The sequence below is a fragment of the Hydra vulgaris genome, chromosome 13 (genome assembly GCF_038396675.1).
Source record: "Hydra vulgaris chromosome 13, alternate assembly HydraT2T_AEP".
NCBI classification, from domain to species: domain Eukaryota; kingdom Metazoa; phylum Cnidaria; class Hydrozoa; order Anthoathecata; family Hydridae; genus Hydra; species Hydra vulgaris.
The window spans coordinates 57,539,259-57,683,437 of NC_088932.1; the positions used below are offsets into that span (position 1 = coordinate 57,539,259).

The following is a 144,179-nucleotide window of genomic DNA, read 5'->3' on the forward strand; positions in this document are numbered from 1 at the left end:
AAAAAAATATGTAAAATAGAAAAAAAAAATTTTGTTATAAGAAAAAATAATTCAAAAAAAAAATATATATATACTATTTTTATGTTATTATTTCCTTATTAATGAAAAGAATAAATTATTAAAAAAATTACAAAATAATACAACAAATTTAATTTGATTTTTTCAGCGCCTTTTTAAAAATGCGTTATTTTTAATATATGCTAAAAAAGCGTGGCCGAGTTATCCAAAAAAAAAAAAATATCCGTGTTCACTCAAGGCGTGCGACCGCACGCCTCTCCTGGGAAGGCAGGATTTTCGTTTACGATGCTGCTCTTTGGCTTAACTATAGTGTAAATCTATAATCTTGTTACAAGAAATGTGCTAAAATATTTTTTGGCTATGACGAGTACTCAAGTGCTAAAAATATGTTTATGGAGCTAGGCCTGCCTACTCTCGATACTTTACTGCTTAACTGCAGACATAGTTTTAAAAATCAGCTTGTCACCTGCGCCAGTAATAAGTTAACTGCGTATGAATTACGTATGAATATGAACTGCGTATGAATTGTTAATTGATTTTTTTTGTTTTGTTTTACTAGTGACCTTGTATTGTACTTGTTGTATGAAATAAATGAAGTATTATTATTATTATTAAACAAAAAACAATTTTAAAATCATATATTTTTTTAATTTTATACCACAAAAAAAAAAAAAAAATTGTTGCCATGACAAACACATTTATGAACAATATCATTACAAGCCATGAAAAGCCATGACAAAAACAGTTACACAAAAATAAAGTTAAACAAAAACTAACATATTGATAATCACAAAAAAACGTTTAGTGGTATTACCAGAGAACAAAGTTATTCTTACCTTATATTAAATAGAATTTTACAACCTAAACTGTTGGCAAATGATCAATAAAGTAAATTTTAAATCATGAAAATTTACTAAATTTAAACCATATTTCAACAGTAGAGCAATTAATTTAAAATAATGAAGAAGGGCAGAACCTCAAGTACGAACTAAAAAAAAAAAGGGAAAAAAGAATATAATACGAAGACATTTTTAAATTCGAATAAAATATAATCCTTTTAATAAAAATATAAAATATATAATACCAGTTTATAAAATAAAACAATAGAAATAGCAAAAATAAAAAAGTTGAAGTTTAAACTTGACAAAATATATAAATTAACATTACTATATCCTTAAATTAAAATTACTATATTTTGGACAATAAATATACTAATTAAAGTAAGATTGACAGTAACCTTTTTCCAATGTTCCTAAATTAAAGAAATAATCCTACAGCTTATATATCAAAAGCTCTAGAAATTTCAATTGCAGTACAAAAGATATATAGCTACATAATAATAACAGTTATATCAATTCTATCATTGCCATTCAACACCATTAACATACATCTCATATTGAATGATTTACAAGGGGCAGAGTATAATTCATAAGCAACTTTAATGGTTTACTAGGGGGGATGTGATAATTCAGACCCAAGTCTAGTGATTTAATAAATAAAATTAAACAAAACTTATTTTTAATATTTTCTCCACCAGTGCATGTCCGAACCAAAGTTTCAAACTAAGGATAGAAAACAAACAAACTAGACTTTTAAATAATGGACAAAGATGAAAGAGTGATAGACATGGAAATAGGACCACCACTAAGATTAATCAATAAGGCACACAATGTCATTCAATAGAGTGTCATCATAAACAGCATCATTATAAGCAAATTTTTAGTCACATCATATCTTTTTTTATTTTTTTCTAATCATATTTTTTTGAAACATTTCTGTCAAACCCATGGTGACAATCTAAAACTTCATTAGAAACAACAATATAAGGCATTCCTGAATAAGGAATTTTCCCAAATTACACTATTATTCGCTGTAATTGTATCTACAAGGGTGGCCATATAAAAATTTTATAAGAAAAAGAAGATATTAGAGGATTTTAGTGGGAGGTTTTGCATTTAATAGAGAGAATTTTTTTTGCAAAACTACAAAATTTTGAATAGAAATAGAGAATTTTAGAGGATTTTATTTATAGGTTTAACGTCCATGTTTCCACATAACTGGACGTTAAACCTATAAAAAAAATCCTCACAAAATGTCCAAACCCTGACAGGGGTCGACAACGTCATTTTTTATGTTAGATGACATTGATTTGCTAAAAGTTTTTAAAGATTTTTTACAGCCCAATCCTCATTTCAGACATTAACCAGTTTTGCAGACCATGAATTTTGAATATTATGCAACCATCAAGCAATGAAAAAACAAAAAAAAAAGGGTTAAAGAGGAGATTTTATCACGTTTTTAACTTTTTAGAGGATAATAAAGGATTTTATATGATTTTGAAAAAAAAGGACTTTAGAGGATTTTAGAAGAGCAGTAGCCACCCTGATTTAAGAAATATTGGGTTAGCAACATAATGCAAAAAATTTATTAGAAAATCCTGCAAAAATTCAAAAAGTAAGAATACTTGGCAATCAGCTAACCTGTGTTACCAAAATTTTTATTTGAATAATTCACTACAAATTGTCTCCCATCCTCTTCAACAATTTCTAAAGTAAAAATTTAATTTTAATCTAGAGTTGTTGTCAAATTTTTCTTTTCAAACTTCAATATTTTTATTTTAGTTAATTATGATTGAATAAATTTGCTGCAATGTATTATAATCGTTGAATTGAGGTATTTGAATTCCTCACAAATTATTGTATTGTGACGCACTTAAATCACAAATTACAAATATTGACGCAACTTTTAACAAATCAATCCATACGGAATAAATAACCTCGTAGAATTCCACTTTCCTCAGAGCTTTCTTCAGAAGTGTTCAGGCTTAAATTGTCGTCATAAAGAACTGAATATAGATCCATACCAATATTTACTTTAACAACGTGTCAATTTTTGTTTACTTTAATGTATAAACTCAACGGTTTCCGAAAAAGCCTACCTACTTTTGAGCAATGGGAAAAACTCTTCGGCAAACGAAATTATTCACCTCCTTTTGAGCCATGGGATCGTCTGATAACCTGATGCTACATTCTATTGTTAAAAATAATTAATTGGTAGTTTAATTTATTGAACTAACTGCTCTTAAAATTTGCTATAAGCCAAGACAATATATATAGCTATCTAAATGCAATTTATTTATATCTCAATTTGATATTTTATCTTTAATGTTTATAGTTTGGCTCCTTGAGCATTTGTTATTTTGCTTTTTAATTAAAATATTTTAAATCTATTGTGGTGTTTTTTAAATTAAACTAAAGTTTACTAATAGCCAACATGAAATAACGTCATTAAACAAAACCAACAAGCTACATCATGACAGCAACTGAAGTATGACAACAGGTTACCGAAAAGCAAGCAAATTTTTGAAAGAAAAATAAGTCAAAGGGATACCAAAAAATTAGTAACTCATTAATATACAAAACATAAAATACTTTAAACATAATATAATATATAACATTATATAAGTTAACTTTATATTAATCTTAATAATTAATTAAATTTCATGTTATAAAAAATATAACAAGAATTTAGTTTTAGTTTTTCGTCAATTTAAATCATGATGAAGTGTTATTAATATTTGTCAGTAAATATATATAACGTCTGTTCACAAAAAATCCGGAATGAAAAATTGTTCTTAATTGAATACAAAATTAATCGATTTTTGACAAAAATTTTAACTAAAATGAGTGACTGGACATTGTTAACTATTTTATAACCGAAAGTGGTCCTAAATCAGCGGCTTTTCGAACTTTAGTTTTGACTGAATCCATTAGGTTGAAAAAGTAGTCTGGATCAAACTCTTTCAACTTTAATCGAATTCTATTCTTAAGGTGGTCAAGATTTTTCGCAGTAAATCTATTTCCATAAACTTTTGCTTTTAAATGTGCCCAAAAATTTTCAATTGGCCTTAACTGCGGTACATTTGGGGGGTTATCTTTAGCGTCGACAAAGTTAATACCTAAAGTGTTGTAAGTTTCTAATGTGTGTTTTGCATAATGACATCTCGCTCCATCAGGCCAAAATAAAATTTTCATGTTTTGATGCTTGGAATTTATAAATGGAAGAAGTCTTTTTGTAATACATTCTTTAGAATAAGTTTTTGCATCCAGTGCACAGTTTTTTACAGCAAAATAAGGCGATGAATGACCAAAACGACTGATTGCAATCCAAACGAGAACTTTCTCGTCAAACTTTTTTTTGAAGTTGAATTTAATGTTAGGATCAGTTTGAGAACTATCCTTTGTATAGTAGCCAGAGTTTTGTGAACAATTTGCACCATTTACACAGAAATAAGATTCATCGTCCATGATGATTTCAAACTCATTTGATGGCAAAAAAGTTTTTGAAAGTTTTAATAAGTTTTTCTTTTGTTTAATTTCTTGCTTTTCTGTTGTTTTTGGTGCATTTTTTCTTTTGGTATACTTTAGTCCATGCGTACTTAATAATCTATTTACGTATGAAACGCTTATCTTATATTTTAGTGCCAATTTTCTTTGCGAAATCCCGATTCTCTCTTCTGCTCTTGCAATCATGGACTCTCTCTTTTCTGGTGTAATTTTAAAAGGTTTTCTGCCGCAACGGATTTTTCTATTCATTGTAAAATTATTTTCAGACCTTTTAATTATGTCATAAATTGTAGATTTAGCGATTCCCATTTTCTTAAAATGATCCACTGTAAATTTCTTTCCACTGTTTATGTATTGTTTATAAAAATTTCCAATCACATTTCTAACATCGTTCTCTTTTAGATGCTCCATGTTTATTTGAATTAATTATTTAAACTCAATTTTGCCACAAAATGAAACTGTTGTTGTTGACCGATTAAATTTAAAAATTTCGAATCGAAAATTCGAAATTTAGAACAATTTGTGTACATTTGAAATCAGTCCGGATTTTTTGTGAACAGACGTTATATATATATATATATATATATATATATATATATATATATATATATATATATATATATATATATATATATATATATATATATATATATATATATATATATATATATATATATATATATATATATATATATATATATATATATATATATATATATATATATATATATATATATATATATATATATATATATATATATATATATATATATATATATATATATATATATATAATGGAAAAAGGTATGCCAAGCAAAAAAAAAACAATAATTGAATTTTTGAAATTTGAAAAAAGATTTATTTCTTTTAAATAAATATATAAATGATAAAAAAACACTAGAGGCCTTTCACTATTTTCATCAGTAGTGCTATGTAAACATATGTTTATTATCAATTTTGTAGTTTTTTAGTATATATATAATCACACGCCGTCACAAGTCTACACCTTAATGTACATTTTTGAGAGACCAATAATGTGTTATTTCAATTTGAGGCAGTAATGATAATCTTGAAATTAATAAAACTGATTTAAAGAAACTTTCCATCTTATTTTTCTATCAGCAACATCGCAACCACATTAACAATATAAAAAGCAGACTTTTGGCCTAGATTAGATTTTGTTGCTATAGGCACCCCACTAGCTCCTGTTCTTGTATTTAATCTATGGATCATTTTGAAGAGAAATATATTTTACAAACTATTTGTTGATGACATTTTTTCCGCATTTTCGTCAGAAAATGGTGCATGCTAGTTTCTTTACAATATCAATAAAAGACATAATTCAATTTTTTTAGCATGAAAAGGGAAAAGAAATCTAAAACCTCTTTCATGGACATTAATATTCACAAAGTAAATAGTTCCTCATGTACTTCCATTTTTTATAAGGAAACGTATTTAAGCCTTCATACCTTCTTTTGTAGTTTTGTCTCTTTTTCACCCAATGTAAATTTAATTAAATACTTAATTGATAAAACCTTTAAAATTAATAATGCTACTTTTTTTACTATGACATTGATAATCTTTTTAACATTCTTAAATGTAACATATATCCAACTTGGCTGATGAATAAAATTTATAATTCTTATTAAAACAAAAAAACTTTTTTTGTTCAGATAGGAAAATGTCAGCCGAGAACCAAGAGGCCTCATTTTGTATTTTTTCTGTTTATTATCAATAAATATTCAACAATCAATGGAGTATGTGTCTAATTAATCTAGTCTCAAGAATGATACAACTTTTAAAAATATTAAAAAAATTAGTCGGACATTCTCGCAGAAAGCCTTTACAAATTAAATTTTAAAACTTAATTTCCTCGCAAACATAAAAAATGGGCATACGCCCTCTCGGGGCATATGTTGGCCCTCGGCTAACGAAATGTCTCAATATGTTTATCTTATACATAGTAAGACATCAATAAATGTTTTAAAATAATTTATTGTCATCTTTAGTTGGGTTTAAAAAAACTAATTTAATTGTATATACAAATGTTTTACTCTAATTAAATACAAATTACTTACGTCATAATAATATAACATTAATTATAATAAATAACAATTAATTATACAAAAGGTACTAGTTAATAATAGTTATCAAAACAATTATTTTAGAGAAGCTGGTTATATATATTGTTAGCATGTTTGTATATATGTGAGTTTTTGTCTCTTCTGTAATATTTAATCATTTGTGTTTTAAGGCGGCAAAAATTTTGGCCTATATAGCAGCAATTACATCCTGCGCGTACATATTTATAAACAACGAATGATTTAAACTCTACAGGAAGAGAATCCTTTGGCGAAAACGTAATAGAATTTTGAAAGTGGTAAAAATCAAATAAAAGGGCATAAGTTTGCAATGTTTTTAAATGATAGAGTCAAAACTCTTTCTAGTTTAAACATATATATTACCAACATATATCTGTTTAAACTAAAAATTTTAAAGGAGTTTTTCATGACTTCTTGGTTTTTGGATTCAGATTGATTAGTACAAAAAGTTTCAGATAAATAATTTTAATATATGAGTGTATTACTTAAAATTAGCCATCAAAAATTACCATTTTTAAAAATAAAAGCTCAAAATTATACAAAAATAATCTTGCATAACAAAAAATTAAATCAGATTTTAGGTTAAAATTTTGAAGAAATGCAAAATGGTTTTCTTAACTAAAATATCTGATTAAAAACATTATATGGAGTGCCAAGAGACACTTGGATAAAATAGTTACTTTAGTAAAGGTGGGGAAAACTTGGCAAAAAAAAATTTACCCTATTTATTGTCTAAATTTATTTTTGCTTTGTTTCCACGAAAAAAAAATTTTAAGATTTATTAATTACTCAACCAATATTTATCAAAATAAAACTGATAGATGTTTGCTGAATTAATAATAATTTACTTTTGAGTCAATGTTTAAACTTGAAAGAAATCATATCTGTTTTGACTTAAGCCAAATGTATCTTTAGATCTTCCACGCATATTGCATGGTTAAAACATTATTTTGAAACGTATATTGCATGGTTTAAACATTATGTTGAAACGCATATTAAATTGGTTGAAAGAGTAGCAGGAAAAACAATTAACATGTATGCAATTCTGCAAACTTTTTGGTCTAAAAGTTATCAGCGTATGTCCGGTTATTTTTTATTTAAAGTTAGAGGAGGTTTTCATAGGTTTCATAGGTTTCAGAGGATGGTCTTTTCATGCTTTATTAAGTGTTATTAAAGTTTGCGAACTTTGATAATACTTAATGCGAAAAAGAACTGTTAGTATTGGATCATCAATTAAAGTAACAATAATGAGTTTCAATAATAAGTTAAATAGTTGGTAGTATTTTTATTACAGCTGTGGAAGAAATCAACTTACCGTGGATGATTTAAAACTTAGAAACCCTGCAAACATGCTATAAAGGGATTTTCAGTGGGCCTATATAGGCATTTTGAGCGGTCAACTGTTGTTTTGCACATCTGTTACTTAGTTATTGGTATTAGTGGCAGACGCCAAAAGTGGCAAGCTAATCACTTGCCACTTAAAACATGTCGAAAAGTTTTTGTCAGATTAATTATAGAGGCTGACACTAATGGTCCACTAAGTAACTCAAATAAACCGCTTAAAAATACCTGCATACATATAGGTCTATGGTAAATCCACTAAAACAATGTTTGTTGGGAAACCACTAAAAAATATTTGATAAAATAATTTATGAAAGTCATGTTTTATACTTGAAAAGATACTTTCTGACTTTTTTTGATTTAAAAATAAATATTCCAAAATAACCGGAGTAAATAAAAGATAAATAAGAAACTGAAACAATATGGCAAACCTTTAAGAATCAATAAAAGTTTTCTTCATAATTAAGACTTTTTAGCATAATTTATTTAAACCATGAAGGTTTTTTGTTTTTTTTCTTAATTTTACAGTGACAAAATATTTTAAATATAATTATAGCATTGAAATAAGTCACTTGGTTAAATAGGTATAAAGGAACTAAAAAGCACAAAATAAACAAATCTTTAGGCGCAGTTTCATTATTTTTGTGTTCTGGAGCTTTCCGACATGGCGAACATGGCTTTATTTGGAATATTGTTAGAGACGCAAAATCCATTAATGAGATTAGTGTTTGATAACTGCACAATCATCATTTAACGCAATGCGTGATTGTTTAGTGTGTTGTCAGCATGAATAGCATACCTTGCATTTTCAGGTAATTATCTATAATAGTTATAAGTGGTCGTATTGACTTAGCAATAACTGCATCATTACTACGATTATATTGCCTTTTTACGTTAAAAATAGTACTATACACGTAAATGAACTTAAAATTCGCATAACTATTGTACAAATCTATGTTTAGTAAAAATCACTAAAAAATCTTCTCGTTTTGTTGCACGTATTTGTTGAACTTTTTATGTGTTATAAATAATACTTAAAATGAAATTTTATTTTGAGTTTGCGAAATTCTTAACTAGTTAAAAATCTGCAGAATGTAAGTTCTCCAGAAAAAATTTAAGGTTTGAAAATTAATCAACCAGCTGGTTAGAGAGATTTAGTTAATTTTTAGATTTCATTTGGATCTATCAGAGTGTGCCATTCTGAATGAGGTTGATGGGGAGAATCCTGCACAAGTTGCCAATGAGTTACAGCAGATTTTTGTGGAGAAAGCAAACTGAATATCACGTGACCAATAACACAGCTTTTACCCAGAAAACTTGAATCATTAACTGAAACAACCAGAATAAAAACTGAAAGTGGATTTGAAATATCTGTAATGATATCAAATTCGAATTGGACGAATTGTATTTTTTAGAGGTATTTTTCATATCAATTGTTTCTTCTCGAAATAATGAAACGGTGACATGAGGATCTAAAATTCAATATTTCAAATAAGTATATTGTATTTTGAAAAAAAAGTAATAATTTTTTTTTTTTTTAATATTATATTTATAATCTTTTAAAATCATATTCTTGTTATACGATATTTTCATATTTGTTGCATTTAATTAATACGGCAGCATATAAACTTTTTGTTTTGAACATATTTTAATATAATAATAACATCGAAATATATTTAAAGCAAAAAGTTTATTCGCTGCCGTATTAATTAAATGCAACAAATATATATATATATATATATATATATATATATATATATATATATATATATATATATATATATATATATATATATATACAATTTCTATGTTTTAATTTAGTTGAAAACTTTGGCAAACTTTTTGCTTGAACTATAATCACATCGAGCTTGGATACTGTTGCTTGGTGATATAAAGAGATGTTTATAGATCCCAAAGATGCTTAGAAACCAGATAAACAATCATATAAAAATAATTATAAAAACAATAATTATAAATAATGTTTTAATAATTTTTTATTATATTATGAAAAAATAAAACAATAGAAAAAATAATCAAACAGTTTAATAAAAATTTAATGAGTTGAATTAGGTTAAGCAAAAAAGAAAAAGAAAAAAATTAGTAGAAAAATAAAAATTACTAAAAAAATAAAATTAACAAAAAAAACAAAAGATATAAAATCAAAAAACAATGGACGTCTTACCTTGGTCGTCAAATGCCAAAAAGGATCACAACTGATATTAGATTCTTCACCTGCATAGCTAAGATCAGTAATGGGTATTTGTGCTTCTCCAATAACTTATTTATGAAATTTCTTCATCTTGTTATGTTTTATCAATTTTATTTGTAAATTACATCTACTTAGTTTTGTTATATCGTGGAAACAAAATTGTTCGTTAAAGTTGAACTCATTGCTACCTTTTATGCACTTTGAAGTTTGTACTTGCATTTTTTCTGGCATTATACTCAGAAGAACAAAAAGATTTAGACAAATGTTTGGCTTTTTATTATTAAAATAAACAACTCTAGAAATCCATACTTCTAAAGTGTTACTACGACTCAAAAATTTTGTTTTTATTGTTATAGTTCCAATTTTTTTCTTTTTTAACAAATGAATTTGGTTGTTCTTGCGATTGGAAGCAATTTTTCTCTTAATAACATGAAGATGTTTTTTGTTACACCCAATTACGCCAGTGCTAGAATAGCTAGAACATGATTGGTCACTATCGCTAAGTAAACTATCTGCTGAATTGTATTCATTATTCAGTGAATCAATTTCCCATGACGAACTATCATCTTCACTAAAAAGTTTTAAACGTAAACTTTTTAGATTGAAAAGGATCTCACTTCTGCTTCAGCATGGGGCTCTCAGTGGCTGGTGAACTTTAACTCAAAGAAAACTTTATTTTTTCAGGTAATCGTTATCGTTATAATCTAGATCTTCCTATATTTATGAACAGTAATTTACTGCATGACTTATCTAGCCTTTAACTTCTAGCATTAACTCTTACTTCCAATCTTTCTTGGAAATCATATATTGAATCGACTGCAAAATGAGCATCTTCTAAGTTGCATCTCTTATCGTGCTTGCCACTTTCTTACACTGGATTTTATTCTTTATCTTAATAAATCTCAAATCCTTCCTAATATGGAATACTGTTGCCCTATCTGGGGGCGGATCTTCCAATAATGCCCTTTCTCTTTAAGACAAGGTTCAAAAACGCATTGTAAACATAGTTGGACCTGCTGCTGCAGCCAACCTCCAACCATTATCATATCGTTGTAATGCTGCTTCTCTTTCTCTTTTCTATAAATATTAAAATGGACACTGCTCTGAAGAGCTAGCGCCTCTTGTACCATATACTAAAATTTATTGTTGTGTTACTCGTCATTCTATTAATTCTCATCCTTTTAATGTGACTGAAACTATAATAAAGTTGCAAAGACAAATAAATTTTGGAACAAAAAAAAAAAATAAAAAATAAAAGAGAAATATTGTTAACAAAACCAGAAAAACAATGGATAGCAAGAAAAAAATGTATGCCTGTTTCTCGTTTGTGTATGCTGTAAAAAAGTTTCTTAGAGAAAAAAGAATGTAAAAACTTTGCAGATTTAATTAATAGGATGTTAAAAGCCTTTAGTAATCATTAATGCAAAATTAAAAACTTAATTGTATAAATAGTCATCTTGACCAGTTTTCTGAAAATCTTGGAGATGTGAGTGAAGATCAAGGAAAGGAATTCTATCAAGATCTTAAAGCAATAGAAGATCGTTACCAAGAACCTTGGGAAAAATACATTATGACAGACTACTGTAGGAGTATTAATCAAGGTGATTCAGGAAAAGTATATAAAAAAAAAAGAAGCAAAGAAAAGTTTTTTTCCTGAATACTCTTTATTAAACAATGTTGTAAATTATTATATTTTAATAAACAATATTCTTTATTAAACAATATATTAATAAACAATTCTGCAATCATATTCTAAACTAAAATTTACATTATTTCTTTATAAATCAGCAAATCATGGCATTATTTCAAAAAGTAAAGAAAATATTATTATGTTTATTTTTTACATTAAATTAATGCAAATAATATTGGATATTTCTCAATACTAATAAAATAAAACCTCATTTTTCCATAAAACATAAAAGTTTCATAAAACATAAAAATATTCAGCGTTTACAATTTTTATTTTAAATTTTCAAAAATTTAAATTGTTTAAACTATACCACAGCATTTAGAAATGAATTCAAATCTGCTTATGAGAAATACGTTGAAAATTTAGTCAATTACCTAAACTTTGTTATTGCAAAAAACCTGGAGCTTGCCATAAAAATCTGATGTCAGATTTCTATTCAGCATATCAAGATAAAGTAAAATTTGAGGTCATTTTTAATGCAATAAATTTTTTGTTGACCTGTGTAATTGCACATAAAACAAATACACATGTAGGAAAAGGAGATGACATATAGTTCGGAAATATGTAGTTTTTAAGTATTTTACAGTTTAATGCTACATCATAACACTCTAAATTACAAATAAATATAAAAATACAAACTTAAATAACAATCCTACAAGTACGAAGAGCTACTGTATTTATAGTATTTAGCTTAATTAAAGAGCAATAATTCTTTCGTTTTGTTAAAATAAATCTAATCTGAAGAAAATAAATCTTATCTGAAGGTTCTTTTCCTTTTTACAGATGTCAGAAAGATCTTAGAGACACTTGATTGCTCGTTCTGCACACTAATTTGTTCTAGGAATTTTTAGTCTCGAGAATTTCCTGATTCCATAACTTTTTTCACCGAGTTTAACGCTTTTTCGTGGCTGCGCAAGCTGCTACTTAGCTTCCAATAAATATCTGCATTTTACATTTGGTCAGTAAAGCAATGGTCCGTCCTCGGTAAAAGATGGATTTACAAATGTCTAGTAGTCTAAATGCCAAAAATGCTAGTACTACTTTGGAACTTCATCTTGCATTATTTAACTTGAGTATTTTTTGAAACTTTTTTTTTTTTTTTTTTTGGAATTAATTTAGGTGCTCCCAGAAGTCCTTACGGTCTTATCACAAAGCACCACGGGAGAGCATTTAACAAGAAGTTCACGCCTCCGTCCGGACCAATGTTGCTTGTTGGGCTGGAGCTGGCGTCGAACCTCGGAACTCTTGGTTCTAAGCCAGAACTCTAACCACTGCGCAACGGCTGCTCATCTTTACTTTAGGAAATACTCAAAGTTCTTCAAAAAAATGGAAAACCCGAGTCAAATAAAATCAAAAATTTAAATCATCACTCCATCATGCTGTTTCAGTTTCTCACTTCTTTACGATTCTTGAAATTCTTCTTGAGCTGTTTGTAGTTTTTCACTAGTTCCGAGATAAAAGGATATTTGATATTGGGCGACATGTTGTTTCCTCCAAGTTCTTTATCCACTACGCAAAGTACTTGGTCAAAAACATAATTTTAACAACCAATGAACTGTGATTCTTCCAGTTTCTTTTCAGTATAACGTTATTGTAACTGATTAGCAGTCTCATTTCTTCTTCTAGTGTTTACATTCGTAATGTAAGCTACAATCGCCTTTATATTCTTCCATAAATTGTATTCATCTAGAATACTATTATACCTATAACAACAGTACCTGCTTTTCCGTCCGGTATATCGAGTGCTTGTAACCTAACTTCTCTTTTTTTATTCTTCAACACTAACACTTGATATTCTTAATTATTCTATATTAATCTATAATTACTTATTCGTTTATCATTAAAGTGAAGTGACCAGCTTTCTAAATGTAGTGCTTTCTTTATTTACTCTTTAGGTTTAACAGCTTCTTTAATAGTTGATCTTAATAATACCAGACTATGAATGGTTGATGCTTTGCTGGTTGACATCGCTCATAATGTTACCAATTTGGCTGCAGTTTTGGTTTTACTGTAGTTCTTGTTGGTACTTGTGGACTGTTTGTCTGAATCTTCAGAATGTTGATACTCTGCCTCAAACTCGGAACGAAAGTTGACATTGTTGCTGTTACTGTTACTGTTGTTGAAGTAGACTTTAAGTACATTTTTCTTATACCCAACCTGGTCCATTGCTTTTAATCTGAAGAATGACATTTCTTGTCAAAAGCCTAACTTAATGAATTGCATTTTTATTGTTTTACACAGTTATCGTGCGTATTCAGCTCTGGATCCAATTTTGCATGTTCAACTTGAATTGAAAAATCTGAAAAATTTAATTTCTTTTGTTATAAACTTGCTACTTCTTTATAAATTTGCATTATGTATTCTCGTTAATGTTTAATGTATTCTCCTGAACAGATAGCGCACACTCATTTTTTATATAAATTAAGAATTGTTTATTCAATTAAGATACATATATATATATATATATATATATATATATATATATATATATATATATATATATATATATATATATATATATATATATATATATACAGTATTGGACAAAACATTTGCAACCAACATCGAACAATGCTAAAAAGTGTTCCTAATTTTACATGTCTTAAAAACGAAACGAACTATACTACCACAGCAAACAGTTCAGGAGTCTGGAGGCATAGCATGGCATGACATGAGCAATCAGCTGACAGGTGACAGCACACACGCAGAGTTTCGTTGACAAATGCCATTTTGAAGCGGACAAAACAAGTGCAACTTTTTTGGTTTGTTTCATTTTCTTAAGTCTGGTCCGTATCAACGTCACGGAAGTTTTTTATTAATTAAAGGAAGTATCCAAAAGTTTCCAGAAGTTTCCACAAGCATGCAGAAGCTTCCAAAAGTTTCCAGAAAAAGCATCTGGAAGCATCCAGTAGCATCCAGAAATATCCAGAAACATTCAGAAGCATCCAGAAGCTTCCAGAAGCATCAAAAAAAAGCATCTAAAATCTTCCAGAACAGGTTCACACAGGTTCATTTTACTATATAAGAGACATGTAAATCGACATGTAATTCAGTCAGTATATGAAAGTCAATCAGTCAGTATTATCAAGACAGTTTATCGAAGTGAGTTTTATCAAAGCGTTTTATCGAAGAACACCAATACAAGAAGTGAAATACAACAAGTGTTTCATTACATCAATACAGTCCACATACAACCAAGACGTTGTGTTCCACAGAGCATTATTGTATCATCACAAGGTAAATGTAACACGGTAAGCCTTAAGAAGCGTTATTATTTTTATGACTTCAAGTGCAAAAATGGCTCCCGACATTCTTGGATTGAAACTAAGAAAGAAAATTATTGGCGATTACATAAGTGAAATGTCACAAAAAAGTATTTTTGATAAATATCGCGTGAAAAAATGGATCCTATCAAGACTATGTTCCAAATATCGTTCTTCGGGGAATTTGGCAGCAGATAACAAAAGTGGAAGACCGCGTTCCACCACTTCTAGAGAGGATTCTATGATCGTCAGATCCGTCAAGAAGGATCCCTGGATATCATCAGTCGAGATACAAAAGCAATTAGAGCTGCCTGTATCGGACCGAACAATCAGACGACGTGCTGTTGAAGCCGAATTATTTTCTCGACGCCCTGCAAAGAAACCGCTGGTTTTACTAAAAAACCAGAAGAAAAGACTTCTGTTTGCTACATCTCATATTGACTGGAACGTGCAGAAATGGCGAATTGTCCTGTTCAGTGATGAATCGAAGTTCAACATCATTGGAAGAAATGGCATTTGCCGTGTACGTCGACCAGCCGGAAAACGCCTCGATTTACGTTACTGTCATAAGACCGTGAAGCATGGTGGAGACAATGTAGTAGTCTGCGGGTGTTTTTCTGCTAATGGCCTAGGTCCAATACATCGAAACGATGGAATAATGGACCGTTTCTTGTATAAAAATATCCTGAAAGATGTTATGTTACCTCATGCTGAATGTAATATGCCAATAAAATGGGTTTTTCAGCAAGACAACGATCCGAAACACACTGCAAAAGTAGTCAAGCAGCGGTTTCAAGACAACCACCTATCGGTGATGGAGATTGTCAACCGCAGAATTAATCGTGAAGGTGTTCGTAATAAGGATCAACAGTTTGCACAAATCCAAAAGGCCTGGGCAGCGATTCCACAAAGTTTCATTGATCACTTATTAAATCTATGCCTCGAAGATGCAAGGCTGCGATCGACAACAAAGGATTCGCCACGAAATATTGATAGCGTAATACAGCTTGGTCAACATTTTGTCGAGTTGCACTTGTTTTGTCCAGAAGGAAATCAACTTTTTTTAATACTTTTGATTAATTTATTAATTTTCGTGTACAAATAATGAACTTTGTGATGAATAAAGCTTGAAAAACTTTGTCTCTAAACAGTTACATAGTTATTTCTCTAAATTGAAAAAATGTAGCACTTTTATATAAAGAAACTAAACTAGCATTATTTGGTTGCTCTCATTTTTTCCGATACTGTATATATATATATATATATATATATATATATATATATATATATATATATATATATATATATATATATATATATTAAGATAAACTTTTATTATATATACAAGAGATGTAAAAAAATATATTCAAAATATATTGTAATCTCGTTTAAAAAAATTTATTTAATACTTTAATTCATTGGTTTTAAAAGTTTTTGTGAATGAGGAATGATCGGGTAGTACCGAAAACATGTTTGGAGGGTGGTTACGGACAACTTAATCCGTTCACATATCGTAAATGAGCAACTTTTATTATATCAATATTAATAAATTTAACATAATAGACAAACCTATCAGAGTAATTTATTTATTTCCGATAAATGACCTTAGATTTGGAAAAAGTGTTTTTAAAAGTTTTTTATTAGTAAAAAGCTAATTTATATTTTCAAATAATTTCATTTATATCAGAGACACTTTTGAAAGGCGATTTTTTTTTTAAATGTATTGAAAACAATCCAATGCTAAATAAAAATATATTACATTTTCGACACACTAATAAGAAAGAGATAAAATCATGGTTAAGCTATGTGTTTCTGGGCTACCCTTCAATTTTGAAACAACTCCTTTTATGTTTTTTATATTATTAAGGTAATTAATAATTACTGTTTTGCTTCTAATTCAATAGATAAATCTTTACAATTTAAAAACTTATTTTGACACTTTGTTTTCTGTTTGTTGTGTACAATCTGTTCTTTCCTTAAGTGTCCAAAGCTACTCGACTTCCCTATTGTATATTCTTATGGGATAATTAGGGTTAATGAGTACATTTCGTCATTTCAGGTGTAAACTAAACTTTCTGGAGTCTGCAAGCATAATTTTTGAAAAAAATAACACTTGTGGCGGATTTAAGAAATGTGTTTCCAATTGGTATATAACAAAATAAATGAATTACATTTTATTAATTTTTACTTTCATCTGAATCTATTATGTAAATTTGAGAAGTAAAATAATGACAAATTATAATAAACGTAAAAACAAAACAAATCAACAACTTAATATGCTGAATAAACTGTAAACTTAAATCGTTTAAAAAGATTAAATCAAAAACTTCTTGATAAAAACATGGATAAAAAATAAAAATAAAAAACTTTTTTATTTTAGACAGTTTAAACATAGAACCACTCTGTAAAACCTTTAAAAACTTTTTTTTGTCAATGTTTGTAGACGCTGTGATCAAATTAAATTGGATTTGAATTAAATTATCTACAAACTGATCAAACGAGGCTATTTCCTGGCAAAACAATCAATCACTTCATTGACATCAATTCTAATACCCTGATGAATGTGCTTTAGAGCAAGACCATTTAATCTATTCTGTGACATTGTGTTACGCAGGTAAGTTTTCAAACGACGAATAACCAAGATTGACCTTTCGTAAGTGCATGAAAGGTAAGTTTATGAAAGGTAAGTTTATCAATCAGAGGAAAGAGTTTCGATAGAGTCTTTGGAAGAGAATCTTTAAAATTACGCCAGTAGTCTTCCCACATATTTAATTCCACCATGATATAACGTGGTTCAGGAAGATCATCCTTGTAGTCTTTTTAAAAAAAATTTTTTTTTTAATTGAGAAACATTTAAAATGTTAATCGGCATTGCAAAGAAACCATTATATGCAGCAATATTTCTATTAGAGAAACGTAACCAAATCTGAAATGACAAATGGCGAAGGAAAGAAATCGTAATAACTTTCAAAGTACAATTTAAAAGCACGTACTTATAAATTGAATACTTCCCCACCCCACCTCATACCCCCATACGCTTTTGTACGCTTTTTGAAGACCTTCCCCTCCCCACTATCAGCGTACGCAATTTATGGACGAACTCTTACGCAATCAAAAAAATGAAAGTTATTCAATTAGTTGAATGGCAGATTATATTAAAACTGCCAATGAGTTACAGCTAATTTTGTGGAGAAAACTAAATATTACATAACCAATAACAAAATTTTCACTCACCACAGTTAAATTATCAACTGTAATAAGCATTGTAAAAACCAAGAGTGGATTTAAAATGTCTTTATTGAACTTTATTGATTAATCAAATATAGGATCGCGTAAATTGTACTTTATAGAGGTATTTTTCATTTCAATTGTGCTTCTCGAAATAATGAAACGGTGAAATAAAAATTTAAAATTCTATATTTTACATAAGTCAGAGTCGTAGGGAGGAGAAGGAGTACAGGGGAGCACGTGCTTCCCTGTGCTTCCGTGTGCACGTGCTCCCCGCCTCGTCCTATTTGCGCCTTTCAAATGTTGCAATAAAATATTTACTTGAATAATAAAAATCAGACTCGGTTAAAAAAAATTAAAAAATTGGAATATTCATTTAGTTTGATAGTTATTTTACTAAATATTTAGTAAATACAACACGGGCAGGACAAATGGGTCACCGCTTTCTTAAAAAATAAGTTTATTTAGTGGTCCATTTATAAAAACATTTAGCGTGGGTGCTATTGGTTGTTTTTTCCTGCGCTACAGCACTTGGTAAATAAACAGTCACACCAAAGTAAATAAACGTGATGTGATTTAGTTTCCTAATTTATCTGTTGTTTCATTTAAAATTATATTTTTTTTATTTGAAAAACAGTTTTTTGGGTTGACTTATTAAGTTGTTTATTGATTAACTAATAGGTGAATTGATTTCTTGTTTATTTTTGTGTGTTGGTTTTAAAAAGTTATAATAAACTTTTTATATTAATTTTAAATACAATTAATTATAATTTTTTGTAAAATAAAAAATATTTCATTAATTGTATTATTGTTAGTGGAGCGCGGGGCTAGCAACACTGCAGTTTAAAGGATTATTTATTTCTTCATCAAATATTTTAAAATTATATAACTATAATGATAACACGCTTTTAATTGTAAAAAACGGGTAGTGATTTAAAAAAATTGCATGAGTGTTTTTCCGATGTAAAAGTTTTTTTGTATGCAATTGTAAACTCACCAAAAGATCACCAAACAAAAGGCCAATTTAAACAAAATATTTTAAAAAACATTATTTAATACAATACAAAAATGGTAATTATATTATTTTGTGTGTTAATTATTAAAAAGTTAAATTTTTAGCAATGTCACAATCAATTAAAAGTAAAAAATCAGGTAGAAAAATCAAGCATGCCAAAGAGCGAAAGGTTATGAACGAAGCAGCCAAACCACTGACAAAAATTACAAATTTCTTTGGAATACTTAGATCTACTCCAAAACTTTTGACATAACACAACCAGCTGAAAGCGATGATAATGTAGCACAAAAATCTGGCATTGATGATGATACAGCTCAACAATCTGACATTAATGATGATACAGCTCAACAATCTGACATTGATGGTGATACAGCTCAACAATCTGACATTGATGGTGATACAGCTCATCAATCTGACATTGGTATTAATGTAGCTGAATAATCTAGCAATGATTATTATGCAGCACAACAAGGTGATACTTGTGCTCATCATTATTATGATATTGGAATGTTAGACCTTGAAACACTGCCATTGTTACCCAATGCTGAAAAACTCAATTTGTACGAAAAATATCACCGACCTGTGTCAACTCCACTTTCGTTATAAGGTGATGGAAAAAAGCAACGTTTCCTCTGTAAACTACTTGATAAATATCTATGCTTGACGTACAGTTAGAAACAAAATGTTTTATACTGTGGTGCTTGTATTTTTTTTTTGCCAGCTTGAAGTAAGGAAGGTAAAGGGTAATTGGTTTTGACTCCAGCGGACGGCTGGAGAAATTTAGCAAAACATCTTGCCAAACATATTTTAAACAAATACCATTTGTATGTGTTGGAGTATAAATGATGCAAAGATCATGAGCAATAATCCTAACACACAAATACACATAAAGCTTGATACAACATTGGAAGAAAGAATTTGCCTTAACAAACACATCCTTGAAGTTTGTATTAACAAAGCAGTTCTTTTTTTGGGGAAAGAAGATCCGGTATTCCGTGGATCTAACGAAAAGATATCTAGTACTAATACAAGTGTCAATCAAGGAAACTTTATTGTATTGCTTCAGTTTCTTGCAAAACATAATTCAGAATTACTACAGCATCTCAAATCACCAAGACTAAAGAATGCTTCATATCGTTCTGAAACAGTCCAAAATAAATTTAATTTTTTTTTTTTTTTTTTTTTTTTTAGGCGCCCCAAGAAGTCCTAACGGTCTTGTCACAGAGCACCGCGGAAGTGCATTTAACTAGGAAGTTCACGCCTCCTTCCTAACCGTGACGCGAAAATATTATTGACATTGCTGGTTCATATGGTTCATATGGTCATCGTATGATTCAAGCTGACCTTCTCTTAGAAATAAAAAAGTCTGAATTTTATACTCTTCTGATAGATAAAGAATTATATCTGAGGGCGACAGCTATTTCTTTACAAGACCAAACACAAGATGTGCTTAGTGCATACAAATGAGTATAGGAAGTTGTATTAGAATTAAAACACAGACGTGATGCTAAGCTTAAACATCTAATTACATCTTCACACATGCTGTAAGAACAGCACATCATTTGGGCGTTGATGTCGTAACATCTTGGACAGTTCAACGACAAACTTATCGTGAGAACACTCCATCTGATACTCCAAATGAGGTTTGCAAGCGTAAAATTCTGATTCTTTATTTGGATTACATTACATCGGACCTCCAATTAATGTTTAGTGAACAATCTCGTCAAGCTATAAAACTATTGTTGTGTTTGAAAATGTATCTCAAGCCTCACTCTGTGACATAATCGAAAGTCTTAAAGATGCTATCAAAATCAATAGTAAAAAATTTTCAAGCTTTATTGTTGAAATACAATAAGCAAGCTCTTCCAAATGTACATACGCTCTTATGCATTGGCTGTACGCTACCAAGAACGTCTCGTAAATGCGAAAGATGTGCATCTGCGCTTCGCAGATTGTCAAATTATATCAGAGCATCCATGAAAGACGAGCGTTTAGGAGCACTTACAGTAATGCATGTGCATCGTGATAAAGTCGAAGCATTAGACAAAACAGAAAATGCAAAGTTATTTATTAAACTACATTCAAGAAGAATGGAGCTTTCATCTTTAATTATATAAGACCAATTTTTAATGCAATATTTTATTTTATTTTACTTAATTTGGTTTTCTAATTATTATTCTTTCGCATTTTAAAATTATATCATTCTCTCCATTTTGAGTTATTGTATGCAATTTGTATGCTCATTTGGCGTCTTTAAAAAAAGTGCTTGTTCCTTCAAGATTCTGGCAACAGGTCTGTTAAGTGTATGTTGTCATTTAAAAAACAATGATTTTTTTAATAGTATTTATATAATTTATAATGTTTTAATTTACTTGGGCAAGCCTTTTGCTTAAATTATAATCACATTTAACTTGGATACTGTTGCTTGATGACATAAAGAAATGTTTATAGATCCCAAAAATGCCTCGAATTAGATCAATTGAAAATAGTAAACATTATTAATATCGGCTAAAAGTCAATGATTTGAATTAGTTAAAAAAACAAAAATCTAAATATCAGAAAAAAACTGAAAATTTAACAATTTAAAAAATAAAGAACTTCTTACCTTGGACATATAATGCAAAAAGAGATCAAAATATATATTATGTTCTTGACTAACTAAGATCAATAGGTATTTGAGCTTTTCCAATAACTTTGTTTTGAAATTTCTTTGTCTTGTCATATTTTATTAACTTTGTTTGTAGAGTATATGTATTTAATTGTGTTACTTTGTTTGTAGAGTATATGTATTTAACAGTGTTTATAGAAAACATTTTTTTTAAGTTGAACTTGTACCTGCTGTACTTGCGTTTGTTCTGACATTAAAATTAGAAGAACAAAAATTTGCTTTTCCTTATTCAAAATACAATATTTTGTTTTTATTGTTATTATTTTAGTTTTTTTTTTCTTTTGAACAAATGTGTTTGGTTGTTCTTGCGATTGAAAGTAATTCAATTTTTAAATCATGAAGATGCATGCAGTAACATTCTTTAGCACCCGAGTTGAAAATGCTCGACCCTGATTGATCACTATCGCTCCGTAATCTATATGTCGAAATTTATTCATTATCATTGTTGCGTGAATTATTTTTACATAGAGAATTATAATAATTACTAGAAACTTTTAAATGTGAACGGAGATCTAAGTTGCGTACTAAAATAACCATGAATTAAAAAATCTATATTTTTTTAAAGAAAGCCAACAGAAAAATTTGTAAAAAGGCTTTTATTCAAGGGAGTTACCCAAAAAAATTTTTCTTTTCATAATTTTGATATTTAGGTGTTCCAAGAAGGCCTAACGGTCTTGTCACAAAGCAACACTACAGAGGTTATTTACATAACTTTGATATAGGAGAGGGCCGAGGATCGAATCCTGTGGAACTCCGAACAAAATTTTTAATGTATCAGAATCCGGATTGACTACATACTGTTTTTGGTCAGTAAGATACCTTCTAATCCAACAAAATGTTTTGTTTTTTACACCATATTATGTTATTTTTTGTAAAAGTATAGAGTGACCTATTTTTGACAGATCTTTAAACATTTCTAGTGTAAATAAATATTTTTCAAATACGATGGTTCTTAATTCAATAATTGCTTGCTCTTTTAAGGTTTTCTTATAAAAATCAAGTTGTTTTTCAGAATACACATAACTTTTATTATACATAAAGCGTTTAAATCTTTTTAAGAAAACGGATAATATGGGTATAGGTCTATACCCAGGAAAAAAAGTTTTATAGAATTTCTATAAACTTTTGGAACATATGGTCTATAGAAATTTTATAGAATTTCTATAGAACCTCTCTTATTTTTTATAGAAATTCCAATAGAACTTTTTTTCTACTTTTTATTTTATAGAAAAAAAAGTTTTATAGCAATTTCTATAGAAATTAATAGACATTCTATAGAAATGTCTATTAATTTCTATAGAAATTGCTATAAAACTGGCATAAATAGCATTTCTATATAATTTATAAAGGCCATATATTCCAAAAATTTATAGAAATCCTATAGAACTTTTTTACCTGGGTAAGTAGAGATATTGGAACTAACATTGCCTTTATAGCTACTTTAAATGTATTAAACTATATGCTTTCATTTATTGAAATTTTTAAAATATTTAGAATATAAAGCGAAGATGATGTTTTTTTTATATTTGAAACTACTTTGATATTTGTTATTCTAGATATTTATATATATATAAATATTTGTTTGATTTTTCTTTATAAAAATACGAAAGTATTCTCAGTTTCTTTTACCATGAAATCACTGGTACATAATTTATTATTAGAAGAATTTATATAGGCTCTAAATGGATTAATTCAAGGTACGATTTTGGTAGAAAAATTTAGAGCAACCTTAGGTAAGGTAATTTCTCTTTTTAGATTTTCGTTCTTCTCAATGTTACTATCAATAATAGTATTATTGAAACAAAGTAACTAACTAGTTTTATTTGAACCTTTTACGTTATTATTTCATTCCATATTTTTTTAAATTAATTTAATACTACTAGTCTTTTTACAATAGAACTTTTTTTTTTTCATTTTTGAGTAAGCATTAATAAAAGTATTTATAGTTTTAATATTTGTTTTTAAAACTCCTATTTTTAGAAATGAAGTTTTTATTTCCTTATTTAACATTTTAGAAGAGTTTTGTTCATTTATTTATATTTATTATATTTATTTAAGTGTTTTCATGTTTGTTTTTATTATTTCTAATAGAAACTTTTCACAATAAATATTTAAAAATTTATTTTAGAGCATTACATTCTTCATTATTATCATGGAATTTCTAATTTTCTTCCAATTTTTTTTTTATAGTTTATGCGAAAAGATATTGGCGTTTAATGTTAATGTTTTTTTAATTGACTTTGGATGAGTAGTCAAATTTATTTCAAAGTTATTAATTTGAATGTAGATAGAAAAGTAGCTTCTTATGTCTGTTTTAATTATTCCTGTTCCAAATAGCGTTTCTGAAATATTAAAAAAATTTTACGTATTAAATAATTTTTGAAACAATTTTATTTTAATGTCATTTTTTGTTTTTAAATTTGTTATTTTTTTTAAACAAAAATTTACACAATCAAATGAATAACAATTAGTCAATCAGTTAAATGGATAAATAAGGTTATATTTAGATTTCATTTGGATCTAATAGAGTGTGCCATTCTGGATGAGATTGATGGGGAGAATCCTGCACGAGTTGCCAATGTGTTACAGCTGATTTTTGTGGAGAAAGCAAACTAAATATCACATGACCAATTACACGGTCTTTACCCAACACAATTGAATTATTAACTGTAACAACCAATGTATAAACCGAAAGTGGATTTGAAATGTCTGTACTGATATCGAATTCTAATGATTCATTAAATATAGGATCGCGAAAATTGTACTTTATAGAGGTACTTTTCATTTCAATTCTTTCTTCTCGAAATAACGAAACAGTGACATAAAAATCTAAAAATTAATATTTCACATAAGTATTTAACCTTTTAAAGAAAAAATGTTTTTTGTTTTTTTTAATATTTATATTATTCATAATGTTTTAATTTACTTGAAAACTTTGGCAAACTTTTTGCTTGATTGATAATCACATTGAGCTTGGATGTTGCTGCTTGGTGACATAAAGTTATGTTTATAGATCCCAATGATGCCTAGAATCAGATCAATTAAAATAAATAAATATTATTAACATCGTGTAAAAGTCAATGAATTGAATTAGTTAAAAAAACAAAAAAATTAAATATTAGACAAAGCTAAAAATATAACAGTTAAAAAAAAAATTAAGAACCGGCTTACCTTGGACTTAAAATGCCAAAATAGATCAAAATATATGTTGGATTCTTCACTCGAACAACTAAGATCAGTAATGGGTATTTGTGCTTCTCCAATAACTTTGTTTTTAAATTTCTTTATCTTGTTAAGTTTTATTAATTTTATTTGTAAAGTATATCTATTTAATTGTGTTACATCTATATCGTGAAAACGAAATTGTTCGTTAAAGTTGAACTCACAGCTATCTTCTACGCACTTTGAAGTTTGATTATGCATTTTTTCTGGCATTATATTCAGAAGAAGAAAAGCATTAAGACAACAGTTCTGCTTTTTATTAAAATACACAACTCGGGAAATCCATACCTCTAAAGTATTACTACTGATTGCCTCTAAAGTATTACTACTGCTTAGAAATTTAGTTATCATAGCTATTGTTCCAATTTTTTTTCTTTTCAACAAATGAATTTGGTTGTACTGGCGATTGGAACCAATTCTTCTTTTATTACCATGAAGATATATACTGTTAATTTCAAATACACTCGTGTCAGAAACGCTTGATGCTGATAGATCGCTATCGCTCAGTAAACTATCGGTCGAAATAGATGCCCCATCATTGTCGTATGAATCATTTTCGAACTGCGAATTATTATCTTCACTAGAAACTTCTGAATGTGGACGAAGATCGGATTTGCGTACTAAAATAACAATAAATTTAAAAACAAGTTCTTAAAGAATGTAAATAGAACAGTGAAAAACTGGCAAAAAGTTTTTTAACTTTTTTTCTGAAAAGACAAAAAAAAAAAAGAAAAAATTTTTTTTTACTAGTTTTTTATTTTTTTACTTTCTTTAATCTTTAAATCTTTAATCTTTAAATCTTTAATTCTTTATTCTTTAATTCTTTAATCTTTAATCTTTAATCTTTAACTTTTTTTTACTAGTTTCACTAAAGTCGTTAGTAAGTTTTCTTGTTTCTAACAGATGGAGCAAGCAGTACAAGAAAAAAAGTTAGTGTTTCTCAAAGAAAACGGTACATTTTTAACTTTTATGAGAAGTCTAACCTTAAATAATAGTTTTTTATTTTTAGTTTTGGATAAAGAAATTTTAAAAACTTAGTTACCAAACAAAAAACTAAAATGTTTTTAGGAAATGATTTAGAGTCTCAACATATTAATCAAAACTATTTATCTAAAACAATTTTTTTTATGATCAAAATAAAGTTGTGGGATAAGGTTTGTATAAAAGCAGTTTAATAGAAAATCTGTTTGAAAAAAAATCTGTAATGTAGATCTATTTTTGTTAAAATCATTATACATTGCGACAAATTCAGATTTAATTTTTTAAGTGTTTAATTTTTTAATAAGATTTTACCTCGTTTTCCTTGATTTTTTAAATGCTCGATAGCCCCAAGACTTATCTTGCGCTGTTTGTTTTTTATTTGAGACGAAGACCTGTCTCTGCCGTGAAAATCCATTCTTAAGTCTCCAAGACTAAATTTTCGCGGTTTTTTTTCACGTCTTCTTGACTTTTCAAAATTTATTGGATGGTTTCCATCTGAGACTGCAATTGTTTGAGACCTTACACGCTTATTCAAACAGGTTTTGTTTCGGTCAATTGAATTATTTATTTCTCGTTCCATTGGATGAGCATATTCTTTCTCAACAATGCGTTGCTAACAAAATTAAAATATTTTTAGTAAAACTAACTTTATTAAAATCTTCATGGTTTATAATAACAATGTTAACAAAAAAAAAATCATAACAAAGATTAACAAACTGATTGGTATTTTGTCATTATACGATTCACAACATCATTATCCACTGGTGTTTGACCATTTACTGTTTGAATCGAAAATGGTTTATTATTAGTAATCGAATCACTAATTAAAATTATTTCTTCATATTTCTTTCTATTCTCCGATTCAATTTTTTTGAAGCGTAAATATTTGCAAATCGTCAGCACAGCAAAAATCAATGTTACACATAAAAGCGTTCCAGCCAGTATCAAAGTAACTACGAAAAAAAAAAGAAATCATAATCTTAAATGTTGTTTAGGTTAATTAAAAAGGTTGATATGTTTTAGCTAAATATCCAAATAATTTTAAAATAAATGATTGTTTATTGGTTGCTAGGAGATAAATAAAAACAAAAAAATGTACTTGAAGTGTAAATGCATAGTAAAAATTACTTCCTTAGAAAAGAGGAATAATAGTTTGCTTTGTATTATCTCCTATCTCAAGTATTATCTCCCATCTATGTATTATCTTCCATCTAAAGATTATTTAAGTAATGATCCTGCTGCATAAAACTGCATAATGCTGCATAAAGTAAAGAAACCGTTACTAATTGCTCACAAATAGTTACTTCGCAGTTGTTTTTAGTTAGTAGTAGCAATTTTTACTATTAGTTTTTGAATATATTATTAACGTAAAAATGAAACGTAATGAAAAAATAAGTTTCGAGCGAAAAGACCTAGAAATGTCTTTTCGCCTAGCAAAGCGTATTTAAAGTGTAATTATTACATCATAAAATATAATAGTTTTCAACAATAATTAACAAAACGTAACAAAAATTTGCAATGATTAAAAAAATGATGAAATTTATAAATATTTAATGTCAAAAGTTTACAAAAATATTTATAAAAATTCTTTTTATCAGTTTTTACTGTTAAAAAAAATTGAAATATGAAAATATCAAAAATGGCTACTACTAAAAAAAAAAAAAAATTTTGAAAATTTAAATTTGAAACCTTTTAACTGCATTTTACGTAACAGCTTTTGATTTCGTCGTTGTTATACTGTATTTCGTATTTTTGTAAACTTTCCTGTATACTTTTTTTTATTATTGCGGGGTACTCTGATAGAGTCCAATGTATTTTTTTGACCTCGTATTCTATAAAACTTGTTTTCATGTTCTAATAAACTTAAATCAATCAATCAAAGATGGATTGATTTATGAAGCCTGCAGAAAAAAATACTCGGCCATCTTTTTTAGCTATTGAAAAAGATTTAACGAGTTTTAATGACTTAGCCTTAATATAATAATGCATATGAACTAAAAAATCTATTCAATAAGTTTTATGAAGCATTTTCAACTGATATATGTAGAATATTTTCAACAAATGTTTCTTTTCAATCTTTTGATAACTCCCTAAATATTGAAAGTAAACTTTGAAATTCAAAATTATTTTTCTGCTTAACTGTTTGTTGTCGAAAAGTAATCGAAATACAAATTATTTTAATCATAAAATATATTATTTTGATTAATTAATAAGTCAAATTTCGTCTTTGTGTATTTCATATACGTAGAAAATGATAGTGATATTTGTTTTTCGTAAAAGTATTCAGAAAATATATAACTTTATCATTAGAAATAGGTGGTAAAAAAATATTGTGAATTTGAACAATTATTATAAGAATATTTTAATTGGAACTTTTAAGAAAAATTAAATCTGACTTCATTTTTTTTAATCACTGGTGTACTTTAAAACTCATAAACAAAATTATTTTGTGTCCTCAATGTCAATCAAGTGGTATTAAACTTTCTACAGATATGTCAAGAAAGAAAAGACTCTGTTTTATTGGAGTATTACATGTATAGCCTCCATCTGCTCATGAAATAAAAAATTTTACTCCAGCAAAGAAATCAATGATGAATCTGGTGGACAATATCAATTGGATGTTAATATGAGATCATTAATTGCCACGAGAGAAATAGGAAAGAGTCATGATGCTATAACAACCTTTTTTGAATTTATGAATTTACCCCACCAATGCACAAAAAAATATTTCATGATATTTAAAGAAATATATTATTTGTTTACAAGCAAGTTCCTCTAAACTTTGTGAATAAAACAGCTACTGAAATTAAACAATATCTTGATAACAAGACAGATATTACAGTTTCATGTGATGGTACCTGGTGAAAATGAGGATTTTCTTCTTTGAATAACCTCGTAACTATAATTTCGAGTGATACTGGAAAATATATTGATTACCGCATCAAATCTAAAGATGCCACCAATGTGATCAAATGGAAACACAAAAAAAGACACTGATGAATACAATGAGTTTCTTAGTATGCACTAGTGTAGCATTAACCATAATGGCTTAGCAGCTGCAATGGATGCAGTTAGAGTTATTGAATATTTTATATCATCAGAGTCAGACAGAAACTTACGTTATGCTTATTATATAAATGACGGCGAGTCAAAATCTTATCTAGAAGTTGTTAAAATTTGTTCCATTCAAATCTTGTAGTTCAAAAGTAGGAATGTGTTGGACACATACAAAAAAGTGTTGGTAACAGACTTTAAAGCCGCCTACTAACTAAAATTGTCTGATGGAAGACCATTTGGGGAAAAAAATCGTCCTAACGAAAAAGAAATTATCAAACTTCAAAACTATTTAAGAATTGCATTACATCAATGTAATGGTGGAACAGTTTACCAGTTAAAAAAGCGACTGTTGCGGTACTCTATTACTGCTCAGATGCACTTACATTAGATAATAGGCACCAAGTGTGTCCAAGAACCCCAGACAGTTGGTGTAAATACCAATCTGATAAAATAGATGGTACAGCCATGTATAAAGAAAATCAAAGACTACCTATTTCTGTAAGAAATATATTAGGCAATAATGAATTATTATATGAAACTACTTAGAAAATATGTCCAAAGGATATTTTTGTTGGTAGAGAGACTTTAGAAATCGGTGTCTCATCTACAATCATAAATTTTAGTAAGGGATTAAATGGAGTGTATAATGTATTTGACATACTAAATATGTATAATGGAAAATTTACACAAGAGTTTTGCTCAAATAAAGATTGTGCATAAGTTGCTTATATGAATCACAAGTCTACTTGAAAAGCCAAACTTAAACGAAAAAAAAAGAGTCCAGCGTAAAGGTTTTGCATATTTTTTAAAGCGGATTTTATTCTTTTATGACATAAAAAAAACAAGCCAATGTAGATTTAAAACAATCTGTTTTTCAAAAATAAGACTTTGTTGATGCAATTTTTGAATAATTTGTTTAAGTTAGACTAAAACAAATAATTTTCCTTTTTTCTTTTCTATTTATCTCAAATATGGCTATTAGAAACGGTGCAGTCAATAACTTTTTTCAAATAAATGCTATGGATATGAAACTTGGTACACTGACTTTATTATGCTACTCTCTCACCACTGCGGCCGTGGTGCAGTGGTTGGAGCGCTTGCTTTGGAAGCAGGAGATTCAGTTTCGAAACGAACTCTGGACATTTATTCGCGTCACGGTAAGGAAGGAGGCGTGAACTTCCTATTCAAATGCACTTCCGCGGTGCTCTGTGACAAAACCGTTAGGTCTTCTTGGGGCACCTAAATAACGAAATAAATAAATATATATATATATATATATATATATATATATATATATATATATATATATATATATATATATATATATATATATATTTATATATATATATAATCTATTCACTTAATTAACATATTTATTTTCACTTTTTCGGTTCTTTAATAAACTAGGCTCAAAATCTGTATTTGGGTCAAATTTTTGCTGCCATTTTGAATTATCTTTAAAATAAAAACTTTTCAAAAATTTTTTTTCTTTGAATTCAGCCAGTTCAACCTTCTTATAAATTATTTTCTCGAATCACGAAACATAGCAGCGCCGTTTAAAAGAAAAAAAACGGAAATTGTGCTCGTAATGCACTTCAAAGTTTTAGTTTTAGCTATAAGACAGGCTTTTCAAAGCGTATTAGTTTACGATTAGCTTTTAAATTGACCTTTCAATAGAAAATGTGACACTGCAATGTCTTATTTTCACGTGTTATATGTTTTACGTTAGTAGTCAAGTGAAACACGAAAAACAACCATGTAATAATGTATAGTCTAAAATGTATATAAAGTAAATATTGAAAATATAAAATGTATATAATATATGTTTTTTAAAGTACAAGAATTGTATAAAGTCTATATTTTTATACTATAAAAAACATATATTAGATACATTTGATATACTTAATATTACATTATAATATATAGATATATATTTCATATTTTTACTATATAACTTACTAAATGCAAACTTCATAAATAATAACTATTTTAAATATGAATAAATATTAAACATTTTTTTTAAATTTTTCAGCATATTGTCTTTTAAAAAGGGAACAAGGAGCCACATTTAGAGTTGGAAGTTACTGGAAGAGAAGAGATGAAATTTATAAAGCAAGATAACGTTTAACAAACAACTTAAAAAATTGCAACTATATATTACCCAGGAAAACAAGAAAAAGGTGGTAAATTCAAAGAACTGATGTTCGAGGAAAAAACTAGACGATTAAGAATTTTTAAAGCCATTGGAAAATTAGCATCTGCTAAGGTTATATCTCTTTATTGTGCTCACCACTTTCTTACTTCAGATTTATTTCCTTATCTATATAAATCTCAACCCCGGCCTTGTAAAGAATTCTGTTGCCATATTTGGAGCAGATCGTTAAATGATTTCCTTTTTCTTTAAGTTAAATTACAATAACGCATTGAAAGCATAATTCGATCCGCAATTGCAGCTTACCTTTAACCATTATCACATTGTCCTAATGTTTCTTCTGTTTATATTTTCTATAAGTATTATAATGAGCGCTTCTCTAGAGAGCTAGCATCACTTGTGACATCGACTAAAATTACATCTTGTCAATCAAGAAAGGAATAAATGGAAGTATTATTAATAAACAATACCACCTTAGATGTGAGACTTTCTAGGAGGTTGTTAGTTTAAATTAAAAAATGTATATGGCCATGGATAGAATCTTGAGAAACCCCTTAAGTTACAAAAAACAATAAAGAACACTGTCCATCGAGGACAACTTTAATACTACGATTGGAAAAGAAATATTCAATATTCTTAAAGATATTATTTAATAAATTGTAGGTAGAAAGCTTATGAAGAATAAAAGCACGCCAACCTTTATCAAAGGCTTTATAAACATTGAGAGCGAGATCCTTTACCTCTTCATATCTATCTAATATACGATAAAACTTACCAGTTATAACCGTTAACAAATTAGCAGTAGAACGAGAAGAGCGAAACCCATATTGACTATCAGAAAGAATGTTACTAAATTCAAGATGATAGATTAAGTATTTATTAATCAAAGACTAAAAAATTTTGCTTATGATAGGAAGAAGACTAATAGGAGGGTAGTTAGACAAGTCAGATCGGTATCCGGAGTTTTTAAAAATATCGATAACAGATGCCATAGTCTAGCATGCTGAAGAACAAGACTCTAATAAAACCATTATACAAGTTCAAAGGATCTTGTTGAATGGTTTTGAAAGTTTAGGCGACAATTCCGGAGAACATTTCTGCAAGCCTATATCAGGTATGGTGTCAGGACCACAAGATGTAGAAAATCTAAGCAGGAAATTGCTTTAGAAACAGAGACTGAGGTAATACAAATGTACAACAATGGATCAACCTGTTTGTTGGCTATATCAAGTAGAATGTGATTAGTGGAATCAAAAAATAAGGTTGATAAAAAGCTCTTAGCAAAAAAGTCAGCTTTGTCATCAGGTGAGGTAACAAGATTTGAACCATGCCAGAGAGGATGAATAACAGATTTGCTCTTATTGTTGACACTGTTAAAGATTCTCCCGAATTCTCTGGAACCTAACTTTTGAGATGAAATGCGAGATTTTATGACCAGAGATTAGCGGGCTTTGGCATAAGACAAAAAGTTATTTTCAATGGTTTCTTGCGATTGTAAATAGAAGTCTGTTTTCTCAAGAACTGTTTTGATAATAAATATGGAAGCAATGTTTACGATTGGATATCGCAGCAGCACAATGAGATAAAAAACATGGAGAAAAGTGAAGCTTGACTTAGAATAGTCGAGTAGGGATAAATGACTTCATGCCAGCCCTCATCCAAGAAGTTACATAAGAAGCACATTTGTCAGCAGGAAAACCAAAGATTTTTACCCAAGGGCCATCACAAGAAAAGTCATAGAAAGAGTCGGAGTTAGCATTAAGGTTGTTCAAAGAGGTGCAATGATGGGGAGATTCTGGTGATAAAAAAGAATGAAATAATTATTTTAGAGAAATCAAGCCGTGATCAAAGACACCCTAGGGTGAATGAGAAGAAACGAAGCACTAACTAGTATTAGAAAAAACACATTAGTTGATCAGAGAAGTTAATTCATTCAGGTTTTCTGGAATACGAGTTCGAACGTTGAATATTTTTTTTAGAGATTGAGAAAGCAAAAGCTTGTGGGCTATAACACTTGCATAGTCACTGTCTCAAGAACCAAGCTATTTAGTGCGATGAGCATTAAAGTTACCAAAAACAACAACATTGCTGAAGGATAAAGAGAAAAAGCTTGGATTTGAAGGAGACAGATACAAAACAATTTGAAAAGTAGTAGTTGAAGTGGTGCTAAATAAAAGCACATAAAAAAAGTCTGTGGAAAAAAATGAAAAATGGATGGCTATCTTCCTTTATATCGTTAAAAATTCCAAGTCTTTGCGAAACAAAGGAAGTTAGCCTTAAACAATAAGATCACAAGATGAAATAGCCAAAGTCCAATTAATTTCTATTGACATTTCTATCAGCATTTGTAAATCGACGTCATTTCAATGTTAATTTATTGACGTTGAATCAAATTTGATATTTCAACAGTGATTTTTTGTTTCCAAATCAACGTTTATATCAACGTTCTTAAATCAGAGCGTTTTTAACGTTGAATCAACGTTGAAATGATTTCTGTGAAAACAAAACGGGTAGCTGCTAGCAGCAATAACGTCTATGTTATGGTAAACAAATCCAAGCAAGCTTATAACGTTATTTTAACTTTGCGAGTTGGATGATATGGGGTTGAAAAATAACGATCTAAATTTCAACGTTATTTCAACGCAAGTTCAACGTTAAAAGCAAAAACGTTGAAAATTTCAACGTTAATTTAACGTTTTATTTTTAACTCCTATCTTTTTAATTAAAAATGGAATTGAAAAAATAACAATATTTTTTAAGTAAAAAAATGACCCTGCGTAGTTGTTTAATCGAGTCTCGCTTTCTCCTTCATCTTGGAGCCTTGCATTAATTTTATCAGTAGCATCAGCCCTTTTAAGATTTAAATCAGTTGTTGCTTTATGAAATTTTTTAACAGCCTCATCATGTCTATTGGCTTCTTCAACCATTTTTACAATTTTATTTCCTCCTAGAGACTGGGCTACTAGCCCAGACCCTGTGAATACCACTGTGTTAGCAACAGCTCCAAAGATAACCATTTCTATACCAGCCATTTTGAATATAACTATAAAAGCATTGTTTGATTTATTGTTTCATCATAATTAGAGATATCCATTCATAGTGTAATATTTTTGTCTAACAACTTCTTCGAAAATGAGAAAGACATAAAATTTTCCACTCTCAAGCATTTGATATTGATCAGTAGCAATACCACAAGCGTTTAAAAAAGTCAACGCTTTTGAGCCACTTTTCTGTTACAGTAAAGTTAATACAGAACTGTCGGACAAATTTAAAAGTGTTTCTTTTTACATTTTTAGCAAACTCCATTGCTTAATAAATGTTTGGTATTGAAGGAGGTAGAGGGATTGAGTGTTGCATTTTGAGAATTGTCGCACTTATATATATAAAAAATATTTATCTTTAATAGATGGAAAATCATATTGAAGGGCTTCTTAGTATTGTGGGGGCAACAATCTCAGGAAAAAAAAATGTTGTGCTCCACCTACTTGATTGGCGACCAGACGCTTTGATATTTTTTTTATATGCCAAAGTAACGGATACAACGAGACATACAAAAATAATCAAAAAATTGTTCACAATCAAAGGTTTTACTTTGTACCATTTTGTTTTAGAGCTTATTAGCTAAGTTATAGAAGAAAACGAATGCATTTTTATTGTTGACTATTGTATTTGTGAAAATGACAGGGATTCGCGAAGATCTCACCATATCAGGCCGCCATATACAGCATTCAATGTGACTTTTGGCTCAAATGTATACAGAGATACCTCGAGTTGTCCAAGACCAGCTCAACTGTATTGGTATATTACAGCTAAAAGATCGGTCAAGCTTTAGAATGATTATAGAAGAAAATGGTCAATTATAAGTGATACCCAAGTAGAACGATATAAAAAACATTTTTATTCTAAACCAGAGCTAAATAATAAAACTGCTGATGAAGTTTCTTTATATAGCAAATAAACAATGCGAATGGGAAAAAGTGTGGGTACAGGAGTTTCAAAAATGGCAACAATAAGTCATACAAAGCTTGTAAAAAGATTTTGCCATATTGAGAATCATAAAGGTTTAAGAGCTGATCTTGATAAGAATTCAGTGGTTTAACAAGCATTATGTATTTTGGCTAGTGAGTTTACTAGAGATTTGGTAGGGGTCTTGCACCTCTTGCTGTTATGTCATCAACCGCCACTCATGTTGACGTTGCCTGTCCATATTGGACCATTAAACAACAAACTCAAGAATTATATAACAATCCTGAGCCTTCCGAATAAATTATAAAAGAAATTTTAAAAATTAGTAACAATCAATAATAAAATGCCTAGAAGAAGACACTTTGTTTACCTGTCCGATAAAGGACAGTCAAGCGTAAAATATACTTTAAAAGAAACTCTTGTACTTCTTATAGTTCAATGATTGAGGTGCATAAAGTTATATGGAAAGCTGCTCTACGAACACTTCTAAAAGTTATGTTTTATATAGAGAGTATAAATGTTAATACGTTTTGTTTTACACATAAAGGAGAACGGAGTCAAATAATACATGCAGGTCCTCTTGATTATGATGGAACAAAGTCATATATTACTTGGGAAGCAAATGAAATTTGTTACTATGCTTTTAAACATGGGTTTACTTTAATTGAGTTAAACTTTAGTTTTCTTACAACAGATTTACAGCGTTTAATTATTGGTGAATGCATACTCATTATTGAAACACAAACTTATTAATTGTAAGCAATTCTAAACAAACAATAAGCATTCCTCATTAATTGTTAGAAATTCTGAGCAAGTAGTTAACAACAATTCTAAATTAGAAACGAATCAAGAACTTATAAATAATAATGGAAGAAACACCTAAGACTAAAATGAAATCTGAAAAAAGAATACTATAAGGACAAGTCACCGCTGCTAAATGTAAGAAAAACAGCAGGCTTTGCTCTCTGAACTAAGTAAGCAGAAAGAAAAAATCTTAAAAATGGAAGAACAAGAATCAAAGACGAAAGTAAAATTAATAAAAAAGAAAGGAAAAGTATAAACTCTTCTATCTTCAATTTTGAAAATATTAATCTTATTTATGCTGCTAATGAAGTAGGAGCTATTGTTGTAGTATATATTTTTACGTAAAAAAAAGAAGAGTTGCCTCCTCTAAAAATAATAAAAACAGCGCCTGGGCTTATTTTTAAGCCGGCGTCTATGTCTAGCGCCTACGCCGGCGTCAATGCCAGCGCCTTCTGAGCCAGTAAAAAAACAAGTAAAAGATTGCCAGAGTGTTTGTTAAGCTTGCCTCAGAGTTAGATATCTCAGGATATATTCAAGTGTTTCAGGACGGCTGTCAATTTCATCAACTTCCGTTTTTAGGATCTCCTGATCAAATAACCTTAGAAATGTTAAAAATTTTTCTTCGAGCGTGGTAAACTCTTCAACTGAAAGCTCACTATCACTTGAAGCCCTAGAAATTAATTCTTGGAGAGATGATTCAATGTCAGCGGCTGAAGTAAATAACATGGGGTATAGTTTCCTGCTAAGGTTATTCTTTTTTTTGGAATCAAACTGAGTAAAGCTGAAAAAAACCCCACATACTGTGCCGGCTTTAGCAAGCTCTATGCCTACAGGAGTTCCAACGTCTGTCCGTGCAAGACTACCACCACTAACTTCTATTAATAAGCAGATTTTATCACCATTAGCTACAGCAATAGACACTTTTTTTACTTAGCGACGAACAACTTTTTTCGGAAATGGTCACAGAGTTTATTAGCCCTGTGAACATACAACAAAGCTGTTTGAAATTGCAAAGTTGAAGATGTGTTTAGTATAGGCTGAGGTAAAACTTATTCTAATAAAGGAGCCAAAGCTAAAAATTCTCTGTTAAATTAAGCAAAAAAGGTAATGCAAAAACATAATATTCTTCTAACAGTATAATAGATGTGAAATATATAAAGAGCTATCATAAAGCTGTCAGTGGAATAAAGTATGCTTACCCCACATCCAGCAGATCCTAGATCTAAAACTAAGTGTGTTAATGTATGTGTTTGGTTCATCTTCATCAATCCAATTATCGGGTTCTAAATACAACCTCTAAGAACAGGCTCTGCAGTTCGAACCCAATAATATGTTTGAAATACATTTGTATAACTTGGTTCAAAGGGAAAGGTTTTTTTTATAAAAACTATAGGGTTTTCTAAATTAGAAATTGATACAGGACATGCTGAAAATTTCGTTTATCAGTTTCGAGTCTGGTGATCTTGAAAGCTATACATCGTAAATACTTAAAAATATGCTGAGTAGTAGTATTTCTGGCTTATAAATAAAATTAGAATCATAAAAGTTTAAAGGTTACAAATGAGTTTCCTCATTCCAAGGTAAGCCCTATCGCTGCCCGAACGAGGCAGCGATAGGGCTTATTATTTAACCCTAGATACTCGTAATGAATTTGAAAAGCAGCTTTTATACCTAATTTTTTGAATTAAAAAAAACCGAATTTCCTGTATTTTTATTGCTTTATTTTTTATTTTTTTTTGCTCTTACATATTTTCAAGTAAAAATAAAAAATAATCGTAATACATAGATCAAGTAAAAGAACACGGATATTCGTAGAAGGCCAAGTGGTCCTGTCGTCAAGAACCGTTTACAGTATTTAAAAATTGTTTACAAAATACATTATCTAACAAAAAACACACACAAAAAAAAAAACAGAAAACAAACAACAACAACAACAAAAAAAATACAACCGAGCTTAAAAATATACAAGTATGTTATCTAGTGAGTATATAATTTTTTTTAGTTTACTTTTAAAAGTTGCGTAACTCAAACCCTGAGAAAAATCAAAATTTTTCGAAACTATTTTGTTCCACACAAAAGCGCTACGATATGAATAAAGGATCTTCCAAAATTTGTATGTGAATAAGGTTGGTAAATCAAATTATCATTTCTTAAGTTATATATAGTTTTCTTTTTGATCAAATATAAATAATGGAATGATATCGGAGTCATACTTGCTTTACATTTAAACCTCAAACAAAGAACATTAAATACATTTTGTTGGTATAAATTAAGAACATTCATTTCAGTTAAGAGAGAATTTGCTTGAGTATAATGATCTTTAAAATTAATTACACGTGCAAGATGCTTCTGTTGCCGATAGAGGAGTTTTAACTTTTTTTAGCACTCCCCCTAGCAATATTTGCATAGTTAGTATAGCAATGGATAAATGAGTAATAAAGTTGAATTAAATTATGTTTTTTAACAAAGTTTCTTGCTTTGTATATTATTCCAATATTTTTGAGATTTTGTTACATAGAGTTTTAATGTGATTTCCCCATGTAAGGTTTTCGTCAATTAGAATTCCTAGGAAAGGAATAACACTTGCTCTCTCCATCTGTATTTTATCAATGAATATTGAAGCCAAATCCCTTGGTAGCAGAATCTTTTTTGATTTTGGATAAAAGAGAGTCCATTTTGTTTTTTTAATGTTAATTGAAAGTTTATTAGATTTAAACCAGTTCGAGATTTTTACTAATTCAGTGTTCATATCTTGAAAAAGAGCACTGATGCTGTTATTCGACAAAAAAAGATTAGTGTCATCAGCATACATTACTGTCATTAGTTTAGTGGCTTTAAAGAATTCGTTAATATAAATAAGATAAAGAAGAGGTCCCAGTACAGATCCTTGTGGAACTCCACAGGTTATATTCAAAAAATTTGTAGACAAGGAACCATTGATTTGGATAAACTGCTTACAATTATTTAAGTAACTCTTAAGTAAATTTAAAAAATTTCCTGTGATTCCATAATGCTCTAGTCTTTTATTAAGAATTAAATGATCTACGGTATTAAAGGCTTTGGACAAGTCTATAAAAATTCCAAGAATGAATTGAGATTTTTCAAAAGAATCCGCGATATTTCGTGTTAGATGAAGTATGGCGTGTTTTGTGGATTTATTTTTTTAAATCCGTATTGACTATTGTGTAAAATTTTATTAATAGAAAGATGTTCGTATAATATATTGTAAAGGATTCTTTCTAAAATCTTTGAATAGACAGATAGAACAGATATTGGACGATAACTTGTTATGTTAGAATTTTTTACTCCTTTAAATATAGGTGCTACTTTAGCTATTTAAAGTTGATCAGGAAAAATTACTTGCTTTTTGCGCACCGAAAAATCTGAAAGAGTATAGTTTTTATTATCTTATATAAATCGATTATTTAAACTTACTTTAAACGATTCAATATCTTTTGAAATATCTCCTGCGTTTGCAATTCCTGGATAAGCCAATATAACATTAATTTATTTTCTTTTATATCTAGTACTACGTTTCCGACTTACATTTGGATGACTTAACGCCAAACCAGCATATACAACGAATATTTTGAAATGGGATAATTTGACGCAAAGTTTAAAAGTCTTGAATAAACTGAAAAAATTAAAAATTGCAGTTCAGTACACTTAAAAATTTTAATTATAATATTTTTGTGTTTGCGAAGAAATACTACATAAATCATTTTTTAATGTAAACTATTTTTTTTCAACTTTGTTGTATAGGCTGGTTTGGCGCTTAACCATCCAATTATTGATATTAGTACAGCAGCAGCAAAAACTATGCTTCATACTTTATCAGCTAACCACAGTATATTGAGCTCCCTTGTCACATATTCACCATATGATGCTTCTAATAAATGGAAGTGTTTTCTATGCTTTTTTACCAATTCACCGTAGTGCGCTTGCAAGATGATCGAGCTTTTTTTTTTTTCTTTCCCTTTTTATCATTTACACCGCTGTCTCTATTATCACTACCATCTCCACCTATGCCAGGCTTTCCTTTTTCTGGGTCAGGTTTGTCGTCACCCTTATCAAGCTTGACTTTGTCACCACCCTTGTTAGGCTTGTCTTTTTCAGGTGGGTTGTATCCTACTAATTTTTAAATAGCTGCTTGTAAACTCCATACAACAGGCGCTAATGTAAGTGTACTAGTGTAAGGAGTCCATCCATGTGCGTTAATTATGTTCATAATTTTGTCAGCCAATGTTTCTTTTACTCTATTAAAAATATTTAAAATATTACTTAACTTACTCTACCACTTTACTCCGCCGTTTTTTTCTTCTTCTAAAAATTTTGTAAGAGCTTTATATTTCCTTGCCATTCTACTTTAGCTGAAGTGTATCTTTTATATAATGATTTAAGCTCAGTTAGCCTATTAGAACTTTGATCTTCAAGTTTTTTTAAATCACTTTCATGACACTTACCTTGGTCTGAATATATATTATTTTTTGCTTCAAAATTTGCTAATTTATTTTTAAGATCTGATATTGTCTTTTTTTGTTTTCCAACCGTAATACCCATCTCTTTGCTAATAATTTTATGTTAAAAATAAATATTACGAGCTCTTCTACCTTTTTTTTCTATACAAAAAGTTGTATCATAATCATGATGACTAAAGTCTGTTCTAAATTTAGTTTTGTCTAACTTTAAATTGAAAGTCCATGCTACATACCATTGTCTAACTGTATTATTAACTTGAACAGTAACTCCTTCTTTAACTATTATAGGTATACTTTCCATCAATGGAATAACATTTTTTATAGCGTCTATTGATGTTTACTGAAAATTCTTTAAAGATTTTTCAATTTAGTCGTTATCTTTCAATTTTTTCTTTATTTTTTCAAAGATATTTATGTACCTATCAAGGTCAATAGGTAGCATATCCTAAACACCCCATTCAACCCAATCAACGTTGCCTTTTTCACCACAAATTACATTAACACTATCAACTAATGAAATATTTTTAGCCATCTTTCAAAAACTATATATTAGATAACTCCTCCTCTAAATACTTAATAAAATGGCTTAAGTTTAAATAGTAGCTATGGAACTTTATTAAATCCTAATCGAGATTTAATAACCAGACATGGTCCAAGAGGAGGTAATTTATAACTAATAACCTTAACCTATCAACTACTGCAACTCCTTCAGGTACCACATTGCTTGTCCGTTTTCCTACTTTATCACCCAACATGGTTGTTGTTCCTGGGTCTCTCCGATTGCTGTGCAACGTTATTTTAACCCAACGTACTAAATTAACTCCAAGACTTGTTGCAAATTTATGGCGTGCCAATCAATTTTGTAAGGCAGTCTGAAAAGTCAAACGCTGTAATTAATATCGCTAATGTGTATATTCTAATAAATGGTCAATCTAACCGCCTCTATTCAAATCGGACGTAACCATTTCTCTTCTTCGAAGTAATGTACCGCTGCCTTGATGGTTCTTCCCGTAACTCAAGCAATGAAACAAGTATGTTAAATACTGGAGATGGTTTTTAAGTTGCATGACCAAACGGAATTTATACAGAAACCCAACTATATTTGGCACTAGATTTCAGGCCTGCATGCGATTAGCATTTATCAGGAAGCGGCCAAAACTCGACCAAAACCCAGGTGATGCTATCCAAAATAATATTTCCCGAACATCTGGTACTAGATCAGTAGATGTTGTCAGATTCCTTGTCATAGATGCTGTTGCTCAGTTCGAGCAAAGACGCTTCCGTAATGTTGCTTATTAAAAATTGACAAATACAATTAATAAAAGGTTTTGCAGCTGGATAAAGGTAGAGACCATCCGTAAACTCAAGTTAGAAAAAACGAAAAAATAAAGAAAATTCTCCACCTACCAAGTCAAAACTAAATGCAGAAAAACTAAATGTAAAATTTTTTTTGACAACATAAGTGAGAGTACCATAAAAAATTTTAAAAAAGGGCATAAAAAATCTCTCTGAGAGATAGTGATAACCGTGAGTGTAAAAAGATTTCCAATGTAAATAAAATTTCTCTACCAAATGTAAAAATTTTTTAGAAGACCAAAGAAAGAGTATCAGAAAAACCTCTCTGAAGGTGTCTTAGAGTGACGTCAAAGTATGTTCTCTGAGGGTGGTTTAGAGGTGTTGTCCAACCCCAAGTTTATATCTACTACTTTTACCACTGATGTTTTTTTTACTTTTGTAATCATTTCTGAAATGTTTTTTTATAGTTTTTTTTTTCACTTAGCGTTCTCTTCGTTACTTTAGTACGATGCACTTGTTTTTTTTGAAACTTCTAATGTTTTCAAAATTTATCTCAATGATAAAATATTTATTACTCTCAAAATCAGATTCTTTTTTTCTCAGTGCTTTTACCTAAAAAAATTGTCAAACCCTTCTCATTGTTTGTAAAAAATTTTTGCTAAAAATTTATTTAGAATGCAATTAAGCTGCGTAAATTTATGTTATTTCTAAAAATAAATAAACTACAGTCGTTTAAAAAAGTAAAGTAAAAAACCATCCTACATAACTGACTTACTATGTCTTTTGATAATCTGGTGTGACGGTGGCTTTTTGGCACGTACTTAGATGGTAAAGCAAGAGCACAATTATCTTTATTCAAACATTAATTATTTAATTGAGAAAGACTTAATAATTGTTAATAAAAATTAATAATGGCTATTTTGAAGGTTCTTTTTTAATAAAAAATTTAATAAAACTTTTTTTAATGAAAATGAAGTAAACCTATAAAAGTTGTATAATCAGGAAAACTACTTAGCAAGAAGAGAAAAAATTGGGCGCTTTCAATTTAGATTGTTTCGGTATAATCAAAAGCAAAATAAAACAAAGTTTTATGATCATTTATTCGAAACTAGAACAATACCCATTATTGAAAAACCTACTAAAATTACAAAGCGTTTGTCCTCTTTAAATGACTTTTTAATTTAACGCTTAAAAAAGCCATTGTAAAAACTGATGTTTCTAGTCATTTTTCTTTTCTTTTCTTTTTTTTAAGTATGGACGGAAAGATAACAATTAAAAAAATGTTTCATAACTACACTAGCCTAAATTTATTTAAAGAGCAATTATTAAATCAAAGAATTAAAATATAAATTTGAATGACGATGAAAAATTCATCTTTAAGTCTTTTTTTAAAACCTTTTAAAGCATCTATTATTCAAGTATTCAAGTATTATTCAAATAGTTTAAAAGTAGCAAAAGTCCCATTTTTAAAACTGGTGACTATACAAACTTTATTGTCCTATCCTGTTCAACAAGTCTTTTGAAAGTTATCAGAAAAAATTTTTTCTAACAAATTGTACAGTTTTTGAAAATAAACTCAGAAATCAGTTCCACTTAGCACGCTATACCAAAAAGTAACGCGCCATAATACCGAGTCCTTTAAGAATTCTCAATTTACACTGGACATATTTATAGTTTTGTCAAAAGCTTTGGATACAGTTAATGACCATATTTTATAAAAAAAACTGTAAAGCTATAGTATGAGAGATAAAACCCTAAATTGGTTGAAAAATTATTTTAATAACCGTAAACAATTTGTTAATAAGAAGGAATCTTCGTCTCAATTTTTAACTAATATAACTTGTGGAAGCGCTCACAAAACCAAATTTACGTTTCTCAATCAATATGAGAAACACGCAGCTCGAACAATTAATTTTACAAATCGTTTTTCAAGTTCAACACAACTTCTTAAAAAATAGAAAGGTTTGAAAGTTTATGAACTAAATGTTTCGAATATTTTATGTTTTATGTTTAAATGTTAAGAAAATATACCACCTAATGTATTTATAAATCTTTATAATTTGAAACCTATAAATAAATATGATCTTCATGTTAGTAAAAATATCCAAGAGACATTTTTCCTAAATAAAAATGTTTCGTGCTTCTTGTCGTGGTACTTTTTTATGGAATAAAATTTTTACGTAAATTTGGTTTTAGTTGTAAATTTTAATTTATAACAAAAATAAATATATCTATTTTAAGTATTTAGCTGTTTTGATTTATACTTAATTTTGTTTATTAAATAGATTGTGAAAAATATTATAGAGTTGTAATTTCTTGTATTGGCTTTATGATAAGATCCCTTCTACAAGTCCTGCCTGTAATATATTTACTGTAAATTTACCATGTACATATTCTTGTAAAAAAAAACAAAAGTAAAAGAAAATAAAAAAGTTTTTTACATAAAACATGTTAGAATTATAAAATTTTTTGTTTTACACAAATTTATGTCCAAAATAGATTTTTTTTTATTTTCTTTCTTTTCAATATATTTTTAACTAAATATTTTTCACTGTGGATGACTATTGGTTGTTGGAACATGTCACGAAAATATTAAAATTATTTTATAAAAAATTTAAAAAGTTGATTTATTTAAAAAAGACACACACACTTATACATACAAACACACGTATATTCACATATGTTTTACTTAAACAAACCTAATTACGCTGGTTGATCTTTGTGGAAATTTGCGGAAAATAGTTATTTAATGAGTTATTTAATTAGTTGTTTAGTTTTAATAAATTATTTAGTTATTTAGTCCAACTTAGTTAACTTAGCTTCAGCCGGTTGAATAAAAATTCAGTCAAGTTATATATATATATATATATATATATATATATATATATATATATATATATATATATATATATATATATATATATATATATATTAGGGTGAATCAAATTTTTGCAAGAAGAATTTGATTTGATTTTGAATCAAGAGGGTCCGTAAAAGTTCAAAATGAAATGCGTTACTCCTCTGAGAGGTTCAGATGCCACCTCTCTAGACATGTAGAGACGCAAAATCATGTTGGCTTTTGTTAACCACCGAGCATGACTTTTATTTCTAGGTAAACTCTTCTCGAGGAAATCCACGTCCACGCTGTACTGCTAGACATGCTTTCAAAAAGTACAGTTGGTCTGTGCTAAGATCCTTCTTGACAGCTTCATCACAATCAGTCACCTTACCAGTTATTGGCAAATAATTAACGACAGGCAATTCATTCGGATCATATTCTAGAGCTGAGCTAAGTGTACCTGTCGATATGGAAGGTCCTGTAGTTCGAGCAAAATCCACGCCTGTCAAAAACCTTCTAAATGGCAGCTCGTTACAGTGTAGAAGGCATACCAACCACTGTAATGGTCTACCTAAGTTCTCCACCAATTTTCTTATATTTCTGTTGCTTTTACCTGTATTATTATTTGTGCCATCACACACAACACCTTGAATGCTTTCTACGGAGTTTGGCTCTGTAATAACTGACATTAACTCCTTTGTTATATCAGCAGCTTTACTACTTTCAGTAACTACATGATCAATGTATATGTTTCCTGGATACGAGACAATACTATAGTGTTCTTCTTTTTTACTTCTTCTACAACCAAAACTCTCAACTAATTTAACGTCTTTTTTTCCATCAAAGCTTATACAGCACAATTCCTTATTGCTCTGCATATGTTCTTCAACAAGAGTATCTCTCCAGAAATTCCTTTGTCGACGTAGCTTTGAAGGATCAAGAATTGTTGCTGAAGACAACATACTGAGGTCTTTTAAAACAGCATTAACAATAAGACATGTATTTTTGTTGCTAATTTTGCATCGATCAACTGCTTTACATAATTCGTTGTACTTGTTTATGTTCTGCATTGATACTGTCTCTTCCTCTGATGTATAATTACTTTCAGACGTGTTACGCTCATCCGCATCAATATCTTCCTCAGTTTCATATTCAACCTCTTTTGACTGTGCTTTATCACACACTGATTTCATAAATTTGCGTTTTTTTCTCTTTTCCAGTGTTGCTGTCGTTTCTTTGTCTACTCCACCAATTATCATATTCAAAAAGTTTTTCTGGTCAACCCAGAAATCCCACTTTATCAATAGAATTTTATTTGGCAGCAATTTTATTAAGGCACGTGCATAAGTTCCTATCTCTAATGCCCGAAGCATTTGCAGGTAAAAATGTCAAATAACTGCTTAAAAGAATTCAACTTCTCAGTGATGAGAACGTGTCTGATGTTCTTTTTGCATCTGAATATTTTTCAAGTATATGTACTTTATCCATAAGTCTTCTAACCCTAATGATTGTGCTATTCACTTCTATTGTGGTAATACTTGCTTTTGAATAAACACATTTCACTCTGTCTGCTAAAATTGAATATTTTACTTGCAAGCTAATTTCTAATACTATTTTCTGATTATAATAGAACGCCTTAATAACGTCTTCATATGATGGGATTTGATTTTCAGGAAGATCAACTAACTGTCCAAACAATGGATGTTTAGTTGCACTTCGTGTACACATACTATCCATATTTAATATAACTTGTCTAAAATAATAAAAAAAACTACAAAACAAGTTATGTTTACAATAAATAAAAGCTGTTAAAACAGTTTTTCATAAGAATTTAATAAATCATAATAAAGAAGTCAATAAATATTCCAATATTTATACAGACTATAATATGTTTAGCCCTCTCGTAAATAGGCCTACATGTTAAATGAAGTGATCTTTCTACAGTCTAAACTATAGCCTACTGTAGTATACAACTATATTAGCCTACTTGAATTTTACTATAGATCTATTATTGCAAAGCAAAAAAAAAATACAAAATAATATATTAGATATTTTGCTTGTTTTTAAAAAATTCAGCACATGGTTTGTTGCTAATGTTGGTGACGTCACATGTAAATAACGTTATAAAAATTATTCCATTTCTTTTTTAGCACTTGTAGTTAGGTGCTAAACCATTTGCCAATGCATTTTAGTCAATGATTTATAGTTGGTACGTATTTAGATTGTACCAAGGAAATGGTTAAAATACATCAAATAAGGTAAGAATTTAATCAAAAGTTGGGACCCCTAAACGTTTCATAAAAAATCTTTAAATATTATTTTCATACTGTACTGATGCCAAGACAAATTTTTGTTCATGTACAGGAAAGATAAAAAAATTTGACCCACCCTAATATATATATATATATATATATATATATATATATATATATATATATATATATATATATATATATATATTAGGGATATGACTTTTTAATTTTTTTTCAAATAAAATGTTTCCTGTATCATAAATCGATGAACTTTTACCTAAAATCATGAAAAAAGGCCCAAATAGCTTTCTGCAACAAAAAAAGGTCACCCCCAAAATAAAAATTTGATTTACCATTTTTATACATTCATTTTTGACCGATGTTTTAATCTTAAGCCTAATTCTCAGCTTAATTCTATTTATTTCATTATTTTGTTATGAATTTATAAATATAACGCCACACGTTACCATGGCAACGAAACGGCCGTGTGCCGGCAAATACTTGGAATTGTTATGTGATGACGTCATTGTGTTACCACGGTGATATAGACGACTGTAACAGACTGTAGAAGATTATAGAACTTAGTAGAACATTCTGGAAGCTTTAAATAATTATATAAGCGAGCTGCTGTCAGAGCTCAGTGTTGATAATGTGAATAGTTCTATGAAGTACTCTGCGTGTAACTGAGCTAATAAGGAACTACTGTAGCGAACTAAAGACGCTGTAAGTGTACGAAGTATAAGTAGTTGTAGCATTATCGTTAGGATACGGACTGGATTATCGAACTGTTATCAACATTGACTGGATTATCGAACTATAATTGGATTACTATACAGTTAAAGTATTTTATTAATTAAACGACTTTATTAAACGGATATTTACGCTCAGCTATCCGTAAAGTCGTAACAATATTATATGATGTCTCACAAGAAAAGTCATACCACAGTAACAAAGAACAAGAAGACTTGGACTAAAAATTTGGTGAGATTTCAAGAGTCACACAGAAGAAGAGGAAGCGTGGCTGTAGAAGAACATTCACTCGATGAAAAATCCAGAATACCACTTCAATTGCAGATCGTAGGAAGATACCAGTTTCTCGGAGCATATGTTAAAGGAAGAAAAGAACGAATAGACCAAATTTCTAAGGAAATTACAAAATTGTGGGACAATAAACTGAATTTTCCACGTGTGTCTGATCAAGTGATAAGAGCAAAGCTTATGAAGGTGCTGAAGGTCTATGATGAATGTGTCAAGCGTGGAAAATATGATGTTCTCAATGCATTATTTGACATCACGAAAGTGAATGGCCAGTGGTTATCCTCGGAAGATAAACGTCTATACCACCTACAAAAAGAAAGTAAAGGACAGGTGGGGTACTCAACAGGACAAGTGGCAAGTAAAGAAACCATTCACCCTTCCAAGAGAAGGAAAGTCCAGTCTGGAACAGCAATACCTTCCACATCACAAGTCCTGTCTACCACAGACAGTGGTACTGAATCTGAAAACTGCAAAAGTAAGAGTGAAGATGATGAAGACGACGACGGTGATAAAGACGATGATGAGGACACTCAGAAAAAAACTAGAAAGCACTACAAAAGTAAATTTGCTGTAAGTATGGTTACATCAAGTGGAGTTTCCACAAAGAAAGCTGCTAAAATATGCAATGTATTATCACAACAAGGTATTGATATTCCAACTCCAAGTCAATCAGCAATTTACAAGTCCATATTCAAAGAGGCAGGTAAATTAAAAAAAGAAATGATACAACAACTTAAAATGGAACAGTGGTCCTTACACTTTGACGGCAAACGAATAGATGATAAGGAATATCAGGTAGTTGTACTTCAGAATGAAAGAACTGACGTGAAACTTGATGCACTGCGTTTAAAAGATGGCAAAGCTGAAACTGTTGCTGAAAAAATTGCCAAACTTATTGATGAATACAATTTGTGGAATTCAATTAAGATGATCATTACTGATACAACAAACGTCAATACTGGGAAGAGAAATGGAGTTGTTGTGAAGTTGCAACGTATGTTTAAATTAAAGGGTGTCACAATACCACAATTTATCGGTTGTCAGCATCACGTACTAGACAGGATTCTCCGTCTGGTGATGGACGAAGAACTTGGGGGTGATACCAAATCTCCAAACATTGAATACCCATTTGTGTCTGAACTGTTGAATAAGTATGATGAACTGAAGGATAAGTTTGTGAATGGAACTGTAGAAATTCTTGATAAATCAGGGTGGAGAGACGATATGAAGTTTTTGTACCATTTAACAAGAGTGTTTAGGTTCTATGAAGAACAAAGAAACTTCTCTCTGATTCACTTTCAGAACATTCCTAATATGAGCAATGCCAGATGGAACTCAAGAGCCATTCTCGCCATTCTGGCGTTCATTCTTATGCCTGAAGCGAGAAAGAATTTGGAGAAGGTTTGCAGGTTCATTTCATATGAGTGGGCAGAACATTGGTTTAGTAGTCAAAAGTACAATGACAATGACTTCAAGAATTTATCTGATGTATTACAAAATGACTGCAATGCCTTACAAAAAGGCATTGCAGTCATTCAAAAATCACTGGAAGAAAGAGCCATCCGTCATCGACATACCACGAAGTAATCAGATAGCTGAACGTGCAATCAAGGTGATGCAAGACCTGTATGCTTCCTGCAGAAAGAAAGACAAACTGCAACTTCGATTCATTCTAAGTAATAAGCGCTAGACTCTTTATGAGACGTGAGCATCATGTGACCCATGTACTAAACACAGTAGGCCTATAGACACAGACAGTTATGTATATTGTTGTACTAGACGCTTTGATACTGTTAATTTTGTAATACTTGTATAATTATATATCACATAATGTTTTTTGTTATATCACAGTACATGTTGCATAAATAAATAAAATAACAACAGGAGTATGACTCTTACAACATCTTCAGCCTTTAATATTCATTAACTGTACAAAAGTGTACCTATTGAAAATTCGATTTTTTGGTTTTGGGGTGACCTTTTTTCAAAATATGTCAAAATGAAACATCTATTCGTTCTTTTTACATAAAAGTTCATTGAATTACGATACAGGCCTAGTAGGTTGCAAAAAAGTCATATCCCTAATATATATATATATATATATATATATATATATATATATATATATATATATATATATATATATATATATATATATATATATATATATAGTCATATCCCTAATATATATATATATATATATATATATATATATATATATATATATATATATATATATATATATATATATATATATATATATATATATATATATATATATATATATATATATTAGGGTGGGTCAAATTTTTTTATCTTTCCTGTACATGAACAAAAATTTGTCTTGGCATCAGTACAGTATGAAAATAATATTTAAAGATTTTTTATGAAACGTTTAGGGGTCCCAACTTTTGATTAAATTCTTACCTTATTTGATGTATTTTAACCATTTCCTTGGTACAATCTAAATACGTACCAACTATAAATCATTGACTAAAATGCATTGGCAAATGGTTTAGCACCTAACTACAAGTGCTAAAAAAGAAATGGAATAATTTTTATAACGTTATTTACATGTGACGTCACCAACATTAGCAACAAACCATGTGCTGAATTTTTTAAAAACAAGCAAAATATCTAATATATTATTTTGTATTTTTTTTTTGCTTTGCAATAATAGATCTATAGTAAAATTCAAGTAGGCTAATATAGTTGTATACTACAGTAGGCTATAGTTTAGACTGTAGAAAGATCACTTCATTTAACATGTAGGCCTATTTACGAGAGGGCTAAACATATTATAGTCTGTATAAATATTGGAATATTTATTGACTTCTTTATTATGATTTATTAAATTCTTATGAAAAACTGTTTTAACAGCTTTTATTTATTGTAAACATAACTTGTTTTGTAGTTTTTTTTATTATTTTAGACAAGTTATATTAAATATGGATAGTATGTGTACACGAAGTGCAACTAAACATCCATTGTTTGGACAGTTAGTTGATCTTCCTGAAAATCAAATCCCATCATATGAAGACGTTATTAAGGCGTTCTATTATAATCAGAAAATAGTATTAGAAATTAGCTTGCAAGTAAAATATTCAATTTTAGCAGACATAGTGAAATGTGTTTATTCAAAAGCAAGTATTACCACAATAGAAGTGAATAGCACAATCATTAGGGTTAGAAGACTTATGGATAAAGTACATATACTTGAAAAATATTCAGATGCAAAAAGAACATCAGACACGTTCTCATCACTGAGAAGTTGAATTCTTTTAAGCAGTTATTTGACATTTTTACCTGCAAATGCATCGGGCATTAGAGATAGGAACTTATGCACGTGCCTTAATAAAAATTGCTGCCAAATAAAATTCTATTGATAAAGTGGGATTTCTGGGTTGACCAGAAAAACTTTTTGAATATGATAATTGGTGGAGTAGACAAAGAAACGACAGCAACACTGGAAAAGAGAAAAAAACGCAAATTTATGAAATCAGTGTGTGATAAAGCACAGTCAAAAGAGGTTGAATATGAAACTGAGGAAGATATTGATGCGGATGAGCGTAACACGTCTGAAAGTAATTATACATCAGAGGAAGAGACAGTATCAATGCAGAACATAAACAAGTACAACGAATTATGTAAAGCAGTTGATCGATGCAAAATTAGCAACAAAAATACATGTCTTATTGTTAATGCTGTTTTAAAAGACCTCAGTATGTTGTCTTCAGCAACAATTCTTGATCCTTCAAAGCTACGTCGACAAAGGAATTTCTGGAGAGATACTCTTGTTGAAGAACATATGCAGAGCAATAAGGAATTGTGCTGTATAAGCTTTGATGGAAAAAAAGACGTTAAATTAGTTGAGAGTTTTGGTTGTAGAAGAAGTAAAAAAGAAGAACACTATAGTATTGTCTCGTATCCAGGAAACATATACATTGATCATGTAGTTACTGAAAGTAGTAAAGCTGCTGATATAACAAAGGAGTTAATGTCAGTTATTACAGAGCCAAACTCCGTAGAAAGCATTCAAGGTGTTGTGTGTGATGGCACAAATAATAATACAGGTAAAAGCAACAGAAATATAAGAAAATTGGTGGAGAACTTAGGTAGACCATTACAGTGGTTGGTATGCCTTCTACACTGTAACGAGCTGCCATTTAGAAGGTTTTTGACAGGCGTGGATTTTGCTCGAACTACAGGACCTTCCATATCGACAGGTACACTTAGCTCAGCTCTAGAATATGATCCGAATGAATTGCCTGTCGTTAATTATTTGCCAATAACTGGTAAGGTGACTGATTGTGATGAAGCTGTCAAGAAGGATCTTAGCACAGACCAACTGTACTTTTTGAAAGCATGTCTAGCAGTACAGCGTGGACGTGGATTTCCTCGAGAAGAGTTTACCTAGAAATAAAAGTCATGCTCGGTGGTTGACAAAAGCCAACATGATTTTGCGTCTCTACATGTCTAGAGAGGTGGCATCTGAACCTCTCAGAAGAGTAACGCATTTCATTTTGAACTTTTACGGACCCTCTTGATTCAAAATCAAATTAAACTCTTCTTGCCAAAATGGTGCTAACAACTTCTTTTACTTAGTTCAGTTGTTTCAGGAACTTGATGCATTAGATCAGGGTGTGGTTCGTCCTGTTCTCGAAAATAACTGCTACTTTGCGCATGCTGAAAACATTCTGTTAGCTGCAGTTAGTGATGGTGATATGGAAATTCGTCGTTTTACAGTAGAACAAATAAAAGAGCAAGAGAGAAGCAGACTAATAGTAACATGCCGGTTCGCGTCTTTGATAAGAAGGATATAACATTAAATCTGGCTGCGATATCGTTCATTAACATGATTGACTGGGACCAGAGTAATGTTACAACTCTTCCGATGCTATCACACCTTTCAAATGATCAACTTACTTACAAACATATATGGATTCAACTGAAGTAAATGGAAACATTTGTCAAATCTTGTAAACAAACAAAAATGAAATTCTAATAAATTTTATTGTCTCAAAATGTTTTATTTTAAATATGAATTTAAAATACACTAATACAAAAATTTAAATTTTAAATCTATTACTATCTAAACACTAGATCATATACATATATATATATATGTGTATGTATATATATATATATATATATATATATATATATATATATATATATATATATATATATATATATCTATATATATATATATATATATATATATATATATATATATATATATATATATATATATATATATATATATATATCTATATATATATATATATATATATATATATATATATATAAGCCATAGCAGGTTACGGTAATTCTGTAAGTTCCAAGTAAATTTGGTAAAGAAAAGTTAGGCAGAGTAATTAGTAAGTAGTATACAAAAATATTTATAAAAAAAAAAAACCTTCTGCTGTTATCATTTTTTTAAACTAGCCAATAGAATTGAAAAACTCAATACATCGATGTCTTCGTCAACAAAACTTTAAAAACTTATATTAATTGAGCGAAAGATAATTTGCAGAATGTCTTCATATTTTCACCAAGTAAATATTTGTGCGTTGACCACAATAGACGACCAATTGTTGTCTTAACTAAATTTTATTAAAATATATTAATATGCATATGTATATAAAAAGAATGAGTAAAACTATTTATTAAAATTAAGTTTTACTTTTATAAATTTTATAAATTATTAACTTGAAAAAAAAATGCTGCTAAGCGCAACTGTTGCTTGAAATGTTATCTTGAAATAAGTAAACAGTGAAATTGATCCCAACGTCTTTAAGAAATAAAACCTCATTTACTTATTTTGCAATATAATGCCTGGTTTTCATAAAGGAAATTTTTTTTAATCTATGATTTTGTCAACGCATTCAAATGTAAACATGCACTTAACTTGTTCCTAAAAGTAAAACATTTTACGTTTAAATTTTTCATGGAATGTTAGATAATATGGAATTTTTCGAATTATTTTATATTATTCAATTTTAAAAATTATAAAGTGTTTCGAAAAATTCCAAATTTTCTAATATTCCATGAAAAGTTTAAACATAAAATTTAAAGCGTGCAAATCGGGCCCGTTATAGGCAAAAGAGAATGAAAAAATTACTCTCACAATAATTAGAGTAGCGAAAATCGTGACAGCGAATGTATTAATTCGCTGTCATGACTTTCTTCAGAGATCTATAACCAAGCTTGAAAAAATACTTGCAGAGAACAAATTAATTTTTAACGGCTCGTCAAATCTGTCTCCAACAAAAGTTCTTTCCCAAGTTGAAAAGGTTCCTTTTTCAAAGCTACCTTTCCTCACCTAATGGGTACAAAAAATCAAGAAATTCAAAACCAATACAGAAAAGTCAGTATTAGGGATGTCCCAGCGGGCACACGACGTTGGAATAACGTTGAAATAACGTTGATCAACGTCGATCAACGTCGATCAACGTCAATCAACGTTATATCAACGTTATTCCAACGTCGTGTGCCCGCTTGGGTTACTTTTACTTATTTTGGTGTAAAAACGCGAATTACTTTTAAGCGTAAATTACTTTACATAACTCATATAAAAATATTAAATTTACTTACATATAAAAGTATTTTTACATACAAAAGTTATATAAAATATTTTACATATAAAATATTTTACATATATAATATTTTACAAATATAATATTTTACATATATAATATTTTACATATAAAATATTTTACATTATTTTTTTTTTTTTTTTTTGTTATTCACCTCCTTAAAGCCGAGAAGGCCACTACAGATGAGGAGGCTACTTAATAGTGGTTATAACCCTCTCTCAACTCTATAACTCTGAAACACAAACCTTGACGAACAAGGCCGCTGCGCGGAGAAACAAGTTGTGCGCGGTACTACCAAGGACATAGTGGGGATCGAACTCGGAACATCTCGCTTATGAAGCGAGCGTTTTACCACTACACCTCTACCACATATTTTTACATTTAAAATATTTTATATATAAAATATTTTACATATATAATATTTTACATTTAAAAGTAACTAGTTTTTTTTTACATAAATTATATAACATGTAAAGCTTAATTACTTAAAGTTAAGTTTTTTAAATGAGTAAATGTTACTTGAAAAGTAATTTACTTTTACAAGTAAAAATTATTTGCATTTTTACTTTTACTTGTAAATGTAACATGCATTTCATGGTAAGTTGTGTTAAGTAATTTACTTTGAAAAGTAATTTCGGTTATAATTATGTAAAAAATTTACATCGAAATGTAATTTACTTTTTATATGTAAAAAAAATTATTTATGAAGAAAACTTACGTAAATATTATATTTAAAAAACATAACACTTACTTTACAAAGTAAAGTACAACTACATCATTACAACAAATTATTTTTACGTGTAAAACTAACTAATTAGCAAAACAGCTTACATTAAAGTAATTTGAAAAAAAAAATTATTTACAATTACAAATAAAAGTTAATTTTTCTTTGAAATTTCATACTTTACTTTGTAAGTAAGTAAAATGTAAGTTACATTATTTACTTTCTCAAAGAATAGTCATTTCATGTTGATTATCATAAATTTTGAGATTGGTAGCGTATTCTAATCCATTGTCTGTTTGAGGGCACTTCTGGGTAATACTTCAGGTAATATTCGGATGTATATGGGAAATAATAAATATTTGTGTTGGGGATCATAATAAATATTTGCGTATAAGGGTAGTTCTATTATAATTAGGGGCAAATATAGTTGACATGTGGGTTTACGAATAGTGTAGAAACGGGTTTCCTGCCGCATGAGTGGTAGTAGGGGCTGCTAAATAATCATTGATTTTTTATTTCTCGTTTTTTGTTGAGCAGAAATAGATTAACAGCCATAAAGAAACTTTGACAGGATTAGGGGATTAAGGGGGTGTTAAGGTGACATAATTTATTAAGTAACGATAAACATAAGTAGTGACAAAATAAATTACAAAAAAAAAAAAAAAATTTAAGCTATCAGTTATTTATGCATGTATAAACCTTGAAAAAGTCACTGTTTGTTAGAACGCGCTTTTTTCTCCAGTTTTTTTCTTTGTATTTGTCTTTTCAATCAAGTATTTTGTCATGTTAATATGACGCAATATAACATTTTTATTATGCGCAAAGGCATCGAATGCTAAAAAAGTTTTAAAAAAAATCATAAGTAATTTAAACTATCTGATATAATTTATTTGATTGAATGAGTGTTTATCAGATATAATCCTTTATTGCGTTTTGTCATATATAATAAAGTTGAAAAAAGATAGTAAGAAAAGCTGTTCAACCTTCTACTATAGGTTGCGGGCACCCTAATAACCTCCTTTTTGTTGCGTTGGTGTCCAATCTGCACAAGGATGATTAGAAAAATAAAATCTTTCTCAATTAAAATAGTGCTCTAGAATAAACTTGTCATTCTTTTTCAAACGTTAGTTTGAGTTTACAAGTTGTTTGTCGGCTATCAGTTGTCCTGGAATGTTGCAATTGATTTTTCACTACCTTCTAGACTAGCTTGAGCGCTGAATCTTAAAATTGTTTTCAGAGCCAACTAGAGAACTCCACTTTTTGAATCTCCTTTTTTTTCGACTTTACTTTATCATTGAGACTTGACTCTGATTTTATTTTTCTAGACAGCATTTGTGTAGTCCCGATGAGCATGCATGTGTGTTTCCTGTGCAAGGGGGGTCGTACCCATATATTTTTCTCTAATATTTTGTTTTTTCTTTAAAGTTGGGGTTTATAACTTTTTAGAAAGAAAGCTTATTTTCAAAAATTAATGCAAAAACAAATAAGTCGTTAGGAAATAGGTTAGTGGCCTTGATAAAAGTTTACCGTATAGAAGTCAGCCGTAATTGTAGCTATGCTGCTGCATTTCGCTCCTCTTATTCAGCGTGATCGTTATTAGGGTCGTCCCGAAGAGGTCTCACATGGGGGGTTGGGGTTGTATGTGTTTTTTTGCCAACTAGAGGCACAAACACATAAAAAAGGTCCTCAATATGTGATATTTCCCAACTATACTTCAAAACTTGCCGACTGAAATGTAAAAATGTACAAATGTGCTAACTCAAATGCATATATAACAGCTTGGGAGGAGAGGACACCCCATACATCCCCCGTTCGGAATAGCCCTGGTCGGCTCTGGTCGGCTCTGGTCGGCTCTGGTCGTAACAGCCTCTCTAAGGGAATTTTTATTTTTTTTGTTTATTTATTAATAGCTATTAATGTCTGGAATGAACTAATTTTAGTTAGTCTATTTCAGACAACAATTATTCCATTTAGTCATTTCCAGAAATAACTTTTATTTTGGTTAGATTAGTTTTTAACAACAACCACGCTGATTAAAAGAAGTTAAAATACAAAACATATAATAAAATTGTAAAATGCAGAGCCTTTTCCAAAGCAAGAACGATAAATCAGATAGTCTTTAAAAAAAAAACTTTTAAATAACTGATTTAATTAACATTAAGATTAATAAAAAAAAATTAAAAAAGTTCAAAGTTAAAAAAGTAATAATAATTAACTTAAAAACAATTTATTACTTTTCATAAACACAGCTTTTTTACTTTAAAAAGTAAAAAGCAATGTTTGTATTCAAAATCTTGGTGGACACCTGAATTAAGTCGTTCTAAAACTATTCTTTCAATTCATTTCAACAAATGGAGGGATTCTGGTTTTTTAAAAGATTTAAACTCCGTAACTTTCAATCGTTACTTAATGGCTCGTAAAAGCTTTCGCAAAGCCGTCAAGTTGGCTCAAAATAATAAAATTTGCGCACAGTATACTAAAATTGAAAAGTTAAAAAATATTAGACCAAAAAACTTTTGGAATGCTTTTAGATGTTTAAACAAAGACATAAATTCTAGATTATTTACCATAAATAATAAAAAAGACAAAGAATCCATTACTTCAGAATTTGAAAACCACTTCGAAAAAGTACTGAATACTTCAAAAATAACACATCGTAATGGAAATCATCGGAGAATTCCCCCGTGTACAAAACATGATGATGTTATAATAACTGAAGAAAATATAATTAGGGCTATTTCGAACCTAAAATTTAAAAAATCTCCTGACTCTTTCGGTATCTCAGCAGAACATTTGAAATACGCAAATTGTGATACTTTAACAAAATGGCTCATCAAATTTTTTAATTACTCCATTAATTATGGATGGACACCATTATCAATGTCGACGTCTATTATTGTACCCCTTGTTAAATCGTATAAAAAATCTTTAGATAGCCCGAACAATTATCGCGGTATTAGCATTATACCAATTTTTACAAAGGTTCTAGAATACCTAATCCTTATTATATGTCCGGATATTAGAGATACTCACCCCCTACAATTTGGATTCAATGCTAACTGTTCAACGCTACATGCTGAATTTCTAATTAGCGAAACAATTAAACATTACAGTAACAACAATTCACCTGTATACCTATGCTCTTTAGATGTAGAAAAAGCTTTTGATAGCTGCAACTGGAATATCCTATTTGATAAATTAAATTTCGATAAAAAATTACCACTCTGTATAGTTAACACTATCTCTTCGTTATATAACAATAGTAGTGCAACAGTCTCATATCAAGGTTGTAAATCAAACTCCTTTCTTCTAAAGCAAGGAGTAAGACAAGGATCGATTCTTTCACCTCACCTAAATAATATTTACACTGAAAGTCTTCTTGAAACTATTACAAATCAAGGTATTATTGGCACATCGATATATGGTAACTTCACTAGTGTGGTGGCATATGCGGATGATATCATACTTTTAAGCTCTACCCTTTCTGGTCTCAAAAAGCTGATAAAAACATGCAATATTTACAGTAATTTAAATTGTATTAAAATAAATGCCGAAAAAACTGAATTCTTGTTTTCAGGTAAAGCACAAATACAAACCAATACGATAACGATATCTAGTAATAAAATAAATCTTCAGAATAAACTTAGACATCTGGGATTCACATGGGATACTAAACATTCAACTTTTGCTTCACTCAATAATACAAATGTTGATGAAAAAATTTCAAACTTTAGAGCTGTTGTTCAGACTCTTATTCAATCTGGAATCCGGTTTGCCCACCCAAGTTCTATTTCTTATATATATAAATTATTGGCAGTCCCTACCTTAACTTATGGTATGGAGATATGTGAAAATAATTCTGATTTGATGAAAAAGCTAGATGTAATTGGAAGGAGTGCTTTAAAATCGCTTTTAAATGTTTCAAAACACAGTAAGAACTATACAAATTCGCTATTTAAAATCCAGGTAATTTCAAAAAGTATTCAACAAAATAAATTAAACTTGTTTCTTCGTCTTCTTAATAATAAAACAACTTCAGACATTATCTTTTCACAACTGAAACACCATTTATTTAAACATTCGTTTGTTGGCGATATTCAGGACCTATGCCGTTTTCGGATGCTAAATTTTCAAAACATAATTCAAAATAAAAAGAAGATAAAAATAGCACTTTCTAAAAGTGAAATTCCCTCCGAAATTGAACAAACTTTGAAACATGCAATAGAGTGCTGGAATGCGAAAGAGCAAATAGGAATTTTTAAACAAATTCTGGAAGAAAAAATTCTTAAGTGAAAATCACGAGAAATAACTTTCTTATTTTTCTTTTTTACCTTGTAAATTACATTGGGTGTTAAATAAATGAAATAATAATAATAACAGCAGCTGCTTATTTTAATTTGTTTAATATAGCGAGTTTACTAGAGTTTAATTAATATAGCGAGTTTACTAGAGTTTATTTAATATAGCGAGTTTACTAGAGTTTAATTAATATAGCGAGTTTACTAGAGTTTAATTAATATAGCGAATTTACTAGAGTTTAATTAATATAGCGAGTTTACTAGAGTTTAATTAATATAGCGAGTTTACTAGAGTTTAATTAATATAGCGAGTTTACTAGAGTTTAATTAATATAGCGAATTTACTAGAGTTTAATTAATATAGCGAGTTTACTAGAGTTTAATTAATTTAGCGAATTTAGTAGAGCAGTTCATTAAAGAGCACTTTTAAATTTAAAATTACATGTTCGAGTTAAATATAATTTAAAGTTACATATCAAGTTACATAATATTATTTAAAGTTACATATCAAGATCTTTTTTTTTCAGTTAAAATTTTGTTACTTTTTTTACTTTAAATTTTTAAAAATTAAAATTAAAAATTTAACAAAAGTGCAAATCACAATATTTAAACAACCAGATTCCAATCACATATTTAAAATCAGGCACATAGCAAGCTTTTCGTTTTTGATTGAGAATTTAACTCTATGTAACGACATGAAGCAAACTCCAAACATTTATATTTATGTAAAGCTTTTCAAAAGTATTGCGATAATCGGAGTCTGTCAACAATAAACCCCTAAAATGTTTATCTCCCTTTCATGCCATTAGCGTGAAACCGACGAGTTTATAATATTTATATATACATTTTTTTTAACATTTAAACTAAATTTAAGTTCATTAACAAATCTCTAATGTCATGCAATAAACTCTTAGTGTTCAAAAATTATAACCATATAAATTTTGAGCAACCTTCCAAATTAATTTAGGGGATTTAAAATATTCTTTAAATAAGTTATAATTTCGACTGACAATCAAATTTTGTTCCTCATTCAAAAGTTTGGAGAGAAAGTTAATTTAACTTTTTTTTCGTGAATATAGGTAATCAAATGACGCGGACTTTATCGTTTAAGGTAAAAATTTGTCGAAGAATAACGAAGAAAATTAAGTTTTTATAACCGACTTCATCTGCAAGATCATTTGTATTTTTTAAAAAATATTTACAAATTAATTTTTTTTTCGAATTTAATTTGGACATTGATTATTTTTTTTTTTTTTATATATATATAACATAAAGACATCTTTAATGCAGTAGCTAACTTTTAATATATAGGTATTGTGGTTTATTCTTCTCCGGCTAGTTGCCATACAGAGACCACCATACCAAGGCACGCAAAGACATGTTCAGCCCCCCAAGAAGGAGCGTCATAACCGCTTTACGGCCGAGAGTAAAGTGAGTTTTGGAAGAAAGAAGTTATCTTAGAGCTTAAGATAGAAGTAATCGTGTTAGAAAGATAGAATAGAGAAAGCGGACAGGATTGCACATGATGTTAGATTGTGCAATAGGTAGAAAACATGCCGAAATTAGGTTAACCTAATGACAGCAGTTACGTATTAATTGTAAACCAATTTGATAATTAATTTATAATTAATACGTTTCAACTTTTAATATATATAATTTTTCTAAATTTGCCGTTGCAAATAATTACTTTTTCGTTTGTAAAATATACAAATGGCGGCAAGAAGAAGACAAAAATAGTCTTATTGCCAAGCCACTAAATATCCGTATATAATAAAATCATTAAAAACATGTCATTAAAAATTGATGATCATGTGTTTTTCTGAGTTTGACTTTACTATATTTATTTTAGTTGGTAATTATAGTTTTATAATATTTGGGAATATACCTAAAAAAATAATATATAAGTAGCTGAAATACCAAATTCTCCTGTTTTAGTTTGTATTTTAGGAAAAGAGAAATATTTTTTTTAAATAAGATACTAAAACAGAAGGAATAATGCATAAATAACTGAAATTTGGAATAATTTTATTTTTTTTAAAAATAAATAAAATGGTTAAAAAAAATATTATCAATGAAAATATAAATTAAACAAAATACAAGATTTGATTTTAAATTGATTTAAATACAAGTATTACGTGTCAAAATCAATGTAAAAAGGTTTCATAAATTTGAAAATGCGGCGATCCTTTTTCCACCAAACCGATTAGAACTACTTAATTAACACAATCTTTAACTAATTGTATTTTTAATAGTTACGTACAAATGAGGTCTTTTAATTTGTTGTTATAAAGCATATTAAACTTATTTAAAGATATAACCAATAATATAATGATGACTACTTGCGTAAATTCTGAGATGTAATATTAATATAATGATGAAAAACCAATGATTGTGGTTAATAAATATACTTTTGGTAAATAAAACATACTCAAGTGCCAAACTTAAGTATGTTCTTATTTATATCACATTAGAATGTTTAGGAAAATGTTGAAACAGCCACCATATTCGCTTTCGGTGTAAACTTTAAATAAGTATAACCTTTGAATTTTGAATTTTAAAACCTGTCGACTTTAGTTTCGTGTAAGAAAATAAAAAATGAAGGGTATTATTTTGTTGTCTGCATATTTGGGGTAGGGATAGTAAATGATTTAGGGCATTTTTTTTTCCAAGCTCCCATCACCACAAGTTTTATTTCTTAACCCACGTATAAATCATTGCTTAGCTACTGCTCGGGTTATACGTACAGTATCGGACAAAACGAGTGCAACCAAATAATGCTTTAGTTTCTTTATATAAAAATGCTGCATTTTTTCAATTTAGAGAAATAACTATGTAACTGTTTAGAGACAAAGTTCTTCAAGTTTTATTCATCACAAAGTTCATTATTTGTACTCGAAAATTAATAAATTATTCAAAAGTATTAAAAAAAGTTGATTTCCTTCTGGACAAAACAACTCGACAAAATGTTGCAACTCGACAAAATGTTGACCAAGCTGTATTTCGCAATCAATATTTCGTGGCAAATCCTTTGTTGTCAATCACAGCCTTGTATCTTCGAGGCATAGATTCGATCAGGTGATCAATGAAACTTTGTGGAATCGCTGCCCAGCCCATTTAGATTTGTTCAAACAGTTGATCCTTATTACGAACACCTTCACGATTAATTCTGCGGTTGTCAATCTCTCACAGGTTCTCGATAGAGTTGCGATCCCGAGATTGAGGCGGACAATCCATCACCGATAGGTGGTTGTCTTGAAACAACTGCTTGACTACTTTTGCAGTGTGTTTCGGATCAATTGTCGTTGGCTGAAAAACCCATTTTATTGGAATATTCCATTCAGCATGAGGTAACATAACATCTTTTAAGATATTTTTATACATGAAACGGTCCATTATTCCATCGTTTCGATGTATTGGACCTAGACAGTTAGCAGAAAAACACCCCCAGACCATTACATTGCCTCCACGGTCTTATGGCAGTAACGTAAATCGAGGCATTTTCCGGCTGGTCGACGTACTCGGCAAATGCCATCGCTCCCAATGATGTTGAACTTCGATTCATCACTGAACAGGACAGTGCGCCATTTCTGCACATTCCAGTCAATATGAGATGTAGCAAACAGGAGTCTTTTCTTCTGGTTTTTTAGTAAAGTCAGCGGTTTCTTTGGAGGGCGTCGAGAAAACAATCCGGCTTCAACAGCAAGTCGTCTGATTGTTCGGTCCAATACCCAGGGATCCTTCTTGACGGATCTGACGATCATAGAATCCTCTCTAGAAGTGGTGGAGCGCGGTCTTCCTCCTTTGTTATCTGCTGCCAACTTCCCCGTAGAACGATATTTGGAACATAGCCTTGATACGGTCCATTTTTTCACGCGATATTTATCACAAATACTTTTTTGTGACATTTCACTTACGTAATCGCCAATAATGTTCTTTCTTAGTTCCAATCCAAGACTGTTGGGGGCCATTTTTGCACTTAAAGTCATAAAAATAATAAAAATAAATAACCACGCTACTCAAGGCTTACCGTGTTACATTTACCTTGTGATGATACAATAATGCTCTGTAGAACACAACGTCTTGGTTAGATGTGGACTGTATTGATGTAATGAAACACTTGTTGTATTTCACTTCTTGTATTGATGTTCTTCGAACGCTTTAATAAAACTCACTTCGATAAACTGTCTTGATAATACTGACTGATTGACTTCCATATACTGACTGAATTACATGTCAATTTACATGGTTTATATAGTAAAATGAACCTGTGTGAACCTGTTCTGGAAGATTCTCGATGCTTCTTTTCGATGCTTCTGGAAGCTTCTGGATGCGCCTGGATGCTTCTGATTGTTTCTGGATATTTCTGGATGCAACTGGTCGCTTCCAGATGCTTCTTCTGGAAACTTCTGTAAGCGTCTGCATGCTTCTGGAAACTTCGTGATACTTCCTTTAATTATTAAAAAATTTCCGTGACATTGACAGGGACCAGACTTAAGAAAATGAAACAAACCAAAAAAGTTGCACTTGTTTTGTCCGCTGCAAAATGGCACTTGTCAACGAAATTCTGCCTGTGTGCTGTCATTTGTCAGCTGATTGCTCATGTCATGGCATCCTATGACTCCAGACTCCTGAACTGTTTGTTGTGATAGTATAGTTCTTTTCTTTTTTAAGACATTTAAAATTAGGAACACTTTTTAGCATTGTTCGATGTTGGTTGCAAATGTTTTGTCCAATACTGTATATAACACAGTGGCGTAGCAAAATATTTTTAGCCAGTAGGCATACTGGTCCAGATGCCCAATTGCTGTTTATCTGGAAAAAAACTTTTACTAAAAAAAACAACAACAAAATCTTTTTAAATACATCTTTAGGCTCCTAAACCTCGCGGTCCTGGGCTTAGTTGCTTGAGGGAAAGTTAGTGTTGTTTACACTGGCCTTGTTGTAGTTAGGCTACTCATACCACACTCAGATAAAGATATTTACATAAATAGTATTCACGCTCATAAAATGCCGTAGTTCTTAAAACTTGCAGGGTCTTGGGATACTTATGAGCAGATGACTTTTTTTCTTATTGAATTGGCGAAAAAACCTAACAAAAATGGCTTTCAAATAGTCAACCTTTTCTGTGTCTCCAAAGGGTATATGCGCCTTCTCACTGCCATGTTTCAGCTTTGTCTGAATTCTGGACTTTCCTTTTTTTGCATTACTGTTGTACAAGATCCAGTCAAAGCTATTGTAGAATATAAATAAATTTATTTACTTATTTTATATAAATTGCTTTTAATTTACTTTACAAATTATATAAAATGTAAGCTTATGTAATTTAAATTTTATTTTATATAATTTTTTTTTATTAAAGATTTGTAATTATTTTTAAAATAAAAAATTTATACTTAAAAAATATTATTTATTTGTAAATTTAATTTACATTGGGCAGCATATTACTTTTATGTAATTTATTTTCATATGCAAGTTTTTTTTAATATAATTTTTTTAAATTTGTTACTTTTATAGGTAAATGTAAATTACAGTTTAAGGAACTTTTATATTATGTAATGTAATTTTCAAAAGTAAATATCTTAATAATGTAAAAGTAAACAGGTTTTTCATGTGACTTACTTTTATATGTAAAAGTAAATTGCTTTTTGATGTAACCTTCTTTTACATAACTTGTTTAGGAAAGTAAAAAAACTTACATTATAAAGTAAAAGTCGTATTAAAAAAATTAATTACTCATACGGAAATGTAAATTTACATAAAACGTTTAAAATTACGTATGTAATTTACTTTTTGATAAAAATTAATGATATATTAAAAATAACTAGATGTCTATCGGCTTAAGAAAAAGTGAAGCAAAAATCGGCCATTATGGGGGCCAAAATCTTTACGCTATTTATCAAAACAAAACAAATACGAAGCTTAAGATTGATTAATTTAATGTAATCAATAAAAAATCGATACACAGATATCTGAAAAATTTGATGTTATTTTGATTTAAAATTTAATAATTAAGTAAAATAAGCTTTTTTTTTTGTTAAACATTTCAAAATCATACTTATTTCATGTTTTTTTGATTTTAAAATTTAACATTTAACTCAAATCTTAGATTTAGTTGGATTTTAATCTATAATCTTATATATAGTTAGTCATTAATTACCCTCTGCAGTAATGATAGGAGGTATTATAACATAACTGCAATTCTTTTTAAAGATGACTTAAGTTGGAGGGCATCTTGATTATTATTAAATCCATTCATTCCACGAATACAAGAGAACAGTAACTCAAGATGATCTTGTGAAAAATTGTATGTTAGGCAAAATTTAAAAGGATGAACATTTAAAGTCAAAAGCTCTTAGGCTAAGTGTTGAAGACTTTTTGCAGCCACAATTAACCCTAATACAAAGGTTTTTCTCCTATGTTTTAATAATGGAGTACCATTAGCATCTGTCAACTTTGATAAGTAGTTTATTATTTGATCAAAAATTGCATTCCAATAAGGATAATCATTCAAAAAAAGAGCTTTCTTATACGATTTTGAAAAAAGATTTTTAGAGTTCAGCATATCAAATAATTTGTCGATGACCCTTATAAAATTTATAGTTCCTTCAGCATGCTTGATGTTTGGAGATGTTTGGAAAACATCAGAAATTCAATTGCATCTGCAACTGAAATACTAAGTGTTTGTGCAGCAAACTTAACATTCATTTTGTGACTCTAGAAATAAATATGTTTTATTGAGATTTTATTTGCAAATTTTAATCCTTCTTCTTCCTGTATTTCATATAAAGCTTTTAAATAACTCCATTTAATGTATTTTAAATCACAATCCTTAAGTACCTCTAAACCACATAATGCATTTCTAGCTAATTTTAGCATATGACTTGGGTCAGGGATTACATACAAGTAGTGATTATAGCCTTCAAAAGTAAATCTTCCATTAATTTTTTTTTTTGTCTTTTTCCAAATGTACATCCTAGTGATGCAACAGAATTAAAGTTAACATTTACACCATCAAATGTAATGCTACTTACATTCATTTTTTTATCAGAGGAAACTGTTAATGCTTTTTTAATAAGACATGAAAGGTTTTCAGCTGTTATTTTACTACACAGTATATAGCCAATAGGTGTTTTCCAATGACCTCGTAATCCTACCAGCATAAATACCAATGCTTCTGTAGCAGGTGTATCTGGTTCAATTGCAACAATATCTTTTCCATAATCTGTAAATCCAATAAATCGACCTGTCTTTTTATCGTTTAGAATTGATGTTTTGATTGCCATTGAATCTATAATTAATGCACAACCTTTATAATTAATGTCAGTCTCTGCTTTTATACTAATATAACTTAAAAAATCTTCAAAAAAACCAGGTTCACAATCTACAGAGGAAGTCCAGTTGGCTAGAGAGCTTGAAGCAGGTAAATGGAGTATAGGCCGTAGAAAATTGTATGCTTTAGGTGAGTAAAAATGCAAAGTTATTGCAAATTTTTTAATTTCATCAGTATACATATGCCTTTTTGGAAGTGAGGTATTGTTTTTAAACTGATTTTTTATAATATCAAAGTCAATCCACTAAAGTTTTCACAAAGAATATTAGCAGCATCTTCAGAAACAATTTTTTTTTTGCTTAGATTTTTTAGCATAACCTTTAATGAATTTTTTTTTTTTCTTTTCGTCGCAACTTTTGTTTAAGAATTTTAATTTTTGCCTTTAATTTAGCTTTAGTTGGACTTGCCTTAGTCGATAATGTACTTTTAGAAATAATAGTATCATCATTAATAATTTTGTTACTACTTTCGATAATATTAAAGCTTCTATCTATATCCACCTGGCAATCAATACTCTCTGTTGTTTTTAAAATAACACTATTAATATAAATTTCGTTACTATTAGCAGCAACATTATTGTTATCACTTATATCCGAATTGAAATCGATGTGATGGTGACTGCCTGTTTCTGAAACTTTTTTAATGAGTCTCTTTTTATTTTTTTGTGGCGATATAGAACTAAACTTTCTTTTGACTTTTGGTTTTGAATCAATAATAACAGATGGCACAGAAAAAGGTTTTAATTTAGGCTTGTTATTAAAATCAAGTATACTGTAATCTGAAGGTAAAAAGTGATCACTACATATGCGGCTGTGCTCAGTAGGAACAAATGTTTCACGTTTTATAGCAACAATCCACCTTTTACAGAGTTCCCTATTATTAATTGGAAATTTATGAAATGCTCTGTCGTCGTTTTTCATTGCTCTATTTGTGCAACCAGCTGCAGCACAAAAATTAACAATGATTTATAAATTTTGAATATTAAATATCGAATATTATTTGATCCAAACAACCGTGATTTACTATTTTTTAAATTTGCCCCCCATAATGGCCGATTTTTGCCTCAAAAAATACGCGGAAGTTAGACATCTAGTTATTTTTAATATATCATTGATAAAAATTAACTCGAGTAAGTAAAAGAAAAGTAAGTAAAAGAGCCATCCTTAGTATCGTTGAATAGAGTCAAACATTTTTAAAGAAAAAGAAGTTCCTAAAAATACTGCTAAATTCTGGATAGATTTAAGGGACTTGTCGGAAATGTCGACATTTTTTGCGACATTTCCGACAACTAAGCCTTACTTGTCTGTGTGTACCTGTTTTTAACAGTATTGTTGAGAGAGTCTTTTCACAGGTCACCTATTTGAAAACCAAACAGAGAAACAGAATCTCAAACAATGTGTTTGATGCAGTCATTCGCGTAAAATCTTATTTAATAAGCCGAAAGATTTGTTGTAAAGACTTTAACATTCCCGAATCAGTGATTTCAAAGGTCGGAAATGAAATTTACGCGAAAATGATGGCGACCTTCAAGTACACGTGGCGGAACTTTATTAAATGTTTTAGAGATTAATACTTAACCAAATTTTTGAATAAAAAAGTTCTACTTAGCTTCTTTCTTTTTTTTTTTTGTTCTGGTTTATTTTTATTTATTTTTGACTTGATGCCGAAAAAACCCTGGCAACGCTGATTACTTTTAAGATGGCTGAAAGATATGCGAAAAAGTATAAAAAACTGGCAAGACCAAGTAAATGAACTGTTTTATTGTATGCTGCAACTAAAATAATTTATTAAAATAAATTCCATTTAAGTTGATAAAATTAATAAGTAAAATATTTGTTTTTGATGACTTATTTTTAATATGAATATGTTGAATAATATATTAATAATATTTAGCTATGTGTGTATCTAGCTTTTACGGCATCGATTTTAATGTTAAAATATGTGACCACTTTTTAACAGCGTGTACGAAGTAGATGCTGTGTGGGTATATTTTGTAGTCCTTTTTTTAAGAAATTTGTATCAACTTGAATTTTATTTCAAAAGTAGAGTATTTTACGTTTCTTATATTCTGTGATTTTTTTGCAAGTATTTGCAAGTATTTTTTGCAAGTATCTGCAAGTATTTTTTGTAAGTATTTGCAAGTATTTATTGCAATCTTTAGTGATTTTATTAGTATTGAAAACTTTGCTTAAGTTATTGAAGTGAATTTTTGTTGAAGGCATGTTCATTTATTTTTGTAGCTTTGCATTTAATTTTGTATAATCCTTTTCTATGTACCTGCCAAAATTCATCAAAAAATATTGGCACGCTCATACTCTATTTTGGCACGTAATGGAGCTACCAAATATTTAAAGTTGTTTTGAATGAAAAGTTAAGTGATACAAAATAATGCGCAATTTAACAAGGAAATATATTATAACAAAACTGTCGTTATTTCTCAAGTTGGTTGCAGTTTTCTTAAGGAATCCTTGTAATGAAATTTTGATACTTAAATGGGCATAACTTTGTAGAATAATTCGTTTTTTATAAAGTTTTACCACTTTAATACTAAATTAAAGCTCTTTTAAATGATATTTAATAATTATATCAACAAATAATTGAAAATTTTTACACACGTACCAATAATTTGCCACATCACCTATTCTTATTCGAAAACACTCAAACTATTCTAGAATTATTTATTAGTCTTTATACGGCTTGGATTTTAGTACTTATTTAAAAAAGGATATCTGTATTTAAGATAACGATTATAAATAACATTATTTTTGGTAATTGATTGTGGTTAAAATCAAGCAGCATCACCTGCTTTGATTGACCTATAATTACAATTTATAACTAAATAACATACTCAAAATAATAATACGAACGTGTTAATTAAGTGCGTATTAGTAGTAATAGAAGTAGAAGTTTGCGCTGTGAGAGACCCAGTGAATGTGTTGTTTTGCACTCTATTTGTTACAGTATTACAGTAGTTATGTTTGATTGCTACACAGCCATTGATTGAAAGCTGTTATTGCTGTTACACTTTTAATTGAAAGTGAGTTTCATGCATTAAAAACTCTGTTAAAAAAAAATGCTCCCTTTGTTTAAGAGGGAGCATTTCTTTTTTAACAAATTGCAGCTTTAAGAGTTCAAAAACAATCCCGTCTTAAATAATTTTAATAAGTTGAAAACGTTTTCCAATATTTATCTTGTTAATGTCATAAGTTTGTATAGTTATAACAAATTCCGTTTTATATTTTCAGAATTAACGTGCCTATGACAATCAGTTTATTTAAATGTTTATTTAAACAAATGTTATACAAGGCATTCATAAAAATTATTAAATCAATGAAATTTTTAAGCATAAATCATTTTAAAAGTTCCAAAAGTAGAAGGAAAGCGCAAATGATTCAGCAATGCTTGAAGAAAGACTTTTAAATTAGCACAGTTAATAAATACCCTTTGTAACTATGTTGTAAATGTAGAATTTAAATATTCTGGTTGCTAAAATAAACAGTTAATAGGACTTAATTGAAGGACTTAATAGAACTGAAATCCATAATAATAGGACTTAAATCCATAATTAGGAGACAATAGGATTAAAATCCATAAATGCAGCAAAAAAGATTTAAGAAGTTACCATCTATTGTAAAAGCAGTAATTATGAAAGTTATAAAGATAGTTTGCTGACATTTAGAGAAGACCTAACTGATGGGCTGTTAAATGTTCCGTATTCTAACAAGAGTAACTACATTTTAATCACTTTTGTGTAGATCTTCCAGCACAAGTTATGACACTATTGAAAATGCCTTAAAACTCAGATGTTATTATAAAGTTAGGTTTATATATCTGCCCAGATATTTTATTTGTTAGATTTATTTAACAATTTAATTTTTTGCATTGAATATTATTTTTAATATTTCTTCGCAGTTATCTTGTTTTTACTTAGTTGTTATTTTTTATTTTTCTTTAACTGCATTCAGTTGCATCATATTACTTCTTTATTGGTTTAGTTGGAGAGTGTACCATTAGACAGTATTAGTAGCATATAACCATTGACTGTTAATAAAATAAGAAATCAAGATTTCAAATGAGAATTAGTCACACCGCGTACATACTTGCTTTCTTTAACACCCCCCCCCCTCTTCTCTCTCTCTCTCTCTCTCTCTCTCTCTCTCTCTCTCTTGTACGCAATCATAAGTTTTTGGATGACTACCTTCCCCATACCCGTATGCAAACACGTGTTTGTACTGGTTGGGAGGGGTCATATCCATGAAGTATGCATACGGAGAATCTAAAATGTAAACACCTTTAGACGTTTAATTTCAGATAACTATAAGACATCTAATTGTATTTATCTTTGAGACAACTAAAAATAGCGGTCTCAAGCGGTCTAAAAGATGACTGCTAATGGATGTCTTATATTTATCTGAATTTAGATATCCAAAAGTGTTAACATTTTAGATGCGAAGAAAAACGTCTAAAAGACGTGTTTGTGCCGGCTGGGCTGATGGCAAATGAGATTATTGATAATAATAGAAAAGTCATACAAGTCAAAGATAAAATATTTTAATTTGTGATGCACCAGCTAAAGCTCTATTTTAATTGCTAAAATGGTCATTATGGATATGATTGTAAGGTGGAAAGAACCAATGATGGTTGAATGAATTTTTATGGCCACAAGTACTCCCTGCTAAAACATTGGAGGATAAAATCAGAAAAATTATCACAAGGATATCAGTGTCTTGGAGTCAATTAAAGCAGATATGGTGCAGCAGTTCCCTCTCTCTCTCTCTCTCTCTCTCTCTCTCTCTCTCTCTCCTTGCAATTCAAGATCCTTGCTTGTGCTAAAAATATACATTTTATCTGGAAAAAGGGCTGCTTTTCATTTGATAATTATCTGGACTAATTAATTTATTAACTGTTTACTTATGTTCCTTAAAAGAATACATTCATATAGAACTTAAATGTAAACCATTTTGTAAAACCAAATCCAAAATATATGAAGTTGTAAAATGCCTCTGAATCCAGAACTTTTCTTTTATATTGTGGGCAGGTGGTTTCGAACCAAATACTCAGCAAAAAAAAATAGATCCATTTTTTAATTGTTAGGTTAGGTGTAGCTATTCATATACTGTACAGAAAAGATTAGTTGACTCAATAAGGTTATGTTCATGAACTTCTTTGCTGCTAGAACAATGCCAGAGTGTTCTACTCTGATCATCTAATAATTTATAACTTTCATTGTTTAAATCATTTAGCTTATGATATCAGCTTTAAAAAGAATGATGCATCCTTCTCAAGTAGTAGCTCAGAATACTCGGTGGCTTAAAGAAATTATCAAGAGCAGCAGTTTGTAAAAAATTTAATGTAAAGAATAATGAAAGCTGTTGTCTCAAGAATGGATGATTTTGTTTAATTTTTGTTAAATGTTGTTTTAGTGTTTAAGTGTTGTTCAAATGTTGATTTTGTTTAACTTTTGTTAAGTTAAATGTTAAATACATTTTCTAATGAAGTAATATCTAATTGGGGACACTAAACATTTTAGTTATAGATTATATACTAAACATTTTAGTTTATAGATTAAATATTTTTGGGCAATGTTAAGAATAAAATAATATACATATGAGTTTTCTTTTGTGTTCTATATATGTTTATCTGGCTGTATATTAGGGTGGGTCATACTTTTTTTTTAGAGTTGCTAACCTGGCTATGGTCTAAAAAGTTGCTCTAAGTGCTACTTATTGTAAAAAGGCCAAAAACATTTAAAACAACAGGTGTCTTGTACTTTCAACTTTACCACAAAGATTTACCCTTTAAAGGCTTACAGTTAAAAACATAAGAAATTCATCAAGCACTTAATATGGTACAAAAGCCATATCCATGGCTAGCGCAAAGAAGTATTTTTTTGGGGGTGTTATAAACATTTTTTGCTTACTATAAAAAAAACAAAAAATAACATGCGCACCCTTAATTTCGGCCCTGTCAACGATAAGGGGGTGTTATCTACGTCGAAACATAAAATTCATTTAAATGGTAAAGTTCTAGATATTATTAGTTCAATGAAACAATATAATGAAACGTAATATACAAAAAGTCTGATTTACAGCTAACTAGTTCTGTTCTTGATGCAGAACACTGTAAAATCATTCCATGTCGCAATTTATGTCCAAAAACGGTTGAGCTTGTTGCAGAGATATCTTGGATAGCTCGCTGAACTGCCTGAGAGTGACAGGTATACCAAAAAGGAAATCAAACTAACAGCGTTGAATTTTTTCATTCTCAATAGCTGCTAGCAATGGTGGTATTGTGAGGTTAGCTGTAGTCCAGTCAATCATATCAACGTAAGTCAAAGCATTGGCGTTTAGCTTGATACTTGATTTATCAAAAACACGCACAGAAGAACTACACGAATTGCTTCTCAAATTAATTATTTTTTCACAACAGAAATGTCGCACAGAATCATCATTGTCACAAACACCATAAAGAAGAATGTTTTCGGAGTGCGCAAAGTAGTTGTTGTTCTGCAACACAGGCTCTAATATTTTTTAATCTTCTGCTCCAAGCTCATGACACTGCTCTAGCAAGTAAAAAAAGTTCTTTGCACCATCAGCGCAAGAAGAATGACTCTTGATATTGAACCATAAAGGAGCGTAAACATTTACTATAAAGCGTACAACTTTGTATAATGATGGAGAACAGACTTCTTTTGACATATATAATCTCAAAATTCTGCTTGCTTTTGTCAGCCACCTAGCATGGTTTAAATTTCCTGGCATTGCGTTATGTAAAGACCTAATTTCATCACTATTTGTATAACTTTGCTGCACTGCTAAGCATCCTCTAAGAAGATACTTTTGATCTGTACTTAGATTGTTCTTAACCTCATCATTAATCTCAACCACTTTTCCTAACATAGCTTTAAACTTTGAAATTGGTAAATCCTTGAAATCAAAGTCTAGCGCACTTATAATTACACCACTGGAAAAACCAGGACCTCTTGTACATCCTCCATCAAAAGCAGAAATGTATTTCCGAAATGGTTGTTCATTAGCATGCAACAGGCAAACAAGCCAATGCAGTGGTCTTGCAACGCTTTTCTCCAATTTTCCATTTCATTACCATTTCGTTTGCCTGTATTGGTTACTGTACCGTCACAAACAACTGTTTGTATCGTACTTGCTGAATTTTAATTTGCAATTATTGATAATATCTCATTTGCAACGTCAGCTGCTTTACCTTTTCTGGCATTACATGATCAATGTAGTTATTGTTTGGAAATGATATAATAACATAATGTTCTTCCTTTATGCTTCTACGTATACCAGACTTCTCAACAAAAATTAAGTCTTTCTTCCAATCAAATACAATACAAATTAATTCTTGCATCTCGGCAGCATGCTTAGAAACTTGTTTCTGCCGCCAAAGACCTCTCTGACGTCGAAGTTTTGCAGGATCTATTGCAGTTTCTGCTGACAATAGTTTCATATCTTTTAGCACTGCATTCACTACAAGACAAGCATCTCTGTTACTAATCTTGCATCTGTCCAAAGCTTTGCACAACCACGGATATGGTTTCATGTTTCTGGGTGCTGCAATACCATCATCAGATTCATCACTGGAAATTTCATAATCAATAACTTAATTATCCATGTTTAGTTGAAGTTCTACGTCCCCACCACCATCATTATCATCAGCATCATCACTCATGTTGTTGTAGATATAATCTATTTTTGTCTCATATTTTATTTTCTGATTGCGCTCAAATTTTAAACGCCTGTTCTCATTTCTTTCTTCTGCAACATACCTTTAGCTTTTATATCTATAGCACCTATACACATTTTCCTTTCAGTTTTTTGGTCCAACCAGAAAGACCATCCTGTCGGAGGTATTTTATGCGACAGCGGACAAATACATTGCGAATTCTCTTTTATACCGCTGTCAACACATTTACAAGTACATATATCAAATACAGTGTGTAATGATTTCAAACAGTCTTAGTATTTGATGGATGTCTTCTTAGAACTGGGATATTTAGCAAGACCCTTAACTTTATCAATCAATTTCTTTATACGGTTGACCGCACTCTTTGTGTCAATTACTGGGATACTCACAGTGTTGTAGATACTTACAACTTCATGTGCTACAGCTGTCACTCTCTTCTGCATACAATCATATTTATTGTGCTTTAAGTAGTAGTCATACAGTCTGTAAACATAACTAGATGTAGGAAGTTAATTTTTTTTATAACTGCAGGCTGGCTCAGAACTGAGTGTTTAGTCCAAAGTCTTGTGCTGACGGACGCCATTTATTAATACTCAATACAATGGAAACCAACTTGTCCAAACAATATCAGATGACAATCAGAAAAGATTGATTATAAACAAATGATTGAAATTAACCCTGTTGTAGCAAGAATTAATAATCACTTTTTATAAACAATCTAAAATATAAAACAGAACATGTTAAACACATATATTACCGTAATACAGGGTTTGATGAGAGGGTAAATTTGCGATATACTAGGATTCCTTTTAGTTGAGTTAAGGTTATGTATGATTAATTTATGGTTACTTAGACTTATCTAGTATCATTTCATGTACGAGGAAACGTAATATAAACTAAACGTAGTGAACACTAATAAGAATATGCATATATAAAATTGGTATGCGTTTTCACATTATTTCCTTATTTTCAACTACAAGTTACAAGTACTTACTGAGTTAAAAATTTAAAAAATCTTATGGTCCCTAGATTTTGGACCAATAGAACAACATTTTATGCTATAGCCACAAAAAAAAAGTATGACCCGTCCTACTGTATATATTGAAAAAATTATATTAAAGAAATTTTTTCGGTTATAATTGCAGTGCGTTTCAAGATAAGATGCTCTATAAAATCTTAAGCAAGCTCCGTGAAATGATGACAATGGCTCATGTCAGGTAAAATAGTAATATTCAATATTAAAATAATAAATTTAAAATTGTTTACAATTATCTAAGTTAATAAAATATAAGCACATGCAAATGTGTTTTTATTTATTTATAGTGTGGTACAATGACATGTTCTATCATGAGTCTATGCTTTTTTCCAGAGTTTAGGAAAATCATTATTTGTTAAACTTTGTTGTTATATAATTGACAGCACTGTCAATTAAATAATACCACTTGGTACTGATAAATTTTCAGAACAAAATTTGTTTATATTTACTTCATTGTGCGCACAAACTTTATTAACTGTTACTAATTCTATATTTACATTTTAAAATAATAGAATTTTTTATTTGTAATTTTTGTTATATTACTTTATTAAGATTTTGTATTTTTAAGATGATATAAGCCTTACATAAATTGTATATATATCTTAGCATATATGTATTAAGATGTATGAGCCTTAAAGAAGTTCTTGCGATTAATTTGGTTTTAATTTTGTGTCAAGGTCAGGCCTAGGTCAGGATTTGGTCAGGGTTGTCATTGTGTCACGTGATCTTAATGATGTTATTCTGTAATAGCTGTTTTCAGCTTCAACACATCCAGCAACTGAGGGTGAGGGTGAGGGTGAGGGAAAGGGTAAGAGTTTAGGGAGCTATCCGTTTGTTTTGATGTACATATTGTAGTTCCTTTTTCAATTTTAGAATAAAGTTAGCATTTTTTTAAATGTTAATTATTTCTTGCCTTCATATAAACTTTCGGATAAACTTATTGTCTCTCACGTGTTTTTAATGATGTTATTCTGTTATAGCTGTTACAAAAGGCTTCAGCACATCATACGACTGAGGGTTAGGGTTTTTAAAGGTCTCATTTTTTTCATATACAAATTACGATTTATTTTTTAAGCATAAAATAGTATAAGAATTTCCCTACCGGGAAATTCTTTCCAAGAACCTTTCTTTCTTCTAGCAATTCAATTAGGTACGTGCGTATCCAATGAGTTACGGCACCGATTATGTAATCAAAATCTTCGACCATTTTATCAAAGTGCGCTTCGCGTTTGAGTTGTAAGGATGTATTTTAGTGTAATTTTTTAGCAATTTATATCAGCATAGACATTTTTGAAAAGTAGAAGAGTTAAACTTCATTTTTGAATAGTTTTGTTTTTTGAGAAAAGTTTGTAACTTATTTAAACGTGCATGCCAAATTTTATTGAAAAAGCTTATGTAGCAGACACCTATTTTTTTGTAGCAGAATATTTACCTAAGTTAAAATATTGTAATAAAGCTGGTTGTTGTTTTATCAAGCAATCCTTAATCAAATTTTGTTACATGAATGACCATAACTTTTTTTTAAATTGTTATTTTGTTACAAAACTTTCACTATTTTAATGCTGATTTTAGCCTCTTTCCAATGATTTATAATAACCAATAATGAAAATAATTTAAAATTTTACACACGTGCCTAACTAAATGGTTTCTCGGATAAGTTTACCGTTTCTAAAATAGTAAATTTTGTCTAAACTAAAGTGATTCCTGCAGATATCTTAGAACTAGTGCCACGTGATTTTAACAATGTTATTCTAAAGCAGCCGTTACAAGAGGCTTCAGCACATGTAACAACACAGATTAGGATTTGGGCAGCCATTCATTTGTTTTTGTATGGAGGTAGTGTTTATTGAGCTAGCCTAGAACAGAAGTAGCATTTCTCTTCTAAAAGTTAATTCTTTCTCATCTTTGAATACATTTCTAGATAAGCTTATCTTGTCTATTGGGTGAATCTTGTATTAAAAAATAACTTATATTTTTATCTCGGTTTCAATATACAATTTGTATCTCGTGAACTTAATGAGTTATTCTGTTATAGCTGTTTCAACTGGCTTTAGCACATGTAGCGATTGAGTCTTAAGGTTAGGACAGATCTCCATTTGTTTTCATATAAAAATTAATAAAAATAAATGCCACCTTGTTGTTTTCTGAATCAAAATTATGATGATATTTGGAGTGTTTGCTGATCAATGGTCAGAATCTGTTCATTACAAAATGTTTAAAATTCTGAGCAGATTTTTGACTTCTGAATCTAAATTGGGTAATTTAGATTCAGAAGAATTAGATTTAGACTTCTCAATTGAAGAGCTTCAGGAGAGCTTAAGGAGAGCTTCTGAGAATAACAGTATTAAAATACTTAAGAATTAAAGTTTAAAAGATAATAATTTTAGGGTTAAACAAACCAAAAACTTATCGATAAATCGGTAATACTGTTTCACTAAATTACCGGTAAAACTGTGATGGTAAATAATGATTTTTACAATTCCATTACAACAAATATTTACATAAAAAGCTGCAACAGAATCTAAAAAACCTTTCAATTTATTGCGTGAGAAAGCTTCTGATTTACCTAATAATCATAAGCTAGCGATCAAGTCACTTTAAAAGTTTAGCTGGTGTAAAAAATGACCTTAAAAACATATTTAACTTATTAGCGAACATTCAAAAATGCTTTAGTTACAAAAGTTAATTTATTTTTAGCCTAAAAAATTTGTTTTGCTTAAAAAAAACAACATTAAAGGTTAAAATTCTCTTTAAAATTTTCAAAAAAAAAAAAATAAAAAAACTTTTCGGTAAAAAAAATTGCTAATGTCTGCAAACAAAACAATGAAGGGGCTGTCCATTAATTGCGTCAACAAATTTTTGACAATTTTTACCTCCCACCTCTCCCCCTTGTCAACAACTTTTCAAACTTTCAAAGACCCCACTATAAAACTACGTCAATATTTAATTAATCCTCCCTCTCCTTGAGAAAAAAAAATTTATTTTAAGTAGTAGTTACATTATTAGTTTACAACTTCAAGAAAAATTTCTTTAATTTGCTAAGATATTTTTACAAATAAACCAAATCTTAAATCGTTGCCTCTATATCTTCCTATGGAGATGTTAAATGCTCCTCAATTGTTATTATTGGCATAGGGTCTGATTGAATAGTTTAATGGGGAACCAAAACACCAGACAAGTCAACATTTTCTTCATCGAGCCTTTCTACACTTAGCATCTCTCCATAAGCAATAACTGCCATGAGTTCTCTCTGTCTTTTGGCATCCAATTGCACTCGACAAATTCTTTGTTGTTGGGGTGCATGTAGTATTTAACTGGACCCAGATATACATTTTTGGTGTTGTTGAATGTGCTTCTTTAATATGGCTTGCAAAGCAATATAAACGTGACAGATTTTACAGATCCGTTCAAACAATGACAACTGAATAGATGGACAATATATATCATATGGAAGAATTTTGAAAGCTTTTGCTGATTGGGGTAGCATATTTTCAACTTTGATAGACTGACTACAAAAAAGAGATAGAAATTTATGTAAGTTTATATAAGATATATCTGGTGCTTTAAGACACTCATTAGTTTGGCAGACTGGTATTGGTGGGGGGATAAATCTATTAGCAATAATTTCAAAATACGAGCTTCTAATCAGTTGGCAATAAGTTAAATCATGGCATTTGATAATTTGTAAAAAATAGTGACTTGTTCTTACATGGTTTTGAAACCAGACTTGATCTTTGATTATTAAATTTTCAACTTCAAGCTCAGACTTTTCATGCACAATATATTCTGCCACTGTTGGAAAATTATCTATACATACTTGCTACCATACTTCTGTTAATCTTTGCCCAGCATATTTGAAGTTTAATTTTTCCAATTTTTCGTCAACTGTTCTACCTTGTGTGTCTAAGTGGCTTCCAAAATGTTCATGCGGTAAAATTAGTCCGGACAGTTCTCGACTAAGAGGAGCCATACGTCTTTCTACTCGATTAAACGCACTTCTACCAGGCGCATTTGTTGCTACAAACATTGCATCAATGTTTTGCTTTACAAAATGATGGATAGCAACATCAATAACTTTTTGATACCTTGGATTTTCATCAGGTCCACCATCCACAGACATAATAAGAATCGGTTTGATCAACTTGCTGCTTGAATCTTTAGAAACAATATCAAACTTCTCCAATTCAAGAAGCCTATCATAATCTATTCCATGACTATAAGCTGATTATGAGCAATGCTTGCCTGATCTGATGGCTATGTAAGTTAGGCCTGAACATGATACAGCTTCCGGTTTACCTAACCCGTCTTTTTGGATTTCAATACCAGCATAAACAGATGGTATGAGTTTGTGTCTAGATGCAAAAACCCAGTTGTGATCAGGCAATGTAACGCGGTATTCGACGTGCATTAAAAGTGGAGCGCGCTTGTTAGCTGCTTTCGATCTGGCTTTGTCATCTTGACTGACGAAGCATACTTCTTTAGGTCCGAACAAAGAAGCCACTTCCTCTAGGTGATTCAAAGTGGTTGTACAAAATCGATCACCAATGTGTTTTGAGCGTAAATCATTTTGTGCTCGAATTAATTTCACTAGTACAGTTGTTACATGGCGTTTGCCTTCCGCTGATAAACTTCGTTTTGGCAGGAGCTGCGTATAAACAGCACTTCTACTTATTTGAAAATCGTTAGTATTTAATTTTTCTGTCAATTCATCAAGATTTCTAACACTACAATACACATCACTTTGTCTTTTTCCATGAGCAGCAGACCCATACAATGCAATGTCAAAGATGGTTTTTAAAAGTAGTGGTTGATCTTCTTCAATTGTTGGTCGCCCAGCTTTCTGTCGGATCTTTAATTTACTGCTGATGTCAGGATTTTTAGCACAAATTTCTTTTTTCTTTTTTCGAATTATCATTTGCTTTTCTCGTTCATATTTTTTTCTTTTGAGCTTTTTTTCAAGCTCATCAACTTTAGATTTCTTTTCTTTTGGTTTCTTTTCCTGATCTGAACTTATAACACCACATCTTTTCGTTTATACAAGCCAATCAAATCGCTCTTGAAGATGCTTATCTGACTCTGTAATTCATCTTGTGCTTTTGCTTTGTATTTTACAGATTTTTCATTACAATAAGTACTGGATGGACCAGCTTCAAAACCGATTTCTAAGTGATCTTGTTGAATGCTTTGTGTTTGTTGTTTCACAACTTGTAACATTTTTACATTTGTTGCTGCTTTTTTAGGAAGGACACTTCCAGTCTTTATTGAATGACCTGCCCAAAAGGTCAACAATGTTGCCTTATTTTTCTGTGCTAAGACGAAATAACTATTCAACAGCAAATCTATTTTTTCGGCGAATCGTCCTTTTGTTTCAATTTATTCCACATTTCAGTAACCTCTCTTTGACAGTCTTGCTTACGCTTGTTGGGAAATGCCTTTGTATATGCTTTATACAACAACTTGTGAAAGTTTGGTTTGTCCATTATAAATCTAAAAAAAAATATAATAATTCAAAAAATGATTTAGATTTAATCTAATTTATATCTAAATTAATTGGTAATAAATTTGTTATTTAACACAAAAAAACATATAGACCTAGGCCTGTTTAACAATTATTTAATGGTTCTAAACATTCTAGGCATGTAATGTATTAATAAGATATTAAATAAGTCCTAGATAAGACTGTCAAAAATCTTAAAAATGCTTGCCCATGTACCCGTCAAACAAATGGGCGGTTACCGGCGAAAATAAACTTTATGTAAAAGTTGTACCCGCAAAAAAAACCATATAAATTAAATGGGTAGTTGTTTTTTTTTTCCAGATACAACTTTTATATAAAAATTATTTTTTTCCAAATTTTCATTAACGTTAACAGTCGACATGTTAGTTTTTTCAAGCGTAATTGGGACTTAGATTTTAATGATGTTATTGGTTTAAAGATGTTCTTCTTTACTTTTATCAAAACTTGATTTTGTTTTAAGTTTTCTTATTCACAAGTCCCAAATACGGTTGAGAAAAACTAACATGTCTACTGGTAATGTTAATGAAAATGTGTTTGTTTATTTTTTCAAAAATAAAATACCTTTTGAAGAAGAATTTTAAACCTTTGATATATAATTTGCATGAACTGAAACTTGGATTTCTTTGAATGACCTTTCAGATAATTATGTTTTCCATCTTCCAGATTTTAAGAGAAATTGTTGAAGAGACTAGCTAATAAACGAGTTGGAGGAGTTCTGATTTATGTAAAGGAAAACATTGTAGTTAACATAAAGAATAATAAGTGGGATTCAAAACTTTTAGAACGTATTGTTCGATGTTTTCAGAAATTCTTATTATGATAAAGAAATCGTAACTATTGGAATTTTTTACCAGATCTTTAAAATCTTTTTTTACATTATGTGAAGAAACTACGCTACAAACGCACCCTAATTTTTCGTTTTGGGAGTAATAGAATTAAAAAAATAAAAAATTATTGACGCCAACTTTACTTGACCTCCTCCCTCCCCTTGTCAACAACTCGCGAGGTTAGAATTATTTTGTTCTAACTCCATGTTTTACTTGAACATACTTTGAAGGTCCTTAGCTTTATCATTAGAAACTTGAGCACACTGGTTTAAGACAGAAGCCATTGGTACAACTGCAAGAGGTCTTGCCACAGCTAATGAAGATCGTGGATTGTTAGGAAGACGCTTAATTCGTACTTCTGAACAAACATCAGTAAATGACTTTCTGTAGTATATATGATCTGAAAACTCTGCCCTGTAAACCAGATGCTTTATTTGGGTATAGGGAACAAGATTATAATTAAAATAGCCTGCAATAGCTGAAAAATGCTTAAAATCCAATCTTTTCATTTGGTAGACAGAAAAAGGATTTATCTTTTGAATATTAGCAATTGCTCTGATTAAACCAAGTGGACTAAATATTTCAAGAGAAGCTAGTGCTCTATCAATTTGACTATGTATATTGTTAACCTCTTGTATACTAGAATGCCCTGATTCACAGAACTTTTGCTCTATTACCCTGATTTTTGGGTAACGTATCAAAAACTCACGTAAGGCAATGGACATATGACTATTTCTATTTTGAGGCACGCAGGAATCAAACCATAGTATGAGTTTATTAACATCTGGGTGGTCAGCAATTATATTCTCTAGCAAGCATGTTACACTACTTGCAAGGTCTTTTCCTGCACGACCTGAAATGCCTTCATGCCAAAACATACAATAACCTTTTTATTTAGGGAGCAATTCCCAGTTAAATTATAAGCTGAGAGTTTACGTTTTAAAAAATTGCTCCTATATTTGATTTTGGTAAACTTTTTCAAGGTCAATGCATACTACAGCTACATTTTTATCCTTAAGTTTGCGGTCTTTTTCACGTTCTGCTCGATTTTCATTCTTCAACATTACATGTTTGGAAAATTTTTGAGTTTGCTCCTCAGTTGGATTTACTTCATTATGGTATTCATAACATGTATCACATAAATCAGTTTTTGGCTTTTGAAATTCGATGTTAAAGTCATGCTCAAATATGAATCTATACATATGCTTCTTAACAGGGGCAATATTCTTTTCTTTTATTAAGATTTAAAAAAGCTTCAAAATATTCTTTTTTTGTTCTTTTACGACAGTAGTGTGATGGTACACGTGGAAATTCATTGATATGATCTTTAACACTTTGTTTTGATCTTTGATCAACAACCTTTTTGGTGTGTTTCCCTCATTTTGAAAAGGCTGGGCTTCCAGTAGCATCATTCTTGTTTTCATGATGATAATAAACTCTTCTACTACTTATATTTAAAGTAGTGAGGTAAAATTCTTTACAAACTCGAGTTTGCAAATCACCAACAAAAAAGCTGTAATAAAATGAATATGTTTTTAGCGAATTTTCATTGATGGTTCGATGACGTTTCTTCTGGAGTCGTTCAGTAGTTCTACTGCAGAAATGCTTTTTTTGGGTATCATCCATAGACCAAAAATCAGAAAATATATGTGCTCGTCCTTCATCACTGATATGTTGTCTAGATTTAAATTTACAAGAATTTAAACAGTCTTTTCTTGTGGTTACAGACTTGCATGGAACATTTTCTCCTTTTCTTTTTTTATAAGCTTGACCAGATTGTCTCAACTGCTTTCTCACATTCTGTATCCAAGTTTTAGGTGCTCACTTTCCTTTCCTAGTTTGGCCTCCATGTGGGGGCAGACGACTAGCTGATGCTATTACAACTGCACCATTAGGATATCCAAAAACAGTCAGATCAGTTTCTAAAAAAAAAATATTTATACATAATAATAAACAAATAATAATAATAACCAAACCATGAACAATATATATATAAGAAAGTTCAAATGTAATAACTATGATCTATGAAAAAAAAACATTATATATATATATATATATATATATATATATATATATATATATATATATATATACATATTTACCTTCAACATTTTGTTGCAATTTTTCAACAAAAAAATCTACAGCGGCAGCCATTTTGATTTTAACGACTTTTAAATATAAAACAGATAAAACGGAGATAGCACATTATAAGTTTAATTTATAAACTGCATTAAGGAGGTGGAACAAAATGCAATGTCAGGTATATTTAGAAATAATTTATTTTTTACTGATTTGGTAGTAAAAAATAAATATTTTAACTATAAAAAGAAAAAAAATTTATCTAACTCAAATTTTTTGATTTGTGGAGATAGAACAAAATAATTCTAACCTCGCGAAATGTCAAAAAAGTTCAGACCCCCCACCCCTTTTTTTGTTGACGTAATCAATGGACAGCCCCGAAACCTTTGAAAAATAAAAATTTTTTAAAAAAATATACCTCTAGTGCACCACACAGTTGATTTAACGTTGATTGAGTGGCTCCGAGTAGTGTTAATTCACCGTTGACTGAGTGCAGACTTTCATCAATACTTGCAACACTGTTTTACAGTTGCTTAACCGACATGTTATTGTTACTTTAACGTTGAATGAATGGTTTTAAAAAGTGATGATTAACCGTTAACTTACTACACTGTTTTGTTAACATCAGCAACGGTGTTTTAAAGATTTTTTACTGTCTATTCAACTTTATTAAAGAAGTTATACCTAAGTACTCAATTAATAAGGTAGCTACATAACAATAATAATTGAAAAACATGCTTTGAAGAGCATTTTTTGTCGTAACAAAACTACACATTTGTTCAATTTCTTTTGCAGTGATTCCAATGAATAAATAAATTTTATTTTTAATGCATCTTAAAAAAATACGTTAATAAAAAGGTCTACTAGATATTTATGTTTACTGGATTCTCAAGGATTTTCAATCCATGAGGATCCAGTAAACATAAATAATAATGTCTACCAGATCCTACTGCATCCTAAATCTTTTTTCTTTCTTTTTCTTTTTTTAACTCTCTTTATTCTTTATTATATTAAATTTTTTTGTATATTTCTAGTAGAGTAGGAACAATATGATTTGTTTATGTGCAAAATCTTTTACCTAAATAACAATATGATTTGTTTATGTGCAAAATCTTTTGCACATAAACAAATCATATTGTTATTTAGGTAAAAATGTTAATTCGGATCTAAAAGGTATAGTTCACTGGTTAAATGTTAAACTATTGTCTCAACACCAAAAAAACTGAACTAATTTTCTCCTAGAAAAAAACCATTTCAATTTCAAAACAACCTTTTCATTAACCTTCCAAAATGTCCTTTCAAATCTGTTTTAATTCTAAGTACTTGTATATGTGTTTGCTACCGATTTCGGAAGTTTGTAAAGTTTTAAACATTAACATAAAACTAAGATTGCGATGAAAATCAAGAAAACGTCTACAGTACTTAGAGTAGTTTAATTTGGTTATACAGATTTGTGTCAAGCTTTAATTTCTGATGGAGTTGCGACTACAAGTCTACCTACTATCGGAAATATGCTGTAGTAGACATAATGTAAATTACACGGGTAGTGATGCTCCAACTACTAGATGTTTCATAACGGCAACCGTTATGAAGCATCTAATAGTTGGTGCATCTTTACCGGTGTCTACTGTAGAAAGTAAACATTTTAGACAATACAATAATGTTCTTGACAATCAGTATTAAACTATTAGCCGTTCTACCGTAAAAACCTATGAAGAGAAAACGTGCATGGATACAAAAGGAAACTTAACTGAAAATTTATATCAGTCTTCAAGTATTTCCCTAACACTCAATACTTGGTCAGTTAGAAAAATGAGGTGTTACCTTGATGTTACAGCGCATTACATATGTCACACACAACTGGCATGCGATAGATTTTAGGAGCTCATACAGGTGTGAATAACATAAGAGAAAATTCTTACCAGAAAACCATACCATTTAGAAGCCAAAGATTTATTCCTCTTAGTACCCATATTGTAGAACTACAACGGCCAGTCAGACTGGAACTATAGCGCGACCAATTATTTTGATACTTAGTTTTATTGTTATGATGAACTGATTAATGAAGTGTTTGCATCTAATTCCAACATCTCCAACTTTAAAAAATGCATGCGCGAAAATTAACAATTCTCAAAAGTGCTGCCATGTATGCTTCTGTGATACCTGCAATCAGTGCTCCGGTTGAAAAGGTGTTCAGTCTGGGTGACCTGATTTTGAACCCTAAAGGTGCCAGTTTTAATTCTGACACTGTTTGTCAGCTAGTTTTCTAAAATATAATACAGATAAATAACTATACCAATTTTTATGGAAATCAGTATCAGTAATCTTTGTTTTAAATTTAATGAAAGAATGACAAAATTAAAAAATCGATAATTTTATAACCTAAATAACGTGTTAAATAAAAGTTTAAGTAGAAATATAAAATATGTAAATAGAATTTTACTGTCTTGTGCAATATGGCTCTTTAACTACTAAATTACAGAAGGTTTTATTTTACTTTTACAGCTTTGAAGTATTATTTTAATATGATAAAATATAAACTTAAAACTATTATCATGCCCATGCTGTATTTTATAATTGTAACTTGACTGTTTGAATGTAGCTACCAGAGCCATAGCTAGGTTGCCCACGTCCCTCAATATGCCAGGTATTTTTAAGAACTTTGTGGTCCTTATGACAGGTTTTGGAACGGGCCTCTAAAATCATAGCCATAACAATGACAGCCACCACACGCACTGGAATCAGTGTAATACGACTTGACTTGACATGTCACTGAATGACTTGAGACTTGAATTTAGTGACTTGATACTTGACTTAGACTTGCTTAAAAGTGACTTGAAAACAACTATGATATATGCATATATATATGTATATATAAATATATATATATATATATATATATATTTATATATATATATATATATATGTGTGTGTACATATTTATATATATATATATATATATATATATATATATATATATATATATATATATATATATATATATATATATATATATATATATATATATATATATATATATATATATATATAAGTTAATAGTAGTATTAAAGTTAATAGTATTATTATGTAAATATCGATATTATTGCCTTTTTATATATATTTGATAATAAAAAAAAAAAGTAACTTCAAAACAAGATTAAATAACTAAATTATTTAAACAACTAATCAATAAAATAATTAAAATCATTTAGACTTTAGCTAAAATCAGTTAAAATCAAGGAAACAATTAATCAACTGAAATCAATTAAATCATTGACTACTTATTAAACTCAATCAAACAATTAAATTGAATCAAGCAAAAAGTAATAATTTTAAGACACAAATTTAATTAGAAAACTAACAAATACATTTATTTAGAGTGTTAATTGTCACAACAAACTAAAGTCATAAAAAAAACCTTCTGAAATAAGCTTTGGAAAAAAGTTCTTTTTTTAAAAAAAAAATAGATTCAGTATCAATCCTATATATATAAAAAACATGTTATATGTAGAAGACATGTTAATTTTATTTAACTAATTTAAGAAAAATTTTAACTTGATTAACCTTCTGAAGAAAACATCTTCACCAAACTTTTCTTATAATCATGAACCCAGATTTTGCTATAAAAAAAAATTTATTTCCTGAACTAATTTTAGTTGTTTTTTCTTGAGTCATTTTCACGGAGTTGTGATTTTTCCTCTAATATTCTGACAGCCTGAGGCATAATGTATCTTTCTGAGCGTACAACTGTTTTTAAACATCCTAAATGATTTTCAAATAGATAAGTAGATTGCTCGTTAAATAACTTATTATGATAAAAAAAAAATTCATTAGCTATGTGTATTACAGAATGAATATTATAAGACATGAAAGTATCTTCATATAGTAAAATAGCTTCATTAATAAATCAATATTATATTAGCTTTTTTGAAAATATATAATACATAACGTTTTTGTTTACAGAAAATATCACAAAGAAGTATACGTGTAGTGATTGAAAGAGAAACAAGTTGTATTCTTTACCAAAAAACTTTTTTGTACAACAATTCCAGAATACAGAAAAAGAAAAGAAACTCTTCAGCCTTAAAATACATTTAGTTACAAGGGGTTCTTTCTACAATATGAAGCATTTTAAATGATATTTGATTTATTACATTTTGATTTAGTCTATGGTTTGATGATCTTCTAACCCAGTTGTGCAACAATCTCTTTACTACTCCTAACAATATCACATACATATAATACAATACTAATCAAATTACCAGTTACCTATTAGAAATTACTTATTTACTAATTACCAGTTAGAAATTTTAAAGAAAGTAAAGGAGAGCGCGGTATGTGTTATTGTAAATACCATAACTGATCTTCGCATTAGTTCTAAGTAGTGCGGATGTAACAGCCTTACACCTTGTTTAAATACACCACACTTCTCACATCTTTTACAGGAGTTGTATCCGCTAGACCTTGAACACACTTAAAAAATGCTCTAGCTGGAGTGTCACATATGAAAACGGTTAAACAGACAGGAAAATAAATTTTATTATTATTATAGTAATGTTTTCTTTAGTGTTCTGTTATCTTTTGGCAAACCTGGCAAAACACTATTTAAATAAATTAAAACGCGTTTAATTAAACGTTAGTTACGCGTGCAATTATACTTTAGTGCCTCCTTCAACTGCTACTGACGGTAATATGGTTTTATATATTTAAATTTTTTTAAATAATTTTTACAGTGTTCTTGATGATTAAACTAGTTCTAACAACTACTGCGTTTGCGCATTCTGTACAAACTTAATACATAGTTTAGTTTTCTTCCCATAACTACTGAAAAATTATTGTCATAAAAATACTGTTGGCAATGCTATTCAATAGTTAATAATATACTCTATGCCGTCAACTGTTAAATAGTATTGACAATAACTAATTTTTCTACTATTTAAATTATATTAATATCATAATTTTAATGATATGCTGTTATTAAATTTGTATATTAATTATGGTATGCATAAAATTACATACTATATACCTGCATGCATGATGCTACTATGCATGCAAGTATATGGTGTGCATTATTATGCATACTATATTTCCATAAAATTATTATATATTTAATTTTAAAATTTTTAGAGGAGCTGAGTAAAAAACAAACAAGAATAAATTACAAAAGGTATTTCTTTAAAGTACCCCTTATAATTTTAATTAATAACAGCGTATCATTTAAATTATAATAATATAATTTCGATAGTAGAGAATTATTTATCTTTATTAAGTATGCTAAATTTATTTTTTATTTTAACAACTATATATGGAAATATCAAGTTTTGTGTCAAATGTGTTTTATTAACTCAACTACTAAATTGTTTTACTTAAAATATTTTATAACATTAATTTTTTTTTGCTCATTATTTTATTTTTATTTAGATAATCAACTAGAACTACAGCCCAGAAAAACCATCAAAAAAATTATTGGTAAGAAAAGTTAATTTTTTTTTAGTTTATTTATTATTTTCACTGAAATTAGATAGCTTTCAATATTTTTAGGTTTTATAAGTTATATTTGCATGAAGTCTTACATTCTTAGTTGTTAGCTGTTTACATAATTTTTTTTTTAGGTATTCTAGGGAAGCACATTAGTTAGTTAAATATTTGATAACGATTTGTATAAATAAATAAATTATAAATAAGAGTTTATTAGTTTTTTAGATTAGTAAATTTAAAAGATTTCAAGGTTACATATTATAGTAGTATTTTTTTAATTTACCAACTTGTTGGGTGTAGCAACAAAATCCATATAACTTTAGAAAATGATTATAGAATACTTACTACTAATAAAATGTATTTATTTGTTTTTAACACTTTTTAAAATATTGGCATATTCTTTCTAATATAAAAATTAAAACTTGAGAAAAAAGAAATAGATTATGATGATTTTTATGAGCTTGTAACACTTTTTTTGTAAACTTTAGTGTCGTGTAAAACTGCTATTTCTAATAGTTTTGTAAATTATAAATGTACAAAACTATCAGCAGTAGCTGTGTAAATTCAACTAATAATTATAAATTACGTTAATTATAAAAGTTTAAGTTTAAACGGGGGTTTTAGTTAAATGTTAAATAAAGGAGAAGTTTAAGTTTTCTCTTAATTAAAGGAGCATTTTTAAATTCTTAAAGACCACGTTCGAAGAAAAGATATGGTTGCTATTTCTTGATTAACTATTTCCAGATTTTATTTACATCTGTTTCATTCAAGTATAGTTTTTTATTACCTGTTGTGTTATGACTTGCAAAATTGGTAAAACAGGTGTTGTGACTTGCAAAAAGGTAACCAACAAGTGTTGTGACTGTCAAAAAGTTAAACAGCAAGTGTTATGGCTTGCGTAATTTTGTGATAGACTGCTCTGGCTTACCTTCACGTAGTGTTGAGCAGCCGTGGGGCAGTGGTAACGCACTCGCCTCAGGAACAAAGGATCCGTGGTTCAAATACCACTTCTGGGCAAGTTTTGTGACATCGGTTAGGAAAGAGGCTTAAACTTCCAATTAAATGCTCACCCGCGGTGCCCTGTGATAAGACCGTAAGGACTTCTTGGGGCACCTAAATTTAAAAAAAAGTGCCTATTGTTAAAAAACATTTTTATTTAGTTTCATTAGTGGAGTTTAAAATTTCAATCTTTTACTAAAAGACAAGACACTAGTTAATTCAATGCAAAAAAAAATTTTTATTTTGTTCACACTAACTTCTATAATTTTAAGTTATGTTTTTTTAAAACATTATAAATTTTTTTTCGGCAGAACTAAAAGGGTCAAACAGCCTTTTCCATGAGAATTTAAATACTCTAATGAAACTTGTATTAAAAAAATTAAGTGTGAAAGTATTTGTTTATACTAATTTCTATAATTTTAGGTATTATTTTTTGAAATTTTCATTTAATTTAAATCTATCATTTAAATTAAAAATTATTTGAAAAGATATTACGAAATGGCATATTTCGTGGATTGCATCGTACCTACAGACTAGATATCAGCAAATTTAAGCTAACGGTAGAGCAACAGAATGGCGACCTATGGAAGCTGGAGTCATCTAAGGCAGTACACTCGGACCAGTTCTCTTTATTCTCTTCTTACTTGATATAAACGAAATATTTGGTTGCAATACTGAATTATACAAATTTGCTGATGACATCAAAAACTAGGCTTTTATAGCGAAATACTAGTAACAATATACCGAAACTTTGGACTTAGTCAATTGATCTATAGTACACCGTTACTGTGTACAAGTAGTATCAAAATAAAGCATGAAATTCAGCAAATACAAATAAATAATCCAAAACGCTAAAATGTATTAGTCCAAAAATTGCTAGAACAAAATATAACATCGAAAACACTGACACATACATAAGGGTGGATTAAAAATAACTTTTTTTCAGAAATATAACTACTCTCCCTGATTTCTATATTAACACCTCATAAATAAAATTTTGGACAAAATTTAAAAATTAATATTTTAAGAAATAATAAGTTTTATTATTTGATATTTCAACTGTTAATATGTTAGTATACGTAGTTTATAAATATATCAAAATAATTATTTCAAATACCATATTTAGCAATATTATAAAGTTTTTTCGAAAGGTATTTTATTTGAGTAAGGAAAATTTCTTTTTTCATCTTTGAATAACAATATCTAATCCTTGCTTCAAGCTCTTCTAAATTCTCAGCTCTCTAATTATTCTCGTACACTAGCTGTTTTAAATCACCCCAAAAGTTTTCAATTGGTCTTGCTTCTGGAACGTTAGCTGGGTTTATATCTTTGGGTACAACTTTGAATTTTTTCAATTTAAAAAGTCGATGACCGACTTTGTGTAATGTGATTGAGCAAGATCAGGCCAGAAGATAAACTCATTGTCTTTTTTATAATATTCTGATACTAGAGGAAGTAAAGTTTTTTCTAGTGTCTCTTTATAAGTGTACTGGTTGATTGCCTGCTTACTGTGATGAATATAAAGAGGGCTAATTCCACGGGGGCTAAGGCAACAAGAAACTAAGAGCTTGTCCTCGTACTTTTTACGCAAATTGTATCTTACTTGTTCAAAACATTGAGAAGATTCAGCGGCATAAAACCTATCATAAACAGCTATTGTGCTATTGTTTAAGGTAAAATAGCTTTCATCATCCAAGTTTTTATAATTTTCGTACAATTTACGAAATTTAGGACGCATAGCTTTCTTCTGCTGATTGCAACAATCTAGACGATTTGTTTTTTTGAAAGTTCAAATGTTAGTCATTGTTTATAATACTTGGGAAATTCGAGTTTGAGTACAGTTAAAAACTTGAGCAACTTTCGTTTGGGAGCACCCTAACTTATTTTCAAAATATGCAGCAATCTTTGGAATATTTTCTTTAGCAGATACCTTAGCGATTCGACCACTTCCAACTTTTCTCCAGTTTTACAATTTTATCGTAAGCAGTTGATCTGGGTAAACCCCATTCCATAAACTGCTTAGCAACATACGCTTTACCTTTTTCTCGATTTTTTTGGAAAAAAATTTCCATAATTTTTTCGAGGTCCTTTACTTTGACCATTTTATTTTCAATATTTTAATAATATTTTTAACTAAATTAAATTTAAATAGATTATAAAACCCTCTTTCAAATAAGTATAAAGGTTTTTTGGTGTGTAAATAAATTACATAATAAATGCAATTAAAATTTTTCCGAAATTTTATTTATATGGTGTTAGTTTTAAGAAAACTAAAAAAATAAGACCAAGATTAGCAAAATTGGAGAAGAATTATCCCCGGCAGTAATTATTGCTAATATAACTTAATATTGAAAGCAATCAAAAAAATTGAATATTAGGCATATATTAAAATCCATGCTCTACTCCGAGTTTTAATGCAAAGGTAGATTAAGCATAGTTTAACTTTTTGGAAACGTCACGCTGTAAATACATATGTATAAAATGGCTCATGTTCATGACTTATTAAGGCTTGCATATATATACATATATATACATATATATACATATATATATATATATATATATATATATATATATATATATATATATATATATATATATATATATCATACATCATTATATATATACATATATACCATTATATACCATACATCATTATATATATATATATACACTATATACCATACATCATTATATATATACCATATATCATACATATATATATACATACATACCATATATATACATATATACCATATAATACCATATATCATTATATATATGCATATATACCATACATCATTATATATATACATATATACCATACATGATTACATTGTATATATATTCATATATACCATACATCATTGTATATATACATATATACCGTACATCATTATACATATACATATATATACTATACATCATTATATATGTAGATATATACAAGCCAATTAATATCTTTAAATATATTTAAAGTCGTGCCTTATCCGAGTTTTAATGCAAACCATATTACTAAATTTTACTAAAGGTATTTGGTTTTAATTAATAATATTATTAATAAATTAATAACATTTAATAATATTAGAACTATATTATGTAATACAGTTTGGAATCATACAAGTTAATTGAATATGGTTTGTGTTAAAATTACAAGTTGAGCAAGGATTATATGCGTAAAATTTAACTTTTAATGTTTAAAAACTTAATGATTTTTTTTAAGTTGTTACTTGTTTTATTGTAAGTTATTTTATAGTTTGAACTTAGCCTTATAATATAACTAATTTTGAAAAAAACTTGTTTTTTAAATATTATTAGCATTAAATCATTTAACTATATTTCTCAAGACTTTGTCTCATTTAAAAAATTGTTAAAACTATGCATGTTTCTATATAAAGCCTAATACTTTTCCTTGCTTACTAATACTACAATAATAGTAATATATTAATACTTCGCTAATTATATTTCACTAAATAGAATTTTAAGATAAAAAACAGATTATTTATTATTTGGGTATTCAAAACCACTCTCTGAGTTACAACTGCCAACGAGACTAGATGTATAGCGGCTAATGGCGAATATGTGAGAAAATGTAAGCAGCCTATACTGCATATCGTTTCTCAATTAGTTGTACAATTATACTATAATTTTACAGAAACTTCCTGGAAAAACCCCAAAAAAATAAAAGCAGCTTTAACAGCAACGTATCCAACATAACACCATTTACATCCTTGACAAAGTGACTCTATTAGAAAGTCTCTTATAAGATTTTAAAGGTTGCTAACTTTCAATCTATAAACCATAATGAATAAATGCAAGAGGGTGCATTAAAAAATGCTCATTACAGATCAGCTTTGCCTTTTTGACATCTGTACGAAGTGGCTCTGGTTTTGCCAATCTAGCTCTGGAAAACTGCTTTAATCTAGGTGGCTCACCACTGCCAACAGAGTCCTCAGGTTTTATGTTTCTTACATCAAATATGGTAACTATAGCGACATACATTATGCATGTTTATGCCCTCATGTAGTTCATTGTCAAAAAGGAGTCTAATATCCTTTATGGAAGGAGGCATCTATGCAGTACAATAGTCAAATCGTGGTATCTGCCAGATGTCCTTCATAAGATAGCAGATAAGTTATTCAAATAAATGCAATTTTTGGTCATTAAAAAAATACTGTTCTGACAATAATATCAGATGATCAGCGACAAATTTGATAAATAGGTGTTAGGCTTATACAGAGAGCTAGAGATAAAAGAATTATGAAAGATAATCAAACAAGGGTGCAAAAATTTAAAGTTCCTACTCTCAATATTATGGGAAAGATTATGTGGGACTTGATTAATTAGAGTAATTCGCAGCGGGCAGAGCCACCACTAACAAAACAACTCACTGTTGAGCATTTGGAAGCACTGCCTTGGTTTTTAGTGATATAAATAGAAATGGTATGAGTGTCCGCCAGCAATTTAAAAAGAATATGCTAATATTTTACACCAAGGCAAATTACAAAACTATTTGGTACAATTTTGGCTTTATGTATGTTAATATTATGTTGTAAATGCAAATGTTCAATTCTAAACCTCCTTTAAAATAACATGATAATGGACAAGAAAAAAAAGCATTCAAAAGGAAAAATACTACAAATTATTACCTTAAATAAAAATGTCAAATATGGCAAATTCTGAAAATTTGCCTAAATTGGCCAAAAATTGTTGCAGGGGGTAATTTTTGTCCAATTTTTCTAATCTTAGTCTCATTTTTTATTTATCTGATAACTAATATAGAAATCAGGGAGAATATTATATTTCTAAAAAAGGTTATTTTCACTCCTCGCTAACATACATTGATATTATATGTACAAAAATTCTAAAACGGATTCTACGAAACCCTAATCATCCGCTAGACATAAAGACAAAAAATAATTCTAAAATAACAAGACAAAATATCAACTTCGGGTTCAAGATTCAAATACAAATTCAAATACAACATACAAAAATAGTTTTTCCCAACGAACATTGCGTCTTATAAGAAATGGGAAGCATAACTTGTATACTAGTTAATCAAAGCAATGTATGTATGTTTGTATGTATGTATGTATGTATGTATGTATGTATGTATGTATGTATGTATGTATGTATGTATGTATGTATGTATGTATGTATGTATGTATGTATGTATGTATGTATGTATATATGTATGTATGTATGTATGTATGTATGTATGTATGTATGTATGTATGTATGTATGTATGTATGTATGTATGTATGTATGTATGTATGTATGTATGTATGTATGTATGTATGTATGTATGTATGTATGTATGTATGTATTTATGTATTTATGTATGTAGTGTGATGTATGTATGTATGTATGTATGTATGTATGTATGTATGTATGTATGTATGTATGTATGTATGTATGTATGTATGTATGTATGTATGTATGTATGTATGTATGTATGTATGTATGTATGTATGTGTGTATGTATGTATGTATGTATGTATGTATGTATGTATGTATGTATGTATGTATGTATGTATATATGTATGTATGTAAAGATATTTAAATTTTTAGAATTTAAAAAAAGATCAATAAAAGTAATTTTACGGTTATCATGAAATAAAAACTCAAATTTTAAAACATTGCAATGCGTGCTTGATAACGTTTTATTAGCGTTTAAACAACGTTAAAACAACATTGTTTTAACAACAGTTGTAAATGACAATTTTTACACTATTAGTTTTTAAGCTTAATTTTTTGATCGCCGTTATTCACCACTCAACAGCATGGGATCAACATTGAATTAACAGAGTTATTCATAACGGGTTAAAGTAAAATGCCCAAGAAGTAAAATACCCAAGAGTGTAGAAAAAGCTTGGAATAAAACCGAAGAGTAAGTTCAATTAATTCATACTAAAAACTTGTGACTGAATAAAATTGAAATCGAGTGAGTTCATCGGACTAGATTGAAAAAAGGACGGACATTCAAGAAACATTTTAATTAATTTATTTAGATAAAAAGAAAAAGCAAAATTCTTTCAAGAATCGCACAAGCTAAAAAGAACAAACATGTATATAAATGAAGACATTTTCTTCGATACCGTTAATATTAGAAAGAGATTGCGGACAGACAGAAGCGATTGTACAAATAAAATGAGGGAAGTGGCGGAAGGGGACGAATCTTTAAAAAGTACCCGACTAACTTCTGCAAAAAAAAAAAGGTCCTCAATACTAAAATTTACCCAAGTGAATTGTGTTAAATACCCGACTAAATTTGCATAAAAACCGACTATAATTTAAAAATCAATTTCTTTGGAGAGGGGAGGGGGGTGGATTGGAACAACCCCACAACCTCCGTAAAAGCGCCTCTGCGGACAGAAGTCAAAAAAAGACGTCATAAAGGTGAGAATGTTGCCGTAAGATATGGCAAAAGTATGAATCTAAAAAACCCTTTTATTAAAAATAACAAAAAACTTATTAGTGAAACTGATAAAAAGTAAAATCAACCATATATATAGCTGTTATAAAATAATCAAGCTTAACATGGTGGAAACTAATATATCAAACATTTTAAATATGTCTCTTAAAAATACAATACTTTTAACAAATGACATTGATCCTGACGTAAGTATTTTTGACAAACTTTCAATCAAAATTTTTTTTATTGTCAGCTAGCCTAGCTTTCTTAATTCATCTTTTTGCTGTTAAACCTATTTAAGGTTTAACAGCAAAAAGATGAATTAAGAAAATTTTATTCATACTCCGGATATTTATCCGGAGTATGAATAAAAGTTTTGAAAACTTTAGAATAATGTCAGAAAATTTAAACTACAAATTCAGTGTTATATGTTTAATAGAAATCTGATTTAAAGTGGAGATGAATCTAACTCAATTTTTTTTTTATCGGGCTTAAATCATTACACCAACCAAAAAAAAAAGGCCTTGGTGGCGGAGTATGCATTTTTATTTTAAATTATTTTATTTTCAAAAAGATAGACAACCTTAGCATTAAAAATGAAGTTAAAGTGTCGCTTACTGTTGAAATAGTTAACCAAAAAACGAAAAACACTTTCATAACTGCTCTATACAGTTCACCGAAAAGCAATTTTTATATATTTGAAAAACATCTAGACACAAAATTACGAGACACAACTAAAAACATTTAACATGCGACTGTAGTATTACTTGAACACAACTTATTCTAGTTCATACTTTTATTATTACCTCGCTTAGCCAGCGCTTATATTTAACATAATAAAACAACTCTTAATATAATATATACGATTTATAATAACAGTAAAGAAGACAAACTAGTATGCAAGAGCGATAAAGGCAGCAAGAAAAGTCAGAGCATACGTGCTTTGCGTAAATACGTAACTTAACAAAGAAGAAGCCTTTATGTCATTTAGTCACGTGCGTCATAGCGCAAAGGGACTTACATAAGGTTTTGAAATACAAATTGCTTTTCCAACGAAATGTGCTTTGTAAATATTCTTTTTTAAGACAGTGTTATACCGCTAATAAACAAACCAACGCGAGTAAATCTTTTAATTTCTTCAATCATCAACAAATCTATAAATAATAACTAAATGATTTGTAAATTAAAAAAAAGAGGTATCATAAAATCCGATATAGGTGACCATTATCCGAATTTTCTGATAACCAATCGACTTATCGTTGAATATATTAATATTTTCAAAACCTACGTTCGGCAAATAAACAACAATCTATAAAAAAATTCCGCAGTTTGATACACAAAACTTGTAACAGAAGCATAATAAGTGAGAAATATAGAATAATGAAATAGGTATAATTAATGATAAATGAGAAAATTAGTTATAATAAATGATAATAAATGATAATAAATGATAATAAATGATAATAAATGATAAAAAATGATAATAAATGATAATAAATGATAATAAATGATAATAAATGATAAAAAATGATAATAAATGATAATAAATGATAATAAATGATAATAAATGATAATAAATGATAATAAATGATAATAAATGATAATAAATGATAATAAATGATAATAAATGATAATAAATGATAATAAATGAGAAAATTAATTATAATTAATGATAAATGAGAAAATAACAAAAAGTGCTTGTAATCTTTTTATACGTTTATTTTTTACACAGCATGTGAAAGCTTTTCTGAAGACCAAGAAAACCATTCAACTCTTGGATGACAAAAGTCATCCAAAGGTTACGCAATAACCAAATCAGTCATCAAAAAGATAACAAAAACTGAAAATTGCAGGAGTAGATCCTATATATAATAATGGCGACAACTCTTTAACATCAAACTATAAGCCTATATCCATCTTGCTTCTTAAACTTTTTTTGTATAGTAGAATATATAAACCTTGGTTAAAATAAAATTCTATATAACAAACAATTTAGTTTTTACCAGAGCTACTCAACATATGTAATAACTGGTTTAGTTAACAAAATTATGAATAATTTTGAAAATTATGAATATACTATAGCCTTGTTTATTGATTTAACCAAAGCGTTCAATACAGTTGATCACAAAATACATCGATACAAGCTAAAGATATTTAGAGTAACGAACAATAATCTAAAATAGTTAAGGTGTTACTTAAATAATAGGAAAGGAGTATCATACGACTCAACATGTAAACGGTTACAAACAATTAGTTATGGTGTACCTCAAGGCTCCATTCTCGGACCTTTATTATTTTTACTCTAAGTAAAAGATATCTTAAAAAACATTTGTAATTTTACTTTCTTGCTGATGAAACGAATGTATTCTTTACTCACTTAAATATAAAAATAAAATTTTTACAGTTAATCACTTAAACCGCCTTAAACATCTTCAAAATCAAATATGTTTTGTTTTACAAACCGTTTAACTCTGATAATTTATTACTTTATTCCTCAATTTATGACCAACAATATTAATATCGAAAGAGACTATTCAATAAAGATCTTGGAAAAATTTTTTGCTAGAAAATCCTAATTATTTTGTGTGGGTGCACAATTTTACAAATTGAAAACAAAATGTCTACATCAATTGGCATAATACATAATATAAAGCACTCTCTAAATAACATGCTTAAAAATATATATTATTCGTTCATTCGCAGTTATATCAACTGTGAATGAACTATTATATTGCAATATTGTTTGGGCAACAAAATACTTTTTAGCACTAAAGAAAATATATGCTAAACAAAAGCAATGCTAAACTTTATGCCCTCGACAGACCATTATTTAGGGAAGTTAGAGCTCTTAATATTTATGAATAAAAACTCCTCCAAAATTTTGTATTTATGATTCAATTGCCAAATGGCTTACCAAAATACTTTGGTAATCAATTTTCCATCATTATTTATAAAACATTTAACAAAGTCCTATTTTCATAAATTTAAGATTCCAAATATTTCACTCAAAATAAAAGATCTTTCCAAGGCCGCGTATACGGAATCCGATTCTTAAAAAGGAAACAATATACATAAAGTCATTAAACACCTTTAAGGCAGCAGTCAAACAGCACTTGCTTAACTTATATGTGACCAACATATTCTCCCATTTTTAAATATTAATTTAACAGTGACTAACTAAAAATAATTTATACCAATCGGATAACTACGAATGATGATTATATTATGATGCAAATATTTTTCTTCCATACTAATTTATAAGATCGTTACGTATATGACTTTTTATTTTTCTTTATTTTTTTTTTACTTTTATTTATGAAGTTTAATATAGTACTTTTTTTTCAAGCCACGTGATACTTATTGAAAAGTTGCAAATGAAAAGAGCTTTTTATTTGTTTACACTTTTGCCCAAAAGAAAATTGCTAATAAATGTAAGCAATCTTTGCATAAGTTAAGTAACAATGAGTAAAAGAAAAGTATATGTTTTTTAAACAAGATTGATTTAATAACTGCTTAGCTTTGTACATTATACCTAAATTTTTCGATATTTTATCTTCAACTACTTCTGTATGCTCCCTCCAGGTTACATTGTCGTCTAGAACAGGCCTATAGACCTATTTAAACAACAACAGGCCTACTTGAACACCACATTTAATTGTCTTATAGTTAGTTTTTCCTTCATGATATAATACATACTACTTTCTATTAGCCAAATAACTCTCGAACCAGGACAAGTTAGTATTTTTTATAACATACCTTTTGAGTTTCGATAGAAGGATTTGATAATTGATTGTATCGAAAGCTTTACTTAAATCAATAAAAAGACCAAGGGTATACTTGCCCTCATCAAACGATTGCGTGAACTCATCAAGGTCAATGATTGCGTGTTCGATCGAGTAGCCAGATTTGAATTCAAATTTTTTATGGCTAAGAATTTTATTTACATTTAAAAAAGCCTATTATACATAACTTGCTCTAATATTTTAGAAAAATAAGTAGGAATTGAGATTGGACGATAATTTGTAACTTCAGAAGGATTGCCTGATTTTAAAATTGGAATGATTTTTGCGATATTTAGGTTTTCTGGAAAAACACTATATTTTAAAGATAAATTAAAAATATGAAATAATGGAATTGTGATGTGAATTATTGATTTGATAACGACATTACTACTTATAGCATCGAAACCTACGCTTTTATTGGGCTTTAACAAAGAGACTGCGTATAATTCTTTTTCCGTAAACTTTGGATTAGACATAACACTAATGTTGTTTGAGGTAACGCAAGAATTAAAGTGTATTTGGGAAGTTGATATATTTGATGATAAAATAGGACCTATATTTACAAAAAACTGATTGATTGTTTCAGCCACTAAGGATTTATTTACAATACAATTGTTATTAACTTTAAGATTATTCGGAAGTTAATTTCCGTATAGACATTTTTTACCAATTACCCTCTTTATAATTTGCCATGTTTTTTTCGAATCATTTTTGTGTTTCATTAATTGTTCCGAATAGTATTGTTTCTTTGAGCGTTTAAAACTGATTCATATAGCTATTAACAGGTTTTATAAATAGTTTCATTTTTAAGAGGGTTTTTTTAAAAAACTTGTTATATAAACTCTAGTTTTTTTTTTTAGGATTTAAGAATGCCTCTTCTGATCTAAGGGTTTAAAAGTTTTTTTGTTTTGATTACTTGTGTAACTTCCGGAAATACTTTATTATAAAGATTAAGAAATTCATTTAAAAAGATATCATATGCTTTATCGGCATTTAGTATTTAGTATTGGCATTTATTTTGCTTGTACATCTTTCCTTATGCTTATACCTTTCCATTTCAGAATGTTTATCCAACATTCCAGAACGTTTATCCAACGAATAATTATATATAGAGAGAGAGAGAGGAAATTCTACAAATAATGTGAGGGGGGAGGGGGATGAATCCTTCAAATGTAGCGACTCGTTCTCTAAACGAAAAAAAACCCGTCTAAACCTAAACGAAAATTCACCAGATAGAATTGTGTCAGACTAATTCGTTAAAAAATTGACTTTAACTTGAAACTACCTTCTTTGGAGAGGAAGGTGGTGAAACACTTGCACACCCCTAAAATTGCATCAGTATATATTTTTATTGTCGTACAAATCTATGCTAAGTAACAATCACTAAAAAAAAAAAATTATTTTACTATTTTATTTCGTTGTACGGAGTAAATAAAGAGAAATACAAGTTTTAAATTATTTTTAAGTAAAATTTATATTAATCATAATGTTTTAGTTGACTTAAAAAGTTGGACAAAAGTTTGTGCTTGAACTATTATCACAATGAGCTTGGATGATGTTGCTTGATGTCATAAAGATATGTTGATAGATCGCAAAGAAGTCAAACGAATTAACATAAAAAAACAATTATAAATATAATAGTTATAAAAGTAAAATAAATTTTGGAAAATAATTGAAAAAAATCAAACAGTTTAAATAAAAATTCAATATATTGGATTCGTATTAAAAAAAAAGCTTTTATCTATTATAAATCAAATAATAGATTAGTTTAAAAATATTTGTTTTTGTGAATTTTTTTTTTTTTTTACTGAAAATTCAATGAGTTGAATTAGTTTAAACAAAATAAGTAAAATAAAAAAAGTAAGTTAAAAAAATAAAAATTTCACTATGTTTTCACTTTCGTTCTGTTCCTGGGTTGAAAGTGTGTTTTCCTAACCCGTTAGGCCTAGAACCGAGCAGATATTCCTGTTGTTCTAGAAAAACTTTGCTTCTGTGACAGGGACAATGAAATTTGGAAAAATCCTCCAAAAATATTCCTGAACTAAAGGAATTGTCCAGTAGTTTCTACAATTCGCATAAACACTCTAGAACGTTCAAGAAACATCCAGAACTTTCGAGAACTTTCTTTAACTTTCTAGAACGTTTTTGAATGTTTCAAAAGTAGCTGTACAAGTATAAAAGCACAGGTGTCTCGAAGTGTCGAAGGTGTCTCGATACCAATTCGTATTATTGCAGACTGAAAGGATAACGATTAATAGTTGAAAAGAAGTTAATTATTTGATATGGCATTAAAAGGTTGTTTGCATCCAGCTGATTCATTCTGCTACGTGTGCGGACGATTCTTTAAGGCAAGAGCGAAAAGTATTCCATTGAAGCATATTGTATAATGTGCAAGGCCTAAAAGACATACTTCGGCGTGCCGGTTGGGAACTAAGAAAAATCTTAGGCACCACATTTCACATGCGAATGATGCAAGAAAACACTCAAAGGTAAACTGAATAGCTGTAATTTTCAAAGTTTTGTCTTAAGTCGTGTATTGTAGGCTAATAGATGCATCTTGAAATCATTCTATATTTTGAATTTCCTATCTTCAAATTATTATATTTCTTATGTATTATAATGTTCTATGTTACCGGTAGGTACAGAGGAGAGAAGCGAACCATAAAGTTAGCTATCTCGCAAGTTTCATGAGAGCCAACGGGCCACTCAAGCAACAGCTACTTCTGAATGGTAAACCCAAAAAATTATCGTACCGGCAAAAATACTTTTAAGATCATTTATCCAGACATACCTTCTTCCATCGCTCTAGTACCACACAGCCCCAATCTGCTTGTTCCAACTCCTCCTAGGCGGCATGTTCCTCAGTGTACTAAAGTATGACGACTACGGATTGGAGGTCATCGGTGACTTCAAAATGGTATTGTTTCTCGTGGGTCTTCAAGAGGTTTCATGAAATTTCCTTTATTCCTCTCTTTCTGGGACAACCGTGACACTAAGACACATTATCGAAAAAAAGCTGGCCACAACGGACCGAGTTTTCTGTTCGGAAGAGCAATATGAAGTTGAAGCTGGTACTACTTATAAAGTGATTATGCCACCACTGCAAATCAAGCTAGGCCTCATTAAGCAAATTTTCACTGCTCTTGAAGAGGAGTTAGTGTTTTAATACTCCAAGATCTTTCTCCAAAGTTATCCGATGCTAATGTCAGTGCTGGTATATTCGTCGGACCACAGGTTAAGAAGATCATAAAACGTGAGGATTTCTCAAAGCTGATGAACAGGACGGAGAGAGTGGCTTGGAGCAGTTTTGATGCATTTGTTAGGGCTTCCTAGGTAATCACAAAGCTGAAAAATATGTGAATGTGGTGCAGACTTTCATAAAGAATTACGCCAAAACGGGATGCAGAATGTCTCTGAAAGTCTATACCCTTGATTTGCATTTCAACAAATTCAAGAAGAACATGGGCGCTTACTCCTAGGAATAAAGCGAGCGCTTTCATTAAGATATATTGGACTTTAAACTTCTTTACTTAGGACAGTATAATAAAAACATTTAGGGGCTACTTCGAGAGAGTGATTTACAGTACAATCGTAAATCTAAAAAATCTATATATTTCTGAACCTTTTTTAGTGGTTTCTGCTTGTGTCTGTTTCGTCTTTGTGCAATTTTTTTTTTTTATCTGATCATAATGATAAAAATGAAATAAAAATTGCTCAATTTTCACTAAGAAACGAGTTTTCTTCGTGCTGTTGTCGTGTAAACAATGTTTGTGTTTAATGAAGTTATTTTTTTACATACTTTAGACATAATCAATTGAAGTATACCACTTAGAAGCCAGGAGTTAAAACTGTGTTACTTAGTGTTATTGAAAAGAAAATCATCTAAAAAATAAAATCAAAAAAAAAAGAACGTCTTACTTCAGACTAAAAATACCCAAAAGATCACAATATATCAATCTTCACTTGAATAGGTATGATAAGTACTTGGTATTTCTCCAATAACTTTGTGAGAAATTTTTTTATCTTGTTATATTTTATTAACTTTATTTCTAAAATATATCTTTTTAATTGTGTTACATCTATATGGTGAAAAAAAATTTTTTCGTTAAAGTTGAACTCACTGCAACCTTTTACGCACTTTGAAGTTTGTAGTTGCGTATCTTCTGTCATTATACTTCAAAGAACAAAAAAAGTTGAGCACTTATTTCACTTTTCATTATTAAAACCACTCTTGAAATCCATACTTGCAAAGTGTTACTTCTACTCAGAAGTTTTGTTTTCATTGTAATTGTTCCAATTTTTTTTATATCAATAAATGAGTTTGGTTGATCTTGCGATTAATCACAAGGATCTTATCATCGGAACCTTAAAAAGTAAAAATATTTATTTATAACATATATATATATATATATATATATATATATATATATATATATATATATATATATATATATATATATATATATATATATATATATATATATAGATATATATATATATATATATATAGTATATATATATATATATATATATATATATATATATATATATATATATATATATATATATATATATATATATATATATATATATATATATATATATATATATATATATATATATAGATATATATATATATCAAAATTTGGTAATACTATTTTATTCCAAAGATGGGGTGCACAATATGAAATACAAAGTTGATTGAACTTAGTTCTACAAAAAGGTTCATTTAAAAAACTATTATTTCCTAATGTGTACTTATTTATTGGCTTTAAAGAAAAAAGGTCATTAAAAACAAATAAAGATAAATCTTTTTTCCATATAAAAGTAAAACATAAAACATTAAATATGATCAGTTTATAAACATCTAGAACCTTCATACAATTAAAAAAATATTTTGAATTTGAAAAGCGATCCGCATAATTAACGCAGATTGTATGTTTCTGACGGTGATAAAGATGTTGTAATTTACTTTTATCCGTACTTCCTTAGGTGATGATAGCATAGTTTATATAATTGTGTATAAATGAATAATAGAGTTGGGTTAGGTTTTTTTTGTTTAGATAATTTCGGGCTTTGTATAAAATGCCAATATTTTTGGAAATTTTTGTGCTTACACGATCAATATGTTTTCTCCAAGTAATATTTTCATCAAGATAAACACCTAAGAATTTTATTACGGTATCTCTTTTTATTATCGTTTCATCAATATAAATTTGAGGCATAGTACTTGGTAAAAAACGTTTTTTTGCGCAGTAGTGAAAGATAATCCATTTTGTTTTGTTAATATTTAAAGTTAATTTGTTAGCTTTGAACCAATTAGAAATGTGATTGAGTTCTTTGTTTGTAGTTGAAAAGAGTTCATAAATATCAGTATGGGATAAGAAAAGATTAGTATCATCAAAGAACATTATACTTTTCAATTTAGAAGCTTTGTTTAAGTCGTTTACATAGATTAAAAATAGTAGTGGTCCGAGAATAGAACCTTCTGGGACACCAAAAGTTATTCTCAGGGGTTCACTTTGCTGACCATCATTACCATACACAAGTTGTTATCGATTTGTTAAATAGCTTTCAAACCATTTTAAGATTTTATTGTTTAAACCATAAGGTTTAATTTTTTGGATTAAAATGTGATGATCGACCGTATCAAAAGCTTTAAATAGGTCAAAATTGAGATTTTTCAAAAGATTCAGAGATGTTATGTATAAATTGAATAATGGCATGTTCAGTTGAACTCCCTTTTCTGAAACCATACTGATTTTTATGAAGTAAATTGTTGTAATTAAAATAATTGTATACTCTGTTAAATATAGTTCTTTCAAATATTTTAGCAAATATAGAAAGAACAGAGATAATACGATAATTACTGATATTGGATCTGTCGCCTTCTTTATGGATAGGGGTAACCCTGGCAAGTTTTAAACGTTCAGGAAAAATACCTTAATGAATAGATGCTCTGAAAATTTTAAAAAGTAAATTTTCTAATTGTTCGTAGCAATCTATAAAAATATTTCCATTAACTTCATCTGCACCAGGTGCTTTATTTTTTTTAAAAGATTTGATAGCTTTTTTAAACTCGTCAAATGGTAGTTCGTTAGATAATTCTTCAGAGCGAATATCTTTATCAATAGGTATCAAAACATCATAAAATGAGGTTTGGATTTTTGATTTCGAGGTTTGAACTTTTTATTAAGGTATATGCTGTTACGATCATGTACGCTTGTGTCGGAAATGTTTGCCCCTGATTGATCACTATTGCTCTGTAAACTATCTGTCAAATTGTATTTCTCATCATTGCCTTGTGAATCATTTTTCCTAGGCCAATTATAATCCTAACTGGAAACTTCTGAATATGGACGGAGATTAGAATTGTGTGCTAAAATAATCATAAAGTAAAATAAAAATAAACTGTCATTTTGAAAGTTAGCAGTTTAGTAAAGAACTGGTTAAAAAAAACTTTTGTTTGACTTTTATTTATTTTTTTTACTGTTAGTTTTATCAGAATTGTCAATATGTTTTACTGTTTAGTCGTTGACATATGAAACTGGCACAAGAAAAAAATTGTATTTTGAAACTGAAATCTTTAACACTTTTAAGAAGAGTTTTAAGCTTAACATTTTTTTATTTTAAATTCTGATTTTTTATAATTAAAAACAAGTTTAAAAAAACTGAAATTACTCTTAGAAATAGTTCAGGTTCTCAACTTTTCAGTAATTTTTTCAAAAGACGTGTTATTTTGTTCATTTTTTAATGCAAATAAAAACTTAGCTTTAACGTTATTTAAAATGACACTGTCACAAATATAAGGCAAATAGAATAAATATTTTATGGTAACCTTCTCTTAAAAATGTTTTATATGTTGTTACTATTAATACTGAAAAATCGAATAAAGTTTAAAAAATGTTTTTTACATATAAAATTTCAAAGTTAATAAGAAATTAGAAGTTAGACTAAGTGTTTAGGAGTATTAACTAAGTATAGTCGAACGTATTTTTAGACTTGAAAATCAAACAATGTACATACTTTTTAATGGATATTTCGCTCGATTAATGTTTATTAGTTCAGACCTAAAATTGATAAAAAAATAAAGAAAGTAAATAATTGCTTTGTTTTAATATAACACTAGAATTCGGGTCGTTAAAGATAACACTACTCAACGCCGTTAATGCATGTTCTGGAAAATACACGAATTTTGCGTTTTTATAAAAAGGTTATGTTTGACTGCATTTTTTTAGCCCAAATAATTAATTTTTTTTTTTTCCCCGAGCGCTTTAATTTGTCTAAAATCAAATAAAGTTAACTTTTTTTTAAATTACTAAAGTTTAGATATAAAATTTTGCTTTATAGTTGATGAACCATATTTTGGTATAAAATGGTGCTGCTCTCAATGAAGATAAAACATTAAATTTAGAAAACAACTTTTTCAAACAAGTTTTAAGTTATATGTTTAATTTCTAACCAGTCATATGTCTGCAAACATATTAAAGGTCGAAAAAAATTAGTTATTTCAAGTTTAAAATCTGTTTTTTCCCATTTTATATGAAAGTTTTTATTAATTTGAGTGTGAAGAACACACAAATTGACATACGACCAGTTAGACTTTTAAAGTTAAACCTTTTAATGTTTATTTAAAAGTCTAAGCTCAAAATTTAAACATTACTGTGATATGAACCACCCCTATTTTATAATGCCATAAAACTATTTTACTAAAATTCCGGTCTTTAAATTACCTTAGATTAATGTAAACATGTAAAATAGCGGGCAGAATATAAATTTACTTAACCAAATTTAGAATACAAGTAAACAACAGATTTATAATAAAATTTACTCAATTTTTTGTTATGTCAGAGCTGTCTATTGCTGATCCTTTAACTTGCGGTTTCTCTAAAGTTGCAGTATATATAGCTTTAACTGAAAAACATAGAATCAAACATTTAGTAAATGAAAATTATAAAGTTTTTAGATCAAGAGTGCTAAATCATCAATACAAAATTTATATTGAAAAAAATCCTACATTTCACTTTAGTTATGAACAAATAAAAAAAAAAGGCCCGGTTATTGTTAAACATTTAAAAAACATTTCAAAATTGTCTTTGAAAGATATTTTGCTTACCTTTTCCAAAGAAAGATTTATTAATTTAGGAAGCTCAAAAATGCTTCATAGCCTTTTTAACTGTCAAGAATGCATAGCTAACAAAAGATTAAAATTAGTGTTAGAAAAATTTCCTGTCAAATGTAAAAGGTTCAAATATAAAGCAGAAAAAAGAGGAATGTATAGGCAGAAAAAACTTTCAATCGCAACTCATAAAGCACTGAACAAACTAGATCAGGATTTTAATAAAACATTTTCCACCACATTCACAAAGGCTATGAAAATCAATATACCTAATCCACAAAATAAAAAAAACAAACTCAGATATGATGCAAATAAAATAAAAAATGATATTGAAAATCAATGGAAAGAAACCTCAACAGATAGGTATTTATATACGAAAGCTCAGCAGATAAGTATTTATAAACACCTGAGTATTTAGATCTATACATACTAAATATTGTTTGTACATACTGTATATACTACACAAGTGTGTGTGTGCTTGCTGCGCTAGAGAGAGAGAGAGAGGGAGAATGTACTCTCTCTCTCTCACTTTGTTTTACATATATAATATATGTATATAACACAAAGTATAATAAAAAATTAACTTTTTTAGGGCATTTGGTGTTCCTGTATCATTAAGCAATAGAGATAAGCTCCGCCTAACCCATAGTTTTGAAACACAAAAAAATGCGAAAAAAAGAAGAATATTAGAACTATCAGCTATAAAAAATGTAAGTCAAGTGCAAACAAATGAGTTGGTTAAAATAAGAATAGTTTATCTTCAAAACAGATTTGAGTTAAGTCAATATTTATAATTACAATGCGTCATTATGTTAAATTTAGGACTGGCATAAGTCATTAGTTCATCCAGTGACCCCTGGGTGAAGTAGTATGTAGGGATTTTTCTACATAAACCAAATAAAGAATCTAATAAAACCTAATAAATATCAAATAGAGGAAAATTTAACTTACACCATTATAGTTCTTACCAGCTCAAACGATCATTAATTATAAATGATGTTTGCATTTTTTATAATTTGGACAATATCACTAATTAAATGCAACAGATAGCCTTGGTATTATAATTTCAAGTTGTATATTTCAATATATATATATATATATATATATATATATATATATATATATATATATATATATATATATATATATATATATATATATATATATATATATTCATACACACATACTTTAAAACTCTATTCACATCTAGAAGGAACCTACGAGATGTGGAAACACTCACAGGGCTCGTTTAACAATCCATATGACAAATGTGTTCTAAGTACAGAGAAGTACTAGCCATTCCTTATGTAGTTATGTTATATACCTTCTAGCATACTACAGAGAAGGATTAAGGATTGAAAGGTGCATATAGTGAGGCTTATACAAAGTTTTTTTTTTTCTACCACTAATTTAGGGAGAGAAAAAAGCAAAAAACCCTGTCGGTTCTATTGAGAAATATTCTTGGAAACAAGTTGAGTGTTTGGATGAAATTTCATCCTACCCTAATGGTTTTAAAATAAACTTTTCTGAACTAGCACGTAAATTTTCTGTGACAAACAAAAAAGGTAATAGTTTTAAATGTCTGCGATATAGTATATTTACAAAAATAATAAACTAATAATAAATGTATTATGCTAATAAATTAGTTTTACCATTTTAACAGTAATAAGTACCAATAAAAAACAAGAATTTTAAACAAAATAATTTTTAGGTATTACACCCGCAAACGGAGGCCAAGTACTGAAAAGACTTTTAGAATCTATGAACTGCGATCTAAAAAGACTAAATCTAAAAAGAAAAATGTCAGATAATACATACTTTGATGGCACTAATATTAATAATATACAGTATAGAAGAAAAAAACGGAGGTATTTATTACCTTTCCTTCACTTATCATTAATAAGTTAAACTTTTCAAATTTTATTAATCATTCATGTTTAAACTCATTTATAGGTTAAACATGCCATACATCAGAGATATATCTTTGCCATGCGAGCCAACTAATAAAAAAATAAAGCAGCAACTCAAAAAAAAAATAGACGATGGAACATATAATTCAGGGGAAAAGATTGTACCCCAAAGATATGAAAAAATATTTATATCATCTGAAAATCAAACAATTACAAAAAAAGAGGTTCATATTGAAGGCAGAAAAATTTCCTTGAAAGATATAAGACTAAATATGTTCAAAGACCATGAGATTTTTATGAAAGTTCGAAACGATAATGAACTAGAAGCACTTTCTCAAAGGCAAATTGTTGATGCTCTTGATAATATTAAGGAATATAAAGATGAATATGACACCTTAACTAAAAAAGAGCTGATAAATATACTTAAAACTTATGAAAGAACAAGGAATTTAATGTTTTGGCATGATTGCTCCAGTATATCTAATCACACTCACTTTCTTGTTACTGTTAGCGTAATGTATGATACAGCCATATTTTTAAGTAGCTTTGAATATAAACAAAAGTATGGAGAGGACATAAATGTTCAATCAGAGGTCGAAAAGCCTTATTTATACATACTTGGTAGATGTCCTTCCAATGACCAGCAACTTTTGTATAGCGATGACAGGATTAATGACATTTTGCAATTGAGCAATCCCTTAGAATTCAAGGGAACACCTATTTTAGATGTTGCACGAATATTCAAAGGTGACAATCCAGCAGCACAACTGGAAGCTGGTCATCAGAAGGGTGGTAATTATTTTTGTTGGGCATGCAACATGCATGCAGATCTTTCTAATAATATATCTATATCACTAAGCTTCCCATACACTTCCTTACAAAATCGTATAGACCATATAAATGCAAGTAACACCTCACAGCTGGCAGTAAACCAAGGAAAAACCAAATTATATTCATTTCTAAAAAAAGATCAGATTGAACAAGAGCTTTATGAAAGAAATATTCAATTTCCATTAAATACATCTGTCAAAAAATTAAAGAAGCTATTGGCAAATGAAATGCATGGAGTGCAAGGATTGCCTGCCCTTCTTTTTAAAAAACCAGGTTTTTCTTTAACGCAACTAAATCTTTTACACTATGAAATTTTAAATAATGAACCAATGCATGATATTTCAAACCATATTAAAAATATATTTGATGAATTGCCATATTTAGTAGAAAAAAAAGATAAAAAAATTGTAGAAAATATAATTAAAAGCTCTTTCAATGGTATTGAAGCAAAAAATGCTGCCAACTATCGAAAAAGTTTATTAATAGTTACTAACTGGTTCCTAGAACATTACAAGGTTGATCACTTTGTTTTTAAATTTTTACTAACTCTGTGCGAAATACAAAACATCCTTTATATGCCAGAAGAATCTAGATCAACACACAGTATTCTTCGTTTAATAAATACCACATTTGTACATGCAATATCTATAAAAGAACATTTAGAAGCAAATTTAAAAAATAGCAAGCGAAAATTCTTTGGTGCATACTATCACTCAATCACATCCCATGCTCCACTACAGTATAGATTGTTTGCAGGTCGTACGTCTAATGTGGAAAAAGAAGAAGCAATGTTTCAAAATTTGAAACTGTCAACAAAAACATCTTCCAATCATCATTCAGATAATGTTATTTTTAATGCAATAATCCGCAACCAAGCAAAAAAATATTTAAATGAAGGAAAAAAGTTATGTGATGGCGTTTCAATACTTCATAAATTCTACCAACCATTACATAGTCTATTTAATGACACAAAAATATCATTTACTTGGATTGAAAAGAATAGCAATGAATATCAAAAACTTTTAGAAAAATCAGCTGACTATTTAGTAGAAGACATTAATGTATGGTGGAAAGAAGTTGAAGATGGAGTAGTATTCTTTGATATAAACTACCCCAATAATTCGAAAAAAATATTTACCCATTTTCGTTCCTCCTCAATGCAACAACAGTCAGAGTACTTAGAAAAATGCTGGAAACATTGTTTGGAAAACAAACACAAAATTCCTGCTTATAAAATCACAGTTAATGCAAATGTGTTTTATTTAGACACACTTCAATATTTTCAAATTTTTAACACTGAAAATATATCTAGAAATAGTATTATACCACTAGATATAATTTTGATTTAATAATATCAAAGTTTTTCAAATTAGTATTAAAAACAGTTATATAAATAATACAATTATTCTTAATGACAACATCTAATGTTATTATTATTTTATTATAAAAGAACTTAAATATTATAAAAAATGAGTTTATAACGTTGTTATATATATATATTTATATATATAACAACGTTATTATGCAAAATATGGTATGCATACTGCAAAATTATGGCTCAATGATTGTGTACTTAACTGTAAATTCAATGGTTATGCACTACATAACGATTATGTGCATAAATAATTATAACTACATATATATATATATATTTACTACATATTAAATAGTTGTAACACTACATATTAAATAGTTATAACTACATATATGATATTTGTAGTTATAACTACACATATAATATTTGTATGTGTTAAATAATGCTATATAATATAGCATTATTTAATACTATATATCATAGTAATTAAATATGTAATTTAATACTATATATCATAGTAATTAAATAGTATTAAATAATGCTATATAATATAGCATTATTTAATACTATATATCATATATACATATGTAATATAGCATTATTTATCATATATACATATTATCATATATATTATCATATATATATATATATATATTTATCATATATACATATGTAATATAGCATTATTTAATACTATATATCATATATACATATGTAAATAATTTATTATTAAATAACATTATTAATATTATATTATACTAGGATTATTATATTATATTAAGATTTATTATTGTTATCAAAAATGAATTTTTATTCATGATATAAAAAAATATATTACTTCTAATAATTGAGTAAAGTTCAACAAAAAATATATATATATTCAACAAAATATTGCGTTTCTTTACAACATTTTTTTACTTTTCGCAAAAGATGTTAAGTTTTAAACAATATCTAAACAAATGTTGCAGACCGGAAAAAAAGTATGTTTGTTATCACCGAGAATAAACAAGACAAAAAATTTTGAGAACTTACATTAACGCCGTTGAGTAGAGTTCGGGTCAATCATTGTTTATTGCAAGAAAAATATGACAAAATGCAAAAATCAAATGCCGAAATTATAAAAAACCAACAACAGCTGTCTTTAAATATTGCCACTAACTCATCATTACTCTGAAAATTTATTGAAAATTCTATTAATTGCAATTCAATAAACTATCATTCCTTTAATCGAAATCGAACTCAAAATAAAGAAAAACACACTTCACCGTAGATGATCTAAATAAAAAATCACAAAAGTCTTAGAGAAACAATACACGCTTTTTTTTTATAAGCATAACGCTTATAAGGATATAGAGGCTAAGATTTGGAAAAAATAACCATATGTAAGCATATTCTTGAGCCTCGATAAACCATTTAAGATTTTTAAATATTATTTAATTAAAATTTTTAAATATATATATTTCTAAACTTAAACCAACAAAAACAACAAAAATCGAAGTTTATGTTTTGCAATACAACGACTTTATGAAGTAATGAAGTCATTGTGTTGCAAAACCTAAACCTCAATACTTGAACAGAAAAATATTAAGTTTAAGAGTTGCTCTGAAGTGTTTTACTTTTCTCTATTTTTTTCTTTCTCGCTTATAATGTGTAGTTTATTTAATACCATATTTAAAATGTTTATTTTATTTCTTATTTTCAGATACTATTAAAAATAGTAATAATAATGTCAAAGAGAATAAAGAGAAAGCAGCCTACATTGACAGCGTTTAGTTTCACAATATGTGCACAGAGGTGAAATGAGTGCAACCCGATTGCCGTTAGAAGCTTTAGAAACTAGTGTTGAATGCGAACATTACAAAAAATTATTTAAAAGCCAACAAGGGCTAGCTTTTTATGTTAAAGTTATTCACGGAATTAGCAAACAAGATTGTAAACATTCACAATAACAAGTTCTTCAAAGTAACAAGGAACTTATCCCTCTAGCAGTGAAACATGTGCTTAATAACATAGTCAACAAAGTCGTTAGTGCAATTAAAAAAAGTGAAGAGTCTAGCAAATTAGCTGGTAAGAAACGGCTGCCTTAAAGCAGAAGCAAATAACGCCTATGGTTATGAGGCAAATCAAGAAACTATAGCAGAGTCGCTTGGTGTAACACAAAGTCAGATATCGCAATGGCTTAAAAAAAAGAAATTATCATTAAAGATGCCGAATCATCCTATCGCAAATTGTTTCTGAAGGGATGACGTTCCACAAAATACCATGAACTATACGAAGTTATTTACAAAAAATTTTTACAAGCCAGATAGAAAGGTCATATTGTTAACTTTTCCTGGCTTTGGAGTAAAGCTAGAAATATACGATTAAACATTGATCCAAACGTGGAAATAAAACATCATGCTATAGTTCGATTTTTATAAAAAAGCAGTTAAAAAAGAGATTGAAACAAAGAAACAAAAAGAAATATAAGAAAGAAATAGAACCATTATTACAGAAATGGAATGCGACATACAGAGAAAATTGTATCAGAACAGATTATATAGATCCAAGTTACGACAAAAAATGGGGACGACGCCAACCTGGACAAAGGCTCAATGTTGGCCAGAGCCCACTTCCCTTTGTTGTTTATGGTAAAAAACTTACGAGTATGTACCCAAGGGTCAAAGTGCAACACATAATACATGGATCTCACAACCGGGCTCAGGATTGGAAAAAAGGTAATCTTCCCCTCAAATTATGTTTCGGCCAGAAGGAGAGCAACCAAAGCTAGTCAACATTTAAAGAGGTCAAGGAAAACACATTTCAAAAGACGAAAAGTTAGCAAGGTACAAAGGTATTGACGTTTATTTCCAACAATATGCTTCGTTAAACCAAAACGTTTTTAAACACCGGTGTGATAAAACTCTCCTTCCATTTGTCAAAGAAAAAAAGCTTGATAAATTTTTTCTTTTGCTGCACAATTTGAAGAGACAGATGCAGAAGAGTTTCAAAGATGCTGTGACTGCTGCCAAAGGACTTCTCTGGTACGGTCTAGCAAGTGCGTCTGACCTTTGCCAACCAGTTAACGCAGAATATGTTGCCACTTTGAAAAGACTTATTGCCATTAAACATCAAAAATGGCTTGATAGAGATAATCATTCTGATTGATGGTTCATTAATAAAATGCCCTACACTGCAAAAGAGAGACGAATTTTAATTACACATTGGACAGGGGAAGCATGGAAAGCTTTAAACTCTTCGAAGTCTGACAAGCAAAGGAAGAAATGTTGGACAATAACACGGTGTTTAATGACTTCTGAAGGCTCAGAAGATTCACTTGTTAAACCAGAGGACCTTGAGGGTTATAAATTGCCCCTACCATCCATCATTGATCCTGGTAGTGATCAACCCAAAGGAAATCAGGGTGATATTCAACCGGTGGAGGTAGATTACGCTATAAATGAAGATACCAAAAAAATTCTTCCCGATGACACCTTTATTTGTCCGGACGAAAAGGAATGCAAAGATCATATCTTTGCTTTCATTAATAGCATTTGTATATGGTATATATGTTTTATTTTTTATTATTATACTACAATATTAATTCAGCTACATTAAAACCAAAGCAAATACAGAGCATAAGTCAACTTTTTATTTTTCTTATACCCAATAACCTTTAGCAACGTGCACACTTGTAGAAAGTATTGAAATAAGCTTTAATAAAAATATGATTAAGCTTAAGCAAATTTTTGAGCCTCTTTTAACTTTTTGCTTAAGCATACCCGAGCTTGTTACAAAAATTTCATACGCTTATATAAATAAAAACCAGAAACGAAAGAGAAACAATTGGATTCATTGTTTTACTTGAAAAATCCTTATTAAATTCTGATTGTAAAATTCTCACAGAGTTTTTCAATGCCATTGATGTGAATGATAGCAAAGAACACATCCAGTGTTACCGAAATAGTAAAAATAGAAAAATTGGAAATCAAACCAAGAATAAATCAATTGGTGTTATTCAAGTAGTCTTTAAAATTCGTCTCCAGCAAGACTCTCTAAAAAAAAAAAAATTAAATGGCAAAGAACTTTTTAAAGGGGTTTACAAAAAACTGCACTGCAGAAGACCGTACTGCAGCCGAACAAGAGGCGTTCGTTGAACTAAATGCAGAAAAAAAAAATAAAACATCTGACACCTCAATTGATAGATACCATTTGCATAGAAAAGATAAAGGCAGCCAAAGAACGGGTGTGGCAATTTATATTAAATCTACTATTCTTGCTGTATTAATTAGTATAAAAAACTCTAACATTGAGCAACTTTGACAAAGTATCAAGTTCGGTAATGAAAAACTCCTCCGAGGATGTATTTATCAACCTGAAGATAATAGCGACGATACCCTCATGAAAATAATTTCTTCAATCAAAGTCGCGAAATGCAAAATCTCGGAACTTTACCCACACAACATATGAAGAACTTGTTGTTGATGACAGTGCCCTAGTTGTAGCGCATATCAACAAAGAATGGCCTAGTGACGCCATGTTTCAACAATGCTTAGGTGAGGGTTTTTTAACTCAAATGATAACATTTCCAACTTATTGTAACTCAATAAACAAAGCACCGGGTAATATTCTTGACCTTGTCATTACAGATAAACCAAACAGAGTTAGACACCTCAAAAAACAATGATCCGATTTGAGACACACGTAAGGGTAATGCTCACTTCATTTTGAAACTATGAACTTTGAAGTACCAGCTATTTTTTATTCATGTTATATTTGGAGCAAAGCGAACTATCAAAAAATATTAGAGTATATCATGGATAACGATTGGGACAAAGACTTTACTAATCATTCAGCAAACTTTAACTTCAAACTACTTATATATAAATATATGGAAGCTGTGTGCAAGTACATTCCAGTGACTTCTATTCCATTTAAAACAAAAAAAAGAACCTCGGACCACACCTGAAGTTACAGAAACGGTTTTTCATAAACGTAATCTCTGGAGACAATATACGCTTCTGGAGACAATATACGCTCTGGAGCAATATGCTTCTGTAACTAAAACACATGAAATACTCTGGAATAAGCATAAAATAGCCTGTAAGCATTTTCCAGAGGAAATAAAAATAGCAATTCAAAAATACGCACATCAGTTAGCTAGTGTTTTCAAAAATGACCCAAAGAAACTTTACGATCACATCAAACAAAAAGAAGAAACTATAAGACCCCATTTAGAATTTGCTATCCAGGCTTGGTCACCACACAAAGAAAAAAGCATTGCTATTCTAGAGCAAGAACAGCATAAAGCATCTAAAACAATTACGGAAATAAGCACTTACCATATGAAGAAACACTCCGTCATCTTGGCTTAACTGTACTTAAAGAAAGGAGAGTTCGAGGTGATCTCATTCAACAGTTTAAACTTTTTAAATGTATTAATCAAATCATTTTTGAGAACCCTAAAGTCTACGCACCACCGATTTCCAAATTAGCGTGTGCATTATCTTCGACTTAAACGTCAAAGTATAAAAAACTGCGAAAGATTTTATTTCTTCACTAATCGAATTGTCAATGTATGGAATACGCTACTTTTAGACGCCATAAGTGCTGAATCTGTTAACTTGTTCAAACATAGTGTTTACAAACTGAAATTCAATATAGATGAATGATTGGACACAAGAGTATCTTTTCTTTCAGATTGTGCTTAGTGGAGCATTTCTCATCAAAGTATATAAATGTAATATGTGCATATATAATTGATTTCCGAAATACATAAACTTTAACTCAAATATCATATTTCAAATATGCGCAAAAATTGACTTTTATGTCATTTTTATCCAAATGTCATGTCATTTTTATCCAAAACCGTTAGAATCGCATGATTTATTTTATCAATGTAAATCTTCATCTTGTATTGTACCTAAGAATTCACATATACGCAGGGCAAATTTCCAATCATTTCTTCCGTACTTCTTATTAAAAGTCCAATAGTATAATCAGCTAAGAAACAATTTAAATAGCATAAAATTTGACCGGTTTTTTAACCGATCATTATCATCATTCTCATCAAAATTGCGTTGTTGCACATCACTCTTCAATACATTAAAAACTGTATTGAGTAAAATATCAATGCAGATTATCTTCTATTTTTTTTTTTTTTTAATTTTGAATGGAAAATATTAGTTTATAAATTGTAAAATTTACCAATTTGTAATTTTTGATTATAAAATCAGCTAAGAAACAATTTAAATAGCATAAAATTTGACCGAGTTTTTACTCGATCATTATCATCATTCACATCAAAATTGCATTGTTGCACATCACACTATAATGCATTAAAAACTGTATTGAGTAAAATATCAATGCAGACTATTTTCTGCTTTTTTTTTTTTAAATTTTGAATGGAAGATATTAGTTTATAAATTGTAAAGTTTTCAATTGTATAATTTGCAATTTCTAGAAAAAAGTTTTAAACTTTAATTTTCTTTCCTCTGTTGATACATAAAACATCTTCAATAGCATGATAAATGGCCAGTTTTACAAGTGCGCAACAATTTAAAATTTTTTTGTTCTTAACGAGTAGTAGCACGTAACCATTGGTTACATGGCTTTTTAACAATGCGTAACAATCTCCAAAATAATCAAACCTCCAAAAATAAAAAATTTTTACATTGTACAGTTCATGCTCAGAAGCTTGAGGCCGGACGTTTTGGTTGACTTTTCTAATCAAACTATTGCAACATCACTATTTTCTTTATTTTGAAGCAACCTTTAAATTACTCACTAAAAGAAAAACTTATCTAAGATCTCTCGTCAAATGATAATTTTTCAGGTTGTCGGGTACTGCTCAGGCTTCTGAAACATACGAGTCTGAGTCAGAATTATTAAAATTTGTATCTAGCTGATATGAATGGATTGCTCATTATTGAATAAAAATAGTATTGGAAGTTTTTACAACAGGAATCTTGGGTAATGTGTTCCAATAACTTTTTTGAGTATTGATTGCAGTATTGATTGCGTGACATTAAGTTATCAGACTCAAGATGAGGTGTCAAAAATTTTTTGATCAAAGGCTCAAATACTTTACTGATAATATAGAGAAGATTAAACGGATAGAAGTCGTAGGAATCAAAATGAGTTTTTAAAAGTTAGAACTACAGTTACCGTTTTCCGGCAGGCAGTAAAACAAATTTATTAATTAGTTTAGAGAGAGTTGAAGAGAGTTTTGAAAAACACTTTTGTAAGACAATGACAGTAATTTTGTGTACAATTTCTTGAAATGGAGGAAACCAATTATAACCCAAGAGAGTTGCGAGATCTGAAAAAGTAATAGCCAAATTAAAATTATTATAGAACCATTAACCATTATTTAAACTTGTTTCATTCACAAGTACTGAAGTAAAATTTCATCAAAAAACGTCTTTGGGAAAAGTTAAATTAATTTTTGTCAGGAGACAGGCTATGTTGAATCTTTTGAGTATTATAGAGTTGGAGGAGAATCTGTTAATAGAAGAGTACAAAAGGTCTGAAAAATTGTCTTTTTAGACAAAAGCAAAAAAAAATTTTATTGAAAAGATGGAAGAAACTTCTCAAGTTCATTTCAGTTCTACTATCACATCTGTTAAGATTACATTTTTTCTAATAAACATAATCTATTTCCATCAATTACTACAATAAATAATATATGTTTTCAAATGTTTAGATATTCACTAACAAGAAATACATCTTATTTTACATTTAAGCGGAAAAAACTTCTCTACGAATGCTTTCACCTAATTTTCTGTATTTTTTTCCACAAACGAAGATAACACAACAAAAAAATATTTTATAAGAGATAGTGAGTTCACTGACAAGAATACCTTATAGCTGATGAATTTGCTTCAAGCAATTTCTTGAAGTAAAGTTATCATCTGTAATTTGCTTTTTAAGTATTTTTAGGTCCTAATGTTGATATTGTAATTGGCTGCGTAAAAAGTACCCCTTACTAAAAATATTTTTGTCGCTTACCTTACCAGAAATATAACATAATATAGTCTTGTAAAAACGGTGAATGTAAAATGTGTTTCTTAATTTCAATTAACATTGACCATCGAAATTTGATGAAGTTTTTTTTACATAAGCGGTTTTATTTGTGTTTTGTTAATTTCGGGGTGCGAAGTTCAAAATTGGCATTTGTTTTAACGCGTAAATTTCAAGTGCAAACCGTTTTTTTAATGATATATTTAAAAATTACATAAGTAGTCTTTTGAAGATGAAACTTCTATTTGGATTGAATATGTGTGTTTTATGTAAAGTGCGACATTACTAGTGTGTACATAAAATAGTCTAAAAAGTTTTTCATGACACTGGATATTCTGTGAGAAGACTTTGAATCACGCACTAAAGATTAGCATTAGACAAAAAGTAATGAAGGTGGAAGTTTTCTTTTATAAGAACCTTTCATCTTACTAATTTCTTGATGAAATTGTTTACTATGCGCATCAAATACATCACACATGTTTTCAGGGAAAAGATTCAGATAAAAATTCATAAATTGTAATTTGAGTCACATATTGCAGCTTCGACTTTCATAGCTTTTCATCATATTCTTTATTTGAGATTCAAAATTTGCAGCTTTATATTGTCCAAGAAAACCATTGAACTAGTATCAGAGCGTCATCAAAGTGCTGATCGAGTAGCAGCTGTCTTAACTGTAATCCAATGAAAATACCTTTTGTTACTTTGGCAGAACTCAATTTGAGGAATTTTCCCTAAATTTAAAAAAAGTCAATGTATCATAATCTTTGGGTTTTGATTGAAAGTTTAGTTAGGATTGCAATGACTTTCCGTTCAGTTAGGATTGCAATGACTTTCTATTCGGCACATACAATCCACTAATGCTTATTATGCTGTATAACTTTCAAATATTTTTGTTATTTTTTTAAGGTTTCTTGCATGATCATTGAATATACCGCAGTCACGGATCGTAGCTGATCGCCAATATGCAACAATACAGCTTTGACACTCGTTTTGAAGCATCAATATAAAGACGTCATTCAGTAGAATTGTGTTCCTGTTTAAAAAATTAAAATAAACCGTCAATTTCATAGCAATAACAATACAAATTAATTTTCCATTTGAAAAAATGAAACGAGCATTTGTTAACTTTTACGATAAAGTGATATTCTAACAACTTTTTATTACAAGTTTTTTTTTTTTAATCTTGATGCTTGCAGTTTAATATGTCTTTAGCTTGCTTTAGATCTTAGATCAAATCACTTAATTAAAGTTGTAAAAACAATTGAAATCATTTAAATCCGATGTTGATGGAAGGAAGTTGTTATCTATATGTACAATGGATTGGTCGTCATCTTTTTCTTCAGCGTCGGTGTATAGTTCTTTAAGCAAGTAATTAGGTTTTTTGTTTATTGAAATTAAATCTGAGTATGGTATTGAACGAAAATCGGATTGAACATTTCGATACGATACATATAATATATTTCCAGGTCTAATGGCAGTAAGGGAAAGATTAAACAGCAATCATTGGAATGATTTTAAAAGTCACGCCAGATCATAGGAATACCAAATAACATGGGGGGTAGCCAGTATTTAACCAACAGCTTAGTCGTGAAGAACAACTTGTGCAACAATTTTGTGGTGCCCAAGTAGCAACATTTACTTTTGAATTAAAATGAACAGCATACAGTTTTCAAATATCAGGGCTCTTTTTAACGGTCGGACATCGGACGTTGTCCCGCTAAAACCTCAGATTGTTCGATCAATTTACAAAGTAATCGGACATTTTGCCTGTGAGGAATTACATTTTACAAAATAAATACTTTATATATAATATATATATATATATATATATATATATATATATATATATATATATATATATATATATATATATATATATATATATATATATATATATATATACATATACATACTGTGTTCAGACTTTTTATTTTATTGAAAGTTGTACTAGTGCATGTTTAGCAAGTTGTAAGGGTAAACCAGTTTAGTTTTTGTACTTTATAATACTTTTAAATACTCTTAAACAATAATCAATAAAATACACATTATTTTTTAGTATTATTTGTTAACATTATAGTCTTAGGTAGCAATAGTACTAAAACCGTATATGAACTTAATATTATATTTACCTAACTAATTCAATGTATAGGAACTCCAAACACTGTGTTAGTGTTGCCTAATTGTCGCCCAAATTTATGCCAAACAAAAAACATCAGAAAATATTTTTATTGTCACATTTTATTGGACGTATTAAATGAATTGTAATTCAATTTTTATTTTAATGTCTCGTTTTTTGTACGTATTAAATAAATTAAAACACAATTAAATATAACATTGAAAAATAGCATTGAAAATAACATAAAGTTTTACAAGTGCTTTTGAAAATTCGCAATTTTTAAACTAGTTATTATTTTAAACAAAAACTAAAAAGAATTCTGCAGAATGAAATCTGCTGAATGAAGTCTGCAGAATGAAATCTACTGAATAAAGTATTCAGAATAAAATCTGCAAAATTATTCAGAATAAAATCTTTAAAAAAGTTCAGAATAAAAATTATTTAACTAGTTGTTTGGATAGTTAACTTTTAGATTTCATTTGGATCTATCAGACTGTGCCATTCTGAATATGATTGGTGGGGAGAATTTTGCACGATTTGCCAATGTGTTACAGCAGATTTTTGTGGAGAAAACAAACTAAATATCACGTGACCAATAACACGATTTTTACCTAGGAAACTTATATCATTAACTGTAACAACCATTGTATAAACCGAAAGTGGATTCGAGACATCTGTACTAATATCAAATTCTATTGATTCATTAAATATAGGATCGCGCATGTTGTACTTTTTTGATGTATTTTTCATTTCGATTGTTTCTTCTCGAAATAATGAAACGGTGACATAAGGATCTAAAATTCAAAATTTCAAATAAGTTTAAAGTTTTTTTAAAAGCAATAATGTTTTTTTTAATATTATTTATATTTCATAATTTTTCATAATATTCATATTTGTTCAAAATTACCTGAAAACTTTTTTTTTTTTAATTTTAATAATGTTTAAATTTACTTGAAAACTTTGGCAAACTTTTTGCTTGAATTATAATCACATTGAGCTTGGATATTGTAGCTTGATGACATAATGAAATGTTTATAGATCCTAAAGATGCCTAGAAATCAATTTATGATTTTATTATTATTATTAATAATCATAAAAGAATAATTACAAAAGCAATAATTAATATTAACATCATGGAAAAATTAAACAGATAAAAAAAAATCAGTTGGTCATTAGTTACACAGTTTATATAACTATTAAAAAATTGTATAGTTGAATCAATTAAAAACAAGTAAAATTAAAAACGAATTTTTAAAATCCAATGCTATTAATACAACCTAATGTCATTAAAACGCAAATTTCGTATTAAATTTTTTCTGTTATTACTATTTTGTTTTATTAACATTCGGCTGCATCCGTGAGTAAAAAAAAAAAATTAGGAAGTGGCGGCTTTCGAACCACTGCCAAACGAAGTCAACGCCTTATCCAAATAAGCTAAACGCGCGTAAAAATTGGAAAACAATTAATATTTTTATTTTAAAAATTATTATTTTTCTTTCCATATAAAAAGTAAACTTAATTAAAGTTAATTAAATTAATTGACTTATAGCAAAACTAATTATTGAATATTACATTTTCATCAAGTTAATAAAAGCATTTGGAAAAGATATAAAAATTTTTTAAAAAGAAGAAATATTAAGAAAAGCAAAATGATATAAAACTTATGATCAAAACACGTCTTACCTTGGACTTGAAATGCCAAAAAAGATCAAAAGATATAATGGATTCTTCACTCGAATAATTAAGATCAGTTATGGGTATTTGTGCTTCTCCAATAACTTCGTTTTGAAATTTTTTCATCTTGTTATATTTTATTAACTTTATTTCTAAAATGTATCTATTCAATTGTGTTCCATCTATATCGTGAAAAAAAAATTGTTCATTGAAGTTGAACTCACTGCTATCTTTTACGTGCTTTGAAGTTCGTACTTGCATTTTTTCTGGCATTAAACTCAAAAGAACAAAAAAACTATGACAACAGTTTTGCTTTTTATTATTAAAATACACTACTCGGGAAATCCATACTTCTAAAGTATTACTACTACTTAGAAATTTAGTTTTCATTGCTATTGTTCCCATTTTTTTTTTTTTTAACAAACAAGTTTGGTTGTTCCTGCGATTTGAAGCAATTCTTTTTTTAATACCATGTAGATGTTTTTTATTACATTCAACCATGCCAGTCGCGGAAAAACTTGACCATGATTGATCACTATCGCTGAGTAAACTATCTGTTGAAATGTATTCTACATCATTGTCGAGTGAATTATTTTCACAAGGCGAATTATAATCTTCACTATGTTCTGAATGTGAACGCAGATCAGAGCTGAGTACTAAAATAACCATAAATTAAAAAAACTATTGTTGTTGTTTTTTTTTTGAATTTTTATGAAAGTAAATCGATGAAAAACTCGTAAAAAAAAAAACTCTTGCTTAACTTTCATTCTATTTAATGTCAATTACATCACAGTTTTCAATAAGATTTTTTGTTTGTTTAATTTCATCACAGTTTTCAATAAGATTTTTTGTTTGTTTAATTTCATCACAGTTTTCAATAAGATTTTTTGTTTAGCTTTATTTTTAATTTGTGTTTTTAACTTTTAAGAAGAAATTAGACTTGATATTTTATCTTGAATATTGATTTAAAAATGTTTAGAGCGTAAAAAAAAATTAAAAAAACTGAAATTTTCTTTATAAATTGTTCAGAATCTTAACTTTTTAAAAACGCGTGTTATTTTATTTGTTTTTGATGCAATTTAAAATACTGCGTTGATATTATTAAAAAAGACTTTTTTTAGGAATCAGGCATGAATAAAAATATTTGTTGGTTACATTCTCTAAAAAATTATTATATGTTGTTACTATTAGTAGGGAAAAGGAGGCCGTTTAGGATAGGGGTAGTTTAAGACAATGCAAAAATTAGAAAAAAAGTACAAATTTCGCAACCAAGTTAAATATGTTAGCCGATTGGAAAAACTTTTGCACGCAACCGTCACATGACGTCACATGACGCAACCGTCACATGATTTTTTTTAGAAAGACATTTAGATGCAAACTTTTCTACAAACGCTTTACAATTTTTGATAAAACGTAAGAATATACTGAAAAACTTTCTTCTCTAACAAATTTTTTTATTTTATTTTTATTAAAAGGAATAAAAAGTTTACTTACAAGACATTAATTATTTGCCAAAATTTTGTGGAATATATTCTGAAAATAAGACTAAGGCAGCATTAGACAGGTTTCATGGGACACATTTGGAAGTACAGTGCGTCCCTTAACAATCTTATCAGCAAACTAAGTTACTAAAAATTATAAATGAAGCAAAGTTTAAAAATGGTACACAACCATAAAAAGTATGTGAAAAATTAATAAACGAAGAAAAATTAAAAACTGCAGTAAATTGTGATTTTAATAAAACAATAAAGGTGTATTCAGTTTCTTTAAAAGTACATTGGTTTACAGAATAAAAATAATAAAAAATTAAAAATTATCAGCTGTTCCACCAAATATTCTATTTCCTCATTTATTTTCATAAGTTCACAACATTTAAACTTGGTTGAATGTTATAAACTTTATTTTTTCAATTGGGTAACAAGATTCTTTTATTCGTGTTTATATCAATCTATTTTATATTCACACCCTATACTTTGCTATTTTTTATAGTTAATACTTTCGTATTTATGAGATTGTTAGAGTAGTATTTCCAGTTTAGTTGTTTGAATATAATATTCAAGAAAGTTATTTAATGGTTTTATATATTTATAAAAATAATTCTGTTATTGGTAAAAATTCTCTTAATTTTGCCATTGTTTATAATTGCTGCTCAAAAAAAAAAAATAAACCTTCAAAAAATAAAAATTAAATTTTATTTAAAGTTTTTTTTTTTATTATTTTTCCTAAACTGCCCTAATGTCGTCTAAAACTGCTCCTTCTTGTGGGGTTTTTTTGAAACAATGAGTAGCTTCGATAATTTATTTTAAATAAATTATCTTTTTCACTAAAAACCTTAACTTTTTGTCAAACATTACAAAAGCTATGGTATCTTTTTCTTCTCTCCTACTCAAAACTCAATTCCTAAATTAAAAAAAAGTACCCATTGGTTCTCTATATATTGAATTTCAAAGTTTTACTAAATTTTTAGAAATAATAGCCAAATATAGGCATGCGTTTTTAAACTTGAAAAACAATAAACAGGGAATAAATTAATTTTTTTTTTAAACTAATGATAAGTTCAGGCCTAAAATTGGTATTATAAAGGAAATGTAAACTCTCAAAAATTTATTTTTTGTCGTTATTATCCCAAAGCCGTGAGTACCCAATAATTTTAGATATTTTTATAAATCTTCATCATGTATATTACCTAAGAATAAACAAATACACATAAAGATTTTTCACAACTTAAACCTAAAAAGTATTTTCTTTGGCAAAATATAATGCAAAACTTAATTCTGAAAAATTAAATGCTAAAAGATGGATCTAAAAATAAATTTTTTTGGTACAAAAGTCACATAAAAAAGTGCCATAGTTTTCAATATAGGATTTTGAGGCAGCTCTAAATATATAAAGGTCATTGTGGTATTTATAATACACAAGTAGCGTAAGTGTTATAGTTACATGTGGGCCATAAATAGCTCTCATCTAAAGTGTATAAACACCAAAGGCACATATTAATGCCATTCCATAAATCGAGTGTGGCTATCATTTAATAACACATGTGACCCACATAAAATTTACTTGTCGGGAAGCATCTTTATTCAGTTATTTTATATCCATCTGTAAATTGAAGTAAGATGCATCCTTCAAAGTCTATTATTGTTTCTCGCTTAGAAACATCAAAACTTGTTGCTAAGTTGTTGCTTGGGGAAACTTGTAAATAAGTTGTAGCTAAGCTATAACTAAGCGAAAATTGTAGCTAAGATTTCTCTTCAAATGACGTTTTTTTATGTTGCCTGTAACTATGTTTAATTTCATGATTCTGAGTCAGACTCATCCAAATTTTACATAAAAGCATTAAGAGTTGCATATAGCTAATTTAAATTGTTTTTTAATTTTGATCAAGTGCTACTACTTTCATTTTTAACGATGACGTATTTGATTTTGTAATCACATATACATATCTAATTATACGTTCAATAAAGCATTTACGGCTAGTTTTTTGTTTTTTATTTTTTTTACATCTTCGTTTCCAACAAGGCTGCAAGCAACCACGATAAGAGTTGGAAGTTACTGGAGGAGAGAAGATGGAGGTTATAGAGCAAGATAACGATTGACAGACGACTTAAAGATTTCAAATTGTATGAATCAGGAAACCAAGATAAAGGAAGCGAATTCCAAAGAACTGATGTTTGAGGAAAACAACTAGACGAATAAGAGTTTTTGGAGCACTTAGGAACAGTCACAGAAAAAGGATGAGAGTTAATTAAATGACGAGTAACACGAGAATGAATTTTAGTAGATGGCACAAGAGACGCTAGCTCTTTAGAGCAGTGCCCATTATGGTATTTGTAGAAATGAGAAAGAGAAGCAACATTACAACGATGTGATAATGGATGGAGGTTGGCTGCAAGAGCAGGCCCAACAATGTTTACAATGCGTTTTTGCACCTAGTCTAAAAGGGAAAGGGCATCATTAGAAGATCCACCCCAGATATGGCAACAGTATTCCATAGAAGGACGGATTTAAGATTTATAGAGTTAAAGAATAGAATCCGGAGTAAGAAAGTGCGAAGCTCAATAAACAGATGCAACCTTAGCAGATGCTAATTTTGCAACGGATTTGATATACGGTTTCCAAGAAAGATCAGAAGTAAGAGTTAATCCTAGAGAATGAAGGGTAGATGACTCATCGAGTCTATTGCCGTTCACAAATATAGGAAGATCTAAATTATTGCGATAACGATTGGCTGAATAAAGTTGAGCTTTATTTGAATTCACCAGTCACTGTGAGCCCCATGCTGTAGCAAAAGTGAGATCCTCTCCAAGCAATCAGAGAGTGTTGGCTTCTTATCATGACAAGAATAAATGGTATTATAATTAGCAAACAATGCCACCTTAGATGTGAAAATATCTGGAAGATCTTTAATGTAAATTAAAAAGAGTATAGGGTCAAGGATTGAACCTTGAGGAATACCTGAATTTTTAGTATATGAAGAGGAATGCTGCATCGAGGACAACTTTCATACTAGGATTGGAAAGGTAGGACTCGATAATCTTAAAAAGGCTACCTGATAAACCATAAGAAAAAAGCTTATGGAGAAGACAAGCATGCCGAACTTCATCAAAAGCTTTAGAAATGTAAAGTGCGATAGCCTTAAGCTCTTCACCTCTATCTAATGCACAATAGAACCTATTGGTTAGCAAGCTGTAGAACGAGAAGACACAAATTTCGGGAAACCTGTCTACCAGCCGACCTCAGAACCATAAAACTGAGTTTTAGAGCTGTACCCTCATTAGGAGATAATAGAATGATTTGCCTAGTTATAAAAACAGAGACATAAGCAAAACCCATGCATTGAGTAAAGAAGAAGATCCAGCGTTCAACATCCTAACCTGGACACAATGTATTAAAAATATATTTGCGCCAGCCTAATAGATGAAGAAGGGGTGCGAGGCTGGTCAACAGATAGAACTTGTTTACTCTTTACAGGCCTTTACAAGACAGTTGCCGGATGCGTTTAACATCGAGTTGGAGTTAGGAATGATAATCACGAACGAATAATGGTTTTAAAACTGCACAACTATTAGTACAAAAAAACGATCACAGATAACGCATCGAAGCAAAAAGGTACGAATATTTTTATTAAGGATAATTAATGTAAAGAATAATTGCTAATTCATAAACAAAATGGTTTTTATGCTAAAGTATTATAACATTGTCCATAAATTTCAACAACAAAAAAAACTCTTTTTTTGTTGAAACTAATATTTTTTTAAAATTCAATACTTCAAGATAAATATTTTATTGATATATTTATAGCTAAACTCTTGTATATTTGTTTTTGAACAAGTTTTTAAAAATATTAATTTTGACCTTTTGAAGGCAATATGATAAATAACACAAATATTTTTCAAGAAACTCAACGATGTTTAATGAAAACACCGTACTTTGATCCTTATGAATTTATGAAAAAAATAAATAAATTTATTTTTTATATTACATGCAAATATTAGGAGCATTAATTAAAACTTGGACAAGTTTAAAGACTTTTTAAATACTATAAATTACACGTTTGACGTCATATCTCTTAGACAGACTTGGCACGAAAATACACAAGATTCTAGTCACAAAAAAACTTAATTTTAAATTAATAAGTCAACCACGAAGAAGAAAAATAAAATGGAGGACGAGTAGATGTATATATATATATATGATGTATATATATATATATATATATATATATATATATATATTTTTTTTTTTTTTTTTTGACAAATATTCATGCAAGTTAAAAAAATTGACTATGCTTGTCAAATTTTAATTAAGAAAGTCTATTCATTGAAATTATAAGTGACAAAAATAAAAACATAGTTCGTAGTTAGACTCGTACATTGTTGTTAGGTATATCGACCGCAGAGTGATAAAATTGAATTTTAATTTGAAAATTGAAAAAGAGTTAAAATAATATTTTAACTCTTATATTTTATTTATTTGTTTTTAAAAGTGCATAAAAAATGCACTTTTAAAAACAAATAAATAAAAAATAGTTTGAATATTGCCGGAGACATAAACTTAAACGTTCTGACATAAAAAGTATCCAAAACAAAGCCTTTTTTTGACATGTTTTTTAAATAAAACATTTTACCAGTTATAAATAAACCAACAAGGCTAACAAAAAATTCGGCAACTGAATCGATAATATATTTACTAACAAGTATAATATATTTGTCAACAAATATATTATATTCGCAATACTGCAACATTTCTCTTAAAGAGTATGAAATAGCCTTTTCTTATTTGAAAAAAAATAAATCACCGGACCATGATGACATTTCTGGTAATATAGCTATCTCAATCAAAAAGTACATTTCCAAATCTTTGATTCATATTATAAAAATTTCAATAAATGAAGGGATTTTCACGGAAGCATTAAAACTTTCAATAAATGAAAGGATTTTCTCGGAAGCATTAAAACTTTCAATAAATGAAGGGATTTTCTCGGAAGTATTAAAACTTTCAATAAATGAAGCGATTTTCTCGGAAGCATATCCAATTTACAAAACTAATGATCTGATTTCTCTAATTATAGACCTGTATCAGTCATTCTTGTATTTAAAAAATATTTGAACATGTTATTTATAATAGAACTATAAGCATTTTAATGAAAAAAATTTATTTTACAAAAAACAGTTTGGTTTTCGGAAAAACCATTCAACTGAACACGCAGTAATTGAAGTAGTATACCAATAATAAAAATAATAACTTCACTCTAGGATTATTTATTGTCAATGATTTAAATAATGCATCAGCAAAGCTTAACTCACTAATTTTCGCTAACAACATAAACCACTTCCTTTCAAACAGTGACATTAAGCAACTTTATTCTGACATGAATTTCGAATTAAGGAATGTCAAAGGAATGTTTAAGAAAGGAACACTAATAACTAATAAACTCTTCCTCAATATAAATAAAACAAATCATAAGAAATCACAAGTTATAAGTTTTTCTTTAAAATTACCTGTTTTGGTTTTAAATGATAAACTAATTGAAAAAATTGAGTCAATAAAATTCTAAGGAATTCTTATTGATGAAAATTTATCATGGCTTCCCCACATAAATTATATTCAAAAAATTAGTCAATTAATTGATTTGATTTACCGAATTCGGCCATACGTAACATCTGAAAGTTTGAAACTAGTTTATTTTAGTCTAATACATTGTTTCTTTTACTATTCTAATGCTGCATGGGCTTGTACTCAACCAAAAATACTAGAAAAAAATTTTCCTCACAAAAATGTCCATGCAGAATTATATATAGTAAAAAAAAAAAAGCAAAACTAATAATGAAAAATATGCAAATGGTACATATATATGAAATCAATATTTACCAACACTTAATTTTTATGCATAAATATAAAAACAGGTTGATTTCAAAAAACTTTGAACATGTTATTTATAATAGCTATATTTAATTAACTATAAGCTATAATTTACTATAAGCATTTTAATGAAAAAAATTTATTTTACACAAAACAGTTTGGTTTTCGGAAAAACCATTCAACTGAACACGCAGTAATTGAAGTAGTATAAAGAAAGTTTTTGAGAGGCTCAAATCAAATAAACATTCACTGAACATGAAAAAGACCAAATTTTTTTAATATTATTATTATTTTTTTCTTTTGTGGTTAATAAGGTGCTTCCAAAAATCCTTGCGGTCTTTTCACAGAACACCGCGGAAATGCATTTAACAATGAAGTTCACACCTCCTTCAATGTTGTTTATAGGGCTAGAGCCGGCATCGAACCTCTGACCTCTTGGTTCTGAACCAAAACTCCAACCACTGTACCAGGGTTTATTTCTTTTTCACCAAGTTTCAAAAAACATATAATACCGTGTGAAACGAGAGCGCATTGAGAAAATTTATACAAAAACAGTTATGTATAAATCTTTTTAGGTGTTATTATAGATGAAAATTTTTCATGGAAATACCACATCGGTAACTTATGCAATAAAATTGAGAAAACTGTTGGAGTTCTTTATAAAATAAAATATAATTAGAAAGATTTTACAAAGAAAAAAAAAACTTCATAAGTATAAGTAAGCTATAGCAGTTATAATATGTCAGAAATTAAAAAGATGCAATTTCATTTGATGAATAAAAGGAAAAAATCCTTAAATATATAAATCCTTTTTAATACTATTATTTTTCATTTTGTTATTATAACCAAGTAATATTTAATTACGACGTTTAGGATCAGTTATAATAACCAAGTAATAATTAATTATGACGCCTCGGATCATAATTAAAAAAAATTGAAATCTGCAATTTTGCTCTTCTCAATTGATAGCTGAAATAAGTATTTAATGACAGATAGTATTTTTGAGAAAAAAACCTCTGTAAAAATTTCAGAAAATTTTGTCAGTAGGTTATTCTTATATTTTTACATAAATATTTGTATTTGAAATTATATAAGTTTACATATATCTAGAACATTTATGTATATCAACATATGTTTGTTTCTCGAACATGAAGAGAGTCTTTCTGGCATGGTTGACAGTGCAACAATAAAGTCTTAAACCCGATCTTCTGAGTCAGTTTCTTGAACATTATCTGTATTTTTGGCATCTACAAACTTTGTACACATACTTCTGCATGGTTTTTTGTGTTTACTAAATTCTTCTATGTCATTTCGCTTTTTATCAGTTGACCAATCTCTTTCCTCCTTTCTTTTCGCATGTTTATACCATTACCTCAACGCTATTATGGTACAAGCTGCCAGGTAAGATTGGTAGAAACTATCAAAATAGAATACTTTGTCTTCATCTTTTATTTTAACTTCGATTCTTCCAGTTTGTTATCAGTTGTTCTGATGTCGCAATTACTTGTATGGCTTATCTCGAACTTCTTAGATGCGTATATTGAAATCGTACGCCATTATGGACCAAATGAAATGATCTTTACTTTGAATTTGGATTTTAAGACAAATTTCTTACTTTTTCTTATGTATATGTTTATTTTTAGGTATTATATTAGGTGAAGATTTATATTAATAAAATAAACTGTTAGTGTGGAAATTCACTATATCCGCGTATATTTGAAGCAAAATAATTAAAGACATAACTTTTATTTTTTAATTTTATCAATGAACAATAAACAAATGAAATACCGATTGGTAAGTATATGCTTTGCTCAATTTTTAAGTTTAAAAATATAATCGACTACATATGATCAGTATTTCTAAAATTTAGTCAAGTTTTGATATTTAATCTTTAGAGTTTTGATATTTAATATCTAATATCTGATAAACAATTTTGAAAAAGTTTTTGGAATTTTTTAGAATAAATTGAAACAACATATTAAAGATTGTACCCTTGACTATGTTTACATTAAAAAATACTTACAAATAAAAGAACTTTAAGTTTTTTGTTATTGAAATCATTTTATATTGCGTCGAATTAATCCAGTGAAAAAAAAAATACCTTTTTTTTTCACTGGATAACGATTTATAAACAAGTTTATTTATTTCTTACCTCGTTTACCTTGTTTTTCTAATTGCTCCATTGCCCCAAGACTAATCTTACGCTGTTTTAGTTCTATTTGAGAAGAAGACCTTTCTCTGACAACCAATGGCCAGTCGTATTTAGAACATTTAAGATGATTTCTAACCGAGTCCACATTATTTGGAGAACCTTTTTGTCCAAACGATTTAACCCTTTCATTCTCAAAGACACTTTTAGACTAATGATATAAATTAATAAAATATTCATAACTTAATTTAGAAAAAATAAAAATCCATTAAAATAAAAAAACTAAAAAAAAAAAAAAAAAACCTCGGATAATTCCGTTATTGCTAATTGAACCTCTAATTCGCTAACTGAAATATATGGATATTTAACTATAGGCTCATAGTTATGCTTGTCTCCTTTTTTATTGCGTAAATATCTGCATAAAGTAAACAGGGCAAAAAACACTGTTACGCAGAAAAATGTTCCAGCCAGAATCAAAGTAACTAGGAAAACAAAAAAAATCATTTAATTAAAGGTTTTTTTGTTAGTAAATAAGGTTATGGGTATGTCCTAGCTAAATATCCAAATAATTTTTTAAATGTTGTTTATTTTGTGCTAAAACAAGTACAAAATTACTGAAGTAGATAAGACTTTTAATGTTTAGTAAAAATACTTGATGCGAAAATCAGAATGGTACTTTTTCTTTATGTTTTCTCCCATCTAAAAGTTCATTTAAAAAAAGATTCAGTAGCGTTATCCAGAAGTTTTAAATCAGCTTTACAAGTTAGTACAATTGTCAATTATTTTTCGTCAAAATTAATGAGTTAATAGTTTGAGTACATGTATATTTTTATTAAATATGTCTTTTCAAAATAATTAAGTAAATAATAAATCGATCAACGTTGACAAAGTTTAAGTGTTGCTGAAACTCTTGCATCAAACGAATAAAATGAGCATATATTATTTACATTTACTGATAATAGTTCTAACGTTTCCACCGTTGATATTATTGCATTTGTAAATAAGCTATTTATATAAATTCGGTTGTTAGGTATTGCAGCCAAAGTTTGTTGATACATTAGTAGATACAAAACGTTCTCATAAAAAAAAAATTATAAGACACTGTCGCTATCATAACATCAATTCGTTTAAACTTTATTTTATTTAAAAACTTTTTAATAGATTTATATTTGATGTTTGATTATTGTAAAGAATAAATCGTTATTTAATTAGGTTTTTAATTGCCTATTATCTAACATGAAATAAAACTGTTATTATTCTTATTTATTATTATTTGTTATTATTATTATTGTTTTACTAAATTCAATGTATGATTCTTGTTTAACTTCAAAAAGTTAAAAAAAGTTAAAATTTTTAAAGGCGTAAAATGATTAAAAATTTTTTAAAGGTGTAAAATGATATTAACCATTAAATTTTTTTTTATTATTACTTATATGACAATTAATAATTTTTGACGATGAGTATGCAGGTACCTTTACCTTTATATTAATAATTGAATTTTATACTCTTGTATTTTCAATTATTATTGGAATAAAGTTTATGTTAAACAAGGAAATAGCGAAACCATTTTACCCCATTTACACCAAAAATTGAAAAAAAAGTTTTTGCAGTTGTATTTTAAACACGTTTTTTATTCATATCAAATTTTGAACTAATTTTAATTCCACGAAAAAAGCTCAAAGGTTATCTAAATAAAACAACCTCGCGACGTTGTTTTGATAAGAGACCATTAAGACGCAGTTTGTTTAAGTGCGGTTTTGGCCTGAATTAAACTATATAATTTGAAACATTTCCATTCTATGCCAAATATGAACTGACTAATGGTTTATAGTGTATGTGTTTTAAAAATTAACATAAAATTGATATTTAAGACGAAAATTTAAGATATAGGGACTACGTATGGCAACGGTCATTAAAAAAGGACAAAAAACTTTAACTTTTAAAACCGTTTAAAACAATATCTAAATCTTAATGCTGTTCAAATTAAAACAGTTTAAAACTAAATTTTAATGCTGTTCAAATTTGATCAAAAACAATAGACCGATATTTCAAGATGCACATAGAGTCTTTAAGAAGATTTATCTTCAATGAAGATAGTATTTATAAAATGCTATCTTCATTGTCAAATAAAATTTATAAATTATTTAAAATTATCAAGTAAGTTTCAAATAAACAAATAAAACACAATTTTTATTATAAAAAGTAACAAAGATCCAATAAAAAATTAGTCGCATTCTACCTGATAAAGCCGACAAACAGAATAATCCATTACCTGACCTTCGTATTACTCTAGCTTCTGTATCTAAAGGATTTCCTGCTAAGACTCTTCTATAGCTTGCGGTCCGGACAACATACCTTTTATAGTATTGCAGAAGTATTCTCCGGAGCTGTCGTCTAAACTTTCAAAATTGTTTAGAAAGTGCTCCTCAGAGTTTTGTTTTCCAGTCTCCTTGAAAGCGACATCGGTTTTCCCAATTTTCAAAAATTCTGGACAGCAATCTGACTTGTCTAACTATCGTCCCATTAGTCTTCTTCCTATCATAAGCAAAGTTTTTAATCTCTCAACATTTCTTTTAATAAAGTTTGGCACACTGGTCTTCTCCAAATGCTTTCTTCTGACAGTATATCAGGCAACGTTTTAAAGATTATTGAATCCTTCCTTACCAATCGTAGTATAAAAGTTATCCTCGATGGACAGCAATCTTTTTTATTTCCTGTAACTTCAGGGGTTCCTTATAGGTCTATCCTTGGCCTTATACTTATTTTAATTTACATAAATAATCTCCAAGAAATTCTTACATCTAAGGTGGCATTGTTTGCTAATTTTACTAACATTTATTCTTTGATAAGAACTTTCTAAATTGCTTATAGGGGGAATTTGAGCTTGAAGGATCTCATTTCTTCTACTTCAGCATAAGGCTCTCAGTTGCTGGTGAGCTCTAGCTCAGATAAAACTCAATTTTTTTTCAGCTAATTTTTATTGCAATAATCTATACTTCCAATAATTATGAACAGTAATGTACTTGACGAGTCATCTACCCTTCATCTACTAGGAATAACTCTTATTTCCAATCTTTCTTGAAAACCATATATCATATCAATTGCAAAATTAGCATCTGCTAAAGTTGCATCGCTTACTCAGAATTTTATTCTTTAATTCTATAAATCTTGAATCCGTTCTTTATGGAATACTGTTGCCTTTTCTGGAGCAAATATTTCCAATGATGCCCTATCACATTTAGACAAAGTGCATTTTAAACGCATTTTAAACATAGTTTGAACCGTTCTTGCAGCCAACCTCCAACCATTATCACAACGTCTTAATATTGCTTCTCTTTCTCTTTTCTATAAATACTTTGATGGACACTTCTCTAAAGAGCTAGCCTCTCTTGTGCCAACTACTAAAATTCATTCTTGTATTACTCATCGTTCAATCTCATCTTTTTACTGTGACTGTTCCTAAGGGCTCTAAAAGTTCTTATTTTTTCTAAAAGTTTGCAAATTTGCTCTAAAAGTTCTAGTTTTTTTCCTCGAACATCATCTTTTTGGAATTCGCTCTCTTCATCTTGTTTTTCTGGTTCATATAGTTTGCAATCTTTTAAGTTGTCTATTAATCGTTATCTCGCTCTGGTGGTAACATATTTTCTCTTCCAGAAACTTCCAACTCTAATAGACTGCTATTAAAGTTGCTTACCGCCTTAATGGAAGTGAAGATCTTAAAGGAAAAAAAACTGGTAATGTTGATAATCGATTCAGAGGCTCCGACCGTTTTTGGTTAAATATTATAAACTTTACTGGGTTACTTGGCACAAACTGAAAATAAAACATTATTGCAAGTAAGGCACTATTTGTAGCCAAGTACAAAACGCCTTCCTTTAAATTGATATTTATTTTTCCATTAATTTGTTCTTTATTACTGCGCGATATTTTATTCACTTGCTTCTTTTCGTCTTTATTTTTTTCTTACTTTCTTTTTCAAATACCGCTTTAAAGACCTTTTTCCTTTTGATCAATCTATTTTGTTGAGTTTTTCTTATGATTTTTAGAGGTGTCTTTCGGATTTATCTTAAAATATGATGGCTTTAAATAGTACTTGGTACACCTGTTGTTTTGATAGTAATAGAATCTTTGGTTACCACTTGCGAATCAATGCGATTAAGGAGAACTTGATATGTATTTTTAAGTTTTTTTTTTAATAATCAATAGAACCCGTTCTAACACATTGATAATATGAAATAATCAGGAGTTTTCTTGAGATCAATGTTTTGGGGACTGGGTATATTAGCTACACAACTTGTTCTTTGTTTAAAATTATCATTTTGTGTCTTGTTAACGCTTAAGCCTGGCTTTTCAATACCGACAAGATTCGCTACCAACTTTCGGTAATTCAATACCGACAACTTTTGCTGCTTTGATTTAAAAGTATTTTCTTATCCATGATGAACATATCTCTTTTAATATTTTTATGAAACTAAAGCGATCAAAGGTTTTTATGTCAGAGAACAAATATGATTTACATTGGCAATGATAATGGTGTAAACTATTATTTACTTGATCTAACATTTTTGATACACCTGCTTTTTTTATCGAACCAACAAAAAATCACATTTGTTTTTCACGAAAATAATGAAGGATACTGACATCAATTCTAGAAGAGTGCAGACATTTTAGCACTATCACAGGTCTCTCAACATATTTGTTTTTTTGTTGTTGTTTTTTTTTGTTAACTATTTTTTTGTTACTCACAAAATTTTTAAAAATTAAGTGGGAATTGTGATCTTGTACTTTTTTGATTTATTGTGGTCAAAACAATACTTTAATACATTAAGATGATTGAGGGTAGTTTTTTTATATACTTTATAAAAATTTGTCTTTTTTTACTTTGCATACTATCCTCACTTTTTTTCAATCAGAACCATCAAAATAAGGCTTTTTTTTACCATTTTTAACGCCATTTAAAATGCGATTTATAGCTCTAGGAGCAACATTATATCTACCTTGTCTAAGAAATTTGTTGCCTTGATAATTACTTTTTACAATAATTTATAGCATTCGTTAAAATCTTTTCATTCAATTCTATTTTGTCTCTGAAAGAAGAATTTTGATTTTTGGTGTTTTTTTGGTATTTTGTTGAGTTTTGATATTATAACTATAAGTAGCAAATATAATGTTTTCAAAATTTTTTTAAAACTGTTTTATCGTCTTGTTTGCGAAGCATATTGACTTTCATTGCCGTAGCAAACTTTGTTTAAAACTAAACATAGTTTGCACCCCCTAATCCTAAAGGGGAAGAGGTATCTTTCAATGTCTATTAAATTGGCCTACAAGTTACTGAAAACTGTAAAACTATATATAAAGAGACTTGGTTGAATATTTACAATATTTCTTAATTTAACAACGTTATTGATTAATAAAAAGCAAAAAGTAAGAAGTTTTTTTTGCTAAATTTGAACTATTTAAAAATATAGTTGGGTTATTCTAGCGCTTGTCTAAAAAAGCGTATTCTACAATGGCAGCAGGACATAAGCAAGTTGTACTGGGTTACATGTTAGCAATAGCATGATTTAAATCTATTTAAAAAAATATAGTTAGCAATAAAGAAAAAGAACTAATGATTTCGAGGTCATAAATTCCGTCGCTATGTTTAAGAAAGTACATTTAAGACTTCTGTTTCACTGGCCATAACCTTGCGAGGGCACTTTTGACTTTAATAAATCAATAAATTAAAAAATTATTCTATACTTTAAAATAGTTTAAATGTACACCGTATTTTTTAACTAATACCGCTAATTTACGTGTGCGTATTTTTAAGTATCAAACCAAGCAAATTAATTTCTTAGTATTTTACTGAGCATTCAGATCAAATGTGTTTTCTTATGTAATTTTTATATATATTATTATACTTAACACAGTACATTTATAAGATGTTCTTTTTATAAAGATGTTTTAAATGCAATCTTTATACACAAAAATATTCCTATATTTTTTATAATTTTATATGCAATCTTCATATATAAATAACCTTTGTTTCTTCAAAACACTCTACAAAAATTATACACAATAAAACTTATTAATCTAAAAAAGATTTTATTCTTGGTATTTTGAGTATTTTACATTTTAGTTAAGAGAAGTAAAAGCTAGGAGAGAAAAAAAAGAAAAAAGAAAAAAAAAAAAAAGATCTAGTGCACAAGCCCAAAAGACAGGCTAACACGGAAAGCATCTACTTTTCGTTGTTTCACAAAAGAAAGTTTTTTTTTTGTGTGTGTTCTTTATTACATTTTAAAACATCAAGTTAATATTTCAAAAAATTTACAAGCTAAAATAAAATAATATAAGCAATAACAGATGAAGATATTTAATATATATGTATAAAAAAAAACAATTGAAGAATACAGGGGGAAAAAGGCACATGTCACACATTTCCACTTTTGATATAAATGAAATTTTGTCTTTGAAAGTTGCTATCTTACACTTTTAAGTCGCATTACATAGAACTTTTTTGGTTTGGATTTTACTATTTTGGCAACCTTCAAGCTTATGTTTGTATAGTAGAGGACATAACTCAAATAATTGGAAAATGTGAAATGTGCCTTTTTTCCCCTGTGGTCTTCATTTGTAAAAGTAACATAAAACAACTTGAGCGTATTATTGCTTAAACTATATACAGTGCTGGCAAAAAGTCTTGCAACAAGGCACAACTTTACACAAATTAATGTTTCCACCCGAGTAGGCTCAGTGTTATTATCTTATATTTTTATCTTTAGGTATAAATATATTTATAAAGACAATTTTGTAGCTTAAACAATTAATTCAGTGAAAATCATGGCTGAGATTCGGCAGCTTAATAAAGAAGAAAAAGCATGCATTCAACGTCTTGCTAAAAGTGGTATGTCTCATGCCGACATTGCAACAATTTACATGGTTGAACGCACTACAATTTGGCGTGTTGTAAAGCAGGTTATCCCCCTGTCTCCTAAAAAGAGGTCTGGACGTCCTAGAGTCACTTCACAGCGTACTGACCTCAGGATGATAACAATGGTCAAGATGAATCCTTCAATAACCTCTGGTGACCTACAGATCAGCATACCAACATTTTCTAATGTCTCAAAGCGCACAATCCGTCACATACTTTCTGCGGAATTAAACTTACCTGCACGAAGGCCATTTAAGAAGCCATTAGTAACTGAAAAGATGAGAAAAAAGCGCATTGAGTTCTACAAGAAGCATCAAGATTGGACAAAAGAGCAGTGGACACAGGTGATATTCAGTGATGAGTCCATGTTTCGTCAGTTCTCTGATGTTAAGCTTTTTGTTCGTCGACCTACTAGTTCTAATCCTACCAATCCTAAATACACATGCAAAACTGTAAAGCATTCACCTTCTGTAATGGTGTGGGGTTGTTTTTCTGCTCATGGCCTCGGAGATTTATACTTTCTGCCCAAAGGAGAAACTATAAATGCAAAAAAGTACCTCAACGTTTTGGATGAATCTCTAATCAATTTCATGATTATTCATCAGTGCACACTTTTTCAACATGATTCAGCACCATGCCACACTGCGAATCTGTGAAGCAGGGGCTTGGATCAAAAAACATACAGTTGCTTGATTGGCCTGGAAATTCTCCAGATCTCAACCTAATTGAAAATCTTTGGATGTTGATCAAGAAGCGTGTATCTGCTAAGAACTGCAGTTCATTAGATGGTTTAAAAAATGCTATTCTTTATGTATGGTGCACAGAAATTACATCAGGACTATGTGAAAATCCTGCTAAATCCATGCCCAAACCAATTAGTGCTGTGTTAAAAAACAAAGGATATCCTACCAAATATTAATAGTACATCTGTTTAAAATGATTATACAATGTAATTAACTTGTTTGAACCTAATTGAACTTGTTTTTGGTGAAAATATAATAATTTTGGAAGTATTATTGTTTTTGGAAGTAATTATGAAAAGTAATTATGATGTTGCAAGACTTTTTGCATTTGTGTACACATTGCAAACATTGATTTGTGTAAAATTGTGCCTTGTTGCAAGACTTTTTGTCAGCACTGTAAGTTTATTGCAAAAAAAAATTTTGAACGTATCCCGGAAAATATCCGAAAAATTTCTGAAAATTTTCAACCCTAGTATTAAAGATACACATAAATACACTACAATTTAAAAAATACAAACAGTATAATTTTATAAAACAATATTTTAGATAAGGTTCTTTTTTATTTTTGCATTCCATTTTTAAATTAGGAACTTAGTTTTTTTTTTAAATTAAGAACTTTTTTTTTATGTTTTAAACTCCTTTTTTTTTTTTTACAAGTTATTTATTTATAATTTTTTATAATTTTTTTATATTTATAATTTTTAATATTTTGCTTGATTCCACTTATTAGCTTTTTTTGATATTCTATTCTAAATATTTTTATTCTTATTTTCCCTATTTATCCTTTTTTTCTCATTTTTGCCTTAGTGATTGATGTCCACGCTTTTGCCAGGTACCATCAACAGATACCTGACAGTTTATAGGTTCATTATGATCAACACAAAGATTCATTCTGGTCTGGAATGCAGCTTTAGTAGTACTTTGAATAGCAACAGTCTCATATGCTTTGTATAATTTGTTAGTCAAATAGTTAGAGTTTTTTGGCGTCATAGGCGGTGGCTTATTCATGAATGCTGCAAAAGTACGCAAAGATTCATAACCTTTGCCAAGTTCTCTAAAAGCTACAATGGCATTAAAATTTACAGTTGCAACAGGTTTTCCTGGAGAGATTAAGATTTGTTTATAACTTTGAAGAGATTTATCGTATTTTGAGATAAATTCACATGTATCACATGATAACTGTAACTCGTATGAGAACCCATTTTTGTTTAGTAAAATGTTTTTTAATTACAGCTTTCCATCATTTGAACAACACTCTTTACATATACAATTATTAAACATTGTTTTTAAAACTTTAAAGTTTATTATAATATTGTAACTATCCTCATCAAGCTCATTTTCTACATTGTTAAAGTCAATATTTTGTAGAAACTTTTTTTCACTTTCGCTTCCTTTTTTGTTTTCAACACAGTTTTGGTTAAAACTATGTATGCTTTGATTCCAAACATGTTGGTTACCTCAAAATATTATTTTTTTAATATATTTAGTAGATCTTTTGTGAAGATTGTGATTGTAGAACTTGGCATTTTTGTGAAGAACTTGCAATTTTTACTTCTATTTAAAATATAACTTTAAATGTCTGTACTGCTGTTGTCACTTTATATATCACTTTACAGTAAATGCACATCGCGATAGGCTTTTAAAATATAGCCAAAGTTATCAAAAACCCATGCAAGAGTAAACAGTTTTATTTTTGTTATGTATTTATTGATTCTTGAGATGCTAATTTTAAAATACTCTCTGAAAAACGGTTGCTATGGGCGTTGTTAGATAAATAAAATATATCTATCCTATCAAAGAGATCAATTAGACCTACTAATATACTAATTTAACTAAAAAAAGTTAATTCTAAACTAAAAAAGTCTAATTTTGTTCTACAATGACTGAAATTAAAGAAATCACTTTAAAATAAAACTCAAAAAAATGTAAAAAGTACGTTTTGAATTGGGGTCGACCACCTTAAGACTAATGCTATTCAATTGGTTGGATAATTTTCAAAATCAGAACATTTCTAAGCTCGGTAATAAATGTCTTTTAAATTACATTGCCGAACATATTTGCATTAGTAACCGCCATGTGCAAGGGTGCATACTTGATCAAGGTTAAATACCACAAACTATATTGGCAACATTTGTATTTCTGCCAAAAATAGTTTCACTTCATTTGCATTAATCAGCGATCAGATATGTTCAATATTTTCTGAAAACCTTTGAATACCCCCAACAACAATTTGCCTCTTGACTCCAGTATCTTTCCCAGTCCTTTGAATGAGAGGACGTTATTGCGGC

General features: G+C 29.0%; 4 protein-coding genes across 5 annotated transcripts in view; 1 reads left to right on the forward strand and 3 right to left on the reverse strand.

The window, feature by feature from the left end:
- Positions 1–24,268: 24,268 nt before the first annotated feature.
- Positions 24,269–53,730, reverse strand: LOC100212972 (synaptotagmin-4). The gene is made up of 7 exons (XM_065814974.1): positions 53,652–53,730; positions 53,385–53,571; positions 26,801–27,036; positions 26,396–26,696; positions 25,052–25,722; positions 24,807–24,906; positions 24,269–24,709 (listed from the first exon to the last, which is right to left on the reverse strand). Exons 2-7 carry the CDS (start codon positions 53,398–53,400, stop codon positions 24,384–24,386), a joined length of 1,650 nt encoding a protein of 549 aa, XP_065671046.1. The 5' UTR covers positions 53,401–53,571; positions 53,652–53,730; the 3' UTR covers positions 24,269–24,383.
- A 13,506-nt stretch (positions 53,731–67,236) lies between these two features.
- LOC136090047 (THAP domain-containing protein 1-like) lies at positions 67,237–67,836 on the reverse strand. The gene has a single exon (XM_065816155.1). The coding sequence runs from the start codon at positions 67,834–67,836 to the stop codon at positions 67,237–67,239; it is 600 nt and encodes a 199-aa protein (XP_065672227.1).
- A 42,273-nt stretch (positions 67,837–110,109) lies between these two features.
- On the forward strand, positions 110,110–112,967 carry LOC136090048 (uncharacterized). The gene is made up of 2 exons (XM_065816156.1): positions 110,110–110,745; positions 110,831–112,967. Exons 1-2 carry the CDS (start codon positions 110,639–110,641, stop codon positions 112,965–112,967), a joined length of 2,244 nt encoding a protein of 747 aa, XP_065672228.1. The 5' UTR covers positions 110,110–110,638.
- Positions 112,968–123,261: 10,294 nt separating this feature from the next.
- Positions 123,262–144,179, reverse strand: part of LOC105850213 (synaptotagmin-7) — a 23,366-nt gene continuing 2,448 nt past the window's right edge. For both annotated transcript variants that reach the window (XM_065814983.1, XM_065814985.1), the window contains exons 3-7: positions 134,539–134,717; positions 134,239–134,446; positions 124,734–125,380; positions 124,002–124,101; positions 123,262–123,844 (exon numbers count right to left, since the gene is read on the reverse strand). In XM_065814983.1, coding sequence (XP_065671055.1) covers positions 123,519–123,844; positions 124,002–124,101; positions 124,734–125,380; positions 134,239–134,446; positions 134,539–134,717 — 1,460 coding nt within the window. In that variant the 3' untranslated portion in view covers positions 123,262–123,518. The remainder of the gene's footprint in view (positions 123,845–124,001; positions 124,102–124,733; positions 125,381–134,238; positions 134,447–134,538; positions 134,718–144,179) is intronic.

Coding starts and splice junctions, on each gene's coding strand:
- LOC136090047 (XM_065816155.1), bottom strand. CDS start 67,836: ATGAAAAACGACGACAGAGCATTTCATAAATTTCCAATTAATAATAGG.
- LOC136090048 (XM_065816156.1), top strand. CDS start 110,639: ATGAACTGCGATCTAAAAAGACTAAATCTAAAAAGAAAAATGTCAGAT. Junction 110,746..110,830: donor TATAGAAGAAAAAAACGGAG/GTATTTATTACC, acceptor ACTCATTTATAG/GTTAAACATGCCATACATCA.
- LOC100212972 (XM_065814974.1), bottom strand. Junction 26,697..26,800: donor TAATGACAAAATACCAATCA/GTTTGTTAATCT, acceptor TAATTTTGTTAG/CAACGCATTGTTGAGAAAGA. Junction 24,710..24,806: donor AAGTTTGCCAAAGTTTTCAA/GTAAATTAAAAC, acceptor ATTAATTTTTAG/ATTTTTATGTCACTGTTTCG.